At 39.1% G+C, this 144179-nt stretch overlaps 2 protein-coding genes and 1 pseudogene across 3 annotated transcripts; 1 reads left to right on the forward strand and 2 right to left on the reverse strand.

Annotated features, from left to right (window-relative positions):
* Positions 1-28360: 28360 nt before the first annotated feature.
* On the forward strand, positions 28361-28469 carry LOC127681969 (uncharacterized; annotated as a pseudogene).
* Positions 28470-50803: 22334 nt separating this feature from the next.
* Fhl5 (four and a half LIM domains 5) lies at positions 50804-96678 on the reverse strand. 2 transcript variants are annotated; one of them, XM_052176165.1, is made up of 7 exons: positions 96575-96678; positions 96314-96378; positions 68708-68877; positions 67601-67775; positions 65896-66065; positions 60275-60461; positions 50804-54613 (listed from the first exon to the last, which is right to left on the reverse strand). In XM_052176165.1, exons 3-7 carry the CDS (start codon positions 68864-68866, stop codon positions 54447-54449), a joined length of 858 nt encoding a protein of 285 aa, XP_052032125.1. In that variant the 5' UTR covers positions 68867-68877; positions 96314-96378; positions 96575-96678; the 3' UTR covers positions 50804-54446. The 2 variants fall into 2 exon arrangements, with proteins under 2 accessions (XP_052032125.1, XP_052032126.1); XM_052176166.1 differs by lacking the exon at positions 96314-96378.
* Positions 96679-101984: 5306 nt separating this feature from the next.
* On the reverse strand, positions 101985-136100 carry Ufl1 (UFM1 specific ligase 1). The gene is made up of 19 exons (XM_052176167.1): positions 135976-136100; positions 134957-135102; positions 133742-133770; positions 132995-133092; positions 131907-132021; positions 128924-129054; positions 121500-121558; positions 119161-119307; positions 117843-118018; positions 116217-116396; positions 114088-114208; positions 111100-111222; positions 107962-108079; positions 106714-106877; positions 106504-106634; positions 104973-105053; positions 104602-104687; positions 103980-104160; positions 101985-103351 (listed from the first exon to the last, which is right to left on the reverse strand). Exons 1-19 carry the CDS (start codon positions 136050-136052, stop codon positions 103133-103135), a joined length of 2382 nt encoding a protein of 793 aa, XP_052032127.1. The 5' UTR covers positions 136053-136100; the 3' UTR covers positions 101985-103132.
* Positions 136101-144179: the final 8079 nt, after the last annotated feature.

Consider the following 144179-nt stretch of genomic DNA (forward strand, 5'->3'; position numbering starts at 1 on the left):
TATGTCCCCACGGCCTGAAGCTGGCTACAGAACTCAGAGATAGAGTGATTGTCTGGCATGAATAAGGCTTAGGATTTGATTTTCCAGAACCACTGAGAAAAAGGTGAGAAAATTAATTCTACTTCTTTTTTCGTATTGAAAGAATTAATTTTATTTATTTATTTTATTTATTTATATCCAAATGTTGTCTCCCCCCTGATCCCCAATCCTAGAGTTTTTCACCCCATCCATCATCCCCTTCACTGACTGATATTTTTAGGTGACAGAAGTAATTAAAACCCTTAAGAAAGGGTTTAATTACTTTCTGGACTCTTGTTTCAAATCCAGTGTAGTAATGAGAGATATGGTAAGACCGAAGTTTGCTCATTGGCCACAGAGCAGAGTCAGATGTTCTTCCTCTTTCTGTTCTGTGCTCAATCCCAAACATGCTCCACCCTAGTAATTCTCTTGTCAGCATTCTTTTTCTCTGTTTTAGTAAAACTTTCCTCTAGATATTAGTATATCAAATGTGAAGGTGCAGAAGATGCTCCTTATCTACAATGTGTACTCTGATAGATGCAGATTCTCAAAGTACCATCTTTTTATAAAAACATTTCTAAATAAAATATAAGTATATCTTTTCCCCCCTTTATTTCTCTATTTGCTCCAAGGTGCCTATGTGTATGCCTGTGTGTGTGTGTGTGTGTGTGTGTGTTTGTGTGTGTGTGTGTATGTGTGTGTGTTTCTTTTCTTTTTTATATATATTTTCTATTTTGTCAGAAACATTTTCCATGTAAATATTCAATTTTATCATAAAATGCTTTTACTTCCTTTTTAAATTCTACCTTTTGATTATTGAACCATATGTTCTCAATATATGGTACAAGACATGAACTAACTTCAATGAACTTGCCAATCTTTCTCATAGTCTAGAACCTTTCAACTAATACTCTATAGCCAGTTAGTTCTTTGGGCATGGGTTCATTGCTGTGGTTCTCGGACTCTGAGATAATTTGAAGCAATGCTTTGTAGAACTTCGTAATGATGGACATGGCATTTTGTGAGAAGACAGATGGCTTTGGCAGAGGCATTGTGCACAGGAAAGGAAATTCATTCCTAGATGTTTGTCTGATTCAGTGAGGATGGCTCTCCATACCTTCATGGTAGAAGGGACTGGTATCATCAATAGGCTTCCAGATGGTCAGTAGCTCCTCTAGGTATGGATACCATATCGAATGCAGTGCTGGGCTCTATTGTTGTTAGATTCTGATTTCAACTGTAGTGGTAACCAGGTCACTTTTAGTTCGGATACATTAGTGTTATAATTATAGCCTCTGTTCTTGCCAGCATTATCATTTCATCCACAAGCCTGTTTAACACGCTTTTATTCTAGCGTATCTGGTGAAGGATTCTACATGACATTTCCTGAAAGCATCATTTTGTTCAAGTAGTTATTGAGTACAATGTTTACAGGGTGAATATTTTTTAATGGATCCCTGGACATCTTTTTGTTCCACTCTGAACGTTCTTTCCAATATTTCTCCAGACTGTTCTGCAACTAATATTTCAATCTTTTCTCTTCCAAGTCATGTAACATCCTGATCTATGCACAGAATGAACATCTTCCCTCCCACAACCCTCCTGCTTTTAAAGTCAGAGACACATGACTTGTAATACTGCAGAAAGAACTATTTCTTGTCCCTTTTCCAAACCCGAGACAGCACATTTTGTTTGAGAAAAAAGATCACTCCTTCTTAAGGAAGGACCCTATAGTACTGCAACAATATAATGCATATATTCTACTTATTCTCCTTGCTTAGGGACATGGGACCATTAAATAGGAGTGCAAAAAAGAAAGATGGATATTTTCTAGGCTTGCTAAATGTGGTCTCTGAAGTCTTTGAGGACTCAAATGTTATCATAGCCCATTGCTGAGAGTGAAGATTTGTACTGGGAAAGAAAAAAATACAGAAGCAGTTCTTGTTTGATTCCTTATGATTCTGACTACTGTTGCAGGAAATATTTAAAAAAAAATCCATGCTATAGCCAGCAAGGCCCTGGCAGGCTGGCCTGCCAGGTCTCATCTCATGGAGACTCTCTTGACTCAAGGCTCCGAAATCTGTCTACCCAGCTCGCTAAGTTCCCACAGGAGGGTCGCTACCACACCAACCCCATGCATTGAAATTCCCACGGCCTTTTGGGGTGCACTTCTAGCAAACCTGCACTTTGCTGCTGTAACTTTCTCTCTGTAACCTAGTCAAGCTGCCTTGTAAAGTAAAACACCATGCAAACTTAGTTCAGAATCACAACAACTAGAATCCTAGGCTTGTAAACCATATTAAATCTAAGTCCTCCTGTTGCAAACCAGGGGGTCACTAGTAGCTACATCTTGTCCTCCTGCTGTCCCAATCCAAAAAGTTCCTATGTCTCTCCTGCCCCTTCTCCTCCTCCCACCAACCAGGAAGTCCTGCCTACTTGCCCAGTGATTGTTTTCTTTATTCATTAGAGGAAGGCTCACAAGAAGTCACCTGAGTATGAGACTCATTCCTTGTTCCAGATAGCCCCTTCTGGGAAAGCAGAATTAACATCAAAATACAAACAGCACCAGGGCACAACTCTTTCCCATTTCTGTCCAATTAAAAGACTCCTTTATCGCAGATACAAATTGAGCACAACTATTTGCAATTTGAAATTTATAAATACAAAATACATCTAACACCCAGTCTATCATTTTTGTCAATTGAATTGAACACTGTTATCATTCCTAACTTAAAAGATGTTTATCAATCCATGTTGTAATCTGGTTTATCTTGAATACTATCTGAAAACTATCTTCTCAAATATAGTTTCTCAATGTTAAATAGCCTGGGTTGGTTAAGAAACTATAAGTAGTCTTTCAACCATGTCAGAAATCCAAGAATGACCAACATTATATGAAAATATAAGAAATCTAACTCAGCTTCCAGAACTGAGACAAGTTGTAGAGACAGGTGCCTACCCATCCTGTGTGTCAGGAAGTTGGAGTGTCAGTCTTCATCCTCTGGCCCAGGATCATCTGACAGACCTTTGAAAAACAGGAATTATTAAGGACTAGCTTATTCTGTCTAGGCAGAACTAAGCTGTCCTAACCTGTAATTTGTATCCTATCAAGAACAGTACAGGTCTGCAGGACAGATTGGCAATTTCTTCCCAGTCACACGTAGCCACAACATACAACCTCACCTGGAGGTAAGATGCTCAGCTGCTTCTTTGAATCCATGAATGAGGAACTGTTAGGAGTAGATATGTCTCAACAACAAGTGAATAAATAACATTAAATGTCACATTCTGTGGATTTCTGTCGTTTTTAAAAACCAACTATCTATGTAAAGTAATCTAGACTGTTGTCTGTTAACTACACTCAGCTATTTCTAATTAAATTATATGAAAACACCCTAACAACAAACCCAGAACCACGAATTTGCTATTTGGCCCTTAAAATTATGGCTACACAATCAATTCTAGCTATTTCCTCCCTGTTTCAATTATGACCATTTCTAAATTCCCCAGAAAGGCAACCTTAGAATAACCACCTCCAGGCCCAAAGCCCAGGGAACTGGGACGACGACTCTTTATAAGTTCCTCTAGCTGAATATGGGCATTGAGATATCTTTGGAAGGAAGAAGTATAGGTAAAATGGGAGAGTTGGTTAGCCTTAAGGCCACATAAATGATTCTTTTATTTTCTGATGTCTGTATCCTGACTGGATCTGTCTGAAAGTCCAAGAGATTAGGAGTTCAAAGCAGGTCAGTTCAGCATGTTTGATGATGAGCCTCGCTAAGGCTGTATTGTCTGTAATATACAAATCTCAAAACAAAATTTTAGTATCATCAAGGTATCTTTTTTTTGTTTGATTCTTTAGAATCTAGTTCTTCACGGGGTCTCCCTTTTCATTTATGATCCATATTACTCTGGAAGGAGTATAGGCACTAATCATCTTTTCTAAAAATTCAAAGACAAAACCGTTCTCCCAAATCAGCATATCATTGAGACAGTAACCAGAAAAACCTTATTTTGACCTCTGTCCCAGAGGAATAATATAACCACAAAATTCAAAGTCCACTCATTTTGAAATTTAAAACCATCTCCAAAACAAATGAAGGAAACTAAAATACTGTATGTGCCTATTCTTTGGCTTTTTCTATTTTGCCATGAAGGATAATAGCCCAAAATTCCCATGGAGCCCACATTCAAAAATTTGAGTTATTGTTCAGAACTTCAAAGCTTCCCTAAAACAATTGTTTTCCTACAATCTCCCTACTATCCTAAAATCATTTTTTCTTATTGTAAAAGCCTGTTCTGGGACCTTTTTTCTAAACTGTCATGTCAGGATAACTAATCCAAAATTCCTGTGGAGCCCATGTTCAAAGAATACGAGTTAGATATCCTGCAGACCTTATTATACCATCTTTAAAACAATTGATTAACACTTCTACCAATACCTGCTTATAAGCAGGGAGCTTGTCAAACCAGGATTTAAACCCAAAATTCCCGTGGAGCCCAAGTTAGACAGAATTTGAGTATCCTGTAAGACATATTAGAGCAATATATCTTTATACCATCTTTAAAGCAATTAACTCAAACTTTCACTAATATCTTGCCTTAGGAAGCAGGTGGTTTTTACTTGTTAAGGTCTCTGCCTGGAGCAGCCATCCTGTTATGCCATCTGTCTGTGGTGCTCTCTACCTGGAGCCACAGACATTTATTTTATTAATACCTGTTATAATATCGATCTGTTATACTCTCTACCTGGAACCACAGACTTCTGTTAATTAATACCTGTTCATAGCAGGCAATTGTCACTGTTCTCTCTACTTGGAGTCAGTGATTAATTTTCCCTATCCTAGTTCCAAACCATGGGTGAAATTCCCCCATGTGATTCAGACAAAATCTGTATATAAGTCTGTCCTAAAAGCAAATAATCTCAATTTTATAAACTCACAGGTCAATCCGTCTCTGCCCCCAGAAGCAGGCAGCTTCCATTCTCTGGCTCTCTGACTCAGAGAAGCCATCTCTCTCCTTCCACAGCAGGGGACCTCAGAGCCCTCTTTCTTTGTTTCAAGGTTCCTGAGCTTGAGTTCACAAGACTCATCTCAGTGCCACCTTTCTCTCACTTAGAAAAGGGAACACTAACTTTCAGGCTAATAATCATAAATTTCTAGTGGATTCTTGACCAACATGTTGATTCGCCGCCACCTGTTGCAGGAAATATTAAAAAAAAAAAAAAAAAAGAATCCGTTCTATAGCCAGCAAGGCCCTGGTGGGCTGGCCGGCCAGACACTGGTGGGCATGGCTGGCCTGTTCTCATCTTGGAGACTCTCTGACTCAGAACTTGGAAATCTCTCTACCCAGCTTGTTAAGTTTTCACTTGAGGATTGCTACTACATCAACCCCATGCTTCAAAATTCCCACTTTTGGGCCTTTTGGGGTGCACCTCTGGCAAACCCATGCTTTGCCACCATACCTTTCTCTCTGGAATCCAGCTGAGCTGCCTCACAAAGGAAAACACCACACAAACTTAATTCAGAATAAATGGTAATTCAATCACTGGGTGCAACAACTGGAATCCTAATCTTGTAAACCAAATTAAACCTAAATCCTCCTGTGGTGAATCCTGGCAGATTCCCCCCGCATAAACCAGGGACCACTAGCAGCTACATCTTGTCCTCCTTCTGTCCCCATCCAAAAAGCCCCTATTTATCTCCTGCCTCTTCTCTTCCTCCCACCAACCCAGAAGTCCTGCCTACTCACCCAGTGATTTGTTTCTTTATTCACTAGAGGAGGACTTCACAAGAAGTCACCCAGCCCCTCCAGGGAAAGCAGAATTAACATCAAAATACAAAGAGCACCAGGGCAATCCACAGCAGACTGCTTCCATAGTTCCAGTCTGTATATGCTTCTTAACATACAATTTGGGTAGATATCCTAGGCAATTGGCAGAGTTCAAACATTGGCTGAATGTTATGACAGAGGCCACAATTATATGGAAGGCTAAGTTAAAGGCCCTCTACCAGAATAATACCAAGCAGCTGGGTGAATTCTCAGAGAGGAACAGTTGAAGGTTTTATTTCTCACAAACATACTTTATAAAAATTCCACACATTTCTCAAGGGGTCTGGAAATAGCTTGTTTGTGTGAAAGCCACAGATGTTCTAGTGTCTGCGGGTGAGGCCTTCATGCCGTTTTCAAGACTTTAGATTTGTTTTGCTACTTTCTCTTCTTATAAGAAACAACTATATACAAAGATATGACAACAGGAAAACAAGATCCTGGTGACTTCGGAGCAACATCTACAGTGATAGCTATATTCAACTGTGAAGCTTATTCTTGTCATTTCTGATGTCCTGGGTTGTTTTTGTTCTGTTTCTTTTATTTTTTTCTCTTCACATTTCAGTGTATAGTTAGATGTTTTCATGTATGGGAAAAATGGAAAGAGAAAATCTATGTCTAAATAATGACCATTACTTATATGAAGTTTTTTGTTTGTTTTTGTTTTTGCAACCAAATAATATAATCAAACATACCTGGTAAGAATTATTTGAATCAGGGATTTTATCACCAGTCTTTTTCCGTTGAGTAAATGAAGCTTGACTCATTGTCCACTTTACATTATGCTTGAAAGACTGTATGGTGTATATAAATTAACTTTCAGTACGCACTGAAAATTTAAGATGTTTTTTGATGAAACATCTTTGTTTGTTTGTTTGTTTTTTGTTTTTTTTGTTTTGGTTTTCCCAAGACAGAATTTCTCTGTGTAGTCCTGGCTGTCCTGGAACTCATTCTGTAGACCAGGCTGACCTCCAACTCAGAAATCCACCTGCCTCTGCCTCCCAAGTGGTGCTGGAATTAAAGGCATGTGCCACCACTGTCCAGCTGATGAAACATCTTTCAATGCACATTACTGAACATTGTTACTTCAACAGACTTTATATTTATTATTTATTTATTTGTTTGTTTGTTTATTTATTTATTTATTTACTTACTCACTTATTCAGTTTACATCCTGATCCTGTCCCCCCTTTCCCTCCCCACCTTACATTCCCACACTTACAAATGCCTCTCACTATTACTCTCTCTCCTTCTCACAGAAGGGGCCCTTGGGTACCATTCCACTCTGGGACATCCAGTCACCATAGACTTGAGTGCATTCTCTCCCACTGAGGCCTAAATAGGTAGACCAATTAAAGGAAAGGAAGCCAGTCAACTGAGTGACACACTTCACTCCAATTATTATGGGACCCACATGAAGACCAAGTTTCACATCTGCTACAAATGTGTTATCTACATCCAAATGTGTGTGGATCTGACTAGGTCCAGTCACTGTGTGCTCTTTGGTTAGTGGTTCAGTCTCTATGAGTCGCCATGGGCCCAGGTTGGTTGACTCTGTAGGTCTTTTTGAGGTGTTCTTGATCTCTCCAGCTTGATCAATTCTGTCCCCTGCTCTTCTACAAGACATCCTGAACACTGCCTGGTGTTTGACTGTGGGTCTGTGTCTCTACCTACTACTGAGTGAAACCTCTCAGGAGACTGTTAAGCTAGGCTCCTGGCTGCAAGCATAGCAGAGTGTCATTAATAGTGTCAGAGAGAAACTTTCTTACATGGGATGTGTTTCAAGTTGGGCCAGTCATTTGCTGGCCATTTCCTTTATTGCTGCTCCATCTTTGTCCCTGGACATCTTGTAGGAAGGGTAAATTTGGGTTGAAGGGTGGGGTGGGGGTGTTGATGCCCCTTTCCCTCCACTGGAAGTCCCGCCTAGCTATAGGAGGCAGGAGGTGGCTACTTCATTCTCCATATCCTTTACTGGTAGGAGTTTCAGTTAGGATCACACCCGTAGAGTGCCTGGCACCTCCACCATCACTTTCCAGGTCCCAGAGATGCCCACTACTGATTCCCACATCCCTTCTCCTTATATCTGACACCAGTCCCCTTTCCCCTCTTCACTCCCTTTCCCACTCAGATTCATCCTTCCATCCACCTCTGATGACTATTTCATTTCTCCTTCTGAGTGAGAGTCACACATCCTTTCTTGGGCCCTCCTTATTTCTTTCTTTTCTTGGATCTGTGGATTTTAGTTATCCAGGACTTTATGGCTAATATCCACTTATAAGTGAGTCCAAACCACGTGAATCTTATTGGGTTTGGGTTACTTCACTCAGGATCATATTTTCTAGTTCTACTCATTTTCCTGCAAAATTCATGATGTCTTTTGTTTTTAATAACTGAATATTATTCCATTGTATAGATGTCCCATATTTTCTTTATCCATTCTTCAGTTGTGGGACATCTATGTTGTTTTCAATTTCTGGCTATTACAAATAAAGCTGCTATGATCAAAGTTGAGCAACTATCCTTGTAGTATAGTGGGACATATTTTGGGTATATGCCCAGGAGTGCTATATCTGGGCCTTGGGGTAAAACTAGTCCCAATTTTCTGAGAACCTTTCAAATTGATTTCCAAAATGGTTGTGCCAATTTGCACTCTCACCAGCAATGGAGTGTTCCCCTTGCTCCATGTTCTTGCCAACATGTGCTGTCATCTGAGTTTTGGACCATTAGAAATCCTTCTGTTGAGAATTCTCTGTTTAGCTCTGTACCCCATTTTTAATTGGGTTTGTTGGCATCTAATTTCTTCAGTTATTTTTATATTGTGAATATTAGTCCCTTGTGGGGTGTAGGGTTAGTAAAGATCTTTTTTTTCCCATTGTGTAGGCTGCTGTTTTGCTGTTTTGATAGTTTCCTTAGTCTTACAAAAGCATTTCAGTTTCATGAGGTCCCATTTTATCAATGCTGATCTTAGTGCCTGAGTTATTTGTGTTCTGTTCAGGAATTTGTCTCCTTTGCTAATGAGTTTAAGCAGTTCCCCACCTTGTCTTCTATTAGATTTAGTATATCTGGTTTTATGTTGAGGTCTTTGATTCATTGGGACTTGAGTTTTGTGCAGGATGATAGATACAGGTCTATTTGCATTCTTTCTCATGAAGACATTTAGTTAGACCACCAACATTTGTTGAAGATACTTTCTTTTTTTCATTGTAAGGTTTTGGCTTCTTTCTCAAATAGCAAATGTCCATAGGTGTGTGGGCATATTTCTGGGTCTTCAATTTGATTCCATTGATCAACTTGTCTATTTTTATATTAATACCATGTGGCTTTTATTACAATTGCTCTGAGGTATAGCTTGAAATCATGGATGGCGATACCTCCAAATGTTGATGATAATTATTGTTATTCAGGATTGTTTTAGGGATCCTGTTTTTGTTTTTCATATGAAGTTGAGAATTGCTCTTTCAAGGTTTGTAAAGAATTGTATTGGAAGTTTGGTAGACATTTCATTGAGTCTGTAGATTATTTTTGGTAAGATGGCTGTTTTACTGTTTAATCCTATCAATTCATGATTATGGAGAATCTATCCATATTCTGATATCTTCTTCAATTTCTTTCTATAGATACTTGAAGACCTGTTCTATGGGTCTTTCACTTGCTTGGTTAGAATTACAATAAGATATTTTATATTATTTGTAACTATTATAAAAGCTATTGTTTCCCTAATTTCTTTTTTATTATGTTTATTGTTAGTATAATGAAGGGATCCTGGAGTTTTTTTTTCACTTTTTTTTAAATTTTTTTTATTCGATATAATTTATTTACATTTCAAATGATTTCCCCTTTTCTAGCCCCCCACTCCCCGAAAGTCCCTCAAGCCCCCCTCTCTCCCTCTGTCCTCCCACCCACCCCTTCCCACTTCCCCATTCTGGTTTTGCCGAATACTGCTTCACTGAGTCTTTCCAGAACCTGGTTTTTTAAGTTGGGATTTTGTATCCAGGCCCTTTGCTGAAGGTGTTCATCAGCTGCAGGTATTTTATGGTTGAATTGTTAGGGTTATTTATATATATTATTTCACTTGTGAATAGCAATAATTGGACTTCCTCCTTTTCAATTTGTATCTCCTTGATTTCCTTTTTCTTATTGCTCTGTCTAAGCCTTCAAGTACTATATTGAAGAGATATGGAGAGAGAGTAGACAGCCTTGTCTTATCCCCAATTTTAATGGAATTGCTTTAAGTGTTTCTCCATTTAGTTTGATGTTGGCTATTGATTTGCTGTATATTACCTTTATTGTGCTCAGGTATGAGCCTTATATTCCTGAAATCTTCAAGACTTAAAATGAAGTGGTATTGGAATTTGTCAAAGGATTTTTTTCAGGATCTAATGAAATCATGTGTTCTTTTCTTTAAGTTCGTTTATATAGTGTGTTATATTGAAGGATATAGTGAACCACCCTGCATCCCTGGGATGAAGCCTACTTGATCATGGTAGATGACATCTTTGATAAGTTCTTGGATTTAATTTGGGGGTATTTTATTGAGTATTTTCTGCATCAAAGTCCATAAGGGAAATTAACCTGAAATTCTTTTTCTTTGTTGAGTCTCTGTGTGGTTTAGGAATCTGGGGAATCTGGGTGACTGTGGCCTCATAGAAGGAGTTTACCATTATCCCTTCTCTTTACATTTTGTTCAGTTGTTTGAGAAGTATTGATATTAGCTCTTCTTTGAAAATCAGGTAGAATTCTTCGCTAAAACCATCTGGCCTTGGACTTTTTTTGGTTTGGAGATTTTATTTGCTTAGGAGTTATAGGACTATTTAGATAGTTTACCTGACCTTGATTTAACTTTGGTAAGTACTATCTTTCTGGAAAATCATCCATTTTTTAAAGATTTATTTACTTTATTTCTATAAGTAAACTGTAACTATTTCCAGACACACCTGAAGAGGGCATCAGATCCTGTTACAGATGGTTGTGAACCACCATGTAGTTGCTGGGAACTGAACTAAGGACCTCTAAAAAAGCAGTTAAGTGCTCTTAACTGCCAAGCTATCTCTCCAGCCCATCTCTCCAACAACAAAAATCATCCATTTTGTTAAGATTTTCCAAATTTGTGGAGTACAAGCTTTGAAGTAAGACCTAATGATTCTTTGAATTTCCTCAATGTCTGTAGTTTTGTCTACTTTTTCTTTTCCGATTTTTTTCATTTGGCTACTGTTTCTCTGCCTTTTAGTTAGTTTGGCTATGGGTTTACCTATCTTTTTGATTTTCTTAAAGAACCAGCTTTTGGTTTTGTATTGTTCTTTTTATTTATAATTGATTGATTTCAGCTCAGAGTTTAAGAATTTTTTGCCATCTACTACTTTTGGGTGTATTTGCTTCTACTTTGGGTGTAGAGCTTTCAGAGTGTACATTTAAGTTGCTACTATAAATACTCTTTATTTTCTTTAAGAAGGTATTTAGTGCCAAAAACTTTCCTTTTTTTTTTTTTTTTTTTTTTTTTTTTTTTTTTTTTTTTTTTTTTTTTGCTCATTCTTTTTTTTTTTTTTTTTTTTTTAATTTTTTTTTATTCGATATAATTTATTTACATTTCAAATGATTTCCCCTTTTCTAGCCCCCCCACTCCCCGAAAGTCCCGCAAGCCCCCTTCTCTTCCCCTGTCCTCCCACCCACCCCTTCCCACTTCCCCGTTCTGGTTTTGCTGAATACTGTTTCACTGAGTCTTTCCAGAACCAGGGGCCACTCCTCCTTTCTTCTTGTACCTCATTTGATGTGTGGATTATGTTTTGGGTATTCCAGTTTTCTAGGTTAATATCCACTTATTAGTGAGTGCATACCATGATTCACCTTTTGAGTCTGGGTTACCTCACTTAGTATGATATTCTCTAGCTCCATCCATTTGCCTAAGAATTTCATGAATTCATTGTTTCTAATGGCTGAATAGTACTCCATTGTGTAGATATACCACATTTTTTGCATCCACTCTTCTGTTGACGGATACCTGGGTTCTTTCCAGCATCTGGCAATTACAAATAGGGCTGCTATGAACATAGTAGAACATGTATCCTTATTACATGGTGGGGAGTCTTCTGGGTATATGCCCAGGAGTGGTATAGCAGGATCTTCTGGAAGTAAGGTGCCCAGTTTTCGGAGGAACCGCCAGACTGATTTCCAGAGTGGTTGTACCAATTTGCAACCCCACCAGCAGTGGAGGAGTGTTCCTCTTTCTCCACACCCTCTCCAACACCTGCTGTCTCCTGAATTTTTAATCTTAGCCATTCTGACTGGTGTAAGATGAAATCTTAGGGTTGTTTTGATTTGCATTTCCCTAATGACTAATGAAGTTGAGCATTTTTTAAGATGCTTCTCCGCCATCCGAAGTTCTTCAGGTGAGAATTCTTTGTTTAACTCTGTACCCCATTTTTTAATAGGGTTGTTTGGTTTTCTGGAGTCTAACTTCTTGAGTTCTTTATATATATTGGATATTAGCCCTCTATCTGATGTAGGATTGGTGAAGATCTTTTCCCAATTTGTTGGTTGCCGATTTGTCCTCTTGATGGTGTCCTTTGCCTTACAGAAACTTTGTAATTTTATGAGGTCCCATTTGTCAATTCTTGCTCTTAGAGCATACGCTATTGGTGTTCTGTTCAGAAACTTTCTCCCTGTACCGATGTCCTCAAGGGTCTTCCCCAGTTTTTTTTCTATTAGCTTCAGAGTGTCTGGCTTTATGTGGAGGTCCTTGATCCATTTGGATTTGAGCTTAGTACAAGGAGACAAGGATGGATCAATTCGCATTCTTCTGCATGCTGACCTCCAGTTGAACCAGCACCATTTGTTGAAAAGGCTATCTTTTTTCCATTGGATGTTTTCAGCCTCTTTGTCGAGGATCAAGTGGCCATAGGTGTGTGGGTTCATTTCTGGATCTTCAATCCTGTTCCATTGATCCTCCTGTCTGTCACTGTACCAATACCATGCAGTTTTTAACACTATTGCTCTGTAGTATTGCTTGAGGTCAGGGATACTGATTCCCCCAGATTTCCTTTTGTTGCTGAGAATAGTTTTAGCTATCCTGGGTTTTTTGTTGTTCCAGATGAATTTGATAATTGCTCTTTCTAGCTCTGTGAAGAATTGAGTTGGGATTTTGATGGGTATTGCATTGAATCTGTATAGTGCTTTAGGCAAAATGGCCATTTTAACTATATTGATTCTGCCGATCCATGAGCATGGGAGGTTTTCCCATCTTTATAGGGATGGATTTAAAGTCTATTGTACTTCAGTTGTGTTAAGACATCCAGGGCTTGCTGTAGTAAGAAAGCTTTGTTCTGAGGTGGCCATATTTCCCTGGCTCTTGTTGTTTGTGTTCTTATGTTGGCCTTTAGCAATCTGGTAGTCCATGATTGTTCCCGGTGTGGCAGGTATCAGCATGGTGGACCTAATCTGGGTGTTCTTTGTGGAGCAGCCCTCCAGTGGGAATCCTTGGACTGGATGTTCTTGGTGTAACATGCCTGGATGTTCTTGTGCAGGGCCCCTGGTTGAGGCTGGAGAAGAGGTAGCCAGACAATGAAGCTGGGGAGACAGGACAGTAAACTACTAGTTTCTGGCAGCTGGGCGTGCCCTGGAAGAAGACAGGTGGAAGGGGGAAGGGGTTATATAAGCTGGATATTCCATACAGTGTGCCTGTGGGAGACCAGTGGAGTGGTGGCCAGACAATAGAGCTCAGAGACTTGGGTTTTTATTTTTGTGTGTGTATGTACATGAGTGTGCATGCTCATGCACATGTGAGAGTGCACACACACAGTAGCAGCACATATGGAAATGCTTGTATGCACATGTAGGGCAGAGGTATTGTGCATTAGATGTTGTTCATTGGTGAGTACCTTGTCTCACACTGGTCTGGAACTTTCTGATAAGGCTAGTCTGACTGGCTAGGGAGCCTAGGGAATCATGCCTCTCCACTTCATCAGACACAGGGTTACAAGTGTGTGCTACAGCAGACAACATTTTGATGGAGGCTCTGCGATCGAACTCAGGTCCTCATGTTTGTGCAGCAAGCATTTTACCAACTAGAGCCTTCTCTCCATCCCTAGTGTCTGTTTTTGAGATTTATGTCGAGAAGTTCAAACAATAGTAACAACAACAAAGAGTTCAGAACTAGATTTAAAAATCTTCGTTTCAATATATGTCACTTGAAGGATGCATAGTCTTACCACCACTAAGCAAACATATCTTACATATATTTTGTTCTTCATATCCTCCACAGAGCTGAAGGCATGCCACTGTAAATGAGTTTTATGCTAGCCTCCAGGAATATTGAAATGACAGTGATAATCACACCATGAGTAAGAACATATCTATCACTGGCAAAATGATTTAATATTCCTAAAACTCAAGTAAATCTCATTTGTACTGTTTCCCTGCCTTCTGATTTCATTTTCACTTCTTTGAAAAATTTCTGCATATGACATTGTAAGCTAAGTATAGAAGTGGTGTAAGTAAACTTAGTTTCTTTTCATGTCAACAATATTCAATACATTGTATAGGAGCTGAAGTCAGTTGGTGAAAGGGATAGTTTTGTAGCTATCTCAATCTGGAATGTAACTGTTTTACTCATATACTCTGACTTTTCAGAATGCAAATAACATGTAAATCACAATGTAATTGCCCTTTACTTGATCCACAGTGTGTCTTCTTCAAAGCCAGACCATTCAGGGGATCTTACTGTTTGTAATGAGAGCTCTCCTCCTACACCTATATCTGCATATCACATGCCGTTACATTCGATGTGATTCTCATATAACTACCACCATGCAACTAACTCAAGTTCTGTCTTCATCAAAGATTTAGGCTTGTTTATTAAAATCATTTTATTAACTGGAAATGATCATATAATTCAAGCTAATATAAGATTTACATATTTTCTTATATTAAATATTTGTCATTTTAAACAAGATTTATTATTTTATTATTTATGAGTGTTTTGCCTACATGTATGTTTATGTGCATAGTGTTCTCAGGGGTCAGAAGACATTGGCTCTCCTGGAACATGGAACTAAAGTTATAAAACATCATAATTATGAGGACTGACATGATACTCCAAGTGGGAAATTCCACAGCAGAGAGTTGCATGTATAAATGTGGGGGTTTGAATTAGATGTCCCTCTAGGCTGGGTGCATTTGAATACTTGATTCCTAGTAGATAGATAGCTATCATGGACTCTGACCCTCTCAAACCATAAGTCACAAACAAACTCTTTCTTCCAAAATCTGCCTGGATTATGATGTTTTATCATGGCAATGGAAATGTAACTAATATGAAAATTATTAAATATATAAAAAGTTATTAACTAATAAAAATTATTACATATATGAATAAAAATAGACATGCCCTTTTAAAAACCTATATAATCTTTAACTTTATCCTTATAGTGTTGGCTTTTCTCTCATCCTTAATCAAATATAAAATTCCTTTTCTCTCTTAAAGTATGATTTTATTTTTAACTAAAAGAATTATATCAGGAAGATTGGACAGTGACTAAGCTAATAAAAGTGTTTTCTATACAAGCACAGAGAACCTCACTTCAGATCCTCAGCACCCACATTAAAAGCTTATCATGGTTTTACACACTTGTAATGTCAGTGTTGGCAGGCAACAATTGGCAGACTGGCTCAATAGCCAGAAAATTTAGGCAAAATGTAGAGCTCTATATTCAATAAGAAACTTTGTCCCAGAAAAGGTTGGAGGATGACACTTGACATTTACCTCTGGCCTCCATATGTGCACATATAGGCATACACAGCCACATTCATGTGTGTGCATGCACACACATAAACACTGCTCCCCTCACTTATATCACACAAACAAATTATCCACCAAGAAGGTGGTTCTTAATAATGCACACCATGTGACAGGACACTGATGAGCTCTTGGCCTAGTTTCTTTTTCTCTTTTTGCTTTTGTTCTTAGAGTAAAACCAAAATATACAAAGCTTTTATCTGTCAGCAAGTGGTTCTCAACCTTCCTAATGCTGCAACCCTTTAATACAATTTCTCTTGTGGTGGTGGCACCCCAACATAAAATTACTTAATTGCTACATCAAAATGGTAACTTTGCTACTGTTATGAATTGTAATGTAAATTTATAATATCCAGAATATCTAATATGTGACCTCCACGAAAAGGTAGTTTTTCTCCCAGGGGGTTGAAAACCACTGTTAAAAAGAATATAAGTACTTCAATATTCAAAAAATTCACACAACTATTTCTAGATTAATACTTAGTTGGGTATTATATTTTTTTCTGAACATTTTTATCATAGGCATTAATGATTCAACCTTTTAGATTTTGAACTTTAGGAAAAATTGATTGATTTTTAGTAGGCATGACTTAGGAAAATGCTAGCAGCTTCTAAATATGTGTAGGGATTTGGAGACGACTCAGTGGTTAAAATACTTACCCCTATAATGTAAAGACTGGAGTTTAGAATCCCAGAACCCACATAAATGCCAAGTTTCCATGACATCACACCTGTAATTTGTAGGTTGAGACTGGCCATTCCCACAGCAAGCTGGCCAGGGATACTACCAGTATTGAAAATCTCTGGGTTTGGTTTTAAGACCCTGTCTTTAAGAAGAATAAGGAAGAGCAATTGACAAGTTATAAAACATCATAATTATGAGGCTTGGCATGATACTCCAAGTGGGAAGTTCTGCAGCAGAGAGCTGCGTGTACAAATGTGGGGCTTGAATGAGATGTCCCCGTAAGTTGGGTGCATTTGTTATCAGTGTTACTCCCACCCCACCTAGGCATAGCTGTGCACACATGTGAACATTCACATAAACACTTAGGTACACATGAAAAGGGAAAGAGAAAGGCAAGTATGTATAAAATCACCTTGCTTCAGGTTCCTAATGAATGAAGACACATAATACTAAAAGAAACCCAAGATGCACATCTTCTGATTCCCAGAAAATAAGCTACTCACCTATGGAGTTAATAACTGACATGACTTATTGAAGGAATGATTCTTCTGTTGTTAGAGTTAAGAGTCTATGACGTCAGTAATTTCTGACAGTAGGATCAATGACTATTTGTCCTTTATCTGAATGTTCTGAGTTCTCATTCTTCATGCTGCTCAGAATTCCAGTATGTAAATGCAATCTGCTGCATGCCCTGATGTGGAGTCCCAGGCAGGCACAAAGGTTTAGAATTTTATTGACATCTCATGTTTTTTTTTTCTTCTTGGCAAATCACTGTAGCACCTCTGCACCATTTACAAATACACTTTCACACTCATACACACACACACACACACACACACACAACATGTACTACAATAACATCTCTCAAACACCTCTAGATATGTGTTTATTTGCTAAGAAGAGATATATGTCTCTCTAAACGCATGTTCATGCTAAGATGTTGGACAAAATGGCAGTTTATCTTTCCCAGAGCCGTAGCAGAGTGATCCTAGGACACTGCATTTCATCCTGGGAATGTTGTTGGGGGACCTTGCAGTTAAGGTAGCCATTTCCTATGACAAGATGGCTTTCTGAGACTGGCACATCCCAACTCAGTTCTTCACAGAGTTAGAAAAAGCAATTCTCAAATTCATCTGGAATAACAAAAAACCCAGGATAGCTAAAACTATTCTCCACAGTAAAAGAACTTCTGGGGGAATCAATATCCCAGATCTCAAGCAATACTACAGAGCAATAGTGATTAAAACCTGCATGGTATTGGCACAGGGACAGGCAAGTGGACCAATAGAATAGAACTGAAGACCCAGAAATGAATCCCCACACCTATGGTCGCTTGATCTTCGACAAAGGAGCTGAAAACATACAGTGGAAAAAAGATAGCTTTTTCAACAAATGGTGCTGGTTCAACTGGAGGTCAGCATGCAGGAGAATGCTATTGATCCAGACTTATCTCCTTGTACTAACCTCAACTCCAAGTGAATCAAGGACCTCTACATAAAACCAGTCACACTGAAACTAACAGAAAAGGAACTGGGAAAACCCTTGAGGACATAGGCACAGGGGAAAAGTTCCTGAACAAAACACCAATAGCTTATGCTCTAAGATCAAGAATTGACAAATGGGATCTCATAAAACTACAAAGTTTCTGTAAGGCAAAGGATACCGTCAAAAGGACAAAACGGCAACCAACAAATTGGGAAAAGATCTTCACCAATCCTACATCCGATAGAGGGCTAATATCCAATATGTACAAAGACCTCAAGAAGTTAGACCCCAGGGAACCAAATAACCCTATTAAAAATGGGGTACAGACCTAAACAAAGAATTTTCACCTGAAGAAATTCGTATGGCTGAGAAGCACCTTAAGAAATGCTCAACATCATTAGCCATTAGGGAAATGCAAATCAAAACAACCCTGAGATTTCACCCCACACCAGTCAGAATGGCTAAGGTTAAAAACTCAGGAGACAGCAGGTATTGGCAAGGATGTGGAGAAAGAGGAATATTCCTTCACTGCTGGTGGGATTGTAAGATGGTACAACCACTATGGAAATCAGTCTGGTGGTTCCTAAGGAAACTGCACATGAGACTTCCAGAGGACCCGCTATACCTCTCCTAGGCATATACCCAGAGCATTCCCCAGCATGCAATAAGGACACATGCTCCACTATGTTCATAGCAGCCTTATTTATAATAGCCAGAAGCTGAGAACCCATATATCCCTCAATGGAGGAATGGATACAGAAAATGTGGTATATATACACAATGGAGGTCTATTCAGCAATTAAAAACAATGAATTCATGAATTTTTTAGGCAAATGGATGGAACTGGAAAATATCATCCTAAGCGAGGTAAAGCAATCACAAAAGAATACACATGGAATGCAATCATTGATAAGTGGATATTAATTAGCCCTGAAGCTCTGAATACTGAAGATTCAATTAGCATATCAAATGATTCCCATGAAGAAGGAAGAAGAGGGCCCTAATCCTGGAAAGGCTTGATCTGGCATTATAGGGGAGTACCAGGACAGAGAAAAGGGAGGAGGAAAGATAGGAGAGTGGATGGAGAGAAGAGGACTTATGGGACATATGGGGGGGGGGGGACTGGGAAAGTGGAAAGCTTTTGGATTGTAAACAAAGAATATAGAAAATTATATATATATATATATATATATATATATATATATATATATATATATATATATATGAAAGTTCCATTAACCCGCAGGCTTTAGAATGAAAAGGAAGAAAGCAAATAGTGAGGGCAAACACAATGCAGTATTTTAGGACTGAGGTGTTTACGATGGCCAGACAGTCAGAGAGACCCACAGCTAGAAAAAGAGACTAATGCCCAGACAGAAAGGCCCATTCCTGGACACAGGGCCCCATGGCAAGACAGAAACTTATTGCTGAGCAGAGACCTGTGGCCAGACACAGAGACACATGGCCAGGAACAGAGACCCAACCAAGTTGTTGTTATCAACCAACATATACCAGGAAAGTTCAGAACAAAACTTCAGTATGGAAAACTTGAGAACGCAGATTGGTATGAGTTTTTGAAGTGATTATACACAAACGGCTAGCATTGGATAAGCATTAGTTATTTCAAAATAATCTACAAGTCTACTATCTATCAGTCTATGTATCTTTCATCTATTATAACAATCTTTCTAGCTATCTAGCATCCATTTTTTTGTTTTGTTTTAGTTTTTGAGACAGGGATTCTCTGTGTAGCCCTGGCTGTCCTGGAACTCACTCTGTAGAACCAGGCTGGCCTAAAACTCAGAAATCCGCCTGCCTCTGCCTCCTAGCATCCATTTTTATCAGTTATTGGGAACTTTATACTCAAACTGCCAATGATGATTAAGGTCAGACGACCCACTCAGATTTGCCTTTTATGCAATCTTTCTTTAGTTTTTAATACAGGATATGCTGCATCAAGACCATGAAACAGGAATATACAGGATTAGAGAAATAATGTTTCCATTGCAGGAGTCTCACAAAATGCTGAGTTGAAAACTGAAAAATTTTTGATCAGTACTGAAAAGTTCTGTAATATTTGATAGCAGCCAATTATGACATTGTAGCATTGAACAGATTCTATTATGCAGAACTCTGGGACAAAAGTAGGCCTGAGAGAATACTTGGAATTGTGAATGATAACTTACAGATAAGGTAGCTATAGTAGACAATAACATGGAGACTAAGCCCCAAGGTTTTTATTAAGTTTGTATGTGCATGTGTGCGCGTGTGTGTGTGTGTGTGTGTGTGTGTGTGTGTGTGTGTGCATGTTATGAAGCTTGTGCATGTTCCTCAGAAAACTGGGCATGACACTTCCTGAGGACCCTGTTATACCACTCCTGGGCATATATCCAGAGGATTCTTCAGCATGCAATAAGGACACATGCTCCACTATGTTCATAGCAGCCCTATTTGTAGTAGCCAGAATCTGGAAAGAACCTAGGTGTCCTTCAGCGGAGGAGTGGATACAAAAAATGTGGTATATTTACACAATGGAGTACTATTCAGCCATTAGAAACAATGAATTCATGAAATTCTTAGACAAATGGATGGAGCTGGAGAACATCATACTAAGTGAGGTAACCCAGTATCAAAAGATCAATCATGGTATGCACTCACTAATAAGTGGATATTAGCCTAGAAACTTTGAATGCCCAGGACATAATCCACAAATTAAATGATGTCCAAAAAGAATGGAGGAGTGGCCCCTGGTTCTGGAAAGACTCAGTGCAAGAGTGTAGGGGAATTCCAGAACAGGGAAGTAGGAAGGGGTAGATGGAAGGATAGGGGGACGGAAGAGGGCTTATGGGACTTGCGGGGAGGGGGGACCCAGAAAAGGGGAAATCATATGAAATGTAAATAAAAATATATCAATAAAAACAAAAATGGAAAAAAAAGGAAGCTTGTGCATGTGCACTCATTTTGCAGTCTGCATGGGAAAGTGTGAGAGCAGCTTGTAGGAATCAGTTTTTCAAATTTCCTTGTTGGGTATGGAAATCAATCACAATCAAACAGGTCATCTGGTTAGCAGTAAGCTCATTTACAGAATGAGCCATATCATTAGCTGTAAGCAAAAAGTCTTGACTCACATTTTAGTGAACAAAAATTCTGTAAGAGAAGTAATGTCTTGATAATTTTTCTATGTTGCCAATTATATCTCCTGAATCATACTCAGATGGAGTTACCTAGATTTAGCTTTTAAAACATATTCAAAAATAGGAAAGGAGAGAAGAGAGGTACAAGAGTTAGATGTATAAATCCCACAAATGGAAATAAGGAGATCATGTCTGACAAACTCAGCCAGAGAAGAATGGATGTGTGCATAGAGGATCAGTATAGTCATCACCTACAGTCCTTCCCTCCCCCACATTTGGTGTGTGACTATCCAGTGCCAAAAACACATCACTAAGCTTAATAGCATCTGTTCTGAGCACATATATGTTTCAAGTGACAGAATGTGGTGGATTGTTTTAAAGGATAACATATACTTTTTCTTTTTTTCCCCATCTGACAACACAGTGCATGGCCATATTCCACAAGGGGTAGAATGTTAATTCCAGGTCTGGCATTTTTAAAAATTAATTAGATATCTTATTTATTTGCATCCCAAATGGTCCCCCCTTCTGCTACCCCCTCGTAGAGTTCTCCTCTCCGTTGTTCCCATTTGCCTCTTAGAGGGGTGCCCTTCCTGGGGCATCAAGTCTCTACAGTATTAGGCACATCCTCTCCCAATGAGGCCAGCAGGTCCGACATTTTTGATGCAAACAAAACAAAACAAAACAAAACACAAAACCCACAGCAGCAACTCTTTATTCTTTCCTCTGTTTGAGTCTCTCAGAGCCTAGTCTAGTAGTGTTTCAGCATATTGTGAAAAATATGGAAGCAACTAGCATCAGAAGGGGGCAATGGAACCAGTAGAAAGTGTTGTCTTTAACTATCCTTTAGGTTATGGAACAAAAAGTTAGGGGGCTAGTATTTTCAATTGAAAACTTCAGCACGTAGAATGTAATTTTGTGGTTTTTGCATATTTAAATTTGTTAAATATCAGTAATTTTATGACTCAATGTGATACATTTTTAACAATAAGACAGGTATGCGAATGGTGTGGATGAACATTTGCAAATGTGGCAGTTAAAAAGCAACACTGCTGAGTAGATAGGAGACTAGCTTTTAAAGACCTTACATGTTGCTTCAAGGTTTTGTGGCTTAATGTGATCTGATTGCTGTTTTGGAGATAATTCTCATAGTGCAATGAAGAGTACGCTAGAAGGCTCGGAAATTTAACTTTGTCAATAATTAATTAGTAATACCTTAAAAAAGAAAATCCTTTATGACTAAAAAAAAAATGTGACGGGTAATAACATGCAAATCAAAATTGCAGGAAGGGCTGAGGTAAAAACAAAATATCTGCAAGGTGTAAGCAAGAGGCGGGGGAGAGCAGGCCCTGGAAAGGAAATAACATAAAGTGTGTTTCTTCAGAATGATTCTGCATTTCACATGTGTCTGTGGAATGTTCTGTGGTCATGCTATGCTTCCCATTTCTTACCTGGAAAGTGGGTATGACAGCATTGTCTTAAGAATTTGTTGAGTTTTAAACATGACAGCACATACAAAAACTCAATAGCATCCTGGTATGGAATCAATGAAGTGCTGAGTAATCTTAGTGAGTGTTACATTGAACAAGGGAGAAATGGTTGCTGGTAATACTCCTAAGGTCAGCATTCTTTTTGTTTGTTTGTTTCTTTGTTGTTGTTTTTGTTGTTGTTGTTGTTGTTGTTGTTTGTTTGTTTTTCCTGAGACAGGGTTTCTCTGTGTAGTCCTGGCTGTCCTGGAACTTTGTAGACTAGGTTGGCCTTGAACTCAGAAATCCGCCTGCCTCTGCCTCCCAAGTACTGGGATTAAAGGCCTGTGCCACCACCGCCTGGCTCAGCATCCCTTGAAAAAAATGCAGGAGAAGGGGTAATCTTGGGACTGTGAAGAGAGTAAATTCTGAATGTGGGTCTGGGGGTACTGGACATACTAGTGGGTTTGCCTAATACAGAAACATTTTAGGTCACAGGCTGGACTATATGCATGTAGATTGTAAGGTGATAGCAATAAGTTTGTTTTGTGTCTCAGAAGAGCATGTAGATGTATAATGAGAGAAAAATAATGCAGGAATAGAAAAGTTTAGACAAAGGAAAGCCAGCTAAGTATGAGAAATTAGATTTGGAAGAATTGTTGGTAAACATTGGTAAGCTTTTTTTTTGTGTGTGTGTTATTTGTATGTTTATGTGCCTTGATTAAGTGCAGTAAAGATTCCTCATACAAGGCATGCATACACATGCAAAAACAAACAACCCTCCCAAAATCCAAAACAACCCAACAAAAAGCCCCAAACCAAAAAACAACAATAACAAAATCAAAAATAAACAACTAAACAAAAACTGGTAAAATGCTTAGAGTAGAAACAGAAACTTACAGTCACCAGTATGCATCAGTGTCTCACTAGGAGAAGAAACCAAATCACCACAGCACTCTTCCCCACCCTGCTCCCGGGCCAACCTTCGGAGTAGTTTAACCAAGAACAAGCCTGAGGTTCACTCTCTGCTTCCCTCTCTGTAGCTTATGCTTTTTGTAATAAATGAAATATGTTACATGGTTATGTCTAGATTGTGAGGTCCCCAGACCAGCATAGACCACTAGAAGTCCAACTCATATGTAAAAACAGAGTCTTTATTCAAGCTGGAGCTGGGACCCTCTAGCCTCTTGAGCACAAAGGAAGATGTGGAAGGTACAAGCCTTGCCTATTTATCATGGTAGCAAGGTGAGATACATTCCAACTTGGCGATTTGTTGACATTTGCTTGGCATACTTCTATTGGATAGTAACTACTTGGTATGAATAATGGTTGCTAGCTTAATCACTTAGGTACTTTGTCCTTAAGAACTGATTGGTTGTTAGGAGTGGAGTGGCTATTTGCCCAGGGGAATTGCCAGGGGAATTGTTACCAGGGTGACATGGCTCCCAGAACAAGTTGGAGTTTTTTCAGTAGCTGAATTCATTTAGAGGGCAAGTTAATCATAAAATGGAATCTGGAAGCAAATTGGACTTTGTAAGGTTAAGCTGGATCCTCCAAGCTGGGCCCTTCAGCATGAGTCTAAAGCTGTGCCCCTATGCCTGCATGTTTGTCTTGTCCCCAACAAAGATTTTGCTCTAACTTTATTGAGCAGCACAGAGGTACTGTGGAAAGTAGGAGGGATACTTTATGAAAATCCTTAATATCAGAGTTTTCCAAGAAGTGAAACTTTATTAACTCCAGCTGATTCCAACTAACCCAGACAACAGTGCTATACACATCATTGTAAACAGACTTAAATCCATAGTGCTTCCAATATTTATGGACGATATTTGTTTTATAAGGTTGCTTTCAACTTATTTACTATTTTCAGCATTTATTACTATAATATACATACATATATATGTTACTCTGGTTCAGCTATATGGAAGAGAATATAATTTATGGTTAGTATGGCATGCTAATATTAATTGTGAAAGTTAGTTACATGGAAAACCAAGACAGTAAGGTTGGTTATTACATTGTCCTCTTAAAAGTAAGTTAAACATACAGGTTCAGCACACAGTAGGCTATCAGTGTCAAGTGACCTCAAGGTTCATTACTAACCATCTATGAGGTCCCAAAAGTTCCGGTCTCTTAGAATTTAAGAGATATTCTCAAAATAATGTTTGCCACATGTATGTGCTTCTTGTGTGTCACAAGTATATGCATGCATGTGGAGGGCAGAAGTTAATGTTGAATTTCTTCAATTGATCCACACCTTAATTTTAGACAGGTGTGAATTTTTATTGATCCCAGAATTCACAAATTTGGCTTGATTTACTGGGCAGCAAATCACATGATCTTCCTATCTCTTCTTTCCCAGTGCAAAGATTGCATGCATATGCAGATATGCATATGCATGCATATCTGACATTTCACAAGGATGCTGCAGATCTAAACTCAGGTCCTTAAGCTTGTACAACAAGTAATGTACTGACTTAGTTATCTCCCTATGCTAATGAGGAAAACATTAAGAGTCCAGAGTCTTTCATCATGCTCAACATGACAAGTCTGCAGCATGTCCTGCATGTTCCCTGGTTTTAGCAGCTAATGGGTCAACAGAAATCTTGGTATCCCAGGAGGACATAAGCCAGGAGTGTAGATTAGGTCAAACATCTGAGCTGCCACTGGGCATAGATGACTTTTGAGAATCATGTTTTGGAATGAGAAAACTGAGAAGATTTGAGAATGCAAACAATAAGACTTCTGAAAGAAAGAAAGAAAGAAAGAAAGAAAGAAAGAAAGAAAGAAAGAAAGAAAGAAAGAAAGAAAGAAAGAAAGAAAGAAAGAAAGGAAGGAAGGAAGGAAGGAAGGAAGGAAGGAAGGAAGGAAGGAAAGAAAGAAAGAAAGAAAGAAAGAAAGAAAGAAAGAAAGAAAGAAAGAAAAAATAGAAGGAAGGTCACATGTAAGAGAACAAGGTCTCAGAGGACTTGTTCTTTCTGGTTCTCCAATATTATCCTCTCAGCTAAGTAGACTTTGTGAATCCAAAAGGATGAATTATTATTTTATTATTTTTGCATTGATTTATGTAAGGTGTGTTTTAAAAATCTCATGGGAAAGTGTTTAGTTCTGTTGTGTGTCCTTCTTCATACGATTTCTTAAAAGCAATAACACAATATGCACAGAAACAGAAAGAAATTAATCCGCAGTGACATCTTATATCTGGAGCTGTCTCCTCTGCCAGAAATATAAATAGCTCTTCTTTTGTGCCATGTCTAGGAAGAGCAGAAAACGTGCCTCACTCAGAGAAAACAGTTTTCAATGGAAATATCTTCAATTTTCAAAATAGGTAATTGAGTGATTTCCTCTGCCTCCTAATTGTTTGTGTGTGTGCATGTGCATGCATGCAAATGTGTGTATGTGTGTGCACATGTGTGTGCATTGCATGTGTGTTTTCTTAGAGTCCCAGAGACTGAAAAATATGATATATGTATGTATGTATATATATATATATATATATTTCTTGTAATAACAAGAGATAAATAGACTTAGCCACTGGAACAAGGCTCCTATGTTGTAGTCTTTATTCCCATAGGTCAATTTTGTAGCTACTATAAATAGAAGCAACATAACAGGAAAACCAATATGCCTTTCCACCTGTATCTATCTCAGCAAATAAACTACCATCAAAGTTGAGTATAAGAATGATGGGATAGGAGGCAGAGGTAGGAGGATTATAGCAAGTTAAGGGCCAGCCTGTTCCATGTATCAAGTCCCAGGCAAGTCAAGGGTACACAGTGAAATTACGTCTCGTAAAATAAAACAAAGCAAAAACAAAATAAAACAAGCAAACAAAAACCCAAACCACAGCAACAACATCTTCCAGAAAGAATGATGTGATATTTTTTAATTATCCTGACTACATTTTTGGTGCATCTGTTGTTTGAATTGCAAGGTAAACCTTTTTATCTATCACCATGAGAGCATTCAAGAAAAGCTGATGGGAAACATCCCTGAAATTGCAAGCACATATCTTTCCAGGAAAATATGCTGCACGTGATCTGTTCTCATTGCAGTGGCTCTAATTATGACCCAGACAGCAATGAGTATAAGTCATTTAATATTTTAAATAATTACAGTTTGCTGTCATTATAACCTCATCTAGCAGAGGAAGGATTAAAACCTCTGTTTAATGAAATCTCTAGACTCTGAGAATTTGCATAAGGGATTGAAAGCTGTTAGTGGGAAGACTATTTCTAGCAGTCATGTTTTAGGGCAAACCAGCTAAGAAATGGAGAAAATGGTTTGCATCATAGTTACTTGTCAATACTTATCTGTAAGAAGAATTCTTATATGTAAAAAATTTTTACTTTGCCTAAAATCTGATCAAAACACTTGATATTTTCCACCACATATTCATATATGTTACCTGAACTCTTTGAGTCTCCAGTTTTGTGGAATTTATGCAGGCCTTAAAATTTTCAAGCTTAAAAAAAAAAAAACCAAACTACGTTTCTACTTATAAGACATACTTGCTATGACTGTGGGTAAAGAATAGTATTATAACATCAAAGATGAATGACCACTTACCAAATAAATAAGTTGTGTTTAACTAGCCTTATTAGTAGAGTTTGAATGTTTAAACTGTTCTCCTGAGATATGAACTGAACATCAAGAGACATGGTAATTAGAGGCAGGGTCTCTTTCTGCCCAGAGGATGAATCAAACTATATAGGCTGCTTGCAGGCCAGGGGTATGCAGGCTCCTGCTCCACTCTTTCTTTTTCATAATATTTTTATTATTTGAGAATTTCACATCATGAACCCTAATCACATTCACTTTCCAGTCCTCTCAGGTCCACACCCTCATCCTTTTGACCTTCCAACACTCAAAAAAGAAAAAAAAAAATCCAAGTCTAATTTGTGTTGCCCAAATACTCACTGGAGCATTATCAAATTCCCAGTAGCCAATCCTTGCAAAGAACTGGGTCCTTCTCCACCCACTCCACCACCTAACAGGGCAATCTCTCAGGAAAGTGTCATCCCTGTTTACTGTTCTATAGGCAGTGAATCTGGGAGGGTGGATCCAATAAGTGAAATGGAGTCTCATGCAATAGTCAGCTCTATTCAGAGCACCCAACAATGTATACTCTGAGGATTAAAAAGAGTCAAATGAGTAAACCACAAATTTACACCCACAAGGGCAAGCCACACGTGGCAGACAAGCTGCACACAACAAAAACATGCTTTGGCATAGAGGCACATACACAAACAAAAATAGCCAGTTGTAATGGATACTCTGAAGTAAACTCAGTCCTATTCACTACACCTGGAAGGAGCACAAAAACACAAAGAACCTTTCTATGTTTTGTAGAAACTGAAGTCCCAAGACTCTCATTTTCTTAGAGTTTTCTCACAAGTTCTCAGAATTCTCTTCACATGGCTACATTCTTGGACCATTGCCCTGACCCCTTTAATTCTTTAAATGAAGGATATCCAGAGTGATTTTTGAGTTGAGATGTTGAGATCTCATTGAAATTTGATGTATTAGTATCCTATAATCAAGCAAATTATAAACATAATTAATATGAGAACAGTGAAAACATTGTATATAATACGCTGCCACCAATAACCGGGATCCAAACTATGTCCAGTACTTTTGGTAACACTATTATATTGATCAGAATAATCTAGATAATAGTTTTAAAAGAGACATATACACTCCTGTAATCCCAGCACTTGGGAAGCAGAGGCAGGAAGATTTCTGAGTTCGAGGCCAGCCTGGTCTACAGAGTGAGTTCTAGGACAGCCAGGGCTATACAGAGAAACCCTGTCTCAAAAACAAACAAACAAACAAACAAAAAACAAGATAGATAGATAGATAGATAGATAGAGAGAGAGAGAGAGAGAGAGCATAATCTAATATTTGAATTTAGTAGAAATACAAATACTATGATGTCCTATGAAATGGGAAATGCTTTGCCCCTAGAGGTGTTGCAGATGTGGCTGCTGTGTCACATGTGCATAAGTAGGTGTCAGAAAAGCGAAAGACTCTATGAACACTTGAATAGTTAGAAGCCTAACACTCAGAGCCTGAGACCACCAGTCCAGTGCCTCTCAGGCCTGGGTCAGTAGGGTAAAGCTGGCCTTGCTTGCTGAGTTTGCTGATTAGCTCCCCAAAGGGCATGAAAGCTGATGGACCAGTTCAGATATCTCTCAGACCCAGATCCAAGACTTTGAATTGGCCTTCTCTAACATCTACCTCACTGATAAACCGCTGGAGTGCACGAAGGACCTGATCCTACAGATCCAAAACTACAGGATGCCCTTAACACAGAGCAACAACAGTATATCCAAGAAGAGTCCCAGTACCACTCCGGGGCATATACCCAGAGGATTCCCCAGCATGTAATAAGGATACATGCTCCACTATGTTCATAGCAGCCCTATTTATAATAGCCAGAAACTGGAAAGAACCCAGATATCCCTCAACAGAGGAATGGATACAGAAAATGTGGTATATATACACAATGGAGTACTATTCAGAGATTAGAAACAACAAATTCATGAAATTCTAAAACAAATGGGATGGAACTGGAGAATATCATCGTAAGTGCAGTAACCTAGTCTCAAAAGAACACTCATGCATTCACTGATAAGCAAATATTAGCCTAGAAGCTTGGAATACCCAAGACACAATTCACATATCAAATGATGCCCAAGAAGAAGGAAGGAGAGGCCTCTGGTCCTGGAAAGGCTCAGTGCAGCAGTATCAGAACAGGGAAGTGGGAAGGGGTGGATTGGGGAACAGGGGAGGGAAGAGGGCTTATGGGACTTTCGGGGAGGGGGATTCAGGAAAGGGAAAATCACTTGAAATGTAAATAAAGAATATATAGAATTTAAAAAAACAAAAACAAAAACAACAAAAAAAGAGGAATACAGTGAGTTCCAGTATTGATAGAGTAGCAGAAGCCAGAGGCTCCCTACCAGACCAATGAATCATTACAATGAACATTTGCAAGTGAGGAAGTGTGGACAAACGGGCTATATTATGGGGCACAATGACACAATAATTGCTTCCACAATGAGATTTTTTTTCCTTCTCTGTTGGAGAAGAGGTTGCAAGGGTATGAGAGGAGGGGAGAAGAGTGAGATAGGGGTGTATGATGTTAAATTCAAATGAACCAATTGGAAGTTAAAAAAAAAAGGAAATGGGAAATGATTCGAATTCCAAGAAAAAATTAAATATGGTCCTTTCTTCAGATGAATGAACAAGTCTATTATAGTACCACAGTTTAGTCATAAACTCAGTCATTAGTGTAGATAACAGGAGCCATTCAATCTGCAAGATGAAGCAAAGAGGATGAAAAACAAAAGACCAATGCACATGCTCAGAGACATTCACTACGGATTCACAGATCAAAGCAGATAGGAAGAGACTCTTGAGTGACATGGGGCTCTATGTGCTTGGAATACGTTCTCCCTTATGCAGCACCTTAACTTGGCACTGGGTGTGCAGAGTTGACTTCTGATGATAGGGCCAACATCTCCCTTTACCCTTTAGCTGGAAGTTTGCTATCTTATTTCTGGCGACTTTCGCTGTGTCCTTGCTCTCTACCTTTGTCCTTGATGGCTTGGGGCTGGAGGAGCAGAAGAGAAATGTATGATGTTTTGGTGGATCCATCTGGAAAGACAGATGCACATCCCTTCCCAATTTTCTTCTGGAGCAGTAAAAATTGGGCATGTTAATGCATCAGCTTGCATATTTACCTCTGTAATAAAACCAGGGAGGTTAAAGTATTCATGAGTCTAAGTCTGTTTCTGGAAACAAGCCTACAACATAATTAGCATCTGAAACTCTATTTAAGTTTTTTATATGAATTTGAGTTTCTGAATTAGCCATAATGGATGAATGAAAACAGCCAGTTCCACCTGTTGGACTGAGGGAAAAATAGTAGATTGATGAACATCTGAACCATGAATTCCCTCCTATTCTATTAGATGAGCCATCAAAAAAAGTATCTGTGTAATGAAAGAAGGCTGGATAATTTTTATAAACATAAATTAAATTCATATGAGACAGTCTCAAAGCTTTATCAGGTAGATAATGATTTCCTATTCTTCCATAGTAATCTACAAATGAAATTTGAAAATCTGTATTGTTCTGTAACACATTTAAGAACTGATTGTTGGTTAAGAGATATATGATAATAATAAAAAAGAGTTATATAATACAGCAAGGATCAAATCTATATACTTGTTGACATTGGGTGCCCCCTCAATTATTGAGCAAGAAGAGTAAAGGTAAGCAGGTAATCAGTATTTTCTGGCTTTTATTGATTCTTCTTTTGTGCTATAATACTTATAGGAGACACTTGAAAATACGTATATTTAAAGGCAGTGAAAGATCCACATGGTACACAAATGCTTCTTTTAGGCTGTATTCAGATTACCGTGGTTTTTTTCTTGAATCTCAAGATAATTTGTGATACTGTTTAATGCCATAATCTTCTAGTTATTTAAATAGATCACTTAGTTCATAGGAAATATCAAGCACAGCTCAGGAGACCAAGAAGGAATTGGGAAACAAATTCCTTTTCCCTTTTCTGCCCTAGCTTGCCTGGGATATAAAGTTAGCTTTGTCATATGCCGTCTCCTAAGTTTTCACCACAAAAGTGGAAAGAATTCAAGATCAGATTGATTATCAAATTCCTCACCCCATGCTTCACGGACCTTTCAGAAAGTGGAGAACATGTATTTCATAAGGCTCCAGTAAGGGAAGAAGAGAACAGTCATCAGCATTATTAATCGCACTGTGTTTCCTTTTGCTTTTGACTGACCAGGAAAAAGAAATCTCCTTTCTTTCCCGCTTTACAAACTTTAAGGTTTGACTATCCAGTTTACATTCATTCCAGGAATTAGTCATCTCTTCCTCGTGATTATTATCCTCATCTTCCTTAAGCATTTTGATAACTTTGAATTAATGTCCAACTGACCCAAAATTGAACAGGGATCCTTTCCCCTTGTTTATATGCCTTTTACATATTCTTTGAGACTCTGTCCCCTACTCCTTCAGCTTTGTTCTGGAAACCAGGGATTATAATCATAAACAACTTGAAAGCGGTTTAATAGTTGTGATTTGAATCCTTGTGCTCTTTCCCCCCTTTAAAATGTGGTGCACAATATCAACATAAGTCAGAGCGTGTTGTGGTTCTTGTCTTGTTCTCACCCTTTCCTTTTGTGAGGATCCGTATTCTCTTTTATATTGTAGCCTTCTTCAAATATCCATTCGGGTGCCACCTGATTACCACTCTAGAGGTGGTGGGACCTGGGAGAGTGGAGTCACTGAACGAGGCAGACCAAAGTCTCATGCAGTAGCCAACTTTATTCAGAACATCAGACAATCTTTACTCTGAGCATTAAGAGGAGTCACATGAGTAAAGGGTACAGTCACAAGGAGAAGCTGCTCATGGTGGATAAGCCACAGGTGGCAAGACCATATTTTCCATAGAGGTATATAAACAAAAATAGCCATTTGTAACAAATAATCTGAAGTAAACTCACTCCTATCCGCCACACCTGGGAGAGGCATGAAAGCATAGTCCAAAAACAAGTCTGTGATTTTAAAGAAACTGAGGTCATAAGACTTTTGTCTTGTTTTCTTAATTTTCTCACAAGTACTTAGAATTAATTCTACTTGTTGTGAATGGGCCTGGTGCCGTTTGTATTTTGATGTTAATTCCTGGGAGGGGCTTCAGACAAGAATGAGTCATGCACTCAGGTGACTTCTTGTGAACCAGTCTCTTAATGAATAAAGGAACCAATTACTGGGTGAGTAGGAGCAACTTCTGGTTTGGGTGGAGGAAGAGAAGGAGGAGGAGAGTTAGACCTTTTGGAAAAGAATAGCATGAGGACAAGATGTAGCTATGATTGTCTCCCAGTTTCAATGGTGGATTCACCACCAGAGGATTTAGGTTTAGTAAGGCTTGCAAGATTAGGATTTTACTTTCTATGCCCAGCGATTGAGTTTCTATCATTTCTGAACTAAGTTTGTGTTGTGTTTTCCTTCACACCACCATTCATCCGGGCTCAAGAGAGAAAGGTCCTGCAGCAAAGAATGGGTTTGCCTGGGGTGCACCACAAAGGCCATGGGGGATTTGAAGCAAGGGGTTAGCATGGTAGCCACCTGACAGTAGGAACCAAAGAGCTGGGTAGTGAGATTGTGAAGTTCTGAGTCAGAGTCTCCATGAGATAAAAACAGGTTGGCCATTGACTGCCAGTGCATGGCCGGCCAGGCTGCTGGGGCAGAGGTACAAGTGTGAGAAGATGCTGGTTTCATTTTTTTATTTCCCGCAACACTACTCACATGGCTCCACACATGGACAGTGTTCCAACACACTGCTTTGCCTATTTTTTTTTAATTACTTTAATATTACTTAAAACTTAGAAGACTGAGAAAAGTGATATTTAGAAATTATGTTCTATGTTCCTGTCCTGGTTAAGTTTGAGTCGTCTAGTCAGCAAATGGAACACAACTGAGAAAATGTCTCCAGAAGACTGGCCTGTAGGTAAGCCTGCTCCTGTGCTTATATTTTATTTATCATTTTATTCCACACTTTCTAAATGTATTTTTGATTTTTTTTTACATTTTTTTATTCGATATAATTTATTTACATTTCAAATGATTTCCCTTTTCTAGCCCCCCCCCCACTCCCCGAAAGTCCCATAAGCCCCCTTCTCTTCCCCTGTCCTCCCACCCACCCCTTCCCACTTCCCCATTCTGGTTTTGCCGAATACTGTTTGACTGAGTCTTTCCAGAACCAGGGGCCACTCCTCCTTTCTTCTTGTACCTCATTTGATGTGTGGATTATGTTTTGGGTATTCCAGTTTTCTAGGTTAATATCCACTTATTAGTGAGTGCATACCATGATTCACCTTTTGAGTCTGGGTTACCTCACTTAGTATGATATTCTCTAGCTCCACCCATTTGCCTAAGAATTTCATGAATTCATTGTTTCTAATGGCTGAATAGTACTCCATTGTGTAGAAATACCACATTTTTTGCATCCACTCTTCTGTTGAGGGATATCTGGGTTCTTTCCAGCATCTGGCAATTATAAATAGGGCTGCTATGAACATAGTAGAGCATGTATCCTTATTACATGGTGGGGAGTATTCTGGGTATATGCCCAGGAGTGGTATAGCAGGATCTTCTGGAAGTGAGGTGCCCAGTTTTTGGAGGAACCGCCAGACTGCTTTCCAGAGTGGTTGTACCAATTTGCAACCCCACCAGCAGTGGAGGAGTGTTCCTCTTTCTCCATACCCTCTCCAACACCTGCTGTCTCCTGAATTTTTAATCTTAGCCATTCTGACTGGTGTAAGATGAAATCTTAGGGTTGTTTTGATTTGCATTTCCCTAATGACTAATGAAGTTGAGCATTTTTTAAGATGCTTCTCCGCCATCCGAAGTTCTTCAGGTGAGAATTCTTTGTTTAACTCTGTACCCCATTTTTTAATAGGGTTGTTTGGTTTTCTGGAGTCTAACTTCTTGAGTTCTTTATATATATTGGATATTAGCCCTCTATCTGATGTAGGATTGGTGAAGATCTTTTCCCAATTTGTTGGTTGCCGATTTGTCCTCTTGATGGTGTCCTTTGCCTTACAGAAACTTTGTAATTTTATGAGGTCCCATTTGTCAATTCTTGCTCTTAGAGCATACGCTATTGGTGTTCTGTTCAGAAACTTTCTCCCTGTACCGATGTCCTCAAGGGTCTTCCCCAGTTTCTTTTCTATTAGCTTCAGAGTGTCGGGCTTTATGTGGAGGTCCTTGATCCATTTGGATTTGAGCTTAGTACAAGGAGACAAGGATGGATCAATTTGCATTCTTCTGCATGCTGACCTCCAGTTGAACCAGCACCATTTGTTGAAAAGGCTATCTTTTTTCCATTGGATGTTTTCAGCCTCTTTGTCGAGGATCAAGTGGCCATAGGTGTGTGGGTTCATTTCTGGATCTTCAATCCTGTTCCATTGATCCTCCTGCCTGTCACTGTACCAATACCATGCAGTTTTTAACACTATTGCTCTGTAGTATTGCTTGAGGTCAGGGATACTGATTCCCCCAGATTTTTTTTGTTGCTGAGAATAGTTTTAGCTATCCTGGGTTTTTTGTTGTTCCAGATGAATTTGATAATTGCTCTTTCTAACTCTGTGAAGAATTGAGTTGGGATTTTGATGGGTATTGCATTGAATCTGTATAGTCCTTTAGGCAAAATGGCCATTTTAACTATATTGATTCTACCGATCCATGAGCATGGGAAGTTTTCCCATTTTTTGAGGTCTTCTTCCATTTCCTTCTTCAGAGTCTTGAAGTTCTTGCCATACAGATCTTTCACATGTTTGGTAAGAGTCACCCCAAGATACTTTATACTGTTTGTGGCTATTGTGAAGGGGGTCATTTCCCTAATTTCTTTCTCAGCCTGGTTATCCTTTGAGTATAGGAAGGCCACTGATTTGCTTAAGTTGATTTTTTAACGTGCCACGTTGCTGAAGTTGTTTATCAGCTGTAGGAGCTCTCTAGTGGAGTTCTTTGGGTCACTTAGGTAGACTATCATGTCGTCTGCAAATAATGATAGTTTGACTTCTTCCTTTCCAATTTGTATCCCTTTGACCTCCTTATGTTGTCGAATTGCCCGAGCTAGTACCTCAAGTACAATATTGAAAAGATAAGGAGAAAGGGGGCAGCCTTGTCTGGTCCCTGATTTCAGTGGGATTGCTTCAAGTTTCTCTCCATTTAGTTTGATGCTGGCTACCGGTTTGCTGTATATTGCTTTTACTGTGTTTAGGTATGGGCCTTGAATTCCTGTTCTCTCCAAGACTTTAAGCATGAAAGGATGCTGAATTTTGTCAAATGCTTTTTCAGCATCCAATGAAATGACCATGTGGTTTTGTTCTTTGAGTTTGTTTATGTAGTGGATTGTATTGATGGATTTCCGTATATTGAACCAACCCTGCATTCCCGGGATAAAGCCTACTTGATCATGGTGGATGATCGTTTTGATGTGTTCTTGGATTCGGTTGGCAAGAATTTTATTGTATTTTTGCATCGATGTTCATAAGGGAAATTGGTCTGAAGTTCTCTTTCTTTGTTGGATCTTTTTGTGGCTTTGGTATTAGCGTAATTGTGGCTTCGTAGAAGGAATTGGGTAGTGTTCCTTCTGTTTCTATTTTGTGGAATAGTTTGAAGAGTATTGGTGTTAAGTCTTCTTTGAAGGTCTGGTAGAATTCTGCACTGAAGTCATCTGGTCCTGTGCTTTTTTTGGTTGGAAGACTTTCTATGACTCCTTCTATTTCTTTAGGCATTATGGGACTGTTTAGATGGTCTAGTTGGTCCTGATTTAATTTTGGTATTTGGTATCTGTCAAGGAAATTGTCCATTTCCTCCAGATTCTCCAGTTGTGTTGAGTACAGGCTCTTGTAGTAGGATTTGATGATTTTTTGGATTTCCTCAGTTTCCGTTGTTATCTCTCCCTTTTCATTTCTAAGTTTGTTAATTTGGATACTTTCTCTGTGCCCTTTGGTCAGTCTGGCTAAGGGTTTATCTATCTTGTTGATTTTCTCAAAGAACCAGCTCCTGGTTTTGTTGATTTTTTGTATGGTTCTCTTTGTTTCTACTTGATTGATTTTGGCCCTGAGTTTGATGATTTCCTGCCTTCTACTCCTCCTGGGTGAAATAGCTTCTTTTTGTTCTAGGGCTTTGAGGTGTGTCATTAAGCTGGTAATGTATGCTCTCTCCATTTTCTTTTTGGAGGCACTCAGGGCTATGAGTTTTCCTCTTAGCACTGCTTTCATTGTGTCCCATAGATTTGGGTATGTTGTGTTTTCATTTTCATTGTGTTCTAAAAAGTCTTTAATTTCTTTCTTTATTTCTTCCTTGACCAAGGTATCATTGAGTAGAGTATTGTTCAGTTTCCACGTGTATGTGGGTTTTCTGTTGTTTCTGTTGCTATTGAAGACCACTTTTACTCCATAGTGATCAGATAGGAGGCATGGGATTAGTTCTATCTTCTTATATTTGTTGAGGTCTGTCTTGTGACCAATTATATGGTCGATTTTGGAGAAGGTACCATGAGGTGCTGAGAAAAAGGTATATTCTTTTGTTTTAGGATAGAATGTTCTATATATATCTGTTAAATCTAATTGGTCCAAAGCTTCAATTAGTTTCATTGTGTCCCTGTTTAGTTTCTGTTTTCCTGATCAGTCCATTGAGGAAAGTGCAGTGTTGAAGTCACCCACAATTCTTGTGTTAGGTGCAATGTGTGCTTTTAGTTTTAATAAAGTTTCTTTTACGAAAGAGGGTGCCCTTGCATTTGGGGTATAGATGTTCAGGACTGACAGTTCTTCTTTTTGTATTTTTCCTTTGACCAGCAAGAAGTGTCCCTCAGGGTCTCTTTTGATGACTTTGGGTTGAAAGTCAATTTTATCTGATATTAAAATGGCTACTCCAGCTTGTTTCCTGAGACCATTTGCTTGTAAAATTGTCTTCCAGCCTTTTACTCTAAGGTAGTGTTTGTCTTTGACCCTGAGGTGTGTTTCCTGTAAGCAGCAAAATGTAGGGTCCTGTTTATGTATCCAGTCAGTTAGTCTGTGTCTTTTTATTGGGGCATTAAGTCCATTGATGTTAAGAGATATTAAGGAATAGTGATTGTTACCTCCTATCATTTTTGACGTTATTTTTTAAATTTGAATGCTTAACTTCTTTTGGGTTTGATGAAAGGTTACTATCTTGCTTTTTCCAGGGTGAAGTTTCCCTCCTTGTATTGGTGTTGTCTTCCTATTATCCTTTGTAGGGCTGGGTTTGTGGATAGATATTGGGTAAACTTGGTTTTGTCATGAAATATCTTAGTTTCTCCATCTATGGTGATTGAGAATTTTGCTGGATATAGTAGTTTTGGTTGGCATTTGTGTTCTCTTAGAGTCTGCATGAGATCTGCCCAGGACCTTCTAGCCTTCATAGTCTCAGGTGAAAAGTCTGCTGTGATTCTGATAGGTCTTCCTTTATATGTTACTTGGCCTTTTTCTCTTACTGCCTTTAGTATTCTTTCTTTGTTTAGAACATTTGGTGTTTTGATTATTATGTGACGGGAAGTATTTCTGTTCTGGTCCAGTCTGTTTGGAGTTCTGTAGGCTTCTTGTATATTCATGGGCATCTCTCTCTTTAGGTTAGGGAAGTTTTCTTCCATAATTTTATTGAAGATATTTGCTGGCCCTTTAAGTTGTAAATCTTCACTCTCATCTATGCCTATAATCCTTAGGTTTGGTCTTCTCATTGTGTCCTGGATTTCCTGGATATTTTGGGTTACAAGCTTTTTGCATTTTGCATTTTCTTTAACTGTTGAGTCCATGGTTTCTATGGAATCTTCAGCATCTGAGATTCTTTCTTCTATCTCTTGTATTCTGTTGTTGATATTTGCATCTCTGTCCCCTGATTTCTTCCCAAGGCTTTCTATCTCCAAAGTTGTCTCCCTTTGAGTTTTCTTAGTTGTTTCTACTTCTGATTTTAGATCCTGGATGGTTTTGCTTAGCTCCTTCACTTGCTTGTTTGTGCTTTCCTGTAATTCTTTAAGAGATTTTTGTGTTTCCTCTTTCATGACCTCAGCCTGTTGACCAAAGTTCTCCTGTATTTCTTTAAGAGATTTTTGTGTTTCGTCTTTCATGACCTCAGCCTGTTGACCAAAGTTCTCCTGTATTTCTTTAAGTGTTTTTTGCATTTCCTCCTTGTTGGCTTTTGTATTCTCCTGGATTTCTTTCAATGATTTTTGTGTTTCCCTTGCAAGGGCTTCTAACTTTTGATCCATTTTCTCTTGAATTTCTTTAAGTATGTCCTTCATGTGTTCCTGTACCAGCATCATGACCAGTGATTTTAAATCCAAATCTTGTTTTACTGGTGTGATGGGGTATCCAGGACATGTTGGTAGAGGAGAATTGGGTTCAGATGTTGCCATATTGCCTTGATTTCTGTTAGTGACGTTCCTGCGTTTGCCTTTTGCCATCTAGTTCTCACTGGTGTTAGTTTGTCTTCTCAGTGCTGGACTCACCAGTGCAAGCTGCCCCTTCCCAGTTGGCCTCTGGTGCACAGCGTACCTCCTGCACTGCTTGTAGACAGGGTGCTGCTGCCCAGGCTGTTCAGATCCCAAATCAGGCACCTGAAGGCTCCCGCTGGGGCCCACTGGATTCACTGGAGCACACTGACTTCTCCCAGCTGGCCACCCGGAAGCCCAGCTAGCCTCTTACAGGACTTGGAGATGTGGTGCGGCCGCCCAGGATGATCTGGATCCCGAAGCGGAGAGAGTTGAGCTGAGGGCTTCCGCCTGAGGCCTTGCCCCAGATTGTGTCTGTGGACCAGATGGAGCCCGTGTGCACCCCCAGGGAGTGCCGAAGGTGTATGCTGCTGTGACCTACCCTGTGTTCCGCTCACTCCGCTGGGCAGCCGATTCCCCAACCGGGCTGGCGCACACAAGATTAGCCTGGCTGCCCAGTCCCTGAGTCCAGGCAAAAGCCTGGGAGGCCAAGGTCCGAGCAAAGTTTCCCTAGGGCTATGACTGTTAATTGGGTCTGCCAGGTGACTAGGATGGTGGGCGTGCGTGCCTGCGCTCCCTGAAAGCGCCGGGAGAGTCTGCTGTGCTAACAACCTCCTGGGCGGGTTGACTCACAGATGGCCCACCAAGCCGCCCAGTTCTTGGGGTCAGTCCTGTGCCTTTTGGGGCCTAGACCCCCGCTTTGTTAGCCTCAGGCTATGCCTGTTACAGGTCTGCCCGCCAGAGCTCTCTGTTGTCCTGCAGGCAAAATGGTGGCGCGCGTGCAGGCCTGGGCAAAAAACCTCCTGGCTGGGTTGGCACCCCGATGGCCCCCCGACCAGCCCAGGGCCTGGGTGCAGGCCAACACGCGTCGGGCTCAGACCACCGCGGTGTTGGCCTCGGATTATGTTTGTGTACCTCAGTCTGTCCGATCCTTGGAGTCCGGAACCAAGATGGATGCACCTCTCCTGACTGGTGGGAGGCCGAGTTCTGAAGTGGCTTCCGTGCAGGAAAGGTGCCGCACAACTGCAGCTGCTTGCAGCCCGGCTGGTCAGCGAAGGTCAGTGGTCATGGGCGCAGGGCCTAACTGGACCCTGTGTCGCCTTGGTTCCACTGCTGATGGCCCTTCAGCTGGACCAGCCACTGCTGCACTGTCGCCACCGCCTCCGCCTCCGCCGGAAGTGTTTAACAATTTTTAAAGTTTATGTATTTTACTTTTCAGTTGTGAATATTCCATGGCATGTAGATGGGAATCAGAGGACAGCTTGTGGAGTTGGTTCTGACTTTCCATCATGGTGGGCAGGAGGATCAGATCTCAGGTCATCAGGCTTGTTACTTTCGACCATGAACCAGTATACATATTCAAATAGAGTGGCTGTTTTAGAAATGTCTTTTATCATCATATATTTTTCCAGCCCAGGACCATTCCGAGATCATGGATTATCTTGTTCCTTATTCTAAAGATATTCATATAACCATTCTTTCCTTCCTTCCTCCATGGGTACTTTAGTTTTATCATTAGTGATCTTGACATTACAAATGTACATGCAATATCCTTTAGTTTGAGTTTGCTCAGTGTTGTTAGTTAATCCTTTCTTGAATTAATTATTAGTATGATATTGTGAAATGCTAGCTTTCTCTTTTCTTTTACAGCTAATGATTCATTGTAAAGAAGAATTTATCCCCCATTTTGTTTGTCTGTAGTATTAGGTATTTATATCTCTTGAGGCCCATGGGTTTCATTGTACTTAACAGGTTAAATACTTTCATATATTTTCATTATTAGTTTTGATTTCAAATTGCTCCCTGTATTTGAAATTTAAAAAAGCATTTTGTTATCCACTCAAGGCATGCAACTTGCACTCAAAATGCTCTCACAGGGGAAAAGCAAACACAATAAACTGTGTGCTTACAGCAAGGAAGCTGACTATTAAATACATAAAAATCAAATCATGAAACTGGTAATTTAGAAGATTAGTGGGTATATTGCAATCAGATACAACTCATCAACCTTATGTACTCCTGTTTCATGACTACTGTCATGTTTATTATTATCAATAATTCTGGGGTATTCACATTAGCTTCACCTTATTGTGAATTTTCTATTTCTTCTCTTTAAACATTCTCTTGACCTTAGAGAACAGCCTAGGGTGATGTCAGAAGAATAAATATTTGCATACAATTATTTGGTCAGGAACAAAGCATTATGCAAGGAGTGAGTTCTCTTTATTTTAAGAATGATACTTCAGTATATCATGTTTACTCGACAAAAGTACAATTTTATGTGTCAACTAAAAGTAAGAATAATGGTGGTGGTGTAGCACATGTCTTTAATTCTAGGACTCAGAGGCAGAGGTGGGAAGATCTCTGTAAGTTTGAGGGTAGCCTGGTCTGCAGAGTGAGTTTTAGGGCAGCTAGAGCTACACAGAGAAACTCTGTCTGAATAACCCAGAAACCAAAACCAATAAATAAAAAATGCATTTTATTAATGTATTTAGTATAAAATGCATACATTTGTGGCAATATCTTTTAGGAAACTTTTCTGATTTATGATGAATCATTAAATCAAGTGTGTAAACCTCACCCCACCCCTCATTTCCACACTGCCAGAAAATTGAACATAAGAGAAAGGACCAAAATGATTTAAGTTTTGTATTGGGGGAAAAAGACGTAATTATGCTCCTTATTAAGAAAATTACTAGTAGAATTATCTGGATGAAGAAGGAGAGGAGAAAGATAATGAAGAGAGGCAATGTTGATATCACTGAGTTCTGCTAGGCTTGTTAGATTTTCCTCTAGAGAACATGGAGAGATGCTGGAGGCATGATGCCAAGCACATGGAGAAGTCATAACTGAAGAAAGAATGACAAAGCTAGTTCAGATGTCATACTTGGGAAGAATGGGCTGGGTTGGAGCAAAGGCTGGAAAACCAAGGCTCCAAGGGTAGAACTGACCATGGATGCATTTGATCATAGATCTGAAACAACTTGAAAGAAAGCACCAACTGTTTAAAACAGCATTTCACTGTGCCGAATTCTGTCAGTCTATAACTTCCTGCTGATTCTGGCTGATGCAAACATCCCTCCTATGTAGTCTGCTCTTTCTCAGTTCTCCTCATGTTTGTATTTCTGCTGCTAAAAAGTGCAGCCCAGAGACTAGAGCTGCAGCCAACCACCGACTGCCATTCTATCTCTGACATTAGCCACCATAGCCCTTCTGAAATCTCAATGAGTGTCTTTAAATGGTTTCTATCCATTGTTGTACCCTGGATGCCCTGCAGGTTTATGCCTGACTTTCCCAGATGATTACTGGGATGTTGCCAGTCTTGCTGTAAGAATCAGTTTCTTGCTCATCAGTTTTGGAGAGATTTCATACACCCCTTCATGACTCCTTGTAGAGGCCTGTACCTCTCAGACAGCACATAAGTACATTTGTCCTGGGGATAGGGCTTCTGGGCCTCTGGGCTGTCCTGGCTGCCCTAAGAGGAGGCAGTCCAAAGGCCTGTTATCCAGGTACTTCCCCTAAAGCAGGCCCCACTATCTTGTGCTGTGCCTTTGTCACTGAAGACAATCATCACTGGTCTACAGCTCAGCAGGCTACAGTAGTCTTCTGTGGTTAGTGAAGTGACCACAGTTTAGCATCTTGATCTTTAGTCTGCTAACATTTCATGTAGAAATTGTTTTTTCTGAAAGTAGTTTCAGAAGGGATTACAGCCATTGGACACGAACAGGGGACCCCAGTGACACCCTTTACAGCCCCTTTCAGGAAGTTTTCCTTGTAAGCTACTTTCTAGAAATTAGATTCCATTCCTCAGTGCCTAACCATACACCCCAGGGTCAAATAATTCAATAATGAATTGACATCGACAAAATGTAAAAATATGTAGATATTTCTTTAAATGTGACTCAATGATTTTGTCTTCCTTAAAAGATTTCTTTAAAGTATTGACAGATGAATACTGTAATAATATAGTGTTTGCTTCAAAATAAATCAAGTGTGAGGAAAAGGAATATGTAGAGATATAAATAAATCAACTTGGATTTAACAGTTGAACTTATTGAATAGTTTTTGAGTAGATTGTTTATACTTATTGTATTTATTATATACTTTTGCATATCTTAAAAGAGCATCATGTAGTGGTCATCCTTAGAAGTATGTAGTTTACTTGAACATTATCATTTTCACAATCACATTACCCTAACATTACAAAAGTTAGGGAGTCTGAACCTTCCTTACCAGTTCCCTTTGCCCCAGGTCATCTTGCATGAGCCACCTTGGCAAGACGCATTGTGACTTCAAGGTAGGGCTGCATGCAAAGCAGTTTAATGGGTGGAAGACCTTAAGCAAACTCTTCTCCCTGGATCCAAAGGCCTAACAAATAGCTGGAAAGAAGTGAGACTCCAAAGAGGAGGCAAGAGGATAGTTAGCATTTAGGTTCTATGTCTAAGAGTCCTAGAGCCAAATTTATATTCATAAGAGCTTATAAGATTAATTTAATTGGAAAATTAATTAGTTAATGGAAAAAATTTAGTTTGTGCATAGTATACTTTGTTTTGTTTTTCTTCAAAATACCAGCCAAGGTTTGCTTAGTTGAAACATAATTTAATTCTAGGATGTAGATATAATTTTGGAGTTGGTCTACCCTAAAATGAAAAATGCTTTTTCAACCATTCTATCAGATATAGAATAAGGCTTGGATGATACCAGGAGAGAGTTTGTGTGTGTGTGTGTGTGTGTGTGTGTGTGTGTGTGTGTGTGTGTGTGTATATGTGTGTGTGTGTATGTGTGTGTGTGTGTGTGTGTGTGTATAGGCAGACAGAGATGGATATAGTTCTTTAAACAGTTAACAATTTATCAACAAATTATGCATAACATTGTATTCTCTAATATCCCATGGACCTGTGAGGGGCAGCAAGGTAAACAATGAAGCATTCCTTTGGACTCTGACAGTGCAGTGTAACCAAATTCATATTCATGAGAGATCTAGAATTGAAACAGCATTCACATTTGTTGTACTTACAGTAATAGACACAAGGTAGATGCTATTCAGAACATTAGTACTGTCCTTGTCTACTCCTCCCAGTTTGTAGTTGAGGGCTGGAGACAGTCCATTAGCAGATTACCCGACTAACATATATGAAGTTATAGGTTTAATCCCCAGCACCAGAAAAAAAAATCCCACACTAAATCAAAATAAAATCAGCTTTAGCTAATTTGGCCTGAGAGCCAGCTATCACGAGAGTTCAAAGGTTAGAGATGAATCTGGACCTCATCCAGGGGGTTCCCATTTCCATCTCTCCAGCATCGTGAAGGATAGTGTCTGTGCTCTGCCTAGCCCCTCCCCTAGGAACCTGCAGCTGTTCTGCAAGGCAAAGCTGTGCATCACAACCTATCATCAGCAAGCTCATACCTAATATTTATTGCCGTGAAAATGCCCGAGTTCTCTTTCCCAGCTAAAACATAGTGGTTGCTTAAAGTATGACATTTGTGGAAAGGCCAAGTGTTGCTAGGGGGAGGGTGGAAAGCAATTTGCATACTGCTGGGATTTAGATGCCAGATTGTGGCTAGTTCAGTGACTGCACACAGTGCTCTGGGCAGTAACAATTTTCTGCCATCTAGTGGATAATTCAGAGAATAAACTGTGACTTTATTGAATCCTGTGACTGGAAGGACTTGAATTAGTAAAACAACTTCCCCACAAATTTAATTTCAAGTGGATTTTTCCAATAAAAAAATTAAATATGAAATTATAGCATTTTACTGTTTCTCTTAATGCTGCTAATAATTATGGACACTCACAAAACATAGACACCCCATTTCTGAATGTTTAGTGAGATGTGTGTGCTGTGGGTACATATGCTTATATTTAGCTTTTGAATTTTTCTTTCCCATCTTGAAAGTAGTAATGTCCAGAGGAAATAGCAACAGATCTTCAACTTTACCCTATGACTTAAAATGTTGACTTTGTTTGAACGCAACTGTGGGGAAATAGAAAATAAATACATCATTGTGCTTCTGTTTATCTCTCTGATAGTGACAGTGTGCACCTTCCAGAATTGCTGCAATGATCTAATCCATTGCCAAACACTTAGTTTTCAATGCCATTGCTTCTACAAATTGTTAGTGTGTTAACTGTTACTCCTCATGTAAAATATTAGAAGTGGCCTTTCCTTCTGACAGGAACCAGCTTACATATATGTATATAACAACAATTAATGAAACAATAGCTCAGAAATTTGAAAGAGAGCAAGGAAGGCTATATGGGAAGGTATGGTATGAAGGAAAAGAAGGGGAAATGGTGGAATCATAATATCAAAAATGAAAAATGAGAAACAAAACAAAGAAAACCAAGCCAGCAGCATGGTACAATAACCTGCAGAATATGATAGTGGCACACCTACCTTGGTACTAACAAACACTCTCCAATTGACTTAAGGTCTGTTCAACAAGACAGAAATTACTCTTGGTACTGGAAACTCAGGCAACTACCTAGGGCTAGTGAAGTCATAGATATTGGAGGAGACTTTATGACCACAGCTTTACTAAGACATCATAATCTATAACTACATTGTAAATATTTATCTTTATTCTTTATACGATGGTAACTACATTGTAATTATTTATCTTTATTCTTTATATGATGGTGGTACAACAGGCAAATACTCCTTCCTCAAGAATGTTTATTCCAGGTGGAGAGTACTGAGAAGGAGGACAGTAGAGGGGAAGTGAGAGAATGGAGGTGCTGGGGAGGCAGCAAGGCAAGACTGGTCCATGATCAGACTCAGACGCGCTGTCAGGAAGGATTATGTGTGGGAAGTAAAGACAAGTATATTTTACAGATGAATACTCAACTCTGGACGTCTGAAGCAGATGAAGAAACCAAGATAACCTTACCTGTGCCTTTATGCCTGTGTTTATATCAGGCGCATATAGAAGGGAGGCTAGGTGATAATTTCATATACAGAGGATAATTCGCAGAGAACTTAAAGTATGACTCTCCATTGTGACCACAAATAAAAGGTTATTTCATTTTTAAATTTGAGAATCAAAGTACTTGTTAACTTTGATATTTCTGTCTCTACAGAGTGGCAACAGCATACATGCTTATGATGAGGGATAAAAAGATTGTGAAAAACCCTGGGAAGAAGGGGGAGTGAAAATATCAGTGTGTAGTCTGTTTTATTTCTTGAAGTCTTAAGATTTGTGGATCTGAGTTTCTCATCCTCTGATGTTTCATGTTGAACTCACTGCAGAAGTATTTGGCAGCAGAAATGCTGAGATGGTAGTGACTTTCTAAAGTAACCGGCCCCCTTACTTTCTGGAATTCAACCCAAAGTAACTACATGCACAATCTGAATGTACATATTAAGAACATCAGGATGGGAGGCCTGGCAGGGTCAGGAACAGGTGAAGCCTACAGGGCAAGAATGAGAGGAAGGTCCTGTCAGTGAGTGCAGTGAGTGTACAATTATCAAATGTGTGATGTACACAACAGCACTGTCTTAGACTTTTACTGTTGTGAACAGACTCCATGACCAAGGCAACTCTTATAAAGAACAACATTTTATTGGGGCTGGCTTATAGGTACAGAGGTTCAATCCATTATCAAGGCGGGCAGAGCATGTCAGCATTGAGGAAGACCAGACATGGGACTGGAGCTGCTTAGAGTTCCACCTCTTTTTCTTTTTCTTTTTTTTATTGTCTATTTTCTTTATTTACATTTCAAATGTTATCCCCTTTCCAGATCTTCCCTCCAGAACCCCCTATCCCATCCCCCTCCCTTGCCTCTCCACCACCCACCCTCCCACCCTGCCCTCTCACCCTGCCCTCTCACCCTGCCCTCTCACCCTGCCCTGGAATCCCCTTACACTGGGGCATGGAATTCCCTCAGGCCCAAGGGCTGCTCCTCCCACTTATGTTCAACAAGACCATCCCCTGTCACATATGCAGCCGGAGCTATGAGTCATTTTTTGTGTACTCTTTGGTTGGTGGTCCAGTCCCCGGGAGCTGGGGGGGCAGTTCTGGCCTGTAGACACTGTTGCTCTCCCAATGGGGCTGCAAACCCCCTCAGCTCCTTCAGTCCCCTCTCCAACTCCTCCATCGTGGACCCCACGCCCAGTCCAATGGTGGGCTGTGAGCATTCATCTCTATGTCAGGCTCTGGCAGAGCCTCTCAGGAGACAGTCATATCAGGCTCCCTTCAGCAAGCACTTCCCGACATCTGCAATAGTGTCCTGGTTTGGGGATTGTATATGGGATGGACCCCTGGTGGGGCAGACTCTGGATGGTCGTTCCTTCAGTCTCTGCTCCACACTTTATCTTCATATTTCCTCCTGTGAGTATTTTCTTCCCCCTTCTAAGAAGCACTGAAGACCAGACCCACCTGCTTAGGCTTGCTGCAGTCCACAGTGGGCTGTGGGCCCTCTCAGTTCAGTAACTAACCAAAGCTACAGTCCAGTCTGATTGAGGCAATTCTTCAATAGAGACTTCCTCTTTCCAAGTGACTTTACATTGTGTCAAGTTGACAATAAGAGCTAACCAAAACACAGTGTAAGATAATTAGGTGCAATTATATTTCCAATTGGCTAAAATCACATAATATGTATGGCAAATGACTCCTGATTTGGGGTGGTCTGACTTAATCTAGAAGCTGTTTATATGTAATAAACTTTGAGGTCCTAGAGGTGTCTTCAGGTACACACGTGTGTGCTTGTTGGAAAAGGCATACAAAGTCACATGGCCAGAGGAAACTGGTGTCAAAATGGAAGCATCTAAGTAATTATTTGAACTTGCAGTAATAAATTTTCCATTTCGATGCTTTTCAAATCAGCAATTCCATACATCATGATTGAATTGACTGGCTAAAGATATTCACACATGAATCATGGCTATTGCCAGCATAAAGAGACCAGCAGTGTAGCAATAACACTTCCACAACTACAAGTTAGGTGCTCACTGGGTCGTCAACGCAGTGTCAGACATTTATTTGAGTGCTAGTTTTATAAAATACAAACACACATATGATCCAGAGCACACAGTATGCCTAATGGATATTCAGAAACTTATAATACATTAGAAAGTGCCAGTTAGGTTTGATGTAGCCTTCATATATTTTTCTTATCTTCAGCTTTTTAACGTTGATATAACTTCCCAGTTGAAAACAGAAAAGGGAGGCTTACAGAGTTTAGTACTTCAATGCCACATAGCAAGCAAGTAGAAGAGCTGGAATTCTTTTATTCTTTTATTTTTTGAGATTATAATCACATCTCTTTCCCATTCCCCCTCCAAACCCTCCCATCTACTCTTCCTTTCTCTTTAAATCCATGACCTATTATTTAATTAATTTTATTACATATACATATATGTGTAATTATTCCTAAATATAATCTGCTCAGTCTGTATGTTACTCATGTGTTTTCAGGCTGACCATTTAGTATTGGATAACCAGTTGATAAATTCTTCACTGGGTTGACTATTTCTTCCAGCATTCCTTAGTTGGCTATAGTTATTTGTGTAGAATTGAGACCTTGTGGACTCTTCCCCCACACAATTTGGTGTGTTGTTTGGTTCACATATTTAGGCAATAGTGTTGGTGAAACTGTATAGATGTAGTTTCTAGGATTACTAGGAGATAGGTTACTATAGCAGCTCCTTTCCACTTCATCTCCTCATGCCAAGATTCCAGCAGCAATAACTAGCTTTACCCAGAAACTCTGATAAACTATTTCTAAGAAGTGATTCCAGTCCCTGTAAATCTTCCCCCTTCACCCCTCTCTACAGTTTGCTTGCTTCCCTTTATATTGCCTCGTGTAAAAAATAAAATTTGACAGCTTGATCAGTATACTGTCCTGCTGTCCGTCTTTTGCATCTCTTGTCTCCTGCCTTTTCCTAGGTGGTCTGGGGACCCTCTTGACTGTCCTGCGGGTTGAGACAGACCATCATTAAAAATAGACTTTAAAAATTAAAGTTACAAGTATGATTTCTTTCACACATTAGATTTTCCTTTCTGAATAAAGTAGGAATAGCATGTAATGTCACTGCGTCACTGGGTTGAATGTCTGCTGAGCTCATTAATATTTGGCCAAACAACCTTTTATAGACATGTAATCCATAAGTTCATGACAATTCCTGGGAAAATACGTTATCAAAATGCTCTTATTTCCTCTGATGTGGACTATAGTTCTATCAAAGTATGTGGTTCCCTTTCCCAACCACAGATGTATCCAGTCCTATGCTTACAGAAACACACAAACTCTGTTTTTTTTTCTTTAATACACTTAAATTTTGGGCCTGTTTCTTTTGTGTTTGATTTTCCCATTCTGATTTTCAACTTTAGAATTAACCCCCCTACTTCCGTTATTCCAATATATACCTGACCCAATGGCTAGTCAATCAGGTGAAGTCAGAATTGTTCTAATTCTAATAAAGAATGTCTCTATTTCTGGATGCATTTTGGGGCCATCTAAGGATGCACATGAGTGACAGTTGAAGCTCATTTCTGTTCTCTTAAAAGTGGGGATTATACAAAGTTTCATAAAGTTTTGTGTTATCAATATAACTTTGCTTTTAATATAATAAGATCTTAAAACACTAAGAGTCTTAACAATTCTTCCCACTGAGAAGAAATTTGAACTATTTGTATGATTCCAATGAAGATTCCTACTATCTTCTCCCATGGCATCTTTCTGTTATGTTGATAATATATAATTTATATAAAGTTCAGATTTAGTAATTTCTGAGTTCCGAGTTTTACACCTGCTCTTGAAGAATACTGTCTCAAGTCTTGATAGGGATCAAGAAAAAGACTCAGAGTTTTGAGACAGTGCTTTCCACATTTGAAACAGGTCTTGCTGTGTTGCCAGGTGAACTTCATTGCTCCAGGCTGGAGTTCTCCTTCCTAATCCTTTCTCCGAGACTCTAAGGAGCATGAATTATAGAAGATCCCATTTTGCCTAGCTCAAGCATTTTTTTCACTTAAAAAAAAAGATTTATTTTCTTTTTAATTGTGTGTGTGCATGCACATACTTTTATATATGTGTATGTACACATAAATGCATGCATGTGTGTGAGTGTATTCTTTATTAGAATTAGAACAATTCTGACTCTACCTGATTGACTAGCCATTGGGTCAGGTATATGTTGGAGTTTGCATATGTGTGTGTGTGTGTGTGTGCTCATGACAATGCAGATGTTTGGAGAGCTTAGAGACACTGATCCCCTTGGAGCTGAATGAACTAATGAGCAGCTGGACCAGCATGAGGTACCTGTACTGTTGGGTCCTCTCCAACAGTAGTATGTGCTTTTAACTGCTGAGTCCTCAGCAGCCCCCAGACATTTCTTGATGGTGAGGCTATATGACATGTTCATAGTTTAATGACAACTGGTAGCTTAATGAGAACTAAAAGTTCAATGTTGCTTCAGGGAAATGTTCAGAATGAAGGCACTGTTCCTGGCCACTGTAATATCTAGTGATAGGTTGAAACTAATAGAAGAAACAATACTTGAAGACACAAGGTCATAAATTTTAACTTTCATGTATCCATATAAATAATGTGACTTCTCAAAAGTCACTAAAAATAATAATAGCAACCTTTAAATGTCTGTTTAGCGATATTTTCCCAAATATTTATTGGTTCAAACATTAAACAAATTTATCATCTAAAGTAATTATGGAATCAAACAGTGTAGATTTGGGAAAGTTTTGTGGGCCTTGATTTCAATAAAATAAACAAGAGCTTAAAACTACCAAGAGTTTAACAGTTCCTCTAACTCAGAAAAAATAAGAAGAATATAGTGAGCATAGTCTAAGTTATGGCAGGAATATCTTTCTAAAGCGAGCTATTTTCCTGATCTCAGAGACAGTAATTAGAAATAAAAAAAATAGTTTAATTTAGAAAAAGAGTCAGGCAGGACAAAGGTTATTTCCTAATAAAGGATTGTTTGGATCAATAATTAGTTAATGTATTTTTCTATTTGTGCCTTGAGATGATTCCCAAGTGTAGTAATTTATCTATTATAAAAATGATGAAGATGCATGAAATAGAGGTAGAAATAGAAAAGAAGTTATTCTTTATCTGTTGTGTTTATAGCACAGCTAATGTAAAAAATAAATCTGCAAATCCATTTAAAAAGTATCCACCATGTGAACTATATATTTGCTTAATATAAAATCTTATGAAAACCACCATTTGTAAAACAAAAAAAATGTATTGTGGCAGCTACAGATATAAAATATCTATTAAAGCATTAGAGAATAATTTATATGCTCGGTTAAATATAAGCATATCATAGTATAAAATTCATTTTTAAATTTAACACATGAACTATGTCAGTATGTCAAGTACTTTAAAAAGTATTTTTACTCTTACATTAAAAAGTGATATTGCTAACATCAAAAATGCTTTGAGGCTGATTTTTCATGTTGGCATTTTGCAGCGTTTTTTTAATGAAGGTCTTTTGTGCTCAGAGGCACACATTTTTCACCCTGACTGATCTCTTTTACTACAGCATATAATGTGTTCCTAAAACCATCATGACTGAGTTTTGAACCCATGATTGTGACATGATCATGTCTCTCTTCCCACCTGGTACTAATTTGTCTCAGTCAATGTTTTTCACGGCTTTGTTAATTCAGTCTTGAACCCTTGGGAATCCTACCCGTTTTCCTTGAAAGATGAAATCCTGTTTTATTGGCTTCAACTCCAAATGATGTAACGATGTAAGGCATCTTGTCAATTTCATGTGTACATTCACCTATGCCATCAAACGCACCTCTAGCCCTAACTTGCTGCTGCTTGTTCTCTTACTGTTGCAGCCACTAACCCGTATGTATGATGAGCAGGAGATCCAGCTTCGGGACGTCTGTCCACTCTACTCTGCCCTCTGCCCCACAGTGTACATGCTGGCATATCTGATCACTGTCATGGCCTTCCTCAGTCCTAACTGAGAATGCTGGTAACTTCCATGGCCTGTTATATATGTTTGCACCTTTTGTCCTCACAGTTAAGTTTTTCCCTTCCTCTGACTTTCAGTTGCAGCAATATCATTTCTCTCTGCTCTATAGCACAGTGCCTTGGTAGCTGCCAAGCTATCTGGTGAGAGACTCGATTCTGACTACCTCTGCAAGTCCTGGCTGGTTTTGTATGTCAACTTGACACAAGCTGGACTTATCACAGAGAAAGGAGCTTCAGTTGAGGAAATGCCTCCATGAGATCCAGCTGTAAGGCATTTTCTCAATTAGTGATCAAGGTGGGAGGGGGCCTAGTGTGTGTAGTACCATCCCTGGGCTGGTATTCTTGGGTTCTATAAGAGAGCAACCTGAGCAAGCCAGGGGAAGCAAGCTAGTAAGTAACATCCCTCCATGGCCTCTTCCTCAGCTCCTGCTTCCTGACCTGCTTGAGTTCCAGTTTTAATTTCCTTTGGTGGTGAACAACAATGTGGAAGTGTAAGCTGAATAAACCCTTTCTTCCCCAACTTGCTTCTTGGTCCTGATGTTTGGGCAGGAATAGAAACCCTGAGTAAGACACTGCAATGCAGATGGACCCCACTATCATGGATGACCACTGCTTATTGAGTCAAGCCATTCCATTTTTTGAACAAGTTAGTTATGAGAACATTTCTCTTTATAAATCAAATTATCCACACTTTCCAGAGCTGTCTTTGTGTGAGTCACTGTGAAGAAGTCTTTCTTGAACTGCATATGAATGCTCTCTATAGAGTGGCACTTTCCTTAAGCATCTGGGAAGGGCTCTTTCCAAGGGACTCCTCTAATTTTTGAGCCTGGATCTATCCTCTTCCCAACTCAAAGTCCCAGAAGCATGATATTTATTTCTGGGCTGCACGTACTGGATATATATTTGGTGACTAAGCAGTGTTAAAATAGATAATTATTTCTATGTATTTATGAACTATACTTTAAATATGATAATAAAATGTTTATCTAGCAAGAAATTCAATTCATTTAGTTGTTAAGATTAAATAAGAAAGATATGTACCAGTGGTAGAGTCCTTGCACATTATGTGTTAGGTCCAGAGCTTGATTTTCATTATCATTAAAAAATGAAATGCAATCTCCACATGCCACAACAAACACCTAACCTTTCAAATTATTTATCCAGAAAATATCACATGCTGCATGCTTATCTGTAATTGACTAATGGAGGCAATGCTATATCTTGTACATCTATGTAAGTTTTAAAGAACTTAGATCTCTAAAGAAATAAATGCATTATTATTATTTTCTAGGTCACAGACCGGTCAAGCATGTTTAGTATTATTACCTGTACAATTTCATTTAATGCAAGAAAATTCTGATTAGTCTGCATATTACAATGTTAATATGAGAAAAATATCTTGGCCATTGTTCATTCAAAAGTACAATTGTGATTTTCAAATTTAATGTGTGGCCTGGCATTCTATTCGTTTCTTGGAGTTTTTACCATTTTCTGAACATGCCTTGTATTTTACATGATTTTAATTGTTGCAATAGCAATCGCAATCGCTTCTCTGGTGACGCACTTTTCACCAATGTCATCTGGCATGGCCCTTTGTTCTTCTTGACTTAGAATCTTAACGTTTAAAGCTTTTGCACTAATCTGAAACTCAACTTATTACTATATCTGGGAGAGGTTTTCTCCTGAACTTTCTACAGATGAGCTCTTGTAACCAAGGGTGATGACCAAACATCAAGAGAAGAGACTTCTGTTTGTCCTAGGCTAGAGAGGGCTGTGATCAATTGGTATCTGAAACAAAGGTTTTTTGTAGGATGGTAGAATCCCCACTAAATTTCCTGTGTGACAGAATGAACGTTGTGGACTGGTGTTCAGTGTTTGGAAATCCTGGGCATGCAGCAGACTAGAGCCCTGGGGTGGCTTGCTGGCTTTGGGGCAGGTGGGTGGTGCGAGCATCACTTGGGCAGGTGGGAAGGATGGAGGTGTTGCACTGTGCTTACTTGCAGGTCCTGAGTAACCAGCGGTGAATTATTATTTTTAAGCTGTTACTTTTACCAGTTTTCACTTTTATGTTTGACCGTTAATCATCTATGTAATTTTGAAGGCAAAATGTGTGAAGTTTAGAAATAATTATGCATTCTATTATGCCTTAGATATCTGAATGAAAGTCATGTTCTAACATTGAACTGATTCCCTAACATTAATTTTTATGAGTGAAAATTTAATGATCTATTTACTCTAAAGTTTTGCTTTCGGGGAGAACAATTATTCTGGTTCTATTCACTTAGAGTAGATAGAACCTGTAAGCATTTAGAAAAGCCATTGTGAGCTTAGAAAATAAAACTAATATAAAATGTGTCAAAATCCATGCTTGGCTTTCCCTAGGTAGAGATGATACCCTTGTACTTAAGTATAAAGGTACTATAATTGTCTAATTCTATTGACTAAGGTGCCACTGGTAGTGGAAAATTTATATATGAAGAAAATCCATAGTTTTTCAACTCTTATTCAGTTTTTGTCAACAAAGAATGACTCTAAAAGCATTCTAAAAGAATGATCATAAAATGTGATGATTACTAATTGATTTTCTCATAAATCTTGTTATCCTGCTATTCATATTCAATCTATCATGTTAGATATAACCAACTAGCTTAAAATGCAAACATTTGTCTCTTGTCAGCTGGATCTTGTTGTTTTCTTTCTGCAGTTTGAAAAATGTCCATCAGCAGGAACATTCACAATCACTATGTATAGGCCATTGCTCTGGAAAAAAAAGTATCATCCTGTTCTGAACAGTAGAGTGCAGTATTTTGCAAGGAGATACAGGCTTAAGGCATAGTACCTGATTTCCATTGGACTGTGGCTTCTGTGTGTTTCTTAATATAGAGTTCAATTACAAAGCATGCTAAACCTTTTATGCTATATACCCCACACTAAACTGCTTTCTAAAATACAAATAAAAAAAATATTAGTGCCGCTAAGTTCCAGATTTAGTGAGAGCAAGGGCAAAGTGGATTCAGGTGGGGAGAGACTTGTCTCTTTCTATGCGTCAGTGTCTGCCCCGGAGCCGCCACACTTGCGGCATAAGATTTCCATGTTCTGGGTCAGGAATCCTTCACCCACCAAGGAGACCGAGCACTTTCCACAATTGAAGCACTCACTGTGCCACTGGCGGTCTTGAAAGCAGATGAACTTGGCACCTCTGAGGCCTGTAAAGGAATAGGATATAAAGAGTAACTCATTCTTTCAATGACCAAATTGGGAAGCTACAGAGTAGTAGGGATATGGAACCCCCACAGTACCCAAACATGAATGCAGTTGGCTCTGCTCTTTATGTGATCAAGTTTTCTTCTCTGCAAATTGAAAATACCATGAAAGGAATATATGCTTCTGAGCCTGGAGTGATTCCTATTTTGGGAGGATCGGGGCACAGTCTTCTGGAAACTTGAGAATATCTTCCAGACTGTCCTAGAGCTATTCCATAGGAACAATTACAGTACTTTGCCCTGAAGCTGCTTCAGCTCAGAATTTGAATGTAAATGGAGGAGTCTCTTCACTGTAGATACCTCTTTATTCAGAGATGGATTCCAAGAGAGTCTTCAGCCCCCCATCACAACTTTGACTTTATTTGAGCTAAATTACTTTTTAAAGCACTCATTGAAACATTGATCCCTGTCTGTCTAATGTAATTTCAAGATACATCTCAACAAACTTATGTCAAGTAGTTGTAAGGAGAAAGTTCTAGAAGGGGAAGTGATCAGAATGTTACAAGCTGAATTGTCATTTCATTTGACAATTCTCTCTAAGTAATATTCATGTCATGGGTTTCTAGTGACTTGCTTGTCACTTATGGAGTGACGAAATATATTTCCTTTGCTGATTCACATGCATTACCTAATTCTCTTATGATATAATGGCCCACAAAGTGTGAATATTAACCTACTTCATTTAAGTTCTCTGAAAATGATAAAGTAGTTTTATTTAACATTTTCTCACTTAAAAAGATGTTTATATTTGCATCTGTGTTTTTGTGCACGTGTGTGTACAGGTGTCTGAGAATGCCAGACAAAGGTGTTGGATCCTTCGGACCTGTATTCATTCATAGGTGGCTGTGAATTAATAACATGGATGCTTGCATTTGAACTCTGGTCTTTATGATTAAGCAGCAAGTGCTCCTAACCATTGAGCCATCTCTCTGTCTTTATACAGAGGTTAGCTCATAAAGAAATTAAGATCCTGTTAACTGTCAAACCTGGGACTAATGGTTGAGGTGCCTACTCATCATATCAAAGGGGCCCTGGCTACCAGGTTTTTCCAGCATCCCTCAGGCCTTATCTATACTCTGGCTATGCATTCCCTTTAATCTGCAATATACTTTCTCCTCTACCATACTTAAGAGCAGTCGTCTTTTCCTTTTTTTTTTTTACTTCTTTTTTTCACTCATATGTGATTTTCTTTTCTTTATTAAACATGTATCTTACATATCTGTGATAGTCCTATCATTATCTTGCAATAAGAGTAAACTATTAGTATGCTATACTGACTAGCTTTTTTGTCAACTGGACACAAGCTAGAGTAGTCAGAGAGGAGGGAGCTTCAACTGAGAAAATGCCTCCATTATATCTAGCTGTCAGAAAGCCTAGAGGGAACTTAGTAATTTAGTAATTAGTAATTGGGGGCCAGCATTCTATAAAAAATTAGGCTGAGCAAACCATGGGGAGCAAGCCAGTAAGCAGCATCCCTCCATGGGCTCTGCATCAGCTCCTGCCTCTGGGTTCCTGTCATTTGAGCTCCAGTCCTGACTTCCTTCAATGATGACCATTGGTATGGAAGTTTTCAGTGATGGATACGGAAGTGATGTGGAAGTGTAAGCCTTCCTCCCCTTTTGCTTTTCCTTTCCTTTCCTCCCCAACTTACTTTTTTAGCCATGGTGTTTAGTTCGTTTTGGTTGTATATACTTCTTTTGGACTCTATGGGAGTCAAAAGCCAGCCTAGTGTACATATTGAGTAATATATATCTGAGTATCTGCAGAGCTACATATTGAGACCCCATCTCAAAAAAAGAGGAGGGGGACAAGAAATTGAACCTGCTTCAACTGGCTTCCTTTTTACCAGGATAAACCAATAAAATAAAAGATAGCATTTGTTCAGTTCTGGAGTTTGTCACTGTCCAGCTTAAGTCCCAACATGTGTATAGAGTCCTTGTTTGACCTCCATAGAGTAAATATGAGCATTATATTCAATTTGTAGATAAATACTAAGGAACAGTGACATTCAGCCAAGTTTATTAAGCCAAGTCACCTAAGCGTACTAGCTGGCAAGATCTGTCTCAGATTCTTTAGCCTGGCTTTGCAGCCTATGATATTAACTCCACTAAGTTAACCTTATCGTTGTGTAGCGCATAACTGAGCATGGTAGTGCATCTTTCTGTAGAAACTTAGTGCTTGAAACTCTATTTTCTCTAAATAAAAAGGATGGGAGGGAAGCTAATATGTGGTCCTTTTCTGGCTCATTTTGTACTAATGGCAAGTGTGGGCCTCCAGGGGGAGTTATTTACCAATAGTCACACACAGTAGCCAGCAACTCAGGCAGAACCAAGGTCCTGTATTGCCAAGTTTAGAGTACTTCCATTACATCAAGTTGTTTCATCTAGCTCAGACAGTTCAAGAGGTAGTGAACATCTTAAAAGAGGAGCGATACTTATACTCCCAAATAAGTGTAGCTCTCATCTATCATCAATAAAACTTCTCTTTAAAGCAAATGGAGACCATTATAGAAAAACCACAATTAGACAAAAGGCAGAAATGGTGTGGCACCCAGTCCCAACAGTTACAGTCACAACACAACTCCTGCACTTTACTATTAGGGGACATCTTTGAAGAAGGGATGGACTATGTAGTGTGTGAGTTGTGTTTCCTAGAGAAGGCTGCATTAACAGCACCTGAATAGTGATGCTATCAATAGATTCAGAAGGTGAAAAATATATCACTAATTCCAGCCCCTAGACAAAGAACTACCCCTAGAAAACTACAACCTCTAGAACTACAGGTAACTAAGGACTGCAGAGCTAGGGAGAACTGGCCCCTCCCAGGGAGTGGTGCCCTAATTGGTTATGTAGTACAGAGAGATCATCCCTGAAAACATGCAAACAAACAGATGCAGTAGGTTGTACTCTTTCTTTCTCTCTCTCTCTCTCTCTCTCTCTCTCTCTCTCTCTCTCTCTCTCTGTGTGTGTGTGTGTGTGTGTGATATAACAACAATCAGTGGAAAGTATCAAATTGAGAGTAAAGGGGGAAATGGGAGGAGTTTGAGAAGAAGAGAGAAGGTGAATGGAAGAGGTGATATAATTATATTTTAATTAAAAATAAAACAAAAAAGAAACTAATAGTTATATCTGCAATTAGTTCAACTGGAGCCAATTCATTGTAACAGCATCAGCAAATCACATGTACCCACCTGTAGATAGATTTAGTTAATATAGGATACTATACTAAAAACATTCTAACATAAAGAGAGTATCCTAAAATTAATATTGATTTTAAATTGTATTTGTGTGCAGTATGCAGTATGATGTCATATGCAAGCATTATGGAATGCCCAAATCAATCTAATTAACATGCATTACTTCAGATACATTCTTTAAAATTCAGTCTTTTTTTTTAGATTTTTCAATTAGATAATAGGTTATCATTCACTGTAGTCAGCACAATGCACAATAAGTTTTCTGAACTTGACCTTCTCTATAAGAAGGCATAGCTCCTTAGGTGCCTAAGGGTTTCCATGAATTCACAACTCTTTGAAGAAAAATACACAGCTTTCCTAGCGTCCCCCGTTGTGTGTTCACTCAGAGGGGTCTGGTTTAAAGAAGCCTGACTTTGGGGCTTTACATATATTTAAGAAATATTAGAATGAGCTCAAAGTTTTTGCCTACATTTCAGTCTGGAGACAATCCTTAGAAATTACTTTAGATTGACCCAGATTAGCTTTCAGTCTGGTATTTCGTTTTATGTGATTGTATAAAAAAGTGTTGGTTTCTGTCCATAACGAATGACGCTTGATGGTACATTCACTAGAAACATCATGTAGGCACGAGTCTGTCAGGGATCAGAATTGAACCCCATCAAGTTAAGGGCTTGTATAAGCTCCGTGAGATTGCCCTTAACGCTTAGAATTCTCCAAGAGCTGTAAAAATATTTTGAATTATTTAACACCTTAATTTTCTCATCACAGGACCTTTTTTTTTCTTGCCCAGTTCAACTGAAATTCGAGCAGGCTGTGATGGGAGGATTTCCTAGGGGGAATCTAGAGGTCTGGTGTTATTGAACCTCAGGAAGTGCCTCATCCTAAAAGTGATGGAGCTGGTAACTGTCTCCCTTTGCAGGAGGCAAGGGAGTGGAGCGGTTAGGAGTAAGTGCTCAGAAGCCCAGTAGTCTGGCATTGCTAATGTGAGACCTCGAAAGAGCCATGGACATAGGTAACACTGCTTAGTGGTGGAGGAAGCAAGTGAGAAACAGGGAGGACCTGCCCCTCTAACAGGGCAGCCTCTCTGCTTACAAGGGTGGCTTAGGTACTGTGATGGCAGCCTGACTGTGGCAAGCTCGTAATGTGCTTTTAGTTGCAACAATGGATTTAATATTAGTTGTCTTCCCAACCTTGCCAATTAAATACCAGGCAAGTTAAACCTGTCTGCTAGCCAAACACTTCTAGGGACCTGCATGAATCTGAAAAACATAGTGCCCCTGTATAGACAAATAAGATTGTGCTTAACCTGGAAACTACTTTCTCTTTTTGCAAGTGGAAAACCTTCAATTTTAGCTTAGCATGGTAAGTATTTTCCTTTATTTGAAAATGTACATAGATTCAGGAGAGACTTGGGGAGAAGAAGAGAGGAAGGGAGGGAAGGAAAGGAGGGAGGGAGAGAAAAGAGAAAGAGAGTAAGAGGGAGAGAGACGAGGTTAGAATAGGAAAGGGAATAACTTAATTTGTTCTTATGCAATCTGAGCTAAAAAGTGAAATATGTTCTAAGAATACGGGGAATGGAAAGTGGAAATATAGGTCTGTCACATTATTAATGACAATAAATTGCCTGGAAGGATAGCTGCTGGGTTTCTCAAGTCTCATGCTGGTTTCAGCCTCTTTACCACAGGATTAACATTTCAGAGATGGTTCTGAGAAAAACACAATGCAGTCTTCCAGCCCTGGGAGAAGCTACTTAGTATGGATCGATTTGTCATCTACATTATTTTTCAGGCCATGTCTCATGTACTTTGCTTCTTTAGTAGAATGCTATATTGTTTTTTTTTTTTTCATAATCAAACGTTACTGCAAGTGAATGCAGATAAAGGAGTAATGTATTTGTTAAAAGCATCTAAAAAAGAAATCCAGCCATTTCCTGTTCTGTTGTTATTCTAGCTATAGCTTTGGCTATTTTATAGAATAGTCGAATTTAATTAAAACCGTTTGTATTTTAAATCTGATTTGGCTTTTATTGGGAAGTAGGATTCTGATTTAATAGTACCCCTTCTGCCCTCTCAACTCCTCAAAGACTCTCAAATTGGACTTCCTTATCAGAGCCTTCTCTGACCTTTAGGTTTACCTGCTTTCCTACCTTGGACTGTGAGTGTCCTTAGAAACCATACTAGGAAGTTTAGTACTTACTTTTTATAATGTCAATACCTAAATTATACCCCGTCATTTCCTTGAGAGCCCCATGTAAAATTCATAAGTGGGTATATACTTGTGTTTATCTCAAAAGAAAATTTAATTGATAGAAATTACATATTTATTTGCTTTTCCTAGATTTTCTAGGTAGCATTTTCCATAGTTCTAACTGCATCGTGGTGGAGACCACACTGAGATGAAGCACTTACCAGTGATGGGTTTGTTACAGGCTGCACACTTTTTAGCATAAAGATGGTTGTAGCAATCCAGGCAGAAGGGGAAATCATCCTTTGACATAAATGCCTCCTCATAAAGCTCTTTCCTGCAGCCACTACACAGAAAACACTCTTTATGCCATATTTGGTCACGGAAGGTTATCCCACCAGAAGTTATCACCTGCCAAAGCATCATCAGAAAGGCAATGAGCATGTGTGCCCTTGTAATTCAGATAATCTCCCGCTTCTCTGTCCCCATATGTGGTGCTCTGAACTATGTACCACACTGTGTTAGGATGCTCTGTTTCCTTGAAAACATCTGAGGGTTTTTAGAAAACAACATGAAAATCCAAGTGTTATAGAGATCATACAGAACATCAAAAATGAAAATATGTCCAATTTTCTTAAACAATGAACCAGAAAAGAGGTGGAACCACTTTGGACTCTGGGACACCGTAAAGTAAGCAGGTACATGATTTACTTTATCTTTCAGTAAGCTCTTATTTGTATCTTTGCTAGGGCTATTATAGTTCTATTTACCATATTTATATCAATTCCTGACCTTGAAGAATGCTGGAAAACATAATAAAACAGAACAGAAACTGCGGTACTTTTCTTGGAAGTGTCTCAGCATGAGAGAACACTGAGGGGTGGAGATCCTGGGTGGAGCTGATGCGCATCATCATGGCTAACAATGACTAGCTTCTTCCCCCATCCTCAGTACTGGATTAAGGATGGCCCTTTCTGGATATCCTCGGCACCTCTACATGGCCTAGCCTTGGTCTTTCTGGAGATGAGCAGTTGAGTGCTTGATGATGACAGGGTCATTTGCTACAGCTACTGAGAGATTGTACTGAAACTTGCACATACTCTGTAAGCTCAGTCTTGTTGGAAAGCCACGCTAATGTACATTGAAGAAGAAAGTGGTTGAAACTAATGGGTGACTTTTCAATGTCAGGGCTCAAATGATGCAGAGAGTTTAGATTCCTAGCACCCACACAGAAGCTGGGCATGGACTCACAGGATCTGTAACACTGTACACTGAGCCTCAGATGCTTGTCAGATCTTCATTTTGCTTGTATATTGCTGAGGATTGAACCTAGGGCCCTGTAGCTAGGGGAATATTTTACCATTTAGCTAGCCCACACTACATCCTTTTTAAAGCCAATTTAATTTTCACGCTATTTTAAAGGTTGAAACATCTTGCTAAGTGTTCCTGTGTAGCTACTTTACAATCATCTATTCATTGAAATCCATGGATGTTGACCTCAGAGCTTCTAAGGAAACTGGAATATGTTCATGTCCATCTCTTACAAAGACCAAAGAAATGCGCTATTGAAGGTATTAGAGTGCTACAGATCTGTATCAATTTTACTAGAAGTTAAAAATGTAACATGAAGCTCAAGAAGAAGGAAAACCAAAGTGTGGATACTTTGATCCTTCTTGGAAGGTGGATCAAAATACCGGTGGCTCACAGCCAACCAATAGACTAAACACAAGGTCCTCAATGGAGGAGCTAGAGCAAGGACACAAGGAGCTGAAGAGGTTTGCAGCCCCACAGAAAGAATAATAATATGTATCAACCAGTACCGCCCCACCCGTGCCCCCAGAGCTCCTAGGGACTAAACCACCAACCAAAGAGGGAGAAGGGAGCCATGGTTCCAGGTACATATGTAGCAGAGGATGGCCATTTCAGACATCAATGGGAGGAGAGGCCATTGGTCCTATGAAGGCTCAACACCCCAGTGTAGGGGAATGCCAGGTCAGGAAAATGGGGGGGGGTAAGCAGGGAAAAGGGGGATGGGATATGGGGTTTTCAGATGGGTAACAAGGAAAGAGGATAACATTTGAAATGTAAATAAAGCAAATATCTAATAAAAAATACCATAATAAAAAAAATGTAACCCTATGTTAAGCCGTCTTTGTCTGCTGACAAACACAGACATAGTTTGTCTTTTATACAAGTTTTTGAAAAAACTATTCTAAACACACTTTAACCTTATATCAAGTTTCTTAGAAACTAAAGATTTTTGGTATGAGTCAATTTTTTGAGAAGTGAAAAAGCACACTCTACTGTTCTGAATACGTAAATGAGGAGCACAGTGGTGTGTGTGAAGTAAAGCAATTGAGAGTGCCTCCCACTGACTTCAAACGCCTGTCAGCAGGCGCAGGCAAAATCATGCTTCCTTTGATTTGTTTGGTCAAATGATTTGTAGGCTGTGCTTAAAAGATCAGAAAGTTGAAAAATGGATTCTCTGCAAAAATAATATATCCCAAAGCTCTGGAACATTTGAAAAAAAGTTTGCCTGTGATTATATTCCTTTTGAAGAAGTAGGCAGCAGAGATGAAATCTAATAGCCAAGTTTGGTTTGACCACCGACTTAAAAGTTTCTTCCCCTGCAAAGTGGAGACAGTAATGTGTGTGTGTGTTTGTGTGTGTGTCTGTGTGTGTGTTTCTTTCTTCCTTCCTTTCTTCCTTCCTTTCTTCCTTCCTTTCTTTCTTTTTCTCTTTCTTTTTTTCTCTTTCTTTTTTTCTTTCTTCTTTCTTTCTTCTTTCCATCTTTCCTTCTTTCCATCTTTCCTTCTTTCCATCTTTCTTTCTTTCCATCTTTCTTTCTTCTCATCTTTCTTTCTTTCTTTCTCTCTTCTTTCTTTCTTTCTCTCTTCTTTCTTTCTTTCTTTCTTTCTTTCTCTCTTCTTTCTTTTCTTTCTTCCTTTCTTTCTTTTCTTTCTTCCTTTCTTTCTTTCTTCCTTTCTTTCTTTTCTCTTTCTTTCTTTCTTTCTTCCTTTCTTTCTTTCTTTCTTTCTTTCTTTCTTTCTTTCTTTCTTTCTTTCTTTCTTTCTTTCTTCCTTCCTTTCTTTCTTTCTTCCTTCCTTTCTTACTTTCTTCCTTCCTTTCTTTCTCTTTCTTTCTCTTTCTTTCTTTCTTTCTCTTTCTTTCTCTTTCTTTCTTTCTTTCCTTCTTTCTTTCTTTCTTTCTCTCTCTTTCTTTCTTTCTTTCTCTCTCTCTCTCTTTCTTTCTTTCTCTCTCTCTCTATCTTTCTTTCTCTCTCTCTCTATCTTTCTTTCTTTCTTTCTTTCTTTCTTTCTTTCTTTCTTTCTTTCTTTCTTTCTTTCTTTCTTTCTTTCTTTCTTTCTTTCTTTCTTTCTTTCTTTCTTTCTTTCTTTCTTTCTTTCTTTCTTCCTGTCTCTGTGTACAGGTTTGAAGTTTGTCTATTGCTCTCCACCATAGTTTGTGAGACAGGATCCATCACTGAACTTTTCCATTTCATCCGGACTGGTTCTGGTTTTGGATTTGTGCCACCTGGCCCGGCTTTTGTGTGGGATCTGGGGATCTGAACTCTTAGTTTCAGGCCTATGCAGAAAGTGCTTTTGCACTCAGTGCCATCTTCCCAGCAACAACGATTTTGAACACAGCAGAGAAACTAAAGCACCGAAGAACACCTTTAACTCTATTTTCACTGTTAAGAATTGAATTTTCAGCACTTACAGTTTGGGCTACCAATCTTTTAGTAGAATATTCTAGTGTAACAAAAATAAAATGGGAGCAGGGTTATTTAAAGGTCTGGATGTCAAATAGTTTGGTTTTATATAAGCAAAGTTTTAGTTTGAATCGGAAAGAATCTTTTTCCTTTGCTTTGATCACAGTCGTTTATATCCAGCTTTTATTATTATTTTTTGGTTTTTTTAGAAAGGAATGCATAGTTTAAAATTCAAATCGAAATAACCTGAGTCACTCTCTGTATGTAAGTCAATAAGAGCATTTCTTTAGCTTCTGATGCCTCAAATCCTATCCTCCACATAACCACAGCCTCCCACAGCCTGGGAAGCTGAATGAGCCTTCCAGCTGTCCAAATGCAAATATAAAAGTAGGGGTTTTTTTTGTCTTTAATGTATTTAAACTTTATTTTTCAAGAAATATGCATGTCTCTCTAAAAATGGGCTTTTACCAGTAGTCAATGGAAGAAAGCAGCAGCTATTAAGGGACACATAAAGAGCATCCTCAGCCTGGCTCCATCCATCACTACATGCTGGTTTTGGTCTCCAAACTCCTTAACTTGCAACTGAAAATAATCAAGGTTAGTCAAGGGTAGGGTAAAACAGAATTCGAGGAACCATGCATATGAGACACAATCTGAGGGAACTCCTGACCATCATCCACTGCTGGAAATTTCCAATTATATCACAGTTGGAATCCTATGAAGGCTCAGACATCTTCCATGAGTTTTGTTGTTGTTGTTGTCGTTGTTGTTGTTGTTTTCTCTTGAGTTTAGTTTTTTTTCTATTTTTATAATTTTTTATTTTCAATATTCTTTGTTTACATCCAAAATGATTTTCCTTTTCCCGGTTCCCCCCTCCCCATAAGTTCCCTAAGCCCTCTTCCCTCCGCCCATTCTCCTATCAACCCCCTCCTACTTCTCTGTCCTGGTATTCCCCTACAATGCTGGGACAAGCATTTTCAGGACCAGGGACCTCTCTTTCCTCCTTCTTGGGTGTCATTTGATATGTGAATTGTGTCTTGGATATTCAGAAATTCTTAGGCAAATGGTTGGATCTGGAAAATATCATCCGAAGTGAGGTAACCCAATCACAAAAGAACACACTTGGAATACAGTCACGGATAAGTGGATATTAGCTCAGAAACTCTGAATAAAAGTAGTTTTAAGAGAGCTGTCAGGACGTCAAAGCATCACCGTATTCGGGAGCCAGGGAACCAACCCATCGCCACGATTCCTTCTTCTCCTTCAACTCTCAGTGCCATTCTAAATTCATGATGCTTCATGTGTTAAGGATTTCTTCAAGAATATCAATATATATTTTATGAAATACAGACAGGCTTCATCAAGATGATGGACATGAGTTGTTTTTCCACATTTAGGCATGGAAGAGGAAATGTTGGGTCACGTTTTTTTTTTTTTAAAAATGACTTTTCCTTACTAGAAAGTGTGCTTTGAATGGAAAGGAAGTGAGAGTGTGATTCATCTTGTGCTGTTGTGGGAGATGAAGGAAATCGTAGCTCTTGGGCTTTCTGTGTCTGCGTGCCAACTGGATTTCTCTCATGATCTGTCACCTACTTAAGCCTTGAAAAGGCAGAGCCTTGAGCCCAGAAGAGATGCTCAGTTACTAGAAAATAATAGGAAAGTTTCCTAGTACCCTGTTTCCCTCAGTCACTCTGAGAGGCAAATCTTTATTTCTCTGAAACACATAATACTAAATGGATCAAAATTGAATGCTAAATGCATCAAAGCTGTCTTCTAGGAAGCAAAGAGAAATGTACCTGTACCAGAACAAAGTGTCTCTAAAGCAGGGAATGGGACTGAGAGATCGAGTCACCAGTGCATCGTTGAATATTAGATCCATGATCTAAGGTGGAATTTATGGCTAGTAAAAACAGTAGATCACCTTCATGGTGATAGTTTGAGTTTGGGATGTGATAAACTTAAAGATTACCTCATATATTAAATACAGCATAATAGGCTCACTTCATTCCAAATACATAAGGCAGCTAAAAATAAAACAAAATAAAACAAAAAACAAAACAAAACAAATAATGATGACAGGAACAAAAACAGTGTTCTGGAAGATCTGCTGCTTTACCATCTTTAGAGAGTTACCTTCTTACAGAAGTTGCAGTAATGAGCAAACTCTTTCTCAAAGCAGGGCACACAATAATTGCCACTCTCCTTGGAGATCAAAGGCTTGGTTCCTATTGGCTGCCGGCAGTGCTCACACACAAAGCAAGTTTCGTGCCAGTAATTGCCCTTAAATTCCATTTTCCGAGAACCTGAATGCCAAAGTAAGACACTGTTAGTACAAGCCTGGCATGTTCATGTTTCCTATAAGAAGACGTACCTCAGTATTTAAAGTATAATAGTAGTAAGCGAATTGCCCTTTAGTGAAGCAACATTTTGTGTTATCTGAGACATTAGAGGAAAGAAGGAGTGCTGCAGACCTGCTACAATAAGAATGGGCCCCCCATAAGGAAAACCTCTTACAGTCTCTGCATATGTGATGGGAAAGTCCTGTAGGAAGAGATTGGGATGGCTCATGGTTTAGATTGAGCTGTCATCATCAAGGATTGTTATAAATGCCCAGGACACTACCCCTGAGATCCATATCGTGAGAAGGCTGTCTGAATTTATTGGAGTTAATAACAATGATAGTAGTGATAGTAATAATAACTAGAATTGGGGCATTGATTGACCCACCGGACAGGAAAAGACCAAAATAAAGGGAACATAGCAGAGAGGGAAGAAAGACGTTAAGAGCCAGAGAAACAGGAAATCTGCCGTCAAATAGTCCCTTTTAGCTATGAGAAGGGACCTGCATTCATGGAATCTAAACATGGATGCGTAAACTAAACCTGAACAATTCCCAGAACAGTTGATGCTCTCCCACAGGGGAAATTTCATCAGGCCTCATACCTAGGTGAAGAGCTACAATTAAGGGATGCTGAGAGAAATTATTAGTATTTCCCAGGGATGAGTCCTGATTAGTTGTTTAGTACTAAATGGTCAGTACTAGAATACACACCTTTAGGAGCCACTAAAAGGACTCATTAGGTAGTGTTTATATGTTTATTTGCTTACATGCCTATGAAGCAACAAAGGTTAAAGAAGAGGCTGGAAATTTGAGAGGGGGACAAACTTAGGAGGGGAAGGAGGGAGAAGATTAAGAAGGAAAATGATATAATTGTGTTTTAATTAAAATTTTTAACTGAAGTTATCTACATGGGCCATTTTCCCTGAAAGAAAGCAATTCCCCTCAAACCAGTTTGTATAGAGGTATACAGTCATGCCTTTTGGCCCACTGAAAAGGCTAAACTAGTAAAGGAACTTGCTACTATGCCTGATGACTTAAGGTTGATCCCTGGATCCCATATGGTGAAAGGAGAAAACTGACTCACAAAAGTTGTCCTCTGACATTCCCAAAAGGAGAAAAAAAAACACAAATAAAATAAATGAATAAATGAATTAAAGACAGAGTGAGGATTAAGACCCATCTCTTGTGAAGCCTGATCCCTTTAAAGCCACTGACTGTACCCAAGGCACAGCGTTTTCAGTTGTCCTTCAGGTGTAAGCTTTATCCTTCACTTCTGTCTCTGGCTCAACAAGTCTCTATGAATTAGGTTTTATGAAAAAGAAGACATGGCCACCACAATACTATTACAGAACTGCAGAGCACCATGATTTATTTGTTCAAGAATAACAGATGAAGAGGAAGAAAGCGAGAACCACACTCCTTAAGGCAGTGTAGGGAGCCAGTGATGCACACTGAATAGAGATGCAGTCTCCTTAGGCAGAGCCTGCAGGATCTCACCGGGCATGATGGTTCTCTTGCAGTGGAAGCACTTGGAGGAACACTCATTGGAATAGCAGTCCGTGCACAGCAGGCGCTCATCCTTGGCGACAAAAGGTTTTTCCACCAGAGAGTGGTGGCATTTGTTGCACCTGAAGCATCCTTCATGCCAGTGGCGGTTTTTGTAGCAAAGATCCTTTCAGACAGTGAATAAAGTTCATTAAATGTACTTGTAATAAAATAAGCTGTTTCCTAAGACAAGAGGGGACATTCTTGGGACCCTAGTGCCGGTAAATTGTGCCACTAGCTAGCTTCAGGGAGAGCTGTTGAAACTGTTATATGTAGAAAGGAGACCTGGGTAATGAAAGGCCACTGAGAAATGATCTCTCTGGATTTTGTCAATTTTCTCTATTGTTCTTTTATAGTGCACCAGACAGGTTTTACATGGAATAATTTTAATTTTTTTTTTAGTTGCAGTATCTTACTATCCATTGAGACTTCAAACAAACAAATGACAACACTTAAAGCAAAGGGAAGGGAGAAGCGAAAGTAAAGAATAAGTATAAAGGAAGAGAGTGTGTGATGTGAGAAGGTGCAGTCTGTGGAGCGGAGGGAACATGGCAGGTATTTAAGATGGAATTTCTATTTCTTCCACTTCCAAATCTGTAAATGTATTTGTGAATACCTCAGCTATGCCAGAAGTAGCTCAGCAGTTTAGTTGTAAGATTCTGGGGAAACACATTCATTTCTTGCTATTCTTCTACTCATCCTACAACTACCACACACATACACACACACACATACACACACACACACAATACCACCACACACATAATACCACACACACACACAATACCACCACACACACACACACATACACACACAATACCACCACCACCACACACACACACAATACCACCACACATACCGACTACACCCCACCACACATACCAACCACACCCCACCAGAAACACAAGTTGTCTTAAGGATAGTATGAGATTAAAACACGTGCTTCACAGTCTACACAGTAGAAAACGTGGGTAAAAGTCAACACGGAGGAAAGGAGCCTCCTGAAGCAGTTCCCCACTATAGATAAGCAGTAACTACGTGAATAGAAGTGAGTCCTACCTTAGAATCTGACTCAATTGGTTCTTTACACTGCTCACAATAGTTAGAAAAGATACGATCATAGCAGGAGATGCAGTATAGATTATCATCCTTGAGTACATATTTCTTCCCAAGAAGGGATACCGTGCAGTATTGACAATCAAATTGGCTACTTGTCATTTCAGTTTATCCTGTGGATTAAAAAAAAAGTTTGTACATTACATAGTGTCATGGCAAATGATAAGTCCTTTATAAAATGTGAGTCAAGCATTTGAGTTTATATATTACTAGGCAAAATTTCACAAATTTAGGAAGTTGCTTGTTGCTGTGACTTAGGAAAGGCTACCCATTCTTATCTTGGTAGCTCTTTTGACTGATCTCTCTCTCTCTCTCTCTCTCTCTCTCTCTCTCTCTCTCTCTCTTGGAGACAGGGTTTCTCTGTGTAGCCTTGGCTCTCTGAGAACTTTCTCTGTAGATTAGGCTATCTTTTAACTCATGGGAGAACCACCTGCTTTCCCCTCCACGTCCTGGGATTAAACATGTGTGCTACCACCACCTGGCCTTCTTTTTCTTAAAATGAAAAGCATCCAAATCGTGAAAAAATATCTTGTATTCACCATGTGTCAGTGTAGGAATCAGTGAGAACATGCTAGACAGGAGATGTCCCACATCAACATCGTGATGGGACCTGTAGATAGTGTGGTTATAACTGGCATTACATAGTTACCATGATGCGTTGTTCTGGAAGTGGAATTTCCTAGAAATAACAATTCTTTTTTTTAATTCAAACTTGCAGAATTAGCACATTCTATTTTTACTGCATTTTTTGTTTCTAAACATATTAAATTCCCAGTCAGGATCTTGCATATTAAACCTGGGGCCTTCCTCTTTTACTTCTTCTTGCCTGCTGTTCTAGATAATGACTCAAAAACCTGCTTCCTGCTAGGTTTGGTCATCTGGAACTGTGCATTGAAATGTCCCCAACCTATCTGACAACACAAAGTTCTGCTACAGACAGGATTCAGTCGAAATGCTAGGTTTTTATGACTTTAGTTGAGCAATATTTCAAGTCTGGAGAAGCCGGAAGAACTATAGGTTCTTTAAGCACCAGCGCAAGACCAGCATATATATGGTGTGAGCCAGTACAAATTTCCCACAGGATAAAAACCAACTTAAAATATGAATCTAGGGTTAGAATAAGACTTTGAATTATTTTATAAACCCAGACAAACAGTGAGCATGGTGTTTTCAGTATAGCCAAGGACAATAGCACTAATTTTCCTTGAAAAAATTGAATTTGTAATCTCTGATAGAATGTACTCTGATTCTCTCATCTAGATGTCTTTCATTTTAGAAAAAAACAGTAGATCAAGTAATTCCCATGGTGCTTTAAAATGTTTTGGTGCCAATTTGTGTCCACTCCATGTAAAATGCTATTAAACCTTTTTTTCTTATTTGAGGGATGGAGTCTGTAGCAAGAGTTTCTTGGCAAATCCACATTGTTATTAATTCCTGGTGTAGTGATTTTATTTATTGCTCTTCACAACTAAGTAGGGGAAAGAATGAGAATCTGGAACACAGGGGTCTTTTCCCAAGAAAGATATAAACTCAAACTAGACAGTTCCCAAAGGGATGTGGCCAAAATTATCTGCAAGGAACATTGAATTCCCTATTTGATTAATTTCACAGAAATGTCCTCTCCTAGTGAATACAAACATATTCAAAGGAGCCTGAATACAGCAGGAAACAGATCTATTCCCTTGAAACATTAAAAATATTTCAAATTACATTTACAGCAATCCCTAGGATACCTTTAACTTCTTTCACTTAATATGGAAATATCATTTTCATTATGAATATGTATTTAGTTTAAAATGAACAGTGTGCCACAATGAAGCATGGGTTCGCTCTTGGCTTGGGAATACTCTTCTATTTTATGAGATTTTAATATACTGCAAAAATAAAGACAAAAACCTTCAAAAGTGGTTTACATTCAACACTCTAAATATAAGGACAAGAACACACCATCCTCCCTTCCCAACTACATGTTAGCCTTTGTTCTGCCTACAATTCTGAAGTAAGCTGGATCATATTTCCTTACTCTTTAAAAGGCTAAGGATAGCTATTTCATTCTCATTTGTAAAAACATCAGGAGTTGGGTAGGTTAAAAACAAAGTTTGTTCAGTATCTTAAAAATCTTATAAGCTTTGCATCTATAAGATTATACTGAATATTAACTCAGTGGTGGTTGACGTCCCTGCCTTTACCAAGTCAGTTTTCTCAGCTTACTCAGGGAGTTGTGGATATAATCTGATGTAAACAAACAGAACGTTTGCTTTTGTCTTGGTGAAAAATGCAATAAAAAACTCAGTCATTTCACGATGTCCATTAGTTAACTATCGATGTACAAATGGGTTCAAATAGTATACTAAAACTAAAAGGATCATTGCTATATACATATACATTTAATACCATACAGAATTCTTAGGAAGCCTATAGAAAGACCCGTGGGAAAAGACTTTCCTTGGAAGGGTTTAGAGGACTTAAACTACTAGAAATATGCAAATCAAGAAAGGAGGGAAAGTGGAACATCTTTTGGGTAGATGTCCAGGAGCAGTACAGCTGGGTCTTCAGGAAGAACTATTTCCAATTGCCCGAGAAACCACCAGATTGGTTTCCAGAGTGGTTGTATAAGTGGTCAATCCCACTAGCAATAGAGGAGTGAGGGTTCCCCTTGTTTCACATCCTTGATAACATGTAACATGTGCTGTCACTTGAGTTTTTGATCTTAGTTTTTCTGATGGATATACAATCTCAGGGTCTTTTTGATTTGCATTTCCTGATGACTAAGGACACTGAACATTTTTTATGTGCTTCTCAACCATTCAAAAATCTTCTGTTGAGAATTCTGTTTATTTCTGTACCTCATCTTTTATCTGAGTTATTTGGTTTGTTGGTATTTAACTTCTTGAGTTCTTTATATATTTTGGATAATAATGCCCTCTGTCAAATATGGTTAGTGAAGATCCCATCCCAATTTGTAGATTAACTTTTTGTCCTATTGACAGTATCCTTTGCCTTACAGAAACTTTTCAACTTCTTGAGATCCCATCTTTTTTTTAGATTTTTTATTAGATATTTTTTTTATTTACATTTCAAATGCTATCCCTTTTCCCAGCCCCCCTTGAAAACTCCCTATTCCCTCCCCTCCCCCTGCTTCTATGAAAGTGTTCCCCCACCCACCCACCCACTCCTGCCTCCCTACCCTTGTATTCCCCTACACTGGGATATCCAAGTCTTCCCAGGACCAAGGGCCTCTTCTCCCATTGTTGCCCGACATGGCCATCCTCTGCTGGAGCCATGGGTCCCTCCATGTGTACTCTTTGGTCCCATTTTTTAATAGTTGATTTTAGAGCCTGAGCCATTGGTATTCTGTTCAGGAAATTATCTCCTGTACTGATGTGTTCAAGGCTATTTCCAACCTTTTATCCTATTAGATTTAGTATATCTGGTTTTATTTTGAGGTCCTTAATCAAATTGGACTTGATAATACAGGGAGATAAATATGGATCTATTTGCATTATTCTACATGTAGACATCCAGTCAGGCCAGCACCACTTGAAGATGCTTTCATTTTTTCCATTGTATAGTTTTGGCTTCTTTGTCAAATATCAAGTGTCCATAGCTGTGTAGGTTTATTCCTTGGACTTTGACTTTATTCCATTGAGCAACCTGTCTGTTTCTATATCAATACCATGCAGTTTTTACTACTATTGTTCTGTAGTGCAGCTTGAGATCAGGGATGGTGATATCTCTAGAAGTCCTTTTATTGTTTAGGATTGTTTTAGCTATCTTCATGGGTAGCTAAATTTTTATTTTTCATTATGAAGTTTAGAATTGTGATTGTGTTGGAATTTTGATGGGAAATGCATCATCTGTAGATTGCGTAGGATGGCCATTTTTATTGTGCTAATCCTACTGATCCATGAGCATGGGGGAATCTTTCCAGCTTCGAATGCCTCCTTCAATTTCTTTTCTTTTCTTTTCCAGAGACTTGAAGCTCTTGTCATACAGGTACATTATTTGTTGGTTTGAGCTACACCATTGCATTTTATATTATTTTTGGCTAATTTGAAGGGGATTGTTTCCCCTAATTTCTTTCTTGGCCCATATCTGTATAAAGGAGGGCTACTGATTTTTTTAAATTAATTTTGTATTCAGCCACTTTGTTCCTGAGAATACACCCAAAAGATGCTCCACCATATCCCAAGGAAACATGCTCCACCATGTTTTTAGTAGGTTTATTTGCAATAACCAGAAACTGGAAACAACCCAGATGTCCCTCAACCAAAGAATGGATACAGAAAATGATACATTTACACAATGGAATACTACTTAGGTATTAAAAACAAGGGCATCATGAATTTTGCAGGCAAATGGATGGAACTAGAAAAATATCATCCTAAGTGAAGTAACCCAGACCTAAAAGGACATGCCTGGTATATACTCACTTATAGATAGATACTACCCATAAAATATAGGATACCCATGCTACTTGTCACAGATCCAAAGAAGCTAAACAAAAAGGAATTTCAGTCAAGGATGCTTGAATTTTACTTAGAAAGGGGAATAAACTAGTCATAGGAGGCAGATTGAGGGAGAGAAATGTGTGGGTGAGGTGATGGGGAGGGAAATGAAGTGTTCAGGATGAGGTGAAGGGTGAGATAGGAGAGAGGGTCGGAGAATGAATAGAAATCTGTAGCTAGGGGTGTCTAGAATGATGGAGAGCATCTCTAGGACATGCCATGACCTGGTATGGGGAGGCTCCCAGGAATCTATAGGAGTGGCTTTAGCTGAGATCCAAAGCAGTGGGGATATAGCACCTGAAGAGTCCAGCTCCTGTAGCCAGGCAGGACCCCCCCAGTGGAGGGGTAAAACATCAATCCACACACAAAACTTTTGGCCTAAAATTTGTTCTGTCTACAAGAAATGCAGAGGCAAAGATGGAGCAGAGACTGAGGGAATAGCCAATCAATAACCATCCCAACTGAGAACCACCCTACTGGAAAGCACCAATTCCCGACACTATTTTTTTTTATTCGATATATTTTTTATTTACATTTCAAATGATTTCCCCTTTTCTAGCCCCCCACGCCCCGAAAGTCCCATAAGCCCCCTTCTCTCCCCCTGTCCTCCCACCCACCCCTTCCCACTTCCCTGTTCTGGTTTTGCCAAATACTGCTTCACTGAGTCTTTCTAGAACAAGGGGCCACTCCTCCTTTCTTCTTGTACCTCATTTACGCTGTTATGCTTGCAGACAGGAACCTAGTATAACTGTCCTCTGAGAGGCTCCACTCAGAAGCTGACTGGCACAGAGGCAGAGACCCATAGCCGAACATTGTCTAGAACTCTGGGAGACTTGGGGGAAAATTAAGGGCCCTAAAGGGGATAGGAACTCCACAGGAAGACCAACAGAGTCAGCCAGTTTGGACCCTTGGGGCCTCTCAGAGACTGAACCATCAACCAAAGAGCATATATAGACTGGATCTAGCCTCCTCCTTCCCTGCCCATATGTAGCAGATGTGCAGCTCGGTCGGTCTTCATGGGTCTTCATGTGGGTCCCCAACAACTGGAGTTGGGGCTGTCCCTAAAGCTGTTGCCTGTCTGTGGAGTATGTTGCCCTAACTGGGCTGCTTTGTATGATGTCAGTGGGAGAGGACGCACTGAGCTTTGCAGAGACTTGATGTGCCAGTGTGGAGGCATGGGGGTGGGGTGGGGTGGGGTGGGGAGAAGGGCCCCACCTCACAGAGGAGGAGGAGAGAGAGTAAAGGAATGTGCGAGAGGAAGACTGGGGATGGGCAATGATCAGGATGTAAAGTGAGTGAATAAATAAATAAATAAATAAATAGGAATTTAAAAAAAAGAAAGGACGCACAGACAAGCAAGCAATCATTTTCAGTTTATAAGGAACGAGAAAAGACGCATAAGAGGTTGCTACAGGAACTGAGAACAGAGTCTTACTGTGGCAGATGAGGCATACAAAAAGACCTTGAAATAGTAGCCTTTTGAAACTGACTAAATGGGGTATGATGAAGAGGTTAGAAAAAAAAACTTTTTCAGTTGTATGAAATTTTACCAGTCATTTGTGTGTGTGTGTGTGTGTTCATGCGAAACATTTTGTATTTTTTCTCTTTCTTGCGTATGAAATCAACATCTTTAAAACAAAAAACTCATAGAAGAACTGTATTGCTGCAGTAAATGTAGCAGTAAACTCATCCATAAGAGTTTCTAAGTACTAGCCAATGTTTGGCTCTGGATCTCTGCTTCTGTTTCAGTCAGCTACTGGGTGGAGCCTCGCAGAGGACACTTATGCTAGGCTCCTGTCTTCAAGCATAACAGAATATCATTAATAGCGTCCAGGTTTGGTGCTTAGCCTTGGGATGGTAAAACTGCAGACAAGAGGATGGGGAGTATCCCTCTTCTGGAGCTAACTTGTCAAAGACAGTAGGAAAGTTTGTCATTGAAGGTTTAAAATCCTTGAGCAAATCTGATTTATGATTATGAGCCTTAAGAACTATTAGTATTAGTATGTGCCCCCATGGGATATGTCAACACATGTAAGCATGCACTCCTAGTCATTCATGTGTGTTATCTAATTGAGACATTTGTATCAAGCTTTCAAATTCATCCCTCAGTTGATATAAACTTAAGCTCATAATTTTTATCCATATGCACTACAGGTTTAGAAGATTGCTTTGGAAGTGAAATGATGTATCACCCAGCACAGAAAGATAAACCAAGCTGTGCTTTTCATATTCTTGCTCTAGAGTTTAAAATTGTGTATAAAAGGATGTGAGTTTCCCAGCCGAGGAGGGTGTTTCCTGGGTGCTATCTTTCAATTAAAGAATATTTTTCTGTCAAGTTATATTTCACGGCGAGGAACCGATGAGGAGGTCAAAGTTGTGAGCACATATCTACTTAAAGTTTACTCTGCTGGGTAGAACCAAGAGATTCACCACAGGAATACCTGACGGAGCATGCTTTTGTACATCCCCTATCTGGAGTGAGCCTATCAACAGTGTTACATAACATGCTTTGATGATGGTTCCTACCCATTCAGGATGCCTACAGTCAGTTTCCCGGGTGTTATAACCAGATTTTGGCTATGAATAGCACTACCAGCGGTGGAGTTAGAGGCAAAAATTGGTGGAAAATGGGTAGACTGACTTCTGAATCATAGGGCAGAATAGACATGAACATGGTAAGAGAGTAATCAGTACCACCCTTGGTATAACAAACATTAACAATGGAGTATAATACTTCTGCTTCCTGAAAGCTGAATATTATTTTTACCAGTGTGTATAGATTCATTTTATCCTCACAAAGATCCACCAAAGTGTCATGTTCTCATTTGGCAGGTGAAGAAACTGTTTTCTGAAGTCAAGATCATTTGGATAATAAAATGCATGATCTAAGAACACAAATCTGCACCTTTTAAAAACTGGAGTCTGTTTTCTTAGCCAGCACAAAATTCTCTGTCCTTGAGTTTATAGGGTAGGGCATTTACCACGGACTAACACAATTGGGAAGCATCCGTATACACATGAGGCATTCAGAGACAAGAACAAGAAATTTATGCAAAGTGGCTTGCAAAGCAGGAGATGACATTATTAGATTAGTGAACAAATTTAGAAAGCTTAACTGAAGTAAAGAACTTCATTGCTTTAAGATTCAATTTACGGTCAAACTTTTTTATAGTAAATAAGTGACCGGCTTCTAGGTGACATTTGTGAAAACTTAACAGAAGTGATATAAATGATTAGAAGGTACTTTAAGAAAATCAATCAGATGCTTTTATTCCCACTTGATTGATAAATACTGTGTCTTCATTAAAAAGTTGTTAATGTGTTTGAGAGGAATATGTAAGAGATCACAGTGATGTGATCTTTTGCATGAGGAAAGTTATTAATGGAAAAATTAGAATAAAACACCAATAAATCCACATTAAATTCTATAATTCATACATATATTAAATTACATAGATTCAGATATGATTTGTATAATCATATCTTGCTACAAGCATGGCTTTGTTCTGAGAAAAGTGTCATTAATCAATTTCATTATTGTAGTAATGGCGAGAGTTCACATAAGTGCAGATGGTATAGTGTATCATGCATAGGCCATATGTGAAATCTGAGAAGATGGAGCATAGAGCTGAGACAGATTTTTAGAGATTAGTAGAGGTAACACAATAGCACATTCATGTATCTGCTCCTAGCACTGTGAGAAGAACGGACGACGCACTGGAATGGGATTAGCAGTCAGGGAAGGATGGGAGCCCAGGGGTACTCAGGCTGGAGGTGATGGCTTCCTTAGAAGAGGATGATGTGAGATATGTGTAGGTGAAGCAAGATTTAGTAGGACCCAAATGAACACATTGAGGAGTCAGAATGCGTCATCCTGAGATTTCATATCTGACTTCCTCATAGGATTATTGGGCTGTGGAAGATGGGGTGTAGGAGAAAAATTAATTGGGAGGCAAGATTACTTCAAATTTATATGCACTGATTTTGAGGAGCTGGATTTAAGAGGCACCAGGTTGTCTGTCCACATTGTATCACATTATATTACATTACAGCACATTTGACTTAGCAGGTTTTCATAGTTGAACTAAATATGATGGTGGACAAGTTGCTGTGGGAGCTGATGCTTTCATATTGAATGATGCTGTCAGAAAGCTGTGGTACACAAAAGCAGGAAACATAAAAGTCTTGAGGAGCAGCATGAGCTATGGAGTGTCAGGGAACAAAACAGTCAGTACAGAAGAGCATTGGAAAGGAACTTAGTGCAGGTGAGGGGCAATTTCAATAAGAAGACGGAACTTTCAAAATTATATTAAATATTTCATCACATAATATAATAAATAATTACGTTAGATTAAAGCATATGTATGCATGGTTGCCAGATTTCAGGTTAAAATTTAATTGTAAAGGTGGTCATTGCTGAAAGTTTAGAAAATTACATTCACAAAAATATTTCCCCAAGAACAGAAAACAGAATAAAATGTATTGCTGAACTGGCAAAAAATTCAGTTAAAATATTTAAAAAAAAAAATCAGCAATCTAAGAAGGGAGAATCTCAACAGAAACTTCCTCCCCACAGGAAGCTTCTCGGGCATGGTAATACCTTCACCAGCTGTGATGACGAGGCAGCCAGGGAGGACTGACTTCTGAGTTCTTCTTTTGGGTTTTAGTTTAAAAGACTAAGATTTTAGTTAAAAAGACTAATGGAATTGGGTTGTTATTATCTTGAACCTGGCTTGAACACAGGAAAACTTATAGAACATCTATGTTATTCCATACCTGAAAAATTCAAAAGAGAGAATAAAATGATGGTCAAAAAATAGGAAGGAAAGCCACTGGCTATCATTAAAAAACAAATTACTAACATGCTAGAAAAGTGATTTAAAACCATTCCAATCAAAATCTCAGCGTCATTCTTTTTACAAGAAAATCCCTGCATTTGAATTGCACTTGTGGTTCTCAGTTCCACGTCTTAAGATATAAGTATATAACCTGGAGGAACCACAAAACCCAGGAAGGTAAAAAAGGGGTGTGCCCAGCTGGCCGGTGGTGGCACAGGCCTTTAAGCCCAGCACTTGGGAGGCAGAGGCAGGAGGATTTCTGAGTTCGAGGCCAGCCTGGTCTACAGAGTGAGGTCCAGGACAGCCATGGAAACACAGAGAAACCCTGCCTCGGAAAAACAAAAACAAAAACAAAACAAACAAAAGAAGGGCGTGCCAGTTGAGGAGAAAGCTCTCTCGGTAAGAGAACAGAATCGGCAAAGAATGCCTGCAGCAGTTGTGTTTTCCTCTAACAGCGCCAGTCATTCCATATGATAACCTCAGCTCCCACAGCAACGTACCCACCATCAAACGGTTCAGCTTCTCCAGGAAGTCACAGACTGCATCCACGTAAAAAGGGGAAAAAAGAGATGAATGGACAGGAAACACATGCATTATCTGTGGTGATCTGATTAGGGCATCAAGCACCCTCTTGTGCTTTCAGGTTACTAGAACGGATAAAATGTGTAGGTGAAAAGCTATCCTATCATCCCCTGGCCATAACCAGACAGTAAAATGATCAATGTGATTCTGAAGCATCATATCTGCTCAGCTGCTATGTAAATAGGCCATTACATAGACAGTTGTAAAAGCTTTGATGGAACATGAAAAAAAAAACCCAGGTAAGCAGAAGGATGTAAGATATTCATGGAGTTTTGATTTGCTGTCCTGAATGTGCTGTTTCTTTTTTCTCCTCTACTTGCTTGACAGATGAAACTAAAGCACTATTGGGTTAGTGGGGTTGATGAGCTCGTTCTAGAACCCGCATGGGAATGCAAAGCCTGAGAATAATCAAATCCCGTTCAGGCAAGGACAAGATGGCAATGGTCCCAGAGCCAGATGTCAGGCCAGGGCAGAGCTGCTGCAACACGCAGTGTGGCAGAAACACAGATCCCTGGAACAGGAGGCGGCTCAGGAATGTCCTCACCCATGTGGCCTGAGAGACAGTGTGGCATGTGACAAGTTGGAAGAGTTTACTGTTCAAGATGAGTGATGAGGGACAAAACGGTCTTTTTAGTAAATGACTCTGGGGAAATTGAATTTCCAAGGGAAAAAGCATGAAATTAGGTAGGTACTGTTTTTCTTCATGTGAAAACATCATTTCTGCTAGATTATAAGGCAGAGCAAAGCAGAAATGATGACAATATAGAAAGTATGAATGTGTTCATGTGAAAGAGTTCTCAAGACAGAAAAAATACTATCCACATGGACTCTGGGTTAAGTTACACGTAAGAGCTTCTGTTTGTCAAGAAACTAAATTACTGATAATAAACCACAGAGCCAAAGAGGAGTTTGCATCCAGAGCATGGAAAGATTCCAACAAATGCATAAGGAAGAAAAGGTGGGCAGCTGAAGAAAGACACGGGAAAATGCCTGAGAGACGAACCAAGAGACTACTTGGAAATGTTCTCAGTCTAATCCATAGTTACTAGAAGAATTTAGCAAGTTCTACTATACCAAACAAACAAACAAATAAATAAATAAACACACACAATTATATATGCATGTTCTCAGTCTAATCCATAGTTACAAAACAAATTCAGCAAGTTCTATTATACCAATAAATGAATAAATAAATAAATACACAATTATATATACATACTCAGAACAGTAGACTATCTGTATAGCACGCCATGTCCGTGGGAGATAAAAGGACAAATAAATAAATACATACTTGTATACCATCTCATCATACATACAGTAATAAGAGCAGATGAGATGTAGACATCCTCTCCAACACCAAATTTTACAATCTGTAAAACAAGTAGTGGCAAAGACTCCATAAAACCTATATTATTCTCATAAGTTCTAACCAGCAAAAGACACTAATCAGAATATTTTATGCATACACACACACACACCTGTACATGCATTCACACACATGAAAGCATACACACATGTGTAATGTAGAAACACACTCATGTACACACAATATGATAGAATTTTCTAAAAGTATGGTGTGATTATAACAACAAGGTTCAGTTTTAAATTAACTTCTGATTTTGAAAGAGTTTAGGAAGTTAGATAAAACACTTTGAATATACAATGGATTCTACTGTATAAAGATGATTTGTTATTTTTATATTTTACATATATATTCTTTTCCAGTGTGCAAAATTTTAGGTAATACAGTGCTGTAAAACCCAAGTACTTTTACATGTATGCTTTCTTGCTTTTTTTTTTTTTAAATCAGGGATACAAAATTCTCAAGTAAGTGAGCTTTTACCTTTCTGTGAAAGAGATTAAATTAATTCGACCCTGTGAATTCTAACAATAGCTCTGTGCAGTTATGTTTTTTTAAGGAATTTTATCTCATTGTGTTCTAGCCTGTTGGAGCTGAATTATCATATATCCTCTCTTCTAAATCCAATTATAAGTTAACCTCATTGATTTGATTATAGCTTTGTGTTCACCAAGGAGGTGGTAATGCTGTTTAAAAATAATCACAATGATGACACGCCTTGCATAGAGAATGTGGTGCACATGGTATTTAAGACGACTTTCTCCTCTAATGCATGGTTTAATTGCACAGGTGCTCCTAAGTCACTTTCATATAGATCAGCCGTTTTAAGTCTGTGGGCGGTGACCCCCAGAGAAGTGGCATAGCAGCATATCAGAAATTACATTGTGATTCAGTAACAGTAACAAAATTACAGTCATGAAGTAGCAACAAATAATTTTGTGGTTGGCGGGTCACTATGACATCGGAAACTGTATTGAAGGATCCTAGCATTAAGAAGACAGAGAATCAGTTGTACAGATGCCGATATATATACTCTTTAGACTCTGCTGAGATTTCTGGCTTAATTTTACTTTTTTCCCCAGAATAACTTCTGGGGATGATTCATTTATTTTAGATTAATTTAGGGATAAATATGATTCAAAGAAAAACCATGGAAATATTATTAAAATGTTCTTAGCAAACATTAGTGAAAAATCTCGAAATCTGAAATGTGTCTGCTTCCTGGATGAAACTTGGAGAAGCAGACTAGATGAGGATTCTTTTTTTTTTTTTTCTTTTTTCTGGTGCTTTTTTCGAGACAGGGTTTCTCTGCGTACCCGTCTGTCCTGAAACTCACTCTGTAGACCAGGCTGGTCCCGAACTCAGAAATCCACCTGCCTTCCAAGTGCTGGCATTAAAGGCATGTGCCACCACCACCCGGCTAGATGAGGAGTCTTAATTTAAATTGTACTTCATTGGATTTACTTTCTCATATAGGGTTTTAATTTTGAAAAATTGCTGGAAGGTCAGACAAGCACACATGAGTAGGCAGAGGCATTTTAAAACATCATTGATCAGGGTACAATGTGCGGCATTCTTTACAAAGGGTGGAAGAAGGAATCTACACTGCCTAATTATGGCGCCCTGTGTTTGCTAAGGCAGGCGCCTCTCGCGCTCTGGTCTCTTCTCTGCACCCTTACACATGTACTCGGCCGAATAAAGCCACGCAATTCACAAATGCGTTTTCTCTCTGTTAAGTACAATTTCCTCTTCAGAGTTCAGGAGCATCTTCCTCAGCAGTAAAGGGCCACGGAGGCTTCATGAGCCCAGTCTGGTCCTGAAGCCACATAAAGGAGAAGCAGAAGTTGTCCTCTGACCTCCTCATCTCATGTACTCTGTGGCTTGCCGATATCCCCACACACCATACACATGTATACACACACGTACATGCACTAAAAGTCCATGGAAATCAGAAAAACTCATAAGTAGAATCTATATTGATGCTTTTCTTTCATGTTTTTCCCTGGTTCTGAGGACAGACAAACTTACATGCAATTCCTTGGTTTTTGTTTTTCTGTTTGTGTTTTTTTTTTTTTTTTGCTTTTTTTTTAATGCTTTTTCTTTTTAAATTATTTTCTATATTATTTGTATACATTCCAAATGATTTTCCCTTTCCCAGTTCCCCCCTCCCCATAAGTCCCACAAGCCCTCTTCCCTCTGCCGGTTCCCCAATCACTCCCTCCCACTTCTCTGTTATGGTACTCCCCTACAATGCTGCATCAAGGCTTTCCAGGACCAGGACCCTCTCCTTCCTTCTTGGGAATGATTTGATATGTGAGTTGTGTCTTGGGTATTCAGAGCTTCTGGGCTCATATCCACTCATCAGTGATTGGATTCCATGTGTGTTCTTTGCAATTCCTTACTTGATGACTTGCTTGTAACCAAAACACAGGAGGAATGCTGGCTTTGAAATTAGAAGCTGAAGATTCTCCCATCACTTACTTTAGTGCAAGCTTTTAATTTGTTATTACAGAATTCATCTGACTTTTGGCCTCTATTTTTCTTAACCACAAAATAAGAATCCTATTAGCTGCTTATGATCCCACTTAGGGATGTAAAGATGAAAAAGTCATGGTAACCTATAGCTAGAAACTATAGTTCACATTTTGACAGAGTAGCTATTTTTGTTCCCTCAAAATGCTACTTATAAAAAAAAAAAGAAACCAAACCCACAACCAAACAACCCAACCATCTTAAAATAACCAAAGTCATAACTTTCAGACATCAATCAAAAATAACCTAAATCAAGCAACAGAGAATTGTGGTGGAATGTTTGATATTAGTCCCTAGGGCATCTTTGCAAGCCCAGACTGTTGGAAGCTTGATGTTTTGTGTGGAGAGTTCAAACGTTTATTCTCCCAAGAGTCAATGAAATATTCTCCCATGAAACAGAGCAGCTGACTAGACTTTTCCATGTTAATTTATTCTGTGGAGATGAGCAAAGAAAAAATAAATGTATGGTTTCATGGAGAGATTACTTTTAGACTGGTCCTGTGATAGTAGCCAGTTTAACGGAAACAGAGTTAAAACATCATTCTCATGAGGCTATGAATGTAACGTTTTATCAGACATTTTACTCTTTCAGAAGTAAATTCATAGGCTTCATAGTGCATTTGATTTTTAATCCACTAATGTATAAGTATATCTCTCTCTCTCTCTCTCTCCTTCATTCATTATTACTTTTCTTTACCAACTGTTCACCTCCTGGTCACGCCATACCCACAATCCTTCCCCCATCCTCCCACCCCTTCCCAGCCCCTCCGTGGCTCTCCCTCTACGCTGGCACATTAAATATCTGCAAGCCTAGGTGCATCCTCTCCCACTGAGGTCACACTCGGCAGCCCAGAGAGAAGAACACACCCCACTTATAGGCAACAGCTTTGGGGATAGCCCCTGCTCCAGTCGTTCAGGACCCACATGAAGACCAAGCTGCACATCTGCTACATATGTGCAGCCAGCCCATGTATGTTCTTTGGTTGATGGTTCAGTCTCTGAGAGCCCCAAGGGTCGAGGTTAGTTGGCTCTGTTCGCCTTCCTATGGAGTTCCTATCCCCTTCAGGACTTCAATCCTTCCTCCTATTCTTCCATATTAGTCCCCAAGCTTCTTTGCTCTTAAGGTAACTGGGTCTTAACCACACCTCTGCTTTTCTTTAGTCTATCATTATGAAAGGAACAACGAACATTTCAGAAGATGTGATTTGAACCTGTCAGTTCACTCTCTATGTTCTTGCTTAGTGATTCCTGGAAAAGATAGGAAAGGGAATCCAATCCCGGGGTTGTCTCTGTCTCTTTGAGGCCGTCTCAGGAATCTATGCATCAGGCTGTGTTGAAGACTTGCTTACAGAGCTGACGCAGCTAATGGTACCGCTCAGGCTCAGTGTATATCAGGGGGCAAGGCAACGCTGCTTCCTAGTGATGTCGTCCACTGATGAAGTCTAACAGGAAAAGCACAATACACACTGGCAAGTGTTCTCTAGCTTCGTATATCCTCAGGTAGTCAGCAGCTACTCTGTGAAAGCCCAGAGAGCTATTAATCATAACAGATTTTTAATTTTTGTTTTCGGTCATCCTTCCTAGCTGGAAATTGCTTCATCATATTCGTAACTACTGCCAGCTGGTGGATGATTCGAGTGGTGCTGGACAGTCATTGGTGCCCTCCCGACATTGTTCCCTTGCTCCTAAAGACAAATGCAAGCTTGCCAGCAAAACGTGTCATTTGCCATTGTAGAAATTTAGACGAGTGAGGACAGAGCAAGCCTGTTACCAGGGCCATGCCTGCACCATACATTAATCATTGGGGCAACCCTTATCAAGACAGGCATTTGGGTGGGTAGGTCAGAGAAAGTTGCTTTGGGCTGTGGAAACAGATTTGGAAAGAGAAGCTACGGCCTTTCCATGAACTTTCCATCAATGATCTCAGGGTTATACGCCATACAGAGGTGAGGCGCTAAGCACTAAATAACCAAGGTAGTCAGTTTATTTTCCCTGTATGTTAAAGTAATTTCTGTCCATTAGTCACCATAAACAGATGACAAATATGTTCATTTTAGCAGCTGCTCCAGAGCAGGGTCATTTAATAATTTCTATTCTAGGAAGTTTGGAATATTGCTCGGGGCTCAAATCACTACGTTGTAGTTGGTCAGTCCCAACACTGTATAATCTTTAAAAAGCAGGGCAAAAATCATAATATAGCACATCAAACAAAAGTTATCTTCTATGATTTTTTTAAAATAAATATGCCTTTAAGTATAAGAAATAGTTTCTACTTCTGCATTATATGGCTAGTATTTGAAGCTGTTTAATAAAATGAATAAAATGAATATGCTTAGTGTGTAGTAATTTATATTGATAGTTTATATATTCTTTGTTTAGTAGTGTCAATGGACCAGTTCTTTCAAAATTTATAATTTACATAAATCACAGCTCCAGGATAAAAAAAAAGTAAAGAACTTTCAGCCATTCAACAAAAGCAATAGATAAGCTTTTACAACCAATTACATGTTATTTTCTGAGCCTGTAGCACATTAGTCAAATAATATATTTATTTTTACATTTCCTCACGCTGATATGAACTTCCTGGCTTATGATCCTCCTGGTTTATAATCTTAAAATTCATTAAACATAAAAATGAAAGAAGAGATAATTTCTGGTCTTTTTAAGAAAAGCCTTTAACATTTTCAATTAAAGAGTTTATGAGAGCACATTTAGAAATGATGTAATTTCCAATCTGTTTAATTAAAATGATTTATGATTCTCTTAGAAACGTTACACTTATACCTTGTATTGCACACAGCTTAAGCTCAATGTGACTAGTTACATCTTCTAGAAGCTGGCCCTCAGGCTGGAGTCAGGTATCTCCTCCCTTCTAACACGTAATTAAAATGTCTCAGATGAAACTGACATCAGCTTGTGAAGGATTCCTATTGCAGAATATTTGGTCACATTGTGACCCCTGAGATTTTTTTATTTACTGAAAAGCTGTTTCTAGTTTTAGTGTGGCTCAGTCCTTAGCACAGGCTTTTCATCCCTCTAGCTAGAATACAGACACACCAGTAGTGTACACCTTTAATCCAAAACAAGAAAGGTAATGTTAATTTGTAGAAGGAAGCACTCATATTTGGAAGTGTTGTCTAATGGAGTGGCAGACAAAGAGATGAATCAGAGAAAGATTTGACAGAATAGGATATGCCTGACCCTCACGAGAAGAGAAAAGGAAGGGAAGCTACTCAAGAGAGCAGTGCAGAAGGAGGCAGTTTGACTGGGGCAGTGATAGGAAGGTTGTAGAGAGAAAGCTGCACAAGAACAAGCTAGACACAGGTGAAGACAGAATGAGCCAGAGAATGAGAAGGAGCCAGATGATTAGATCATATTGCCAGAGTTAGTTTGAGGCCAAGCAGAACAATTCAGGAGAAGCCAGAGTGAATTAGTCAGTTTAAAGAAACAATTTGAGCCAGAACAGCTGAGTTGAACCAGCCTGCCAGAGATCAGAAAGAACTAGAAAGGGTGAGCTTATTAACCAGCAAGTCTCAGAGGCCTAGATAGATTGCATGTGTTAGGCCTAGGTAAAATGCTAAGGCCTAGGTAACTGCTACCTGGATAGCCTGCCATCAGAGGAAACTACTTCTCATGTTCTGTTGAGTAGGAAACTTTCTAATGCCAAGACTGAGTACATATTCTGTTATGTTCTGTGCCCCTGGGAACCAGTCCCAATAGAAGGCAGTAGAACTGTTTTATATACTTACGCGCAATAACCTTGGACCTGAACCGACCACCCAAAAGTACTTCCTGCACCTATGTATAAGCTTTTATTATATTTGCCTTTATAACCCCTGAAACGAACGCCAGCATAAGAGGGACACTTGACCCAATTTAAGAAGCTATTTGGAATAAGTTTAAGTTCCCAAAACCTCCCTGGAAACTGACACCCTACTTGGCAGAAAGAGACATGAACCTGGGTAACTGACATCACGGTTGACAAGTTAAGTCATGTTGCATAAGTCCTCTTCTGGTAAAAAAGTTAGAACATGAATATTAGACAACACAAGTTCCCTACCACAGTTGAATGCCCCAACCAATGGGAACAGGACAAGTGTACAACAAAGACATGTTCCCAAGGAGATCTATCTATAAATCCTGATTGGTAAAATAACTTGGCACAGATGTTTATATATTTTGGGCTTTAAAACCCTGTAGAATCTAAACTCAGTGTCATGGTTCAGTTTGCGAATCTGGATAGTGGCCCTGGTTGACCAGTGCTCGAGTATATGCTCAATAAACTATCCCTATCTGACTGAGATTGGTGTTTTTGTGTGGTCTGTGAGGAGAGAGATTCCAACAGTATGGAGGCTAGAGGCTTCCAGGACTAGGCCTAGGTTAGCAGATGGAGGTAAGTAAGCCTCTAAGAGGACAGTTATATCAGGTGAATAAAAGTTACTTTTACAAATTTCTACTTTACCCAATTTATCAAGACCCTCAAAATAGATCGTGTAGAGTGTTCTGTGGGGGACGCCATTATGCTTCCTTCCTGTCTGAAGTGCATCCTGTAGGTGTGGTGGGCATATTTTCCTTGATTTCTACAAAGCCTGCAGTTATCTTATTCTCTCCCTCTGGATGGATGTGCTAAATCACAGAATACCTTTGTTCAAGCCTGACAGGACATTTGCTGAGAAATAAGAAATAATGGTGTGAGTTACAGATTTACTATCTTATCTCTCACTCTGCTTCAACAATTGTGCCCCCTGCAGCCTTTAGACTCTCCCCAAGTCTGCAGAGGACTACACAACCCAAGGCTAAAGTTCTGATAATTAGAAAACAGTTTCCAGCTCTGCTCAGACCTGGGGAGGCCCCAGCTCCAGGCACCTATGGGATGAGGAAGAGTTCGTCATATGACACATGCACTCCTTGTCATAGGCATGAGCTTTCAAATAGACCTTCAAAGTTTAATTTCAGTTGCGAGTTTTCGTAGTGTGGGGTGATGGCTCCCAGTAATACTATACAAAACAATGCACTAACAGCATTATATCAGGTATTTTGACAATAGTATGTATATTGACAAAATCCAAACACATACTTGGCAAAACATAACAACTGTAATATGCCTTTCAAGGTAGAATTTTTGATATTATATTAATAGAACCAAGTAGCTCACATGTACCAGGTTACCTTAAAATGACCAGTTATAGAAATGCCAAGAAATGTTGAGAAAAAAAGCATTTGGGAAATAAAGACCGTATAGATAGGAAAGGTGACAAAATCTTTAAGTATTTATGTGTTGAGTGTAATCAGTCACCGCAATAGTTCTGTTGGAACTATTGGAGTTGGAAATTACTCCAAATCTACCCTGGTTTCCAGTCAACCAAGATTTTACTTAAAAGCACAAGAGGCAGTATGATGACAATTCAGGAAGATATGGTTTTCTTTGCTCAGGACAGCCTTTCATAGCCTTGGGACTTTGTATTGCAGGAATCACCTGTCTCAGTTTTTTAAATTAAATCTCAACACATATCTGTACACAGTCTCTTGGTGTTGAGCATGGCATGTAAAAACTCAGGTCACTTCAACACTGCTCTGTTAGACATGGGAACTAAGCTACAAAGAAGGCATTTGCAGTCTTCTTTCCAGTGGTGTCTGGGAAATTGAATGCACCTCTAAGTCAAATTTTGTGAATCTGTAATAGCACAGCTTTACCCTGTGAAGTAAATTTACTTGAATGAGCTTTGCTTTCCATCTCAAAATTTCCAAGTGTGATCTTTCGAAGTCCAAGCTTAGTTAACTAAGGAGCTAAGAATGTGAGGTTTCCTTTCAGAGCAGTTCAAATTAGATGCTACTGACTGACTATCTTTCTTACACTCGTTGCTGTTGTGGTCACTTCACACAAACTGCTACTCCACTTTACCTTGTATGGACTAATTTCCTCCACAACAAACTAGTTATATAGGTAATTTATATTTCATGCAATACCATATGAAAAAGTTCAACCCCCAGGGCAAAGAGAAAGAGAAGGTGAAATGAAAGGAAAAGGCTGAGTAGGGAGGGGAATCCTGTGTCTTGTTGAGAGTCTCCTTGGATGGCACGCAAGCCTGAGGCCGCAGCATCTTAGAGCTCATTTTATTTTCCCATCCCTTAGAGCGTGCTTGGGAACTCCCATCACAGAAGCTGCCTGGGAGCCGTCTGGGAGCTGTGGGGGTTTGATTCCTCAGTTTGTTCTGTTTTGTTTTTCTCATCTAACAATTTTCTCTGGGAAAACAGGGTTCAGAGGAACACACTAATTTTTTTCTTTCTTTTTGTTTCTTTTTAGGATGACATAGTAGCTAGTAAAAACGCTTCAGTATAGTTTAGGCTCCTGGCACTTAACAGATGATTTATTTTGTGTTGTTTTCCTACATGGCAAAAAACTTTTTAAAAAATGTTGGCTTTTATCATAGATGTATTTTTTGAAAATGGAAAAAAAAGAAGCTTCTTATTTGTATCCCACTCCAGGCTTTAATTACCACCAGGTAACAGCATCCTACCATAAATGCAGAGGCTTGTTCTACAGTGGAAGCCAACCCGCTGGCAGCTGTACAAAGTGAAATAATTATCTTCAAAAGAAAACACAAGACCCATCCAACATTCAATGTAAGCCACTATTTGTTTTTGTTTACTGTGATAATTATTAGATTACTATGGCTATTGGAAAGAAGATACAAAAAAATTGGTTTTGCTTTAATTTCTGGCTCATCACACAAAATAATGTGGTGTGCAGTCTATTTCCCACCAGAATGTGATTAAAAATAATACAACCATAGCCTGTATAGTGGCGATAACACTAATTAATAGTTGCAAACTCTTCTCTTGGTAGTTTAAGATTTGTTGATCATAATGATGATACTAAGTGGAGAACAATGTTTAAAGTGTACTTTTAAGTTTTATATGTTCTAACTCTCAGAGATTAGGCAAAGTTGATATTCAGCACTGGTCATGATATTTATCATAGCAATAGAAACCAAACCAGGACAGAGACGTAACATCTTTCCTCCATTTTTCTTTTAGACTGGATGCTGGTACATGGCTCTCACACATTAACACCTGTACCTCTCATCTTCTCTGTCAATAGTCTTTCTTGTTCTGCAGAAAATGCAGAGTAAAACCTGTTCCAATCAGGTTTCTAACATGGGAACACTCATCCACTGCTGGTTAGAGTGCAAATTTCTACAGCCGCTACAGAATCAGGTTCCTCAGGAGGATGGGAATCAATCTACCTCAAGATTGTTACACTATTCTTAAGCTTTGTCTTAATTTCAGATATTGCTGTTGTGACCAAGCACAGTCCATCACTGATATACAATTCTTAGTCCCCAGTAATATCTGTTGAGGAAATAGTATGTGAAAATACAGGAAAGCAGTTCCTTGAAAATGTTTGACGTGTGTACAGGGTGGCTGGGGAAGTCATAAAAGTTCTTAGAACTGATAGGAGGCATGGAATTAGTATCATCTTACATCTGTTGAGGTCTGTTTTGTGACCAATTATATGGTCAATTTTGGAGAAGATACCATGAGGTGCTGAGAAGAAGGCATAGCACGCTGGCTGGCTGCAGTGGAATAAAGCCACACGCATGCACAGCACGCTGGCTGGCTGCAGTGGAATAAAGCCACACCCATGCAGAGCACGCTGTCTGGCTGCAGTGGAATAAAGCCACACCCATGCACAGCACGCTGGCTGGCTGCAGTGGAATAAAGCCACACCCATGCAGAGCACGCTGTCTGGCTGCAGAGGAATGCTGCTATGCTCATACGTAGCCCTCGTGCTTTGCCTGCTTGGCAGCTGCAGCACTAAGGTCAGTAGTTGTAAGGCCCCAAAGTATTTACTTGTGGCTCCATACATGAATATTTGTTGACCCATGGTGAAGATTTTCACTCACTGATAAGCAGGTATTAGCCTAGAAGCTTGGAATACCCAAGACACAATTCACGTATCAAATGATGCCCAAGAAGGAAGGAAGGAGAGGCCCCTGGTTCTGGAAAGGCTCAGTGCAGCAGTATAGGGGAATACCAGGACAGGGAAGTGGGAAGGGGTGGATTGGGGAATAGTGGGAGGGAAGAGGGCTTATAGGACTTTCAGGGAGGGGGTGATCCAGGAAAGGGGAAATCATTTGAAATGTAAATAAAGACTATATCGAATGAAAAAAAGAAAAAAAAAAGGAAAAAGTTTTTAGAAAAATGCAGGTAAAATTTTCGAGTTACGTTTTAAAAACTGAATAGTGGAAAGAGTCAGAAACTGCCTCTGAGGCTGAGGGTAGCTGCAGTCACAGGCGATGGAATAGAGGGGTAGAGGTGTTTCACGATGGAGCGGAACTGTTGGAAGTGCTTGCTATTGCAGCCTCCTTGTTATCCATGTTATCCATGCCTGTATAACAGATGGTCACAGGTAAGGCTGCTTCTACAGGCCTTAAAAGCTCTGCTTCACACTGCCATTACAATCTAGGTCACAATTTGCTTCTTGGCCAACTTTAGAGAGAGTACTGGAAAAACAAATCCAATACACTAACTGAAATTTTTATCTTGCTTGTTTCAACAATTTTCACGTGTCTAATATTTAAAACACAGACCAAGGGTGCATTTTTAAAATTAAAGATTCTATAAGAGAAGCTTTATCCTTCCACATTTTCTTCTTTTGCATAAATTTCTCCCATTTGGAAACACTGAGGATAAAATTTCTCACAAATTTCTTAGTTTACTAATTCTATACTTCTCAAGTTACTTCAACTCTAAGTAAGGCAAGGAGTGCTCCTGCGTGGAGCACTTCTCATCGACTCTGCTGAGGATTCGGTGCCCTGCAATTGCTGTGCTGCCTTTCCTGTGAGCAGCTCTTGGTATCTTCCCAGATTATGAAGGTGCTCTGCCTGTGTCCAGCCTTGGGGAAAAGATGAGGTTTATGGCAAGAGCGGATCCTTCTCTCTCACACGAGTTGGGTTCCCTTAAGACAGTTTTAATTAACAAAATTGGTAATAAATTGATCCATATATTATAGTTGTGTCTAATTTTGATTGTTTCATAAGTTCAAAAAGGCAATCACATAAGTGAACATTTCAAATCTACATATACAGTATAAAATAGGTGGCTTCATGCTGATCTAACTTTGTGTGCATGTGTATATTTAGAATGAAAAATCAAGAGTGTAAAAGTATTAAAAAGTATTATATTTTTATATTTATTACAAAAAATATGTGAGGAAACATGATCTATTCTCTTTTTATACTGGTTATTGTAAAATGCAACCTAAAAATAATGAAAAAATATTCCCCCAAATCTAATTAACTTTTTGGCAGGGTCTCACTATGCAGCCATGGCTGGCCTGGAACTCAACATGCAGACCAGAATGGCTTCAAATGCATCAGTTCACCTGCCTCTGCCGCTGCGTGCTCGGATTAAAGTCACACACCAATAGGCAAACATGAGCCACCAGGCAATCACAGAGAACAAGGCAAACAGTACACATCCTAACCAACTTTCTTAGAATAATCACTAATCTAAAGTAGTTTTGGAGTTCAATTTCTGTAGGTATAATATATTACATTTTGGAGATCTCGATCATGTATAATTTATGTTAATTATTAGTTTAATGTTTTACAGATGTTTCGATGCCAAAATTAATCATGTCATGAATGAGTTGTGAATGTACATTTGAATAGTCATACATAGTAGACAAAGTACATTTCTGGGTAGTATTTGAAAATGCTCCTTAGTCAATTTTATTTTAAAATATTTTAGCATTAGATAAAATTTACCTGCCATTTCTTATGAAAAAGTACATGTATGTGTATGTGCACAGAAGCTTCTAAACTCTGGCAGAGAGAGTTCTTAGGTTGAGGCTTTAAGCAGGTCTGCAACTTTAGCCAAATCTCAGCACTACCTGTTTGTATGTCTTGAGCCTCAAACACACTGTTTATATTTCTAAATGACAGAAATCATAGCAGAAACACATTTTGACATTTGTATAGTTCAAATTCAATTTCCTAAATAAAGTTGTATTAAAACTCAGCCATACCCATGAACTTTATTATCACACTCTCCAGTTGCAGTGGAAGGCAGCTGTGCACACACGCCTTAACACACTATATTGCAGTGTCAGGTTACAGTAGAGAGAACCACACTCGTGCAGAGCACGCTGGCTGGCTGCAGTGGAATAAAGCCACACTCATGCACAGCACGCTGGCTGGCTGCAGTGGAATAAAGCCACACTCATGCACAGCACGCAGGCTGGCTGCAGTGGAATAAAGCCACACGCATGCAGAGCACGCTGGCTGGCTGGCTGCAGAGGAATCAAGCCACACGCATGCACAGCATGCAGGCTGGCTGCAGTGGGATAAAGATACACTCGTGCAGAGCACGCTGGCTGGCTGCAGTAGGATAAAGCCACACCCATGCAGAGCACGCTGGCTGGCTGCAGAGGAATCAAGCCACACGCATGCACAGCATGCAGGCTGGCTGCAGTGGGATAAAGATACACTCGTGAAGAGCACGCTGGCTGGCTGCAGTGGAATAAAGCCACACGCATGCACAGCACGCTGGCTGGCTGCAGTGGAATAAAGCCACACTCATGCACAGCATGCTGGCTGGCTGCAGAGGAATAAAGCCACACTCATGCACAGCATGCTGGCTGGCTGCAGAGGAATAAAGCCACACTCATGCACAGCATGCTGGCTGGCTGCAGAGGAATAAAGCCACACCCATGCAGAGCACGCTGTCTGGCTGCAGTGGAATGCTGCTATGCTCATACTTAGCCCTCGTGCTTTGCCTGCTTGGCAGCTGCAGCACTAAGGTCAGTAGTTGTAAGGCCCCAAAGTATTTACTTGTGGCTCCATACATGAATATTTGTTGACCCATGGTGACGATTTTTCAAAGTATATTTTGTGCTTTTAATTATAGCCTGTGGGAAAGTTGCTAAAATAAGTTTAAGTTTGACGAGGATTTTAAAGGTTTTTGTTTTTGTTTTTAAATAACATTAGACATCATTGACATTTTATTTGTAATGGCATTTAACAGTATCACTTTAAGTGAAATTAAATAGAATAAATTAAATATTCATTACACAAATATTTTTAAAAAGAATAACACATGCTCTGATGTTAAGCCTCTTAATTGAGGTTACAGAGTTTAAAAAGTTTTTAATTTGACCATAAGGAAAACATTGGATAGAATTAGAGTACAACTGTTCAATTTAGAAAAGTTATTGATCGGCCCCATTGTGGTGGCACACGCCTGTAATCTCAGCACTCTAGGAGGCAGAGGCAGGCAGATTTCTGAGTTCGAGGTCAGCCTGGTCTACAAAGTGAGTTCCAGGACAGCCAGGGCTACACAGAGAAACCCTGTCTCAAAAAAAAAAAAAAAAAAAAAAAAAAAAAAAAAAAAGAAGAAAGAAAAAAGAAAAGTTATTGATCAAAGGTTAGAAGGTTCTGCCATATTATAATTATAAAAATGTTGCTGGAATAAACAAGTACGAGTAGTATAATTTGTATAGAACACGGATCTTAATTTAGACTGCATAGCAGCTAAGTGTCAATTGCATTTACATTTTCCCACATGACAGTCACATATCTGCTAAAGAAATGTTAACCTTCATGTGAAGAGAAGGTGCACACATTAGAAGCACTGTTAGTTCTATACTCGCATAAATTTAACCAGAACTTAGGATAGAAACCCTCTGCCCCACAGAAGCATTGACTTAATTGCTTGCCAGTCATAGGATTGCTAACATTTTTTAAGAGTGCTAACACTTCTGACAAAGGTATTGAATGGCTTCTCTTTCTTTTTACAGATACAGGAATTTATGCCCACATATAGTTTGTTCATGTTTCCAACTCTCCTACTCATCAACTAGATTACACAGGTACAGCACTACAGAAAAACTGGTGAAGATGTTCATCTCTTTTAATGTCTAGTGCTAATGACAAGCAGAGATGCTCTGTTATTTGAGCACCAGTCCATCCAGTCCAAGAGTTATCCTTGTCCTTCAGTGAGGCCTATAGACTAATAGTGTTAGCATCACCAGATCTTACTTGGAATGCCCCAGAGTGGGGCTTGGGCGAATGAGGCCTCAAGGAGAAGTTGATAGAAATGGGGGGAAAGGGGAGGAGGAGAGTTATTCATTCTGTTAGAGGCAGGGAGCTGAGTTGAAGGGCTAATGCTAACAAGTGAAAGAAGATGGGAGTAAGAAAAGGAAAGAAACTGTTCTAGCCTGTGTCTGGGTTGAGTCACGAGGTGGACCATGGTGTCTTTGTAGAGGAGTGTACCTGAAAGTACTCTCTGGAGCAGGGGGAAGTAATTAGTTGGTCTGTATGAGATTTGAGAATGTTGTCAGACAACCAAAGGGAGATGTAAAGCCGGGGCCAAGGAGGAAACAGATGGAAATAACACAAGTTATTGGGCATTTTATTGTGGAAGGCGTCTTAAGTATTGTCCCAGTCAGAATCTCTAGCCACTTTGCCCTGGGTGCCCCCATACCATTACATTCAATTTATTATTGTAATTCTGAGAAGAGTCTGTAGGTCACATATAAGCTCATTGTGTCTGAGTGAGAGTCACATACACATTTGAGTGGATAATTCTAAGAATATTTGAGATATATTTTAAGGGAAGCATCCCTCATTTAAGGGAAGCATCCACTCCTTCTCTTTGAAGGTCCAAAGGTTACCCACAAAGCAGACAGGTTAGTTACTTACACAACCAATGAAATGAAAGCCTAGTTTTACTGATAGCTGCTTCCATGCCTCCTCTATTTACTGATAGCTGCTTCCATGCCTCCTCTATTGAAAACCATCAACATAATCAACACTTCCCTAACACGTTCCATAAAAATGCACATTTTCAGTATAACAAGTAGAAAATATTTTAGGTTTGCCTGATCCAGATTAAGTCTTTACTCAAAATGCTGCTGTGAACAATCATGTTAGGGATGCGAAGGCGGCTTGACGGCGCCATTGCATTATACACTGCTGGTATTTGGCTAAGGCCAGCAAGGGAAATCTATAGCAGAAAACAGACGTGAGTATACCTTCCCCATCAAGCACTTTGGCTTGTGATTTCAGGCATTTGTCTTAACACACACATCTTTAGAAATATCTTGTCTGCGATTTGTGCTAAGTTTGCTAGGATTTACACATGACAGTATTGTAAATCTGAACTAGTGGCCAAAGGCACTCAATGCTTTTCTTTCATTATAGGTACAAGAATTACACATGTTGTTGATGTTTTAAGCTCCCACATTTCTGTCCTCCAAAACAGTCAGCATACTGAGTTTGGTTTCTAATGGATTGCAGGTACCAAAGAGATCTGACTAAAAATGGGAGACAGATGAGCACTTTTTGTCTAAATAATGGAATCTTAATGTCAAAAGGTAGCACTTCAGATGCATTATATCAAACTTACTTGTGCAGGTGGGACACAGATGCATAGTACTCCAGTCCTTGGAAACAGATTAGGAAATTGCTCTATGCCTGCTTTTAGAGAGTAGTAAGATTTTTTTTTTTCTAGAAAACAGGCTTCTGATTATCTCCTTTACATAAGGGCTTTAACATGTGTTCTGTACTTAAGCACTTTAGCATATTCTGTATAAGTAATTCAGTCATGACACATCCCCACAATAATGTTATTCACTCAAATTAAGCAGAATAAAAACTTGGACTATTTCCTCTCCCCCCTTTAATGAAAATATGAATGTCCCTGTATTAAGAAGATTACAAACCCAGAGAGGCAATTCCAGTTATCTGCCACTGTGCTGCATCCATGAGTTTCATCAAAATGAGAAATCTGTAAAACCCAGAAAGAAAAAAGAAGTACCAATCCGCTCTAATTGGTAAGACTTCACGGTTTGCACACACCCTCCAAGCCAAAGTTTATCTTAAGAATTTCTGGAAAGTTTGTAAAATTCTCATTCTTAAAATATTTTGAAAAGCCACAATGCCACATAACCAAACATAAAAGAAGTGCCAGGGAGAAAACTCACTTTTTCTTCAGCTGCTTTTTCCTTTGACTTACAGGCTGGGAGAATAGATGGTGGATTTCCCTCTCAATCACAGACAGGCTGACTCCCAAATGAACAGAGTACTTGTCAGCATTATGTGAGGACCGCTCCCTACAGCCTTTCAATTTTGTAGGAAAAAAATAGGTTCTTTCCTAAGACTCTGTGACATGCACCCAAGACTCCTCCTAAGCCAAAAACCACTGCTGGTCAATTCTACTTAAAATCACAAAGGAAAAGTTCCCTTCAGAATATCCTTAAAGGGAAATTTGACTAGTGTTAGTATTTGAAGTATCTGGCAAAGCCACAAAGTTTAAAATATAGAACATTTATGCAGACACATACCCTTGAGAGTTTCCACTGACTAAGTTCAATTAAGGTCATGATTGTAAACAAAATGTTCTCCGAAAGTATGTATTTTGTATTTCCTTAATCAATCCATTTTTGGCTTTGTTTTCTGGGAGCTACCAAACTCCTCCTTTCAGTGGGAAACATCTGAAGTGTAGAGCTATTTTGCTGAACTGTCTGGAAGTGATGAGGAGAACTCTTACCTTTGGAGTTCTTTGGAGAGCAGCAGATGAGATGTTCTTTGTTGCCACTGTTAGTTCTTTCTTGGGAAATTTGAGAAATCTGAGTGTTGGCTTTGAATAAAATAACTCAGGATAGTTACCTGCTTTCTGTACTGTCAGTGTGCTTGGACTTCTGCCTGGGTCCCCAGGGGCTGGTACCGATTGTTATGTCATGATCCACACTGTATGACTTCATGTAAGCTCAAACTCATCTGGTCTTTTGAAATCTTCAAAATGTGAAGTGTCCAGAGAAGTCAAATTATATCAGGAGAGAGATTTGGTTTTGAACTAATCCATCACAAGAATTCTCAGGGGTCACACTGACCTATATGACAAATGGCATCTGTTCTTAGAATTTCCATTTGAGACCATTCTTTCAATTTAGAAGGTGGGAGAAGAGGAGAAACGTTCTGTCATAATTCCATTTCCTGACCACACTTAAGGTCTTTGTTTTAAGCCTTAAAAGCATGTGTAAATATTTCTCAAAATCAAACTCAGCTAAATATACCCAAAGAACTGGGGACAGGAAATATGGAGCCAATTAAGTGCTTTTCTTTCTTTCTTTCTTTCTTTCTTTCTTTCTTTCTTTCTTTCTTTCTTTCTTTCTTTCTTTCTTTCTTTCTTTCTTTCTTTCTTTCTTTTTCTTTCTTTCTTTCTTTCATTCACTTGGATTTGACTAGTGGGACACTAAGAGAAAACATTAGGATTAGCAAGAACAAAATCTGATAAGCAAAATCATATCCGTCTTTCAGTGGTGTTAGCATTGAGTGCATGCTAAATAGGCGTTTTCTTCCATGTACGAGAACGGAATCAGGCTTGGTGATGTCACAGTGCCTATCCCATCAAGGTATGAGGCCACCGACCTTGATTTACCCATGCACTTTCAAAAGGATAGAATACAGGTTCAACTTCACTGATCCCCTCAATTTTTCTTTTGCTTGAACTACTCTAGCAGAAAGAAGAAAATCTTTACGGTCATGAAGTATGTTGACTAGAATCTCCCAGAGCACTGTCAGATTTTTATGGGAAGTTTCTCTGGCCAGGCCTATTTTTGAAACCTGCTTCCTTACTTTCTCTAAGTTAGACTTCCGGTTTCCTCTCTTCCCTGGTGGTTTATTCTTTGGTTAGTGTTTCTCTGTACATGCCAGTGTTCCTTACGGGACACTATACAATTACATGTTATGATGAGCAGATCTTTAGTGTCATCTGACATGGCTGTACTAGGTACCCCGTGATCTGCTGGAATCTTTGTCTGGGGTTTACAGTCATTGCCATCCTGAATGAAGCTTTTCATCTTCTTGGTCCTAGTGTTTCAGAGCATGGTACTGCCCTCTACCTGTCATCTGAAACCTTAGGTTCCCTCACTTATTCTCCACCCACCTCTATTTTTACAGCTTCTGTTGGATTTATTAAATAACATCTCTTGGGCATATCATTATCCTTTCATTCCAGACTTAACTACATGAATTGCTTTATCAACTACAAGCACTTGCCTCTGGACCAGTGTCATTCCCTTCTATCCTTTCTTTATATTACTAAAAAGCAATGTTTACTTTAAAATGTCTTATTGAGTTACAAAAATGCATGTTGCCTACATTCTAGAAGAAAGAGAATTTAAAATTACTTACATTTAAAGGAACAGGCATAACCCCAGTATTTACATTTTTCTCTAGAATTTTGTGTGTATATGTTAACTACATAGGGCAATATTTAGGTATTTTTATAAATGCTTAAATCTAGCTTCAGAGGTACACAATATACTTAAAAAGTATATACAAGTATATACAGAATTACCATTGCCAGGTTCACAGATATAAAGGCAAATTAAAGAAAAAAAAAACCCTATGTATTAGTTATTTTTCTATTGCTGTAATAAAAGACCATGTTGAAGGCAACCTTTAGAGGGAAGGCACAGGAGTGCATTATCATCATAGCAGACAAGCATGGTAATAGGTAGGCATGGTGACTGGGGCAGCAAGCTGAGACCTCACATCTCAGCCCCAAGCCAGAAACAGAGAGCAAACTGAGTGGCATGCAGCTCTTGAAACCTCAGAGGCTGCCCCCATTGACATAACTCCTCCATCAGGACATACACCCAAAACCTACCCAAGAAGTACTGCTAAATGGGAGCCATGTACTGAAACATCTGAGTCTATGGGGCATTCTTATAAAAAAAACCCACAACGGACAAATGTATCTACTCGACCTTCTGGAACAGTCAAGAATTTTTTTTTTTAATGCCTGGGTTTGCTGCAGAGTGTACAGTTGTGACTTACTCTGGGCAGGGCAGAGTAGGATAGCAGAGTGGGGATAATAGGGAAGCAGAGGACATGTCAGGAAGCTATGACTATCCATACTCTTCTAGGCTTTTACTTAATACACCGAGACTTCCCTAATCAATCAAATAATATCTTTAAAGTAGCTGGGAATGTTGGCTATGATAAAATTGTTAACAAAATGGTCTTCCTTTCCTCACAGCCCGGCTGCTTGCTTCTGTCAACAACAAAAGTTGTATCCAGTGCTTATTAACCTAAGAATCGCAGGGAGAATGGAGAGGATGGAGAGGCTACTGCATTAAGTTCACTCACATTTATTAAATACTCTATGAACAACTGCAGTTTCCGTGTACATTTTGTCTGTGTACATCTTCTGTGTAGCTAAGGCTAGCTTTGATCTTGTAACCCACATGAGATTACAAGTATGCAATGTCATGCTTTGCTTAGACACATGGATTTCCTGTACCAATCTTACATTAGGCCTTCAGTTGCTTGTCCAACCTTGAGGTCTAAAATGCTAAAGACCTAAAGGCTCAGAAAGAAAACAATTTTACTTCCTTCCATTGACGCATAAAAGATGATCTTTTGTACTTTTGGCTGGATGAGGCAGATAAAGGGTTTCTCTCTTGTGTACAGTACTGTGAACAAGAAAAAATGTGTTGAAACTGAATCATACTTAACTAAATGCTGCTACTTTTGTGTGTCATGTAACTGTTTTCCAAATACTAAGTCACAGTTCTCATTAAATGTATAAGACTCTTTTTTCTCATTTGTTAACTGTCCACAAAAGTAGAAAAATATGTATAACCCTTTTCAAGGCTACTTATTATTTTAATTTTTTAAAAGTTAAAAATTATTATTCATTAAAAAGTAACAATCACATCAATAATAATGACTCAAAATGCATGTGGAATATCCCAGAGTTTTAAATGTGTACTTTTACCTTATCTCTCAGGTCCACTGAGGGAAAGGCTCCATAAAATTTAAAGAAAACAAAGCTCCCTCTCCATTCTCCTTTCATCCAAATTGTCATCAATAGTTTTTGATAGAAAAAAGCAGTAACAAAACATTTATGCCCATGGTTGATGACATTGCGACAAAATCAATGATTGTTCATCGGTACACTTTGATCTTGTTCATTATCTGGGTAAAGCACTTTTCTAACACGTCCGAGGTGGCCCCACACAGACGGTTAGACACTTTTTATTAGTGTTCTATAGCATTATGGTCTTTGCTCAAAGAACAATGAGATTCTATTTTCTAGCGCAGTAGTTCTCAACTTTCCTAATGCTGTGACCCTTTAATATAGTTCTTCATGTTGTATTGACCCCCCAAATTATTTCATTACTACTTCAAAACTGTAATTTTATTACTTTGATGAATCAAAATGTAAATATATATTCCCATCACCCTGTGTAACCCCCATGAAAGGGTCTTTTGACCTACTAAGGAAGAGTCACAACCCAAAAGTTGAGAACCACTGCTCTAGGTGGTCAGAGTGGGTTTCCTTTATAATAGTGTAAAGATGGACCACAATAGAATATGAAAACTGGGGCATGTTTTCCCATATCTCTATTAGAGTGACAAGAGTTAATAGACCTGAGAATGTTCATTGCTGAATCTGTCCAAGAAATGATGTAGTAAGATAAATGGCAAACTTTTAAGTAACAAAAAAATACAAGGAAGTTAGGGATTATTTTTGAATAATAAAGTGTTACCTCCTTTAAAAATCAGAATAATTTAAAATATAAGTACTACATAGACTGTATAACATATAAAATTTAATTGGATAAGCAACTTTATTTTAAATAATGTTAACTCAGTCCATTAAAAAGTATCAGAAATTGAATCTTTACAGACATCAGCTATATAATTTACAAACACTGTTTTATTTACTGGGGAAAAATAGGAACTGTTTGGATAAAAGAAATAAATGCAAGTAAGAGTAACATAGTTTTACATTTTTCTACTTTATTTTTGTAAATTAAATTGAGTTTATGTGATCATCTCTAGTGTTTATTTTAATGGTAGAGTTTGGAGTAAATCTGGATTACTTGTATTTTTTTGAAACATGTTATTAAACAAAAGTTGGATAGGTTGGGTACTAATTTGGAAGCTGAATAAGAAAATAAAGTGATTTTGGATATAGAATTTATAACTTTTCCTCCTTTGCTTATATGAAAAATATACAATAAAAATTACCCATATGTAATCATTTTTATTATTTCCTTTTATGTGTATGAATATTTTGCCTGCATGTGTACCTATACATCTTGTGTATGCTTGGTGCCTGCAGAGACCAGAAAGCACTGGCTTTCCTGGACTGGAGATACAAAGCATCCATCCACATAGTGCTGGAAATCTACCATCACCACTACCACCACCACCACCACCACCACCACCACCACCACCACCACCACCACCACCTCCACCACCACCACCACCTCCACCACCACCAGCACCACCACCACCACAACAACAACAACAACAAGGCCAGTATCTGACCCATTGAGCCTCCAGCCCCTTAATGTTTTCTATAAAGTTCTATCATCAACTTTAACAAAATGTTTAATTAATAATTATGTACGTCTATACAATATTAACACTTTGTTATTTCAGAAAAGAGGTAGTCTTATTTATGCATTAAAACATTTTGAAATATAAAAATTCCATTGACATTATATAAAATAGCATTCCTTAAACATTTGGGTTTTAATTTTATTACATTCAGAGTAACTAAATTTTTGACAACAGGATGTTGCTTATAACTTGCTTTAAATTATTGTTCCAAGGAGCTGTTTTAGTACATTTTACCTAATAATCACAGAAAACAAAAATTCAACTTTTATACACGTCTACTTTTGGAATAAAATTTCTGCAGGTTTGAACACACACAGATTCTGTGTTCATTAGAACAGCCTAGCTACCTGTTGTACAGGTTCCAACAAAGAACTAAGAGGAAAAGCAGCCACCAAAATCAAACAACCAAACCTCAGAACTCTAAGCTGGACTAATCACAGAACTCTCTCTGTTCTTTGAGCCATGCAAGCAGACACATGCTCTGCGCTGACTGGCAGCGTACCTCACACCTTCCCTCACTGTGCCCTGTGGCTTGCTTTATTCAAGCACAGCAATGCGGCCTTCTTCAGCGTTCTCACCTGTTAAACTACTTCCCAGGCCTCTGGAGACATTCATGCAGGAGGCCTTCTTCTGTCAAAAGCAAAAGCCAGAGCGTAGTAATACAAAATAGATTTGAAAATTTCTACTTCTAAATCATTCTCTATAAATTTAAAAGTAAAACTGATTCATTTTTATTTCAGACATATAAACATTTTTTCCTTGTAAAAAATATACCATATAAATTAAATAACAAACAAGTCCTTTCCTAGAGATAAAACATACTCTATTTTATTCTTCATTTTAACATCTGGAAGAACATTAAAGCGTAACTATGTTCTAGATTCAGAACTCTTTGAAGAACTTTTATTACATAAAAAAATTACACATAGGATTACGTGAAAAGAAAATGTTTCATGGAGAACTCAATAGTAAAGCTTCCCATAAAATCTGCATCTACTACAACAGCACTATTTCCTTTGAATTGTGTGGGAGGGTTGACCGGGAGCAGGGTGTGCTAATTTTGTGATCACTCATCTACTTTGGGGAAAATACTATGTAACAAAAGTAAATTAGGGGCCTTACTCCTCTGTCACAGACGATTTCCTGGACTTGAGAACAAGGTCCTTAATGGCTAGCGACAGTTCCTGAAGCTCCTTCCGAGTCGTGTTGGTAACGTCATGCTGTTCCTTGTCCAAGTCATCGCTTGGTGGGTCCTCTCCCTGCCCACTCTTCTTATTTTGACTGACTAACTGCTTCACCACCAGTCCTTGATATTTTACCAACAGAGTATGCTGATCCTGTGAAAAGAAAGAAGACACTGTACCACGCACATCTGATTCCCTGAGAACAGAAAAAGCAGAATTTGTTTGAACAGCACAAACTGAAGGGCTTTGTCTCCACAAAACAACACAATGTCAGTGGGAATCTGAATGTAGCAAGCAAGGCCTGTGTTCTTAGGGTGGAGCTCAGGCGAGAGAAGACCTGTGCAGACCCTGCCACAGGAATCTGACTTAGTCTGGTTCTGTGACCTATGACACAAAATAATAACTAAAGAAGCCAAGCTGCTTTTGGCTAGGGACTGGATTCCTTAGATGAACTGGATTAGACTGTTGAAGTCATCCCTGGGGGTGGGGGCTAAATCAAAACTAGGGAAACTGAGACAGAAGTTCAGAGATTCTTGTATCTTTCCTGAAAACTTAACCTCTAAAATTAGAGGAATTTTCACCATGTATCTAACAGAATGCTGAAAGATTCTTAAACTATGCTCAGTTAAAAAACAAAATCAATTCCTAACTCTTTCCCCATTCCTGCCTGCAGCATGTTAATGGCTTCTGTCTCTCTCTGACTGGGTGTTGGCAATGATTCACATCTAGAACGCTCTACGTTTTAAAACTTCAAATTTTCCAGCATATTAAGATGTAATACCTCTGGGATTTTGTTCTGAAGAAAAGCGATGATCTGTGGTACACATCTTCCAGGTGCATGGAGCATGCTGTGGGTTGAGAACTGAAATAACAGGACTGATGTGAGGTGTAAAATCAGAGCAGGGTCTTCTGTAACCTTCAGCTGGTCAGCCAGTGCCTGTCGATGCTGGAATAGGATTTGCCTGCAAAACCCAAATCACAGAAATACATAATTACTGAGGTTTCTTCATTTACATATTTTCCCTTTAGCATCCATTTTTCACCTTCTTTAGTTTAATGACTTGATTCCACAGCATTTTAAGGAGTTCTTTAAATATGAGTGAAATGATTACATCCTACTTTAACTTTAGTTGGTATAGGTAGATTAACGTTACAGAGAAAGCTATATAGCAAGTAAACTCAGCATATACTTTTGCCCTTACATAGCAGGGATCAAACAAGGCATAATGACTACAATAAGGTTTTCTGTAATGAAGGTCTCAATCCTCATAAACTGCCCTAGGATTGGGGCTGTGAGTAGACTGAAGGGCTACAACTCTCTATAAATGGCTCAGACAGTCATTCTCAAATCTCAACTGTGAAGAAGGTCATGTTTAGGAGTAGTGCAACAAAATCAATGTTACCTTTCTCTTTTCTTGTCCCCCTTTTTCACCATAATGTCACAAGCTTCTGTTGCAGAATCCAGACAAGACAGGAAATCTTCTATGCTCTGAAGAATGTAATTCCATACTTTACTTTTAGAGACATTTAATATTGTTTTGTAATTTTACATCGCAAACACAAATGTTTAACAGGGCATTTGGTAAGCAGAAACTGTGCTTTAGGACTAAAAATGTTAAATGCACCCATCTTCTTCTTCCCTTCCCCTTCCCAAAAGGTGCCTGCACACAGAGAACTGGTTTTAGATTTAGCTTGTAGTGACTCTGATTGGGATGTTTGTAAGGAGCCTTACATACAAAGTGCTAACTGTAGTCACCAATTAGCACTGACTTACTTTTTCATTCAGAGAGTTGTGGAGTTTTGTCAGAGCTACTTTGGTTTCTTCTGTCAATTTACTTAAAATTTTTTTTCTTATCTGTAAGGGAAAAAAATTCTTTTGGCATTGTGTTTTGGATATATGCTGGATATAAGATCAGACAGCCAAACAAGAATACCCATACATTCAGTAGATAGAATACTCAATTAATATATTTGGGGTTTTGAATGTTAGGTCTCAAACCAGAAATAAAAATGTTAAAATACAACAGGATCACAGAGCTCAGTCCTCGTCTCCACAGCCTCCATTAGAAGACTTGTGCCTAGCCACATGGAGAGAGCTTGGGTAAACAGAGTGTGCGCTCCCTTTCAGCATCTCCTGAAGAGAGTTACACAGCCACAGCTCCCACACAGAAGGGAAGCCTCTGGAAGCACAGGGGATCTAGTTCTGTGACCAGACACTTTTATCGGACATGTCGTAGGGAAGCTTCCATCATCTATCACAGATGAGGATACTGTGAATTTTGCGGTACTGTGAACCAGACAGACCCTTCCTTCTAATACATTTCAGGAAGACTGACCTGAGAGGTATACTGTGTCTGTGCAGACACAGGCTACTCAGGGCTTCCTTCTTCCGTCTCTTAGTTCTTAGCTCTTTGGCCAAAGAGCAAGGATGCTAATATTGTATTTTTTAGAGTGGAAGTTGGCAAAGAGACAGAAGACATGGAACATTCCAGAGTGCTGGAGATTGTTGCTCAAAATGAAAGAGGTAGAATCCAATATCTTCTAAGTAGTAGTAGCGGATAAATAATGCACTTCTGTCTGGGATTTGAGGATAGACTTTATTATGTAAGAGAGTTACCTAAAATTAATACCAAGAAAAATCATGCTGCCTCTGTGGCATAAACCATAGTTACAGAGGCCACATTAGATGGATGTGGTTTTACCACATCCAAAGCCAGTTACAAATGCAGTCAGCCACATGAAGACTTTCTCACTCATGTTTCCTGAATCTCTATCTGTAAGATGGTCACAGAAGATGAGAAGGAAGAGAAAGCGGTAGAGGAATGGTATTATCACCAAAGGAACAGACCAAAACCTTCCCCTATAAGTAACTGAGCCATGGTTCTGCCTCACATGGCAAATGCAGAAGTGATGGTCTTAGGTTCTAGTTTAACATCACAGTTTTAAACATATAAACTTAAAAGTCTGTTTCAACGTTTAAGTGGTGCATTGCTTTAAAAAAAATGACTGTGAGTATAAGAGAACTGGACTAATTATTAAGGGAATTATAAATTGATAAGGGGAGAAGACAGAAACTATAGAAAAAATCTTTTACAAAGTAATTAAATCTCTTTACTATAAGTTGTTAGGTCATATTATCAATCTTCGTAAAATTATATAAGCATTGTACGATTACTTAAATTCTTCAGTATTTTTTTCTATATAAGACCTGTTATGCTACTTTTCCTTTAAACTTATTCAAATGAGAGAAAATAAAAGTGTTCAGACTCCAATTACATCAAGTAGCAGACAATTCCCTAACATACATCACTTGTAATGGCTGCAGGGTCCTCTACTGCCATCATTAAATCTGAGGCTAGGAAGTTGAACATGAGGTTAGTGATATCAGTACACACTGTCTTCAGCAAGTGCTTGGTGAGAGCAGCCTGTGTGTCATCTGGAAAAGAAGGACACTTTATTACAACTGACTTCCTCACAGAATTACACAGATCAGTGAAAAAGATATTTAAATGTACCTGCAAAATATTTCATCCCCTTTTCAAATAATCTGATATTATTATAAAGGTTTGAAACCTCTTCTTGTAAGTCCTTGATTGTGCGTTTTCTGCCAGTTCCAGAAGCAGACGTTGAAGACATGAAGACTGAACGTACTACCTCAAGATACATTTTATTAAGAGGCCTGGGACAAGATAAACATTTAAATTAGATAAGACATTTTGCTTATAGTGAAATAACACTTTATAAACCCTCTATCCTCTAACAGTTAAAATTAATTTGAAAGAGGTTCAGTAAAGAATTTGTCTTATAGATCCAAGAATTTAAAAATTTTCACAATTTTAAAGCATTCAAAGTAATTACAGTAAAGATAACAAGAATGATAGCAACAAACCTTCCATAAAACAGACTGTTAAAATTAATTTGGAAAATAGCAGAATATGTTTGTTCCTCAGTCTCAGAAATTACCAAAGAAAAACTCCAAAAATTTGGAAAAATTTCCAAAGTACCATTAGCATGACCTATTTTAAAAAGCACTCACATGCTCTACAATAGATTATTAAAAAACAAAACACTGGTGTACAGTGTATTTATTTAGTGTATTGTAGTAGTATTTATTTTCTATTTTTACAGACTATCCATGGCTCTGCAATATTTTACGCATAAAATTTACTTATATTAAAAAAAATTTTCACTATAAAAGCTCTATTCCAAAATAAAAATTTAGATTTGCTGAGCTCTTGGATTATGTCTACGAGGCTTATGTGCTGGATCTAACTTGAAGGATGACCAGGTATGGTCAGCAGAGGCTATGTTATATAAAATTTCCTTTAATTTTTCATGTAAACTCGGCTTAGCTTGGCTGAGTCATAGGTGTTAGTTCCTACACTTAACTGTGAGGTCAGCTGTTCCCCTCCAGAGACTAACAGTAACCTTTGTTTACTTTTTGCCAAGTCAAAATAGAAAGGTCGCCTTCTCTTTTTTGGTGCTGTATTTCATGCTATGTAAAGGACAAGTTAGTCCTAAATAGACCTAAGACTGCAAGGTCAGTGAGCACTTCAGAGGCTCTCAGTTTCTGCTGTCCATTCTGCCAAGAGCATTTACTAAATAAAGGCTGAATGGAAGTGTCTCTGAAGGAGATGAATTTAGAATTTCATGTATAAATTAAATGCAAATGGTTAAAAAAAAAAACCCTAAAACCTGTTTTTGAGGATCTAAGTGAAAATTACATGTTGTCACAAATGGGAAGAGGTATAATTTATACTTGCTTTATTAAGTATTCTGCAAGTTCTGAAATAAACTCCTCAGGGGCATCTTGAATGTGTTTCCTTAAGCAATCTTCAATTTCATCCTGGAACATGAACATGATGTCCGGCTTCTTCTTTCCTGTAACGTAAGTCAGAAATGGGAAATAAACAAAACCCAGTAGCAAAGACCAGGCAGAGACTACATACCTCGCCAGGCAGCAACACATTTTTATGTCAACAAAACTGCTACTTCTAAATACAAAGATCTAGCAAAATTAAATTTTAAAACCTCAAATAGTAGAATTTCTTTTAGATGACCATGCTTTCACTCCCCTTATAAATGACTGTTTTCTATAAGACAGCCAGAAGACAAGGATAACTTTTTCCTCCCGTCTAACTTGGGAAATGCAAAAAGCTAGACATCAGATCAATCAAGTAGGAGACCATTTTTTTCAGAAAACTGTGATTTCTCCTCATTCAACAATAGCTACTGATGAGAATTTCCTTCTTTACAAAACTGAATACTTACTGAAGCCAATAGCCTTTGAATTTACACAAGAGCTTCAGAAGGTAACAGGACTAAGGTAAATTTTATCTTTTTGGAAAAATACAAATGAAAAATTCTTATTTACTTTTGCTTTCTCAAAGATAATTCTATGCTAATGAACAATAAAATCAGTATGCAGCTACTGTAATGGAAGTGCTGCTAATTGTGGAAATGTCATGCCTAACCACTTACTTGAAAAGTATTGGTAGCAAAGAAAGCCAACAATAGTTTCCATTGTAAATAATAAAGCTATACCTTTCATACAACTGATTATTCTTAGCTAAATCAGATTGTTGATTTACAGGTGAAACCTGAGCAATAAAGTAAAATGCCTCAAAAATCAATTTTTAATCTTAATGGGGATCTAGACAGTTGAATTCATAGCTTCAAGGTAGATACCCAAAGTTCTGTTCTCTTCTGAGATCTGTTCTCCAACCCTGATGCTCACACTAAATTGTCTTCTCTTGTTTGTTTCCCGTAATCCCTTTATAGGTTGTTAAATTACATTTCCTCCAGTAATCTGTCATACTGACTTGATTCTGTATTTTACTTGAGAACCTAATTTCACCCTCCATTTCAGAGATTACAACATAACCCTTTCAAAGCCCTGAAATTACTTTTAAGGTAGAATGGTTTTACTGCTGTTACAGTGCCTCAATAATCTATGCACAAAACAATGTCACATGCCTCATTTCTCTAAGATTACAGGTATTAGAGAATAACTTTTTAAAAATTCCTCTTTATCCTTTTCCCTACTACATCTTGGGAATTCATAAATAAGCACACAGTGAGAAATGGCACACATAGAAAGCCATTATTAATGCTGCTTAGAATAAGGGGAGACAGAGTAAACAGTTTCCCTCTTTAATTATTTTCTGTACATTAACAATCATAGTTTCTCAGTCTTTCTTAGGATATTTTAAGGAGAGCTTAAGCATTGTGATGCTGCCAATAATAGTGTATTATGGTCCTGTGTGTGTGTGTGTGTGTGTGTATCTGCTTAACTGTTGCTGGGGATACATGAGGGAGTAGTATTATGTTTCATGTTAAAAAATGAAAAAAATTTTATTTAGAAAATAAAACATGATGTCATTTGTACAGTTAACCTTGGCAAACATTAAAAATTCTGGGAACTAGAAGATGAAAAGGCAGTTAATTGATTCCTCTTAGATGTACATAGCAAGGCGGCCATGATTCTCCACCTCAGCTTCCAATATCTATTCTTCACCTTCAATGTCTCCAGTTATTTCCTAGAGTTCTCTCAAGGTGGAAAGTTACTGGGAGCATAAGGTCTTTATGTTCACAAACAGCACTGGGGAAACCAGGAATATTAAACATGCAGGGTTATTATTTTAAAGGAAAAGATGTGAAACTGTTTTCACCTGAAAGGTGGGGAGTGGAGGTGGCTAACAGCCTGAGGTGATCTAGACTAGGCCATACTGAGCTGCCACATGCAGGACCAGTGTGGCCAACAGTCTCGGGGACCTGTGTTATCTGTATGGCCAGGAACTCCCCCAAATTCCCACAACTAGGACTGGATGTGGCCAATAGCCTAGAAGACCTCTATAATATCTGTGACCAAAACTGTACCATGTCCTCCCCTACACCCTTAAGACAATACATGTAGCTTATCTCTACAACCCATATACATGCAAGAAGTGACATGTACTTTGAGAAGAGTTCTGATGTAATTATGCCTCTTTGTTTACTGAGAATTGTGATGTATTAAGAAACTTTTGCTAGATTGTACTGTACTTAACTATGCCCACAATAAACTACCTGTGCCAGACTCAGGACGTTTGAACCAATGCTGGCTGTTAAGAAATATTACACCAGATTTCCTTCTTGCCTCATGTGGATCAACACTCTGCTGTCCCTGGTGGTCACAGAGACCCCTCAGTTCTTTTGTTAGTTTTTTGGTTTTTGGTTTTCTTCCTATTTTAAAATAGAAAATTCTTCTAAAAATTTCCCCACCTTTTGTTATAATTAAATCAGTAAATGAGCCAATACTAAGTTCCTCCATTTGCAGCTAATCTCAGGGAGATTATGTTGGCCTTTCCCGACACTACTTCAGTATTAAGCTTGATTTCAGTTTTGATTTAGTCTGGAGACAGGGTCTCCAGTAGCCCAGAGTGACCTCCACCTCGAGGCTGGCCTTCACCCGATTCTTCTGTCTCTACTTCATATCTGGAGAATACCCCACGCATGGCTTGATAGTAATTTTATTTCCAGGGTTACCACTTTTCAGTTCTTTTGTCTTTTAACTGTCCAATTTTGTAAACTGTCCCATGGGTTTATTACTGGGAGATAAAAGGTGACACAGTTAAATACAGGCTATATTGTTTTAACATGAAATACTACGTATCAACAAACCTTAAAATGAGAGACTTGACTGTTAAAGATCATAAAAAGCTCCTTTCCTTTATATGATAATTTCCAGCTTGAAATCTGGGACAGGTTTATAATTTATGCTATTAAACTATAAAATTTGTGGTCCCTAAAAACACAAGATGAACACTTTCTTTACAAATATATGTAGCTGATTATATTCATCTTATAAAAAATGTTAAGAAAACCATCTACACACAAACAGTGACCCTGAAGCTACACACCAGCATGCGACGACTGAGACTCGTCATCACTATCCTCGCCTTTTCTTCCCTTCTTCTTCATTTTCTTTATTTTGTATTCTCTGGCATTACCTCCTCCTCCTCCTCGTACGCTTCCAGAGCCCTCTGGTAGAAATACATCAGTTAGTATTATTAACAAGCTTTGGAAAATGATGATACCATATTGCTACATTAAACTATATAACAGAAAAATGAAAAGCAAACTAAAGACAAATTTAAATTCTTTTTAAGATCAGTTTCCATATCAAGGGACTAAGGATAATAACAATAATAAATCACATCACTAAAAATTGAAATCTCTTGAACTTACGCAATCTTCTGAAACTGATTTAAACTATAATGTTCTCAAGGCTGCCTGGTTTCTGTAGCCTATCTTTTTTAGCCAAATGCATTCCTTTATCTTTGAGTATTTTTAAGTTATAAGTGTTTTGTCTGTTTCTGTACCATATGCATGCAGTGCCCATTAAGGCCAGAGAAGGCATCAGATCCTCTGGAACTGGAGTTGCAGATGGCTGGCAGCTACTGTATAGGTGCTGCTACTTGAACCAGGGTCCTCTGAAGAGCAGCTACTGCCTTTAGCTACCCCGTTTCCTTTCTTGTCCCCTCAAAAAAAAATACCCCAAAAAACAAAAAACAAAACAAAACAACCCCCCAAAACAAAAACAAACAAACAAACAAACAAACCATCTTTCACTTATTCATGGCTGCTACACAGCATTATTTAATCCTTATCACTATGACATTTCACAGTGGTTTTGCCTTCTTGGCTAAAAGACTCATTACTACCCATGTTTGAAGGAGTCAGACTCACCCACCACTCACCTAAATTATGAATTTGTAATACGAAATGGTTTAAAAGTATCAGAAACTTGATAAATGTCAGTGGATATTAAATCATTAGCAGAAAAACATCATCAATTAGTTTATTAACTTATCAAATTATTTTCAATTATTTACTAAAGAGTTAAATACAAAACAGAGAAGCTCAAGTACGATGTGGGAGAGTCAAGACACATTTTTGAGGTAGGTTTCTGCCTGTCGATGTCTACATTTAGGATCTATTGTTTATAAAACAGAATTCTCGTCTTATACTGGGGTTTAAGTATTAAATAGTTTTTATCATAAGGATTACTGAGTAAAATGAAGTGATTTTTATATGCTAAATATACTTTTCTAACGTCTACACACAACTGACTTAGATTTCATTATATTTTATAATTTATTTTCCTTGACTTTATAAAGACAAAAATAAATGAATGAATGAATGAATAAATAAATGAGTCCATCCACATACCTAGAGTGACTTGTATCTTTAATAGTTGGTGGTGAGTTTCTTATGGGAGGCATTTGAGTTGGACATGATTCCATGCACTATAGTTAATCAGTGCCATACAACTGCAGTCACTCAGAAGAAAGTACTAGATGATCCATAACTCTGACAAAGAAATATATCAACTATACTGACTTAAGTAATCAATTAACACTTGTGTATTTGTAAATACCACTTGAAACAGAGTGGCAGGATAAGTGTGTGTCTGAGGACTAGGAGCTCCTGGAATATCTTACTGTGGCTCCTCTGGAAGAACGGAGAGAATATTAAAAATATTTCAAGAATCTTGCAAAGAAAGGTTTTCCAAGAGGAACATTCTTAAGTAATAAAACAGGAATGAATTTTCATAGCAAAAATTATGTTTTAAGCATATGTGTTTGATACGTGTGTTTATTAATGTAAAAAGCTGAATATCAAAGTTTTTGGCACTGATACAGCATTAATAATTTGTTTCTACTAGTAATAACAGGAAAAATACATGTGTCTCAATGGTAAGTTACTAAATAAAAGTACTATGTAGAATGATTACTGCTGAGCATATAAATTTAACAGAGGTTAAAATATAATGTTAGCAGGGAGATCTGAAGAAAACCTTAAATTATGCCAAGTGGTGCTTTAGATCTTAGGGATATAATCACAGGCATTGTTTCCAAACAATATAACACAGCAATATCCCATTCTAAATGGGAAAGATAATACAAGTATGGTCTCTATTGCGAACTATTAGAAAGGTACCCAAGGAAGTGACATTTGGAGTCAAACTCAAAATTAAAGAAGAATCTAGTTTCTTTCAGTTTAGAAGAAGCAAAACAGTTAAGCAGCTCGGTTATTCCTGGTAAATATGAGCATGCAGAAGAGAACACAGAAGAGATGGAACATAAAAAAAAAGGCTTTGGATCTTTTCACGAATACTTACAAAACCAGAATACAGTGTGTCATTTCCATTTGTGATTAAAATCATTAGGGGCTGAAGAGGTGGTTCAGTGGTTAAGAGCACACTGTTTGCTCTTACAGAGAATTCATGGTCAATTCCCAGCACCCACATGGCAGCTCACAACTGTCTGTTACTCCATTTCCAGACCTCTTCTGGCCTCCTCAGGCACAGGTATTCATGTGGTACACAGGCATACACAGAGGAAAACATCCATACACATGAATTAAAAACTAAACAAAATCTTAAAATTTAATTTAGTAGCAAGATTTGGTTCAGATTAGCCATTAAAATAAAAAATGAATTCATTAGATAAAATCTTCAAATAGCCTTAATACAAAGTTCATGCAAAAAAAATAAAACAATTTTCCCAGCATCATTTTTCCCCATGTATGTTTTTAGCCCTTGTCAGGGTCAGACAGCTGAAGTGACCTGGGCTGGCTTGTTCTCCACGCACAGACCGCTGTGTGTGTCTGATGTGCGCAGTGCCACACTTTCTGTCCCTACGCTGCGTCTTGGTGGTACAGCACAGGCAGGCACTGCCACAGCCCAGTACTGCTTTCACTTCAGGTTTGTTTTCAGATGGGGATGGGGGGGTGGTGGTGGCAGCTGATATGCAAGAATAGAAATATTTAATAAAACCCCTGTACACTGAATACATCTTTACACACAACTTATCTTTGCATCTTGCTTATCAATGATTTATTACCTGTTGCTTTCTTCCTGCGCTCATCTTTTTTATCCTTTTTATTTGCATTAACATTTTCCAAAATGGAAATTTGTTTCAGATCTTCTTCAGTGATTAAATGCACAGGATTATTTTTCATTTCCTGAAAGAAAACATGCTTTTTTGGTAGGCAAAATATATGTAACATTTCAACTAGCAGAGAAGTTGCTTATTTACTTGCACATCCTAATCATACTTGTTAGGTTTCATCATTGCTAAAGATGATAAAATCTATGGCTGTTGCTCTGAGGCCGTCTGTCTTCCTCAAGCATCGACTGCATCTGGTGCCTTTTTAGCTTTAGGTACCTATCCCTGCCTAGTGAAAACGAGTGGCCTGTAATTCCAGAACACTGACTGCAGGCAGAGCATCAGGTATGGTTTTCCAGCAGTTACTGGCTGGTTTTACCATGAATAAAAGAAATGACTTGTCCCCCACTCCCCCTTTTTTTGTTGTTTCTGAGACTCTTGAGTACAATGCCACCTGGATACTTGAAGTGACAAGAAAGGCATGTAACTGCTACCACCCTCATGATTGCAGGTTGCAAACCAATTCAATAAATCTATTTTTCCTATGACTTAGTTCTTAATAATCTCTACTGTTTAAATTTTATGTTAACAAAAACAACAATAAAATATTTCCAGCTTCAAAAGTAAGCTCTTTTTTATGAGAAATAGTTCTTAAAATTTCTAGTGGCAAAAGACATTTTTTTTTCACAGTAAAAGTATTATTGTTTCATTTTTAGTTTCCTAAGAAAAATGCTTAATAATGAGGATTCCAGGGATAAGATTACCTTTCTTTAAACTAATTTTTTCTAAGTTAAAGTGTACACACACACACACACACACACACACACTCTTCTAGTCTGTATTCACATACATCCTTTCCAGGGTATCTTTTTTTTTTTTTTTTTAAATAGGCAATACTGAGGTCTACCTGTCCAAGTAAAGAATAAACATATTTCAACCTAACATTTACTAATGTTACAATATTTTTATTCTTGTCTGCCTAATAGAACAGTTGCAGAAAACTATTTCACACAATAGCAAAGTTTAAAAGAGTATGGCTAAACATAAATTATTTATACATTTGATAAGTCTTCCTGAGCTCAGTAACAGTGTGTGAAGACGTAGGGCCTGTTTTATCCAAGGAGAGACTTTCTACAAGGATCGTGGTTTAAACTCCAGCCATGAACTGGACAGCTATAAGGACAGTCCTAGCAAGCACTCTGCTTCAAAATACTTTTAGGCAGCAGTTAAAAACTAAAAATTTAAAACACAAATTGTGGAGGGGTTGGCGAGATGGCTCAGTGATGAGGAGCGGCCCTGCCTCTGCGGAGGAGCCACATGGCGCCTCACAGCTGCCCGTTATCTTCAGCTTCAGGATCTAATAGTGTCTGCTGACCTCTGAGGGCACACATATGTGCACACATATGTGCATACATATGTGCATACACATGCATGGACACACAAGAATAAATAAAAATAACTTTTCTAAATAATCATATTTAGATTAAGACAGACTCTTACTATATGTATAGCCCAGTGTGGGTCTTGAGCCTAAAGAGTCTCAAACTAGTGCTCACGGCCTTTAGCTCCGGAGGGCTGGAAGTAGAGAAATGTAGCATCACTCTTGAAAAACTAGGAAACCTTGATAATAACATTTCTCTTCTCACTGAGTTACCCTGTTTATTCTAATGAGGTAAAATTAATGAGGCTATGCTAGATTTAATGATTGCGGTGCTAGACATGCTTTGTACTAAAAATATTTACAAAGAAGTTGCTTTTCTTTCTTTGATCTCTGAGCACAAAATAAGTTGGATTTATATATAGTTAACACTATTACATACTTCAGTGTTTAAACAGTGGATAGAATCCTTTGGTAACTTAATTTGAAAACTGTAATTTTATTGATAAGATTTTAATGTGTAAAATTAGATCTCTAACTTTAACAGGTTCTAATAAAGATAAAGAAAAGGAATAATAAATCCTAGAGGAGATAAAAAAGAATTATGTAAAATGATATACTCCTTGGTGGTCAGACTGTTTATGGCATTTCCTAATGGGAAGGAAACCACCGTAGGGATCGGCAGGTGGAAGACAGTCTGGGATACCTTCTCAGCTTTGTGGTGCATCTGCTCGCTGAACAGTCCTGTACAGTCGTTTATGAATTTTTCACTGACCACAACCGTGTCACTAAAGACTACAGCGGCAGCGTGCTTGCCGAACGGTCTCATCACCTGCTGGAGCAGCATGGCAGCATCCTCCACTGACAAGGAACTGGGGAGCAGAGGCTACAATTACGAGCAAAAGGAAAAAGAAAAAATGCAGGGAAACACAGGTCATCTGTTTCATACATATAATATACATACATATGAGTAGTAGATATATTTATAAGTACAATTTTTCTCAGGTAACTTCAATTCAGCCAGAGGGTAGTTTTGGCTTTCAAAACTGCCCTCTGGTTCCATCATCACTTGGCGCTCTAGAGTCAAGTGCCATTTTTATATAATGGAATTTCTCCACTTGCATGCCCTATATATCAAGTTTAGCAAACCACCACCAGAACCCACACGGCCCCTGTGTGCTTCTTCTCTTATAAACCTACAAACAGTTCTCCAGTAAGTCCTGATAACTTTATCTGCACACGGTTTCCTTTCAGCTCCAGCATCCACATTATTATTCTGAATTAGTAGTTTATATATCTCCCCCTATGTGCTGCCTGTCCTAAGAGAAGACATTTGTTTGTCTACCATTTGTGTAGCATATAGAATGGTGCTTATCACGCAGAAACTACCTAAAACCTGCTGCAAGAAATCCAGTAACTATGGCAGGAGTCTTCCTATATTATAATAAACTCCTATACTCTGACTAGAAAGAACACTGGCCTCAAGCTTACCTTTACCCACACTTCAGTGACCCTTTGGAATAATGAAGGGCAGGTGCAGCTTGTACAGTGATGCTAATTACTGGAGAAGGGCTAAGCAAATACAACAGGATGTCTGAGGCCAGGGCAGTTGTACATGCTTGGATAAGACATCATCGCGGTTACTTTCAACTAGTAACTTGACACAGCAGAGGACCACCTGGGAAGGGAGCTTCATTAGGGACAATCTAGATCAGGCTGGCCTCTGGGCAGGTCTGTGGAGGACCACCTTGACTGTGTTCATTAGTAAGGGGGGACTCAGCCTAAGAGTTAAGGCACCATTCCCTGGTGTAGGTCCTGGACTGGATGAAAAGGAAGTAAGTCAAGCACTAGCGCGCGTGCGTGCCGCAGTAGTCAAGCACTAGTGTGCATGCGTGCCTCGGTTGGCTCTCTACTCTCCACTGTGGATGCTCTATGACTAGCTGCTTCACAATCATGCCCCTACGCCTTCCCCTAATGACAGACTAGCAACTTGGAACTGTAAGCTAAAACAAGCCTGTAAGCTCATCCTGATGTTGGTTTTTATCAGAGCATCTGACACAGCGACTGGAAGGAAAACTCAGATGTGCAAAGTCTCACCAATTTCACTGCCAGGATCGATATGGTTGCTATATTATTTTCTTGTTTGTTTTTGAGATTTACAGAATTTTGGATTTGGTTATATATGCTAAAAACGTCAGCCTAAAATAATAAAATTTCTATTGTAACAATGACTGCTTAGAGGCAAGATTTCTGTGCATGGCCTATTTCCTAGTAAAACAGCATTTATTATCGATTTAGACAAAAATTAATAAGAGAAAAAGGTTAAACATACTGAAATGTCAACCCATGTCCCTGAGCTGATGGCTTCCTCTACTGATGCTTCGACCTGGTCCACGAGTCCTTGGCCAACACAAGTTGCCTTCAAAATCAAGAGCTGAGTATTCTTAAACCTTTTCTTTATATAGTTCACAGCATCTGGGATTCCAAGTCTGGATAAAGTGTCAAATTCTAGAAATACACAAGGAAGTTGAGGAGAACTGTCAGTCACTCACATCTTCTAGAAGCCTCACAAAAGTTAAGTTATACACTAGTCCATTTTTGACTGTGGATACAATGTCCTCCAGCATTTTCTTAGGAATGAAAGAAAAGAACCATAGTGTGACTTGTTCCCTGGGTATCTTCCTGGATGTCCATTATTAAAGGTCTCCGTAGGAAACGTGCTTCCAGTGCTCCGTGAACACAAGCTGTGTGGCCCCGTCTCCAGCTCAAGGGTTGAAGGAAACAGGACTGCTGAGCAATGCAGTGGAAAACAGTGGTAACGGAGATGGAGACAGTCCAAATTAAAAACCAAAACTGGAATCTAGTCTGCTTATTTTATTTAAAGAGATGAATTTTAGTTTTCAAAACATGTCATTGTACAATAGGACAGAGTCATTCTCTAAAGTAGGTGATGTAGCATAACAGACTCCGAGTTGCAGATGTTACCAGTACGGAAGGCTTTACCGTTATTAAGAAGACTAAGTCCTAATCTGTTTAAAGTTTAGCACGCATCATCAGAGATCAAGTGACCACAGCAAAGCCCTGTACCTAAGTGGATGTGCACACCGTTCTTCACACACGTGTGAATGTGCAGCGCACTGCTCTATGATTAGGACTGTACTCTGCAAATGAAGTAGCCACTGCTTTAAATCAATGAGTCTACTTTACTGAAACCATGGCAGAACCCCAGAAATACATTTTACAGTAATAGTAAGAGTAAGCATTACAAAGCTGTCAATAACTATTTCTAAGATGAAGTAAATGAGAAGGGATAACTTAATAAAACAATAAGCATACTACATTAAACATGATACTTTGGGGGATTAAAACAAATTTTATATCACCTTTATATATATTGAAGGTTAATAACTGTCAATATCTTCTGGCACTTTAAAATTTCAGTATTTCAGTAATAATGGTATTATCTTCAGTTCCCAAGCCCCACAGAACTGAAAGTGACAACTTTAGCAGCCAAAGGGAACCACAACAATCTATCTAGTAACCACAGGAAAATGCATGTGGAATCTGGAGAAAAATACTTTCTAATAATATTTCTAATAAGGAAGAATTAGGAAGATATTTGGGTTTCAAAGAAAAGAAAACATAGTTACCTAGATAGCCATTCTGCCTGAAAAAGGAATCCACCCAGGCACTCTGTGTCTTGGAATAGATGTCAGGGACAAACACTGCTTTATCCTGTCGCCCGCCAACCACAGTGCCTCGTAAGCGGCCGGTGCTAACGAGCTCCTCAAGCACAGCTTAAAGCAAATGCACATAATACAGACAGGTCAGAACAGGGACACAGTTTAAAGGTCAAGGACTTTTTCAGGCCATCTTCCTAAACTTTATGCTTTTAAAAGACAATTCAAAATTTTAACACCATGCATACTATTACAGCTCAAACTAAAAAAAAATCCCAATATTTATGACACTGTTCAGGTTGTAATTCAGGGCAAATTTAGAAACTAGTATAAGTCTAACCAGGCAATATGTATGCACTGAGTAACTGTGAACAAACTCAACATTCTTGACATTCTTTCTGGTCATAGAATCAGACAGCGAGGCCATGGGACAGGAGGACACACTGTAAGAGAGAGGGAAGGGGAACAGGGCTGATGGGATACATGTGACATAAAGTAATGGGAGAGAATTATTTGGGGAGGGAAGGGACTAGTAACAGAGAGCAGTAGAAATGGAGACAACTAAAAACAAAAGATGACACATGTTCACAATGAAATGCTAATCAAAACTTAAAACTTGAACATCTCATCATTCATTTCACAGAGAGATGTAATGCGGGTGACCAGATATTTAGAATAGTTGATTTTTAATCACTAGCATCACATTCAATTTTCTAATATTTAGAAGAACCAAAGCACTGGGATGCATTAGGCTCAGCGGTGTGAAGGAAAGTCACGGACCACTTTCCTTTGCTAGAACATTTCTGGTTGACATGAAGCAATTCACCACCCATTCCTAAAGCAGAAAGAAATGCCACAGCTTAGCGGGTGGGTTCTGTGGCTCCACTACTCAAGGACAAACTATTTAATACTGGGCAAATAAAATTTTCTTATCTCTGAAATGGGAATAATAACAACACCTACGTCATAAGGTTCCTATGTTTAAGTGCTACCATCAGCTGGTATATCAAAAGCATTCAATAAACATTAGCTACAAATTTCATTACCACCATTACCACTCTCATAATTCTAGAGCCAAGTGGAAAACTAGTTGGACATGCATGCTCAGCAAGAGGAAAATCATGCCTTGTATGGTTATGGAACCTGAGGCTTGTGAAGTGTTGGATCTTGGAGGAGAACCAACAATTACCACTTTACTAAAACAAGCATAATCCACAGCTATACTCCGAATATTTGTCCTTATACACACAGTGGTTTTAACTACTCATCAAGGAAACTCTTTCTGCAGCACACTGAGGCCATTATAAAAAACCCCAACCAATCAAGAACAGAGCCATGGAGCCCAGACACAATGGACATTTATAACAACTCTTATACTTTGGGCTCAGGGACCATTGTAGAAGAGAGGGCGGAAAGAGCCAGAGGAGCAGGGAATTTACTGTGAAACTGAGTCTCTGAGGAATGTCAAAATCCTACCAACACAGATACCCACAACAATAGACATGCTAATATGGATAGAAGAAAGCCCAGGAGGCTTCAACCTTAACACAGGCAACTAAGAAATGCTCAGAGCAGGAGAAAGTCTTCCCCAGGGAACAGCATCCTAATTAGTCATCCAGTAACACAAACACATACACCACCATCACCAAACAACAACAATTAATAAAGATGCCATCAATTTTCAAGAGAGCAAGGAGGCATAGGAAGTTTGAAGGGCAAAAAGGGAGGGGAGAAATTACATGATTGTATTATTCTCTTAAAAAATAAGACATAATAATAGAAAAAGAAAAAATAAGATCACTTTGTTTCATTAATAGTCTATAAAGCAGTGAAGCACTTTGGATGCTGAATATCTTCTTGGTCCTAGACAGGTGCTACTGGGTGCTGATGGAGCTTGTAGGAGATAGAACCCACTGGGAAGTCCTTGGGCATTAAATGTATGCCCTTGAAGAGAGCTGTGTGACTCCAGATTCTTCCTCTCTTTTCTGTGACCCTGACATACTTTTATTCTGCCAAACCATCACCCAGTAACACCCTGCTGAGAGCCAAGGAAATGAGTTCACCCAATCTCAGATGGGTGAATGAAAAAAAACCAAACCAAACCACCTCTCTTCCTCTGATCCCCATTTCTACCTTCCTCTTTTCTTCACCACTCCTATTTTTGTCTTTATAAAACAAAATAAATTAAAAATAACTGTTTTCTCTCTCATCCCTGGGGAAGAAAGCCAGTCACTCGTGAATTCTCAGAACACACTCTATTACTGATTTACACCCACAACCAAAATAATACAAATTTAAACAAAACTCACAGTAAAGGAGCTGTTCCTGAAATCCATATTTTGAAACCAAAGAGTTCACTGCTGTAGGCCTTTAAGGGAAATTAAAGAAAAAAATTGAAACTAATTTAGTATACAATTGTATATGATTAAAATAAATAAGAACTCGAGTTTATTAAAGGAAAACCACCAATTTATTTAAAGAAAAAAATGATGGCAATGTTATACCAAATTTTAGCCACCTGATGAGGGTTATGCTCCTTGGAAAGCAGGAATCAGTCTTTGTTCACAGTGCTGTTCAGTTTCTGTTAGGATTCCACCAGGTATTTCCTCTCTGCCCTTCACTGGGCAGATTTCAGTGAAATCTAAGGATGCTCACATCTTTCATATAAAATGCTGTAGAATCTCCCCTACACACTTACCATTTCTAGATTTCCTGATTTTATTTTATTTTTTAGTTGGTTATTTTATGTATTTACATTTCAAATGTTTCTCCCCTTCCTAGTTTCCCCTCCAAAAGCTCACTATCCCTCCTCCCTCCCTTGCCTCTGTGAGGGTGCTCCCACACCCACCTGCCCACCCAGTGGCCTAGCATTCCCCTATCCTTATCCTTCAGAGGACCAAGGGGCTCCCGTCCCAATGATGCCAGAAGAGGCAATCCTCTGCTACATATCCAGCTGGAGCCATGGGTACCCCCTGGTTCTCTGGTTAGTGGTTCAGTCCCTGGGAGCTTTGGGGGGGGGGGTCTGGTTGGTTGAGATTGTTCTTCCTGTGAGGTTGAAAACCCCTTTAGCTCCTACCATCCTTGCCCTAACTTCTCCATCAGGGTCTCCATGCTCAGTCCAATGTTTGGCTTGTACATTCCCATACATCTTTCTGGCAGAACCTCTCAGATCCGGCAGATCTGGCCTCTGGGCATCTGGCAGAGCCTCTCAGGAGACAGTTGTATTAGCGTTCTGTCAGCAAGCACTTCTTGGCATCCGCAATAGTGTCTGTATTTGGTGTCTGCATGTGGGATGGATCTCCAGGTGAAGCAGTCTCTGGATGGCCTTTCCTTTAGTCTCTGCTCCACACTTTGTCCCTGTCTCTCCTTTAGATAGGAGCAACTCGGAGTTAATATTCTTGTGATGGGATGGGAGGGTGGCCTCATCACTCAACTGGGGAGGTGGCCATGCCTAATCTTTGGATATGGTATCGGCAGGTTCTTCCTCCCCTTTGTGGGGTATTTCAGCTCATGTCAATCCCTTTGGGTCCTGGGAGGCTTTTGCTTTCCTAGCATCTGGGACTTTCAGGTGCTAACCTCAGTTCCCCATCCCCCATTACTACACACTACTGTTCAATTTCCAGACCCTCTGTACAGCTCCTCCATTTCCTCCGATACCTGATTCTTCCCCCTCCCCCCCCCTTCTCTCTCTCTCTTAAGTCCTTCCCAGCCTCTACTTCCCCTGATTATTTTGTTCCTCTTCTAAGTAGGAAGCATCCACTCTTTGGTCTCCCTTCATCTTGAGCTTCATGTGGCCCATGAGTGGTATCGTGGGTAGTCCACACTCTTTGCCATATATCCACTTAACAGTGAGTACATACCATGTGTGTTCTTTTATGACTGAGTTATTTCACTCAGGATGATATTTTCTAGTTCCATCCATTTGCCTAAGAATTTCATGAAGTCATTGATTTTAATAGCTGAGTAGTATTCCATTGTGTAAATGTACCACATTTTCTGTATCCATTCCTCTGTTGAGGGACATCTGGGTTCGTTCCAGCGTCTGGCTATTATAAATAAGGCAGCTATGAACATAGTAGAACATGTGTCCTTATTACATGTTGGCGCATCTTCTGGATATATGCTCAGGAGTGGTATAGCTGGGTCCTCAGGTAGTACTATGTCCAATTTTCTGAGGAACTGTCAGACTGATTTCCAGAGTGGCTGTACCAGCTTACAATCCCAACAGTAATGGAAGAGTATTCCTCTTTTTCCACATTCTTGCCAGAATCTGCAGTCACCTGAGTTTTTGATTTTAGCCATTCTGACTGGTGTGAGGTAGAATCTCAGGATTGTTTTGATTTGCATTTCTCTGATGACTATGGATGTTGAACATTTCTTTAGGTGCTTCTCAGCCATTCAAGTTTCCTCAGTTGAGAATTCTGTTTCACTCTGTTTCCATTTTTTCCTAGGGTGATTTGGTTCTCTGGGGTCTAACTTCTTCAATTCTTGGTATATACTTGATATTAGCTGTCTATTGGATATAGGATTGATAAAGATCTTTTCCCAATCTGTTGGTTACAGGTATAGTAAAATGGCCATCTTGCCAAAAGCAATCTACAGATTCAATGTAATCCCCATCAAAATTCTAACTCAACTCTTCATGGAGTTAGAAAGAGCAATTCTCAAATTCATTCTGAATAACATAAAATCTAGGATATTGAAAACTACTCTCAACAATAAAAAAAACATCTGGGGGAAATCACCATCCCTGACCTCAAGCTGTACTACAGAAAAATTGTGATAAAAACTGCATGGAATTGGTACAGAGATAGATAAGAAGATCAACGGAATAGAACTGAAGACCCACACACCTATGGTCACTTGATCTTTGACAAAGGAGCTAAAACCATCCAGTGGAAAAAAGACAGCATAAGACAGCATTTTCAACAAATGGTGCTGGTTCAACTGACAGTGAACACACAGAAGAATGCAAATTGATTCATTCTTATCTCCTTGTACAAAGCTCAAGTCCAAGTAGATCAAAGACCTCCATATAAAACCAGATACACTGAAACTGATAGAAGAGAAAGTGGGGAAAAGCCTTGAATGCATGGGTATAGGGGAAATTTTCCTGAAGAGAACACCAATGGCTTATGCTCTAAGATCAAGAATAGACAAATGAGGCCTCATAAAATTGCAAAGCTTCTGTAAGGCACAGATTTCCAGATTTTCTAATGCAAGATGTCACTTGAACATGTTTAGTACTTACATAACTTTCTTCACAAATATTCTTGGTATATGGTTGCATTCAAGAATGATGCAGACTCACAGACATGTGAGAGCTGGGTGTATGTAATTTTACTTTAGAAATATTCAAGAGAGTGATATAGGATTTTGTTTTTTAGTCATGTGTGATGATATGTGTACTTGTATTTGGAATGAGATGGTTCTAGTCAAAGGTGTTCGAGAGCAACCAATTTACAAATGCTCTTTTTTACTTATGCATATTTTATGTAACATTTTCTAAACTATTTTAATAGGATATAATCTACATATAACTAATATCCACTCAATTTCATATACGTAAATCACCGGTCTTAATAAATTTGCAAACTTGTGTCAGCATCACAACAACCCAGTTTTACAATTTACAGTAGCATTGGCAGTCAGTCACTGCTGCCATTTTGTAGAAAAGCCACCAGCTTTCTGAGTCTGTAAATTTGTCCTTTTAGACATTCAATAGAGTTGAATCAATAGGAGGTCGTGTGTTTCTGTCTTCTTTCACTTAGTATTATGTTACAGGATGTTGGTCAATCATAAAGCTCACACAAAGTGCTTCAGTCCTGAACTGCACTCTATCAAAGACGTAGTCCACTTTGTTTCTATTTTCATCATCTGATAGTGTTTGTCATAATAGTTTGAGGCATTATGAATGGATTTAATGAATATCATGTATTCATCTCCTTGGTATGCATGTCTTTGTGTGGGCACTGTTTCTTACTGTGGTAGTGAAATAATAGCGTGCTATGAATTTATCCCCAGGGCTGTGCATGTAGAGGTGACTCTATTAATGTATAGGTGACTATCACTAACTTATATCCCCAGCCCAATATATTCTTCTAGCATACTTCCATATTCCTGAGAGTACTTCCTTATTTCTCTGTGTGTATACATGTATATGTATACATGTATCTTCAGGCATGTCAGCCTACGTTTGAGCCTGTGGATGCCAGAGGGACAACTTTGGATATCTTCCTCTGTCTCCCCACTTTACTGTTCAGACAGAGTTTCTCACTTATCTTGGAACTTCTAATAGAGTGGCTGCTTGAGAGTTCTAGGATCTGCCTGTCTCCACCCTACAGTACCTACAGTACTGGGGTCCCACGGGTGTGCTTCCATGCTTTGCTTTACAAAGCCTGTTGAGGCTCCACTCAGGTTCCCATGTGTACAAAGAACGCACTTCCTCCACAGAGCATCTCTACAGGCCTGCATTTGCTTCTCACTGCTTATGGTTTTTAAAGTAATATTCTGTTTCTACTTACTGTAAGCCATCATCCGTGTCCTTCAATTAGCTTCTATTTTATTCAATGTCCTTTAGCTAATTCCAAATTTTTAATTCCTTACTGATTATTTACAATGCCATAACTTTATTTTCTTTTAAATTATTTAAGAAAATTGGTAAAAATAGAAACACTTATTTAAAAAAAATGAATGAAATACTTAAAGCTCCTCCTGTGTTTGGAAAATTTCGACTAAATTATTTAACAAAATTTCATGTAGATCAGTTTGCTTTATTAAATTGTTTGAATTAGATCTCAGTATGCTGTGAATTGTTTCATCTCTGTTTATCTTACAGTAATCATCACAACCTTCTTACATGTTATTTATTCTGTGTGTGTTTTCTCCTCTTGCTAAGAAAACATAAAAACAGTCCTTCCTTAAAGGACTCTGCCTTAGAACTCTCAGGTATTACTCATTGTGTGTATTCAACAAATGAACTAAATTTCTATGGTTTTTATTTGATGGATTTGTACTTCAGTTTGGAACAGAATGTGGTCTGGTGTGCAGCTGCAGGTCCCACTCATTTTAGTATTTACTTCCTGATCGTTTAGCTACCCATGACAGCTGCCCACATAACCCTGTGGATAGATGCACATGGCTTCACACCAGAAAAGGTTGCAGTTCCTTAGTCTCCAGCTATCACACACATACAGTGAACTGAATGCACTGTGTGGAAGCCAGCGGTCTCAGCAATATCTTTTCAGTTCAGAATCAGCTTTACTCTGTAGTTAGATAGTATCTCTACACAGTAGCTCAGGGCTACTATGAGAGAAAACAAAACAAAACAAAACTGCTGATCGTGACAAAATTTATACTTGCTACAGTAATCAGCAAAATATAAAGGGCAAATATATTAACAGAAACGTATTTTTAGTTTTTGACTAAATGAGAAACTTGAAGGGCACAAAGGTATCAAACCTGCCTCCCTCTATCACAACCAATCAGCTTCCCAGTTCTGCTCCCCATAAAGACCAGCACTTCTTTGTGTTTGGAGGGAGATTGCATATGGGTGGTCAGAACCAAGGAGGAGAGAGTACATGGAAGAAACTACAGCATCAACAATTCGGGTATATAATGGGAGTTAGTGAGATAAACAAAAGGCAAAAAAGAAAGAAAAAGAAAATAAGAATGAAGTAAAGCTTAGTATTGGTTTGGATTGTAGCTATCAATTTGGAAACATGGTTTGCTATATATGTTTGCAATTAAATCCACAGAACGTGCACAGATCTGTGTCAGTGAGTCCTCTCCTCTTTATGAACAGGGCCAAGGAACAGTGAGAATCAAACTGTGTGAGAAGCATCTAAGTACCCAGATGTGCCCCCAAAGAAGAATCGGGTAGCCTTGGAGAAATGGGTAGACAGGGAGCTATGAACTGACCCTAAACATTTTGTCGTATCTGTAAAAAAGTATACCACAGAGGAATGATGGGGTCAGGCCAGAAGGTCAAAGCCAGCCTGAGGGCTATCTCCTAAGAAAATCGAAGGTGATCTGAAAATGTAACAAATCTAGGGAACACTAAGTCCCCAATGATAAAAACAAATAAACAAAGCAACTTTAAGTCTGCGGAGGATGGGATACATGGTCCTAACATTTTATCCCTGCACATGACTTGTTTTGCTTTTTTTTTTTTTTAACAAAGGAAAGGGAACAACTTTAAAATAATTTTATCAGATATTTCTCTTAAGTAAATATAACATTCATCGGTAATTGAAACAAATTTAATTGTGTATCATCTGCTAAGATTTAATTAGAAGAATAAAGTCCCTTCTGTGTGTTCCTGCCAATGAAGGCCAATGCAAATATTGACAGTCACATGCACCATCAAACATACAGTAGACAAGAGAAGTTAACATTTTAAAGAATACTTGATCTGTGACCTTTAAAATATTGATATCAGGAAAGTCAGAGAATGACTAAGCAAGTGTACCAGACTAAAGGTGAACAAAAGCTTGTAACAATTCAATGAAATCTGTGATTCTGAACTGAACCTCAAACAGCTAGAAAGGACAGTGCTAAAGCAATCTGCTTATCAAAGTGATTCCAAAGGTGAGATGAGTGTATGCAGCAATGGTAATTTTCTGACTATGTGTTCTGTATTATATTGTACAGAATAATGCTCTTTTTTGTAGGAAACACTGATGAAATTATTTGTGGTAAAATTTAAGCAACTTTGATACTGGTCATAGAAAAACTCTCTAATTACAAATTACATAAATTCCAAATTATTTAAGAATAATAAAGTAACGAAATTTGTTCCGCCAGACTATAACCTTCCTCCCCAAACTTTCAGTCCTCCTCTTGCCTTGTATGTGCTCAGTATTCAGTAAATGCATCCTGTTGCTAAATGACGACAACTTCCCTATCTGAAAACAAGTGTGTGCAGTTAAACACTGAAGTAAAGACAAGTTCGACAAGGACAGAAAATAGACGCTAGATCAGTGATCCTGGTACCGTAAGCAGTAGAAACCAGACCAGTGGCTTGAGAAGGGACAGAGGGCAAGACAATGAACAGTGAATGGAGACGTCGGTCTAAAACCGATGCACAGACACTATAGGGAGTGGAGTATGACACCCAGAGAGCTGTTTAAAATGAAAATCTGGACATCCCAACCTCTGTAGGAACACAAAGCCACCGACAGAAATGAATGCGGAGGTGAGGAGATAATTAAGAATGTAGGCTTTCTGAATTCTATATTTAAATGAATCTAAGGCTACAGACTTAGTTCCTTGTCTAATATAACACTGCTATTCCTTAACACTGAGTACTCTTATAAAAGGATCCTAAAAACAGTACCATCTAAACTCCAAGTGAGTTAAGTCACTGACTTAACTGCCCCGCATCACATGGCTACTGTGTAATATAACGATGGACCCAACCTTCTGTTTTAAAAACTGCATGGTCTTTCCATGACCTCAGAGTGATTTTTACATGATGAAGTCAGCATCAGATTTTAAACTGCTTTCCAAAAAGGACAGAAGTTGGAACGGGGAAGAGGGTAATGTGTGGAGACAGGCTGACGTTCACAACTCTGGAGGCTTTACAGGCCGTTACAGAGAGGCTCTCCCTCTACCTGCTTAGTAAGTGGGATGCTCAAACAGATTTTGCTTTAAAAAGATTCAGCTGCTATGAAAAAATACAAGTCATGTCAAATAAACGTGTAAATTTCTCCGTGTACTTGGAGATGTTTACCGGGTAACAGCACTGAAAAGTCCACGGATGCGTGCTTTATGGCGAGCCACAAAGGCCTCGGTGAAAATCACGCCTCTGTTATCAAGGTCAAGATGGCCATTGATAATCCGACCAAGTCGCTGAGTTAATGCCTGGGAATAAGAGGTCAACTGTTATTAATTTGAAGTAACAAAATTAAAATATGCATTTGAACAATCCTACTCAAATCATGCTATGTTCTATGCCAGAAATTTCAACTGCACAAATTACAGAACTAAACTAAAATGATGGATTAATATCTAGAAAGCTTCATCATCTCATTGCAGGGCCAAGAAACATACCAAATTAATAAAGGATTAGCTCTAATGATTATTATTGATTATAATTAGTTCATTGATAATGCTTTAACTACAATAATAGCCCTTGCTTACAATCTTTATTTCTAAAGAAAAATAAAAATGATTGATCAGTCTTAGAAAGGACTCTATTTGAACATTTGGACACTATAGGAATAAACGTTACTCCATGATTTTGCAACTAAGGGAAAGATTAGTCAAGAAAAATGATATTCTCTAACAGTAGCAAGACTTTTTCCTGATTTAAACTGGCAGATTATCTGGTTTCTTGACTGGTTTTCAAATTTGAGATAGTATTTATTTCTTCTTAGCTACATGACATCTGAACAAGTCCATCTGAAATAAGTCTGGACACATTTCATACCTCCCTCCCTGACTCAAAGCAGATGTATTCAAGTCAGTTTGATAGATGTACAACAAAGAAAAATGTAATAAGCTTTGAGGAACACGTTTGTGATATTCACATTCTAGAAACTCTTAAGTATCTAGAAACACAGTTACAGAAGAAACCATTTGGTGTAAGCCTTATATATTTTTTTAAGCTTGACTTTCTATATGACTTATAGTTACTCTGATAAAATAGGATTTAAGTCCCTAAAATGCTTTGTAAGACATTTATATTTTCTAAGTTGTGTTTTAATACCACCAGGAAAGATTATTCTATTAATACAGGTAAGTGAATAAATCTATACTACACACTGGTCTCCTGCAATTATGGTTTGGTAACTTTCTAAAGTTGGACTTCCTTACAGTGAAAGGTAGTTGTGGCTGTTTGAATGAGAACGGCCCCCAAAGGCTCCTGTGTTTTGAATGCTTGGTCCACAGTTAAAGGAACTGTTTGGGAAGCACTTGGAGGTGTGGCCTTGCTGGAGGAGGTATGCTGTCGTAGGATTTTCCCTGTCCGATTACATTAGTGCAGAGAATGTCTGTGACTGGTCAGGGAAAGGAGTCGGAGCTAAGAGTTGTATAGAGGGGAGAGAAGAACCGTGAACCTGCCACAGTAGCTAAGCTTTCACAAGGTTTGAAATGTTGGGATAAAGCTTATATCTTTATCAATTGGCTCTAAAACTATTGTACTGACATCTTGAATATTGCAATATTATTTATACATAAATCTGATTGCTTAATTAATTCTTAAGAGTCTTGATTCTACTGGATATTAAGGTGTTGAGATGGCAGATCGTGTGGTGTAGGAGGATTTGTGTGTAAGAGGTATTCGGGATTCCCACCATAGAGATGGCCAGGAAGGGGCAGGGGAGCTGGTAGGCTGATGTTTTAATATTTCCCACAACAATGTGTTACTTGGGAAGGCTTTGAGGTTTCAAAAGCCTAAGCGAAGTCAATGTCTCTCTCTCTCTTTTACTGCCTACCTGTGGAATGTCTCTCTCTCTCTTTTACTGCCTACCTGTGGATAATCAAGAAAGCTCTTAATCTCATGCGTGCCTGCATGCTTGCTGCCATGATGACAATGGACTAATTCTCTGAAACTGTAAGGAAGCCCCAATTAAATGCTTTTCTTTTATAAGAGTTGCTTTGGTCATTGTATCTATTCACTGCAACAGTATAGTAACTAAGACAGTATCAGTTAGAATGAAATTTGGCTGTTTTAAAAACAAACTACTGTTACTAGAGGGCTGCCCTTAGGCTAACATTTCATTAGCCATCCATTTGATACTTATGTAAAGGACATGGTGAGTCAATACCTTTCTTAATGTCAGGTAACTAAGAAGTCACATTGACAGAATGCAAATCCAGGTGTTTGACACTAAAGCCTATGGGTTTCCCATTGTACCACATGGATATAGCTATGACTGTGAGATAAACTGCTTTAAAAACATAGATGACATATAGCTTCAGTTCTTAGGTAACACTGTTATTGCACTAGTCATGATATCAGACTTCAGAGTTAGCATAAATACCTAAGTGAGAATATGTGAGACTTTTTGTTCTCCTGACAGAGCCACAGCTCAAAGGGGGGAAAATATGGCAACAACAGAATGGTACTACTGACATTTTGAGAAGAAAATTCTTTGATGAAGGTGTTTTACATTGAAAAATACTGAGCAGCATCCCTAATCTTTACCCCCTCTATGTTAGAATACTTAGCAATTGAACCAAAACTGTGCATATCCTGGCTAGGTTATAAATAGCAGGTCTCATAGGTATCAATGTGGTACCTGAGCTTCAGTGGCATCACGACAGTCGCAGCCCATACCCTACTCACAGGAAACCTAGTGCCCGGGGCCTGAGATAACTGTAGTCATTTTGAACAGTCTCTTCAGAGCCATCGAATAGATTACACCCCCAAAATACATGGCTCTGAGTTACATGAAACCACCTGATCCTGACTCCTACTCAGATTCTACCTAGAAAACTGGAATACCCAAAACATAATCCACACATCAAATGAAGTACAAGAAGAACAGAGGAGTGGCCCCTTGTTCTGGAAAGACTCAGTGAAGCAGTATAGGGCAAAACCAGAACAGGGAAGTGGGAAGGGGTGGGTGGGAAAACAGAGGGAGGGAAGGGGGCTTATGGGACTTTCAGGGAGTGGGGGGCTAGAAAAGGGGAAATCATTTGAAATGTAAATAAAAAGTATATCGAATAAAAAAAAAAAAAGAAATAGTAAGTTAAAAAAAAAAAAGTACCTGTGTCAGAAAATCCCCAGGAAGGTCGTAGGCTTTACACAGCTCTGAGATAGTTACTTGACCACTTTCTTGCAATTTATCATTCACCTCTTCTGCTAACCGATCCAGATAGTTCCTAATATTAAAAAAAAAGGGTTTTTTTTTTTGTTTTTATTTTAAATTAAACACGTTTTCCTTCTGTATCTTCCCCTTATGTGCTTTTCTGTCAGAGTATCATAGGCCCCCTGGTAACGGATATAAATGAGCATCACTCTTTTTCACATTCTAAACCTGATTTGTGGAGGGGTAAATAATTGATAAATCGGTACCGCCCCACCAGGCCTCTGCACCAAGTCCCGGTGGGTCTCACTCAGGGCAGCTCTCACTGTCGCTGTGGAGGCAATCTTTCCCAGCTAGCTCTCACAGCATCCCAGCTGTGTTTCCTCTCCACCATAGACTCTGTAACTGACTGGAGTCCTGTGCTCCTGCTCTGCACCCAAATACCTAGTAAAGCACGACTTTTAGTTAACTAAATATCTTATGTATGTAAACTCCCAATTACATAATGCCAATTTACAATGATGAAGTCTTATCCCAATTATCTAACCTCTTCAAAACACCAGAAATAAGTCTGAAGCCATCTGGATATCCGTGTCTCTCTTTTTCCCCTCCGCTCCTGTGATTCCCCCCACCCCCAAACTCCTTAACTCCTCCTCTCTCCCCTCCAATCATTGGCCTCTCACTGCCTCAGTGTGAATGGATAGGAAATATCTTGCAACAGATGTGCTGCTTATCGATATAGTTAAATGTAAGGTCAGTCAAACAGCAGATTTTTTGCCAATAGAAATTTTGTAGTCATTTCACATTAGTTTTAAAACATATTGGCTTTGAGTTCAGTTAGTTCACAATAAATAAGTTAAAATTTTATATTGCTTTAATAGGAAAAATATCAAAATTTATATTATTTATGAACATATATTCCACATATTTAGCACTTACTCTTAAGATAGAATGGTTGTGATAATGAATGTCTCTATTACATGATCTCTAAACAAAAAGCCTCACGGGCCATTTCAAAGTAGGAAAGATCCTCAAAATACTGTACTTACTCATCTATCAGCTGTCCCAGGACTATTTGCACACGCTTCTCTGACTTAATAATGTCACTGATTCTATTCTCAATATGAGTCAGGTCCACATTGATAACCTAGAATTACACACAAGTTACAAAAAGTTTCCACTAGTTTTAAATTTTGAGATTATACATTGAGATACACGTTTATATATTACATATACATATTATTTATTCATCCTTTAGATAAATTTGAAATTGCTTTTTACAATATCAATAACTGAATATCGTGGCAAACACCTATAACCCCAATATGTAGAACAACTATACGTTCAAGGCCAGTGTACTCTACATAACGAGTCTAGGCAAGGTGAGACAGGGCCACAGAGTAAAACAATCGTGTGTGTGTGTGTGCGTGTGTGCGTGTGTGTGTGTGTGTGTGTGTGTGTGTGTGTGTATTTGTTGGAGGAAGTGTGTCACTGTGGGGGTGGGACAGAGCTCCCTCCTAGTTGCCCGAGGACACCAGTCTTCTGTTTGCCTTCAGATGAAGATATCGAGCTCTCAGCTCCTCCTGCACCATGCCTGCTTGGATGCTGCCATGCTTCCCACCATGATGATAATGGACTGAACCTCTGAACCTGTAAGCCAGCTCCATTAAACACTGACTCTTATTAGAGCTGCCTTGGCCATGGTGTCTCTTCTCAGACATGTATGAAGGTACTCAACAAATCCACAGTATTTATAAATTTTAAGAAATCAAAGCAAAAAATGTTTATAAATTTACCTGTTGTAAGTCAACAATATTTACTCGACCTTTGAACAAAAGAGAAGAATTTAAATTCCATGGAAGTGCAGGCGAACAGCTTCAATTCTATCACAGTGCTGACCATTGTAAGCCCTACAGAGGACCTCAGTAACTGATGGGACTTAGATACAGATTACTAGCCCATCAACCTTTATGGTTAAAGCCACAGGCAACACTGTTTCCAAAGCTGATTTTTATCACCTTAGATACATTATGACCATCAGCGGACACAATGTGGACAAACCTATGAGAGGAATTCAATTCTTCTCACAAGTCAGTTTATCTAAAATGACCAGAGGAAATACCTGCAGCTAAATTAAGATGATTTCCCCATTAAACGAAACTGAAAAGAGTGTCTATCACCAAGAAAGAATTGGTTAAATATTGCAGGTCACAGCTCACATTTTATTAGTACTACTTCAGAAAGAAACAAAACACCAAGGCTATACCCATATGGCATCTAGTGACCAGTTGGTTCTGCTTAAATCAAACTGTGCTCACTCCGTTTAACACATTGCTCAAATTTCAAATTATAAAGCAAACAATATTTTATATTTCATGGTGCTAACTGCACTTCATCATATGATGGGTCGGCCTCAGGCCATAGTACATCAGTTTACAAAGTTTATCTTTAAAATTAGTAATACAGCTTTAATATTTGAGATTTCAAAATCTTATGAAATCTCTATTCCTCCTTTATAATTAAATATCCGATCACTGGCAGCTAGGTACTCACCCCTAGACCATGATATATACTATATATAGTATATATTATATATATAAAATTATATATATAACTATATATAGCTATATATAACTATATAACATAACTATAACTATATATCTATATCTAATCTATATCTATATCTATCTATCTATCTATCTATATATATATATTTTTAAGGTCATGCTTGCTTGAGCCTGTAAGACCATGTTCATATGAACATATAAAAGTTGACTGCATGAACCTATGAGGCTGATTATCACATTATCTGTTGAGAAGAGTTCCAGCTCAGTGGTAGTATTTGCCTAGTATGTGCCCTAGGTCTGCTATCCAACACAAGGAGGAAAGAAATAGAAGCAATTGGGGAGAACCTCCCCTATAACCTCCACGTAACTATTTGCTTATGGTTTTTAACGTATGTCCTTCAAACATCACTAAAGACAAAAGCATAACCCTGAGGAATCACTCACCACCCCGGACATGTAGCTCATCCCTCATTTCTTTACTGATCTGGGCTGGTGTGATATATTCCTTTCCGTCAAGTGTGTGCACTACTTCCAGCTGTTTCTGAGAGATCAACTTATTCACAATCTCAATGCAGTTCCGCTCTGACAACCTGCGAGAAGCCAGAAGTTTAAGAGTTTAAAATATGTTCCACACACACACACACACACACACACACACGTATTTGAAAGCAAAAGTTCGGGTGACTCCACACTACAAAATCTGTCCTTTATTAGAATAATGATATTGGTTGAGTGATTTAAAAAGAAAACTTGAGAGTAAACAGGTTTACATTCCCTTGAATTATTTACTTAATTCACACACATCACTGTATTATGATTCTACAGATTTTCAGTTGAAAATGAACTTTTCTTTAAAATCACAGTATGCTGGCCTTACAGGCACACTTGGTGTACAGGGCTTCTGACTTAGCAAAACTATAGCTACAGCCACTCCCACGGTTATCTTGCACTAGATTTTGTTTGCTTGGGTTTTGTTGCTGTTTGTTGTGAGAGTGTATACATGCCTGTAGCTCTCGATGTTACAGAACAGCCTCAACGGACTAGTGTTTTTAGGTCCAGGTGAAATAAAATACAACAACAACTCGCTTACAGGGAGGAAAAAGTCTATTCGCCTTATAGATGTGATCTGTGATCACCGGCACAGAGGCAGGGTGAGTTGGCCACTCCCCCCAAAGGTTCCTGGAGTGTAGAAAAGTTGATGTCTGGGAGTCCCTAAAAATGACAGATGGCGTGTGTGTCTGGCTTAGATCTGTGGCCGCAGGTAAAAAGGATTTAGAATGGGGACAGACTACTTGCTGCGCACTGCACGGGGTCTTTGCAGGCTCGCTCTAGGCCGGGCGGCGAGCGCCTGGACCGACAGCTGCCGCAGCCGACCGGCTCGGGGTCCCCCCAGTCCCGGCAGGCAGTGCGGGAACGGGAGCGTCCAGGGCCTAAGCCGGCTCCACACAACAGGGAACCAGCACCTTTGTGTGGACTCTGCAAACTGCGCCCGCTGGAAGTCGGCCGCCAGCCGCCGGATCTCCTCCCAGGCGTCCGCCATCACTGCTCTGCTCGCCCCGCCGCAGGGAAACGGCAGACACGTCAGCCTTCAGCCAGTCGCAGACACCCAGGGACGGGCCGCGCAGAGGGCCAAGAGACCTGCGTCGAGGAAAATCGCGAACAGAAAAGCGAAGGTCGAGCTCTCCGCCCTCAGCTGGGCGTGGCCTGCGGGAAGCGGCTTTATAAAGGCCTATAAAGCCCAGCTAAAGCTGACTCAATAATCCTTTTTGCAAGGTTCCTGTTTCTGCCCAGCAACCATCAAATGATCTTCCGCCCTTGCTGAGCGGACTAGACACACTTCTTTTGTCGGACTCTTAGAAACCGTGACTAATCCACTTTGAACAGTGACTGGGGCTTTTACTTGAGCCAAGAATGAAGTCAGTTTTAGAGAAACTTGATCCACACCACTGCATCAGTTTGAATTTTGTTTTTCCAAAATGAATCTATTTGGATATTGCAAACGCCGTGGAGTTGAGTTGATGTGTTCTAGAGCCTGTTATTATTATTATTATTATTATTTACTTGGACAAAGGAATAACCATTGCTGTGAGTGAAACGGGGAAGGCAATTTGCATTGTACTTCTTAGACTTCTTAGACAAGATAACTGCTGCCCTGCCATTGTTTATTTACACACACCACAAGATGGGAATCTTAATCAGTGGGAAAATCAGAAGCCCTCTTGTACTTAGTAAAAAATATTTTACTTCTTTCTCATGTAAATATATTAGTCTATATAACATGTCCAGTAGATAAATCCATTTGTCTTCTAAAGTGCCTAGCTTTTGTTAAAATTTAGAGAACTCCATCAGAAAGCTTGGCTTTCCACCTTATCCTTTGAGGCGGGCTCTCTCAGTAAGGTAGCCTAGCCTCATTTCACATAGTTCACTGACCGGCAAGCCCCTGAGGCTCCTCCTGGCTTCACCCCCAAGGCAGGTCGATCATTATGCACAGGTTTCAAGGTGAACTTGGGCTCTGAGTTCAAGTCTGTGTACTTACCCAGAGACCACTTCATCAAACATCTCCCCTCCCACCATCTTCAGCGCTTTTGAGTGAAGGGGGTACTTCTCTTTGGACCAATATTTGATATTACAGAGGAACTTTAAACAGAGCAAACACTAAGCAGTTGTTTTCTAAAGGATAGGAGATTCTTTTGAAGAACAAACTTGTATGGATTTTGGGAGTTGTCATTCTATTCTTTATAAAATTTTAGATAGCTGTCTGTGGTTGTGCACACACCTTGTTAATGTTCACATGTAGACAGTCTGTGGAGAGTTGATGTCTTTAGCTATAATGTGTACAGGATTTATTACACATTCTTGGAATCATTTACAAATTGTCTTTTGACATAAAAGCAAATTACAGAGACCAATGAAACTCTGTGTGATCCTTGAACATATGCATACATGGATAACATTTAAATTATATCAAACACCCAACATGTCATATATTATCCATGATGAAACATTTGATATCCTTTCCTCTAGTGCTACATGATATAAAGTGTGTGGTTGTTATGATGGTTTGTGTATGCTTAGCCAAAGAAGTGGCACCATTTGGAGGTGTGGCCTTGTTGGAATAAGTGTGTTACTGTGGATATGGGCATTAAGACCCTAATGCTAGCTGCCTGGAAGCCAGTCTTTCACTAGCAGTCTTCATATGAAGATGTAGAACCCTCAGCTCCTCCTGCACTATGCCTGCCTGGATGCTGCCATGCTCCAGCCTTGATGATAATGGACTGAACCTATGAACCTTTAAGCCAACCCAATTAACCATTATCTTTATAAGAGTTGCCTTGGTCATGGTGTCTGTTCACAGCAGCAAAACCCTAACTAAGACAGAAGTTAATACCAGAGACTGGGGTATTGCTGTGATAGGCCTAACCATGCTTTTGTTTGGAAGAATGTAGATTTGGGGTCTTTGGATTTGAAAGCAGTAGAGTGCTTTTAATGGGGCTTAATGGGTTGTCCTAGTAGGAATATGGAGGACTTTGTTACTGAGAGTGACTGGAATTGTGTAGACCTGGCCCAAGAGCTTTCAAAGGAGAATTTCTATATGTGGCCTAGAGACAGTTTTGGTGGTATTTTGGTGAAGAATGTGGCTATTTTTTTGCCCTTGTCTGAAGAGTCTGCCTGAGGCTAAGATGAAGAGACTCAGATTAAATGCATTTACAATCAGAAACTTCCATCATTGATTTTGCTCTCTGGTTAAGTCTCATGAAGAGAATTTTAAACAAACGTAGCAAGCTGAGAAAGGAAAAATATAAAATATATAGTTCAAGTATTAAAGGGGCACGAGGAAACGGAATGAAGCTGATTCCTGTGTTCAAGGATACAGAACTGAATTAAAAGAATGGTGACCTGGGGGCAAGATCCCAACCAGCTAAATTTAGGTCCAGACATAATAATACAAGCCTTTAATCTCAGGAGGCAAAGGCAAGCAGATCCCCGAGTTCAAAACCAATCTGGTACAGAGCAAGTTCTAGGTGAAGAAAAGCTTAAATCCAGGCCTGGTGGTACCTGCCTTTAATCCCAGGAGGCAGAGCCATGCAGATCTTTGAGGTCAAGGTCAATCTACAGAGCAAGTTCCAGGAAAGCCAAGTTTAGGCAGTGAAGGAGTTGGAAAAAAGGAAGCTAGTGATGATGTAATAGAACAAGGGGGCTGTGTTTCAGCTCCAGCAAGCAGCAGAACTTTGGCAGCTTTAGCCATGTGTCTCTGGTTTCTTAAGCCAGAGGAGGAGACTACTGGGACAACTGATGCCAGTTACTTGGAGCTAAGAAATTAGTGGTGACTAAGGAGAGACCAGCATCACTGAGGTGAAATCTTCTGGGAAGTGTTTTCTGAGAGCACAAAGTGTCTGGATTTCAGAGATAGCCAAGGTTGTACCTCGTGTTGCAGTTGTACTTGTGGTGTGTCAGAGTCACCTAGGTGATACTGATTTTTTTGTTTGTTTTTTGTTTTTGTTTTTTATTTGATATATTCTTTATTTACATTTCAAATGATTTTCCCTTGCCTGAACCCCCCCTCCCCAAAAGTCCCATAAGCCCTCTTCCCTCTCCCTGTTCCCCAATCCAACCCTTCCCACTTCCCTGTTCTGGTATTCCCCTACACTGCTGCACTGAGTTTTTCCAGGACCAAGGGCCACTCCTTTCTTCTTCTTGGGCATCATTTGATATGTGCATTGTGTCTTGAGTATTCCAAGCTTCTAGGCTAATATCCACTTATCAGTGCGTGCATACCATGAGTGTTCTTTTGAGACTGTGTTACCTTACTTAGGATGATGTTCTCCAGGTCCATCCATTTGTCTAAGAATTTCATGAATTCATTATTTCTAATGGCTAAATAGTAGTACTCCATGTGTATATATACCACATTTTCTGTTTCCATTCCTCTGTTGAGGGACATCTGGGTCTTTTCCAGCTTCTGGCTATTATAAATAGGGCTGCTATGAATATAGTGAAGCATGTATCCTTATTACATTCTGGGGAATCCTCTGGGCATAAGCCCAGGAATGGTATAGTGGGGTCCTCTGGAAGTATCATTACCAGTTTTCTGAGGAACCGCCAGACTGACTTCCAGAGTGGTAGTGCCAGTTTGCAACCCCACCACCAGTGGAGGAGTGTTATTCTTTCTCCACATCCTCTCCAGAACCTGTTTTCTCCTGACTTTTTGATCTTAGCCATTCTGACTGATATGTGGTGAAATCTCAGGGTTGTTCTGATTTGCATTTCCCTGATGACTAAGGATGTTGAACATTTCTTTAGGTGCTTCTCAGTGATATTCCTCAGGTGAAAATTCTTTTGAAGGGAGTTGGGACTTTTCAGAATCCGTAGTTGAGGCAGCAAGCAGACTTAGAGCCCGGGGACAAGCTTGGAGTAAAGTTGTAGTTGAGTCATTCCACAAACAGACCGGCCATAAAAGATAAGGGGCATGCCTGGGCAATCTCCTGCGGGTCATACACTATCTGGACTGGAGTCTCCTGTCTCCTGTCCCTTGGATGCAGTTTACTAATGTCAAAGTGACCTTTCTGCTAACAAAAATAAACCGCCCTCCTACATTGCTGACGGCCTGATTTGCATGTATGCCAAAAAAAAAACCCACCCTGCGCGCCAGAATCCCCCGCCAATGTTTGAATCAGCAAATCATGTGTAACCGCGCCAAAACCCCCTCACTTTTCCTATATAAACCCCTAACTTTTGAGCCTCAGGGTTGACTCCTCTGTCTCCTGTGTGAGATATGTGTCAGCCCGGAACTCTGATAATAAACTGCCTCATGCGCTTGCATCAAGTCTGTCTCTTGTATTTCCTTGGGTGTACACTATCCCAAGAATGGAGTGGGGGTCTCCCCAAAAGGAGGTCCTACACTTTGTTTACCTCTGTACCCCATTTTTTAAGGAGGATATTTGGCTCTCTGGAGTCTACCTTCTTGAGTTCTTTGTATATCTTGGATATAAACCCTCTGTTGGGTGTAGTGTTGGTAAAGATCCTTTCCCAATTTGTTGGTTGCCGTTTTGTCCTTTTGACAATATCCTTTACCTTACAGAAACTTTGTAATTTTATGAGGTCCCATTTGTCAATTCTTGATCTTAGAGCATAAGCTATTGGTGTTCTTTTGAGGAAATTTTCCCGTGCCCATGTCCTCAAGAGTCTTCCCCAGTTTCTTTTCTATTAGTTTCAGTGTGTCTGGTCTTATGTTGAGGTTCTTGATACACTTGGACTTGAGCTTAGTACAAGGAGATAAGAGTTTAAAGGCTTGAAGGGATTATGAAAAGCACCTGAGGCTTGGCAGTATGAGAGGCCATGGAAGGCTATGAGTGAAGGTGCAGCCTTAATTGCAGTTTATGGCCCAGGACTGAAGGGGTCATGCAAAGGATTTGAAGCTTAGCACTATGAGCACTTATGAGAGGCTCTTGGTGAAGTCTAGTTGCAGCAGAAGACTCCAGTGTATTGATATAGCAGTGCCCTGGGATGATCACCAAGAAGAACAATAGCAGTGGAGTGGTTCAACTTGAGCTCAGAGTAATACAGAAGGCAGAGCTGGAGAAGTGATGCCACCAGCTCTTTGGAGGAGGAACTCAGAAAATCATGTGTGGATCCCAGATGTTGAAGTTGCTTTGGAGACCCCAAGATGTTTGAGATACCAAAGTCATAGACTAAGTTCTGAGGAAAGCTGCTAACAGGGAGTGGAACCAGCCCAGGAAGAAGAGATTGTTGTTGTCAACAAAGGAGAAAAAGGAGTTGGAGATCTGAAGAATGTTCTGAGATCAGTCACAGAAATGCAGAGTTTGGAGTTTGCCCAGCAGATTTCCTGTCTTGCTTTGGGGATTACAGCCTATGGGGACCAGGGAGAGGAATGTGATGGTTTGTATATGCTTGGCCCTGGGAGTGGCGCTGTTGGGAGTTGTAGTCTTGTTTGAGTAGGTGTGTCACTGTGAGTGTGGGACTTAATACCCTAGTCCTAGTTGACGGGATGCTAGTCTTCCACTAGCATCTTTTGGATGAAGATATAGAACTCTCAGCTCTGATTGCAGCATGCCTGCCTAGATGCTGCCATCTTCCCACCTTGATGATAATGGACTGAACTTTTGAACCTGTTAGCCACCCCCAAGTAAATGTTGTCATTATAAGAGTTGCCTTGGTCATAGTATCTGTTCACAGCAGTAAAACCCCATCACTAAGATAGTTGTCCAGTTGACAAGTTGGATCTCATAAATCTAGGAAGTGTCTGAAAACCTGGTAATCAATAAAACAAGTGAAGAGGAAGCCCACAATGGGAGAAAATCTTTGTCAGCTACATAGCTAATAGAAGATCAATATCTAGAATATATAAAGAACTAAAAAACTCAAAGAAAAAGCACAACAACAATAAAAACCAAACCCACAAAAATGACCCATTCCAAAAACGAGGGAGGGGTTATAGGTATGAACAGAGAGAACTTTTTTCATTATTTCATTTATTTACATTTCAAATGTTGTCTCCCTTCCTGGTCTCTCCTTGAAAACTGCCCACTCATCCTCTTCCCCTTTGCCTGTAAGAGGGTGCTCTGCCACCCACCCACTATGACCTCACCCCTTTAGCATCCTCCTTTGCTGGGGCATCAAGCCTCCACAGAACCAAGCACCTCCCCTCCCACTGGTGTCAGATAAGGCAATTCTCTGCTACATATGTAGAGGGAGCCATGGACTGGCCATATATACTCTTTGGTTGCTGATTTAGTCCCTAGGAGCTCTGACACGTCCAATTAGTTGTTATTGTTGTTCTATGGGGTTACTATCCCCTTCAGCTCCTTCAGTCCTTCCCTGACTCTTCCACTGGGGTTCCCGGGCTCAGTCCAATGGTTGGCAATGAGTATCTGCATATGTCTTAGGTACTGACAGAGCTTCACGGAGGACAGCCATTCTAGGCTCCAAACAGAGAGATCTTAAAGAAATAACAGTGGTAAAGAATTGTTACAAAATCTGCTCATCATACTTGTAACTAGAGAAATACAAATCAAAACAACTTTGAGATGTCAGTCATAGTGGCTAAGATCAAAATAAAAACAACTGGCAACAAATATTGGGGGAAAATGAACAACCCTCTTTCATTGTTGGTGGGGATGCAATCTGGTCCAGCAACCACAGAAATAACTGTGAACTCAAAAACTAAAAGTGAATCCACCACATGACCCAGCTATACCACCTCTCATGAGGCATATGCCTAAAGGACTCACCATTCTACTCCACATCCTTCAAATAACAGATAGATAATGAAAATGGGATACTATTTACCTATAAAGAAAAATGAAATCATGCAAATTTTAGGTAAATGGATGGAACTAGAAAAGATGACAGTAAGGCGAGGAAGCAAGAGCCAGAGAGACAAACACTACATGTTGTTTCTCATTTGCAGCACAAAGCTCCCCACCATTAGGCATGAGAATGTAAACTGGAGTAACCAAGAAACCCAAAAGTAAAAAGGGACAATGGAGAGGGGTAGAGAAAGCAATATCAGGTTACAGTTAATATGGCAGAGGAAAGAGGGGGAAAAGGGAGGGGTCAATGCAAAAGGATAAGGAGCCCAGCGGTCAAATAAGCCAGGATGTCTGAAAAGTCATGAGGAAGCATACTTTTTTAAAAATTTACTTAAAATTTCCTGTAACACTCTCGCCCTTCTCTCTTGTCCTCTTTTCTTGTCTCTTGCCTCTCTGTTCTCCCTCTTTCCCCATTCTCTTTCCACGTGGCCATGGCCGGCTCTAACTTCTCTATCTCTTCATTCCCTCTTTATTTATTTTTCTCTTTTCTTTCCCCCTACTTTTCTATAACAGGAATTCAAGGCCCATACCTAAACATAGTAAAAGCAATATACAGCAAACCGGTAGCCAGCATCAAACTAAATGGAGAGAAACTTGAAGCAATCCCACTAAAATCAGGGACTAGACAGGGCTGCCCCCCTCTCCTTATCTTTTCAATATTGTACTTGAGGTACTAGCTCGGGCAATTCTACAACATAAGGATTTCAAAACAATACAAATTGGAAAGGAAGAAGTCAAACTATCACTATTTGCAGATGATATGATAGTCTACCTAAGTGACTCAAAAAAACTCTACCAGAGAACTCCTACAGCTGATAAACAACTTCAGCAAAATGGCAGGTTATAAAATCAACTCAAGCAAATCAGTATCCTTCCTATACTCAAAGGATAAGCAGGCTGAGAAAGAAGTTAGGGAAATGACACCCTTCATAATAGCTACAAACAATATAAAGCTTTAAAATAAAAAGAAAAGAATTATGTTTAACAGAGGTAAGTGACTGGCAGACCTTTGCTCTCTCTCTGTTCCTGCAGATCTAATCTCTGAGTCTCATCCCCAGCACTACATCAGACCAGGAGCTGCAGCCTTCCTTCCCTCTGCCCAGCCTATCCCCTCCCAGTCTGCTTCCTCTCACTCATTACTTTGTTTCAGATTCCAACCCTAGCAGACATGCCTTGATCACTCAAAGGCCAATGCTCCCAGAGTGGCAGGTAGGCTGAAGGCAGACCCATACTTCTCCTACTGCTTCTGAGATCCATTCTCCCAGTCTCATCTTCAGTTATGTAGCAGGAAATCCACTGTGACCTCTGTTTTCTCTTTGACCCCATCCCAAATGGAT

Source organism: Apodemus sylvaticus, chromosome 3, assembly GCF_947179515.1.
Source record: "Apodemus sylvaticus chromosome 3, mApoSyl1.1, whole genome shotgun sequence".
NCBI classification, from domain to species: Eukaryota; Metazoa; Chordata; class Mammalia; order Rodentia; family Muridae; genus Apodemus; species Apodemus sylvaticus.

Coding starts and splice junctions, on each gene's coding strand:
- Ufl1 (XM_052176167.1), bottom strand. CDS start 136,052: ATGGCGGACGCCTGGGAGGAGATCCGGCGGCTGGCGGCCGACTTCCAG. Junction 116,397..117,842: donor GGACATGGGTTGACATTTCA/GTATGTTTAACC, acceptor TCGTAATTGTAG/CCTCTGCTCCCCAGTTCCTT. Junction 106,635..106,713: donor GGGGATGAAATATTTTGCAG/GTACATTTAAAT, acceptor CTTCTTTTCCAG/ATGACACACAGGCTGCTCTC.
- Fhl5 (XM_052176166.1), bottom strand. CDS start 68,866: ATGACAAGTAGCCAATTTGATTGTCAATACTGCACGGTATCCCTTCTT. Junction 67,776..68,707: donor CAATTGAGTCAGATTCTAAG/GTAGGACTCACT, acceptor ACTGTCTGAAAG/GATCTTTGCTACAAAAACCG. Junction 66,066..67,600: donor CAAGAGAACCATCATGCCCG/GTGAGATCCTGC, acceptor TTTGGCATTCAG/GTTCTCGGAAAATGGAATTT.